This window comes from Narcine bancroftii, chromosome 13, assembly GCF_036971445.1.
Source record: "Narcine bancroftii isolate sNarBan1 chromosome 13, sNarBan1.hap1, whole genome shotgun sequence".
NCBI classification, from domain to species: Eukaryota; Metazoa; Chordata; class Chondrichthyes; order Torpediniformes; family Narcinidae; genus Narcine; species Narcine bancroftii.
In genome coordinates, this window is record NC_091481.1 from 35,740,585 (window position 1) to 35,842,944 (window position 102,360).

The 102,360-nt window shown below is 43.0% G+C and overlaps 1 protein-coding gene across 2 annotated transcripts; it reads left to right on the forward strand.

Annotated features, from left to right (window-relative positions):
- The first annotated feature begins 23,039 nt into the window (after positions 1-23,039).
- On the forward strand, positions 23,040-91,265 carry nudt4a (nudix (nucleoside diphosphate linked moiety X)-type motif 4a). Of its 2 annotated transcripts, XM_069909308.1 has the most exons (5): positions 23,040-23,376; positions 70,483-70,593; positions 80,575-80,619; positions 85,436-85,520; positions 89,298-91,265. In XM_069909308.1, the coding sequence occupies exons 1-5, from the start codon at positions 23,278-23,280 to the stop codon at positions 89,501-89,503; spliced, it is 546 nt and encodes a 181-aa protein (XP_069765409.1). In that variant the 5' UTR covers positions 23,040-23,277; the 3' UTR covers positions 89,504-91,265. The 2 variants fall into 2 exon arrangements, with proteins under 2 accessions (XP_069765409.1, XP_069765410.1); XM_069909309.1 differs by lacking the exon at positions 80,575-80,619.
- Positions 91,266-102,360: the final 11,095 nt, after the last annotated feature.

Below are 102,360 nucleotides of genomic sequence, written 5' to 3' on the forward strand. Positions count from 1 at the left end.
CAACTGCTACTGCCGGTGCTTTATTTCCTTCTACTGCATGAATTAAGTTAATAAATTTACAAATATTGTCTGTTGTGCGTCTTTTTTTGATAAATCCAGTTTGGTCTAAATTTACCATTTTCGGTACCTGTTCTGCTAATCTGTTCGCTAATAGTTTAGCTATTATCTTATAATCTGTGTTTAGCAAAGATATTGGTCTATATGACGCTGGTGAGAGTGGATCTTTCCCTTGTTTTAGTATCACTGTAATTATTGCTGTTTTACATGAATCTGGTAAGTTTTGTGTCTCATCAATCTGGTTGATTACATCCAGGAGGGGCGGTATTATTAGGTCTTTAAATGTTTTGTAGAATTCTATTGGGAGTCCATCCTCTCCTGGTGTCTTATTATTTGGTAAATTTTTTATTATCTCTTGTATTTCTACTGTTCCAAATGGTTCTGTTAATTTATTTTGTTCCTCTATTTGTAGTTTTGGTAGTTCAATTTTAGTCAAAAATTCATCTATTTTCCCTTCTTTCCCTTCGTTTTCGGTTCGGTATAATTGTTCATAGAATTCTCTGAAGTTTTCCTTAATTTCTTTTGGATTATATGTAATTTGTTTGTCTTTTTTCCTTGTTGCCAATACCGTTTTCTTAGTTTGCTCTGTCTTAAGCTGCCATGCTAGGATTTTGTGTGTTTTTTCCCCTAGTTCATAATATTTCTGTTTTGTCTTCATTATATTCTTCTCCACCTTATATGTTTGTAATGTTTCATATTTTATTTTTTTATCCGCCAATTCTCTTCTTTTGGTTGTATCTTCCTTTATTGCTAATTTTTTTTCTATGTTTATTATTTCCCTTTCCAACTGCTCTGTTTCCTGATTATAGTCCTTCTTCATCTTGGTTGCATAACTTATTATTTGCCCTCTAATGAATGCTTTCATTGCGTCCCATAGTATAAACTTATCTTCCACTGATTCCGTATTTACTTCAAAGTACATTTTTAATTGTTTTTCAATAAATTCTCTAAAATCCTGTCTTTTAAGTAGCATGGGGTTTAATCTCCATCTATACATTCTTGGAGGGATGTCTTCTAGCTCTATTGCCAATAACAGGGGTGAGTGGTCCGATAATAGTCTAGCTTTATATTCCGTTTTCCTAACTCTCCCTTGTATGTGGGCTGATAACAGGAATAGGTCTATCCTTGAGTATGTTTTATGTCTAGTCGAGTAGTATGAGTATTCCTTTTCTTTTGGGTTTTGTTTCCTCCATATGTCCACAAGTTTCATTTCTTGCATTGATTTAATTATAAATTTGGTTACTTTGTTCTTCCTGTTAATTTTTTTCCCCGTTTTATCCATATTTGGATCCAAATTCAGATTGAAATCCCCTCCTATTAGTATGTTCCCTTGCGTATTAGCTACCTTCAAAAAGATATCTTGCATAAACTTTTGATCTTCTTCGTTAGGTGAATATATATTAAGTAGATTCCAAAGCTCTGAATATATCTGACATTTTATCATAACATATCTCCCTGCTGGATCTATTATTTCCTCTTCTATTTTAAATGGCACATTTTTGCTAATTAATATAGCCACTCCTCTTGCTTTTGAATTATACGATGCTGCTGTTACATGTCCTACCCAATCTCTCTTTAATTTCTTGTGCTCCAATTCAGTTAAATGTGTTTCTTGGACAAATGCTATATCTATTTTTTCCTTTTTCAGTAAATTTAGTAGTTTCTTCCTTTTAATTTGGTTATGTATTCCATTAATATTTAGAGTCATATAGTTCAGCGTAGCCATTTTATATTTTGTTTATCTTCTCTTTCCGTTTTTCCATCATTACCTTTCCTCCTTTTCCATTTCTGTTTTCTTATTTTCAACTCTTTACCAGACAACATTCCTACAACATCCAACATTTTCCTTATTCTCCTATTTCTATCTTCTTTATCCCCAATCTCCCCTTCCCCTCCTGAGTTGCCCTTTATCCCTTGTCGGACAACCACATCTCCCCTCTCCATTTGGATTTGCGAATCCACTCGCAAGCGTCAACTGATTTTGCAGTGACCGCTCTTTTCCCCCCACCCAGCCCCCCCCAGAAAAGATTTCGTTTTTTATATGTCACAAAGGTCACTCTTTTAGTTCCCTCCTTATTCTCTCTATTCCATTACCTTCCCTTATTAATTCTTGTCTATACTTTCTATGTTTTCCTCTAATTACAGATACTTTCACATATGCCCGTTGTCTCTATTCACTCTTATACCTCTTTACCCGCATACATATCAATCGTGGTCATTTTTACCCTCCTTACCCGTCTTCATCCCTCAGTCTATTTTTGTCTTTACCCACATACATATCAATCGTGATAATTTTTGCTCTCATTACCCGTCTTCATCCCTCAGTCTATTTTTGTAATTGTTCTGCAAATTTTCGTGCTTCTTCTGGATCCGAGAATAGTCTGTTTTGTTGTCCTGGAATAAATATTTTCAATACCGCAGGATGCTTCAGTGTAAATTTATATCCTTTCTTCCATAAAATCGCTTTTGCTGCATTGAACTCTTTTCTCTTCTTTAGGAGTTCAAAGCTTATATCTGGATAAATGAAGATTTTTTGCCCTTTATACTCCAGTGGTTTGTTGCCCTCTCTTACTTTTTCCATTGTCTTCTCCAGCACCTTTTCTCTTGTAGTATATCTTAGGAATTTTACTACAATAGATCTTGGTTTTTGTTGTGGTTGTGGTTTAGGGGCCAATGCTCTATGTGCCCTTTCTATTTCCATTTCTTGCTGTAGTTCTGGACATCCTAGGGCCTTAGGGATCCATTCTTTTATAAACTCCCTCATATTCTTGCCTTCTACATCTTCCTTAAGGCCCACTATCTTTATGTTATTTCTTCTGTTATAATTTTCCATTATATCTATTTTTTGGGCTAGTAATTCTTGTGTCTCTTTAGTTTTTTTATTAGATTCCTCCAATTTCTTTTTTAAGTCTTCTACCTCCATTTCTGCTGCTATTGCCCGTTCTTCCATCTTGTCCATTTTTTTCCCCATTTCTGTTAAGGTCATATCCATTTTATTTATTTTCTTTTCTGTGTTGTTTATTCTTCTTCTTAAATCATTGAATTCCTGTGTTTGCCATTCTTTAAATGACTCCATGTATCCTCTAACAAGAGCAAGTACCTCCTTTACCTTGCCTATCTTTTCTTCTTCTATTTCCCTGTACTCTTCCTCTTCCTCTTCTTCTTCCTCTAGGTTGACCATCTGTTGTTTCTTTGCTGCCCTTTCCTCCTCTTCTTTCTTGTTTCCATTGTCTTCTGTGGTGTCTTCTTGCTGCAGGTGTTCTGCAGCTGTCGTTGCCGGCTGTGGAGATCGACTCCCCAGCTGGTCCCCCCTCCCGTCGGTGTGTTTTTTTGTATGCGCATCGCGCATGCGCGAGGAGTCGCGCATGCGCGGTTGCGCACTTTTACTCGGCTCTGTGAGCCATTGTTGTAGTTCTCTTTCTACCGACCTGAGGTAATGGGGTCTTCTCTCCACAGCGGGCCTCTTCGGACAGGTAAGGCCTTCACCTTTTTCCTCCGTTGTCTTCTCTTCCTCTCTTCTTTCCGTTGATTTTGATTTTTCTCCTTTTGTCTCCATCTTCTTTCCACCTTTATATTCACTTTTCTTTAACTTGTATTTCTGTGCCTTTGTATTTTCTCTCGTTTTTCCCGACTTTTCTGGAGAGGGCTGGAGTTCACCGTCCGGCCACTACTCCATCACGTGACTCCTCGGAAACGTACTTTCTTAACGTTATTGATGAGAACTCACGTTTTCCATTCACCATCGCCTGCCCGGACACCACCACCACCACAGCCAACAGAGCTCTGCACTCTATTTTCACCCTGTTTAGGTTTCCCAGTTATATTCATAGTGACTGGGGCTCATCATTATGAGCAAAGAGCTACACTGATACCTGCTCACAAGAGGTATCACCTCAAGCAGGACGACCAGCTACAACCCCCTAGGGGAATAGACAAGCTGAAAAGGAGAAAGCTGTAAAATTGGCCCTCCGGTCTAAAGGCCTTCCAGACTCACGCTGGCAGGAGGTTCTGCCCATCATGCTCCACTCCAGACGGTCACTTCTCTGCACTGTGGTCAATGTGACTCATCATATTGGATTCCCAAGGAAATCCACATGGGGATCACTCTTCCAGCATGGCTAACAACACTAGGACTGCTCCTGCTTAAAAAGCAGGAGAAGCAAAACGACCCACGGTCGAGAAAGAGCACCTACTGTACCCAAATCCAATGTATGCCTTTGTGGCATACCCATATGGCAGAGAGGACACCATCTCGATCAGAGATCTGGCACCTTCAGGAACTGAGGTCCCGATGCCCACAATAGGCCTGGAACCTCCAAACACCCCACGCAGGGTTCCAGATGACATGGTTCCAACAGAGCTACCATTGGATCTGGGACCCCAAAGTCCCCCCTCGAGTCCCACTACCCAAGAACCAAGGGAGGCACAGGAAGTCCTGGAAGAGCAAAGTCCACCAGTGCTTAGGCGTTCGACCAGAATAACCAGGCCCCCTGACAGACTCAACTTGTAAATAACTGTAAAAATGTTTTGTTGTTGAATATGGTCTCTGTTTTCACCCACAGATTCTTTTCTGAAGGAAGGGGTGAACCTACATATTGTCTGTATGTAGATTAAACGGCCGACCCCTCCTCTTGGCTCCGCCCCCATCGGTCCCAATATAAACCCTGTTTTCCCAACTTACCTCAGATTTACCTGAAGATTATTGTAGATAAGGGGCGTTAGTTGTAAGCTAATAAAAGCTTGTGCTCCTCCCAAGTCTCCGAGTACTATCGATCATGTTACAATCTGGCTCACAAGAAAAAGAATCTCATGGTTGTATGTGAAGTCATGTGTGTATTTTGACAATAAACTTTGAACAGTGGCTCTGTGGTTATCAGTGCGAATGTTTGACATTTGTTTCTTTTGACTTCAGATTATTAACCAAATCTAAAATCTACAGGAGCCATGGTGAGATGTGAATTTGGGTGTTGGATTGTTTATCCAAGCCTTTGTTTTGCAGTCTGGGTAACCTGTCATTCCACTTCTTGCTTACTTGGATACATTGCACCAATTTTTCTGAATACTGTAAGGTAAAACATCATGAGATGGGAATGTGTAGGGAGTTACCCTGTACAGGGCAGTAACAAGAAGGGGAGGTGTCCTTGTACTCCTGTTAGGTAAAACATCATGAGATGGGACCGGAGAAGGAGTCACCCAGTACTAAGGAGTAACAGAATGCATCCTTGTACTTACAAGATAAGAGAGACATTGATGGATTGAGAGGCAGGAAGCTAGCAGGGAAAGGATAGCAACAGTTTTAGTCATTGGACAAGTAATGATATGATGATGTTCTAAGCATGTATCCAAGGGTATAAAAAATCACCATTTTGCTGATAACGGCAGAATGCATTCTCCGACTAACTTTGTTAGTCGCAAGTGTTACAATCCGGTAATAAAGAACAAAGAACCCTGATTTCGACTCAGCCTGGTGTTTGTCTCACTCATTCATGAACAAAGCAGACCTAACAATACCCACTGCTTCACAAGATGCGCATTGGAAATTAGCCTTGGTAATCACTCCAAATGGTAGATTGTGAAGGTGTTAGAAAGTGATTTGCAGATTTCAAAATCAGGACCACCAGAGATGGTGCAGTGGTGGCATTCCTGAGGTCAGATGAACATTGGTTGACATCCTACTCTCAGGACTTGAGCACAGAGTACAAGCTGGCAGTGCCATGCATTAATGAGGGAATGCTGCATTTTTGGAGGTGATGTCTTTCTGTTAAGAAATAAGGCATTGTCCTTAAGGCATTGGTACCGACCCCTGTGATCACAGGAAATGCTACATTATCAACCCACCAGCCTCCACAGCTACCAGGTCATCCTCCGCCATTTCCACCACCTGCAAAGTGATCCCACCACTAGATACACTTTACCCTCTCCTCCCCACTCTGCCTTCTGCAGAGGCTCCATGGCTCCATCATCCACTCCTATCTTCCCATCAATTGCCCCCTTGGTATGACTACTGAAGTGCCACACTTCTGCCCACACCTCCTCCCTCACCACTATTCAGGGTCCGAAACAGTCCTTCCAAGTGAAGCCACACTTCACTTGTGCATCTACGGGCGTCGTCTACTGGATCCAGTGGTCCCGTTGCTGCCTTCTCTATACAGGCACGACTGGACACAAACTGGGAGATTGTTTTGTTGAACACCTCTCTGTGCCTGCAAGTGGTCAATTCCTTACCCCAGTCCTACGTTGACATGTCTGTCCATGCACTGTCAAACCGAAGCCACTTGCAATTTTGAGAAGCAGCACCTAATATTCCATCTGTACAATCTCCAACTGGATGGCAAACATCAACTTCTCTGGTTTCCATTATTCCCCATCTCTGTCTTCCCCCTCTTCCCCATCCGTCTGTCTCTCCACCCCCTAAACTCCATTCAGAGAGATATTCCCTCCATCACCTCGGATTTTTTTCTCTTGTGCCCTCCCACATACATCTTGCCTGTGGGCTTGAGCTCCTCCCCCTGCCCCTCCTCCACCATTTATTCAGGTGCCTGCCTGCTTTTTGCTCATACCTTGACAGAGGTCAGGCCCGAAACATCGGCTATGTATCTTTATCTTTCCTGTATAAATAATGTGGTGTGATTTACAGAGTCTCTCCAGCATTTTTGTGTAAACTAGAGACGTTAACATTGGAAGTGTGTTGAAAGGTTGGCACTCAAATCATGACCCTTTACGTTTTAAGAAATCTGTGTTGAACACTCTTCATTATCATTAAGTGTTCTGGTGGCAAATGAATCACCTAAGTGTACATTATTTATCCACTGCTTCATTCCACAGTGCAGGGACTGAAGAAAATCATTTTACTCATTATCAGTTCATTGGTAGATCATACCATACACCCACCTTCCACCCAGCTCCGGGAGACAGGGAGCACAGCCCCCACCCCACATCACTCTCCCTCCCCCTCCAGCTCCAGGAGGAGAATACAAGCCAGCTAGGGGATGAAGATGCACACAGCTGGATCTCACCCCACCCAATGACACCACCAGCTTTGCACAGAGGAAAATCACCTCACCCCAAAATCAGTGCTGCAGTTCACCAAAGCGGTGGGCATGAGGAATAAAGCTGATTGACTGGAAGGATTGTGAACTGTAGGCTCCTATGTATGACAAGGGAGGATAAAATAGCACCCTCAACGTGCGCAATTTCAAATGCATGATGTGATGTGTAAATGCCTTGTGAGACCTTGCCTAAGTCAAGGCAGAAGTGACCTTTCCTGCAGGAGTGTGGGCGGTCACATCTCAGAAACAGAGGTGGTCACCATGGTGGCCCCATGGATTGTCTATACATGCATCTGGTTTGGGTATCTTTGTAATCACCAAGGTTAAGGAGGTGGTTGGGGAAGCATCTCCTCATGATCCATCAAAAGTACCACAAAATGTATGCGTTGCCCATGCAGAGTGGGCGACTGGCCCCACTGCTGCTGGTGAGGTCTGAGTCAGTGTTTCTGCATCACTGATGTGGCTGGACAATTCAGCAGTGCCTACAGGAGACTGAACAGCTCCTCCAGATTCCTGATAGAGATGGTAAAGGGTACAAAGCTGAGCCATCTTCTTGCAAGGCTGCAGCAGGCTGTGCGTGGAACCTAAGAATTAAAGCACCATGTGACGCTATGTACTGACATTCTACCTGCCCCATCTCTTGGAAAGGATAGGCCCAGCTCCGTTGCCATGTATTGTCCCAGTTAGCTGGACTACACCACCTATCCTTTGTAGGAAAGCTTTTCCAGAACAACACCTTCAACTACAAGGCCATCAGACAGTGGTCAGCATGGAACGTCCAGCAGACACTGGATGGATGGATATGGTGGGGTGACTGTCCAGGTCATCTGATGGAATGTCTCATTGCCAGAGCTCACCAACAAACTCCAAGACTTGGCTGGCTGGCGGTGAGAGGAGCCGTCCCAGTCAGATCCTTCCGTTATGACCAGGACTGGATGTCTTGAGGGTCTTCAAGTAAATCATAGAGGAGAGAAATAACTTGATGTTCCTCCCTATGGAACCCAGGGGGTTCCAAAGCATTCTGTAGCCGATTGAATACTTGTGAACTGCTCCCATTGCAAACATATCGCAATATGAAAGATAATTTTCACACAGGAAACTCTCCAAATGACCAGCCAAAAAACCTAAAACTAAACTTTATTTGCAATAAATTATTTTATAAACCAAAAACAGTTAAAAGTCACTTCACACCCTTAGTTCTGTTTCGATACATTGCCATTACTATGCATTCATTTTCTATATGCCACCATTGCCACCAGTTATCCCTGAGATAACTGCAGTGGAGTGGAGGCAGTTCCCCAACACTTTGCTGAATGCAGATTATCTAAGAGTGTGTGAAGAAGGATGCAAGGGTCCTTGTCACAGTTCAGCCCCAGCAGCAGCATTATAGAGGACTCTCTGATTTATGGGTGGTTCTCATGGACGCACATAAAGTCAGATGTCTAGAATTGCTGGATGACCATTAACTCGGTGAAAGACGCCCTTTGGTCTACCCGGATCTTGTTGGTCTTTCAGCACATGGAGATGTTGGTGAGGAATGTTGCCAACTGGAGCATTCCAGGCTGCAGGAGTACATGCTGAGTCTTGGCGCAACCAACGTGAAAGCGCTGTGGGAAAGGACCACAGTCTAGATTCCTCCCATTACTGGGCATCAAGGGGCTGAGATCAAGAGTAAGCCCCACAAACAACGGAGGGAAGAGTAACAACAACATGCCACAGTGGTGGCAATGGTGCCATATAGAAAATGAATGCATAGTAATGGCAATGTATCGAAACAGAACTAAGGGTGTGAAGTGACTTTTAACTGTTTTTGGTTTATAAAATAATTTATTGCAAATAAAGTTTAGTTTTAGGTTTCTTGGCTGGTCATTTGGAGAGTTTCCTGTGTGAAAATTATCTTTCATATTGCAATATGTTTGCAATGGGAGCAGTTCATAAGTATTCAATCGGCTACAGAATGCTTTGGAACCCCTTGGGTTCCATAGGGAGGAACATCAAGTTATTTCTCTCCTCTATGATTTACTTGAAGACCCTCTTGGATGCAACTTGCTGTGGAACTTAGCAAGTTCAGCCTTTGGTATTTTAAGTTGAGAGATTCAACTTCTGCATGCAGCCACAGAGGTCTGTGAAATCACTTTAAATCTTAACTTTTAGCTTTGCACAATCAATTGGGCAATTTTGTGACCTTTTTGAAAGTGTTCAATCAGGATATGATTAGATGTTATCTGTACCAAGATAGTGGTTGAAGGTCTTGCACTGTTTACCTTCATTGATCTTTAAATGAGTAGACAATATCACCACCCATATTCCTGAGTTTGGTTACCTGAAAAGCGCTCAGGCCCAAACAGTCGATTGCCTCTTGCTTTCCCTGGATGTGGAGTGATGTGCAGTGTCCCTACAGCACTTTTGTGTACTTCACTGAAACATATTCCTGTACCTTGCCTGTACCTTGTCCCTAGCTGTTAATTTCAAACGAGTTGTCCAGCGATCCAATCAAAATATTGTGACTTGTGGAACATATCGCAACATTATTTTTGTTCCACAGGAGTATTCCTGTGCATAATAGTGTGATAGAGCATATAGATATATATAGATATGTTTTTAGGAGATAAATTGGGAAAGGTTTGTTAGAGTAAGTTACATACAAACACTTTAAAACAGATCTTATTTAAAATACTGGAGCTCTGCCCCAAGGTAGACATATCGGGTCCAGAGCTTTTGCAAGAGCTTTTGAAGAGTGCTCCAGTGACTACACTAATGGATTGTTGTTTGCAAAAGGCAACAGATGAAAGAGCATGATGCAGCCGCTGCTGTCTGGAAGTACAGCTTGCTGTTGTAAGAGGGTTATGTGGTTTTGCAAGCAGAGAGAGTCAAACAGGGTTTTTCTCAGAGAGAGAGACAGAGACAGAGATCACTTGTACAGTGTTACAGCCAGCAGACGGCAGCTGGAACTGGAACAGGACAAGTTGGCAAGCTTATGAAAAGTCCCCTGTTTGGAAGACAGCCTGGTCAAAGCCCTTGTGGTTCATGCAAGGGGAGAGGACTAGCTGTCTAATGTTTCACTTCGATTAAAAGAAACAAAAAGGAACTCTGTGGTGACCTGAAAGAAAGATGCTATCATCTGGAGAACCCTGAAGGGGCAAGTTTCGTCAGCAAGACACTGGAGTGGCTGATGGAAGTACATCAGTTGTGGATGTCCTGGAACAACAAATCTCTCTCTCTGAAAATCAACAAGAACCTTCCTGAGTGGTAACCATTTACATTTCAAGCACCAAAACTTTATCAATGTTAATTTCTGTGCACAGTATAAGAATTGCCTGAAACCAGTGAACCTAGAGGAATGAGAAGTGAGATTGGACTGTGAGCCAAAGAACTTTTCTGAATTGACACACACATTACATGCACGTGGACTTAGAATTAGAAGGGGGTTAAGTTAGGTTAGTTAAGTGAATAGAGATAAGTTAAAGTTTGATTCTATTTTCATGTTTAAAGATAATTAAAAGCAACTTTGTTTAAGTAACTATTTGTCGTGGTGAATATCTATTTCTGCTGGGTTTTGAAGTCCTCTGGGCTCGTAACATTTTAGACAAACAAAATAATGTAGATGCTGGAATCTCAAACGCTAGCCAATCTTTTACACCCACTCATGCTGGTCGACCTACTGAGTTCCTCCAGCAGATTCTTTTTTGCCTGTACATACTTACTGGTGATTTGAGGATAATTTGTATGAGTGCCATGCCCTTAAATGTGGATATATTTCTTTCCATTGCATCATAGCGGATGATATGGTCATTAGTGAAAGGAAGCGATCTTTAAAATACATGCCAAGATTAGGGAACCTGTTTTGGATTGCAGTGTTTGAAAGGAGGAGATCACGGTACAGTAGGATGCTATTTATCCCAAAGTGTCCATGTCAGCCTTTACCTTTTTACCTTGTTAACTTTTGTAATTTTGAATATCTAAATCAGTGGTTCTCATCCCACTTTAAGTGATCATATGCCATCAGTGCTCTGTGATTAGTAAGGGATTGCTTAAGGTGGGATGTGGGTGGGGAGGGAAGGTTGAGAATCACTGCTCTAGTCCCATTTGTTACTGAAATATTTTGCTGGAGAAAAGTTGTCATTGGCCCATTTCCTTTGGAGTTCTGAAACCGTGCACATAACGAGTCAATGAGGTACAAATAAAACAGTGGTTTTCAAACTTTTTCTTCCCACTCACATCCCACCTTAAGCAATCCTTTACCAATCATAGAGCACCGATGGCAGAGGGAATACTTAAAGTGGGATGTGAGTGGAAAGAAAAAGGTCCAGAACCACTGATCTAAATCCTTTCCTCTAAACCAGGGGTGTCAAACTCAAATTCATGGAGGGCCAAAATTAAAAACTTGGACTAAGTCGAGGGACGAACTAAATATTTATTGAAAATTTTCAACAACATCTGCATGTTTTCTCTTCTTTCAACATATGTAATGTTAAACTTTTTCTTATTAAAATAAATGTTTAATACCTCCCTGTGCCCGGACTGGGGCCGCCGCCTCCCACTCCCTGCCCGGACCGGGGCCTCCGCCTGCCTCACTCGACCGAGGCCGGGGCCGCCGTCTCCCCCTTGCTCCTGCCCGGATCGGGGCTCTTTTCAGTGCCAACCGCTCAGTCCAAGATTCCGCCCTGCTCCAGCTCCCTCATCAGCCCCTAAGGCTAGAGCTGGATGAGGTCCTCACCCTGGATGAGACATATAAGGCAATCGAACAACTGAAAAGTGGCAAAGCAGCAGGTATGGATGGAATCCCTCCAGAGGTCTGGAAGGCTGGCGGCAAAACTCTGCATGCCAAACTGCATGAGTTTTTCAAGCATTGTTGGGACCAAGGAAAACTGCCTCAGGATCTTCGTGATGCCACCATCATCACCCTGTACAAAAACAAAGGCGAGAAATCAGACTGCTCAAACTACAGGGGAATCACGTTGCTCTCCATTGCAGGCAAAATCTTCGCTAGGATTCTACTAAATAGAATAATACCTAGTGTCGCCGAGAATATTCTCCCAGAATCACAGTGCGGCTTTCGCGCAAACAGAGGAACTACTGACATGGTCTTTGCCCTCAGACAGCTCCAAGAAAGGTGCAGAGAACAAAACAAAGGACTCTACATCACCTTTGTTGACCTCACCAAAGCCTTCGACACCGTGAGCAGGAAAGGGCTTTGGCAAATACTAGAGCGCATCGGATGTCCCCCAAAGTTCCTCAACATGATTATCCAACTGCACAAAAACCAACAAGGTCGGGTCAGATACAGCAATGAGCTCTCTGAACCCTTCTCCATTAACAATGGCGTGAAGCAAGGCTGTGTTCTCGCACCAACCCACTTTTCAATCTTCTTCAGCATGATGCTGAACCAAGCCATGAAAGACCCCAACAATGAAGACGCTGTTTACATCCGGTACCGCACGGATGGCAGTCTCTTCAATCTGAGGCGCCTGCAAGCTCACACCAAGACACAAGAGAAACTTGTCCGTGAACTACTCTTTGCAGACGATGCCGCTTTAGTTGCCCATTCAGAGCCAGCTCTTCAGCGCTTGACGTCCTGCTTTGCGGAAACTGCCAAAATGTTTGGCCTGGAAGTCAGCCTGAAGAAAACTGAGGTCCTCCATCAGCCAGTTCCCCACCATGACTACCAGCCCCCCCACATCTCCATCGGGCACACAAAACTCAAAACGGTCAACCAGTTTACCTATCTCGGCTGCACCATTTCATCAGATGCAAGGATCGACAATGAGATAGACAACAGACTCGCCAAGGCAAATAGCGCCTTGGAAGACTACACAACCAACTGAAAAACCTCACAAAGACAAGCGTATACAGAGCCGTTGTCATACCCACACTCCTGTTCGGCTCCGAATCATCGCCGAATCATGGGTCCTCTACCGGCATCACCTACGGCTCCTAGAACGCTTCCACCAGCGTTGTCTCCGCTCCATCCTCAACATCCATTGGAGCGCTTTCATCCCTAACGTCGAAGTACTCGAGATGGCAGAGGTCGACAGAATCGAGTCCATGCTGCTGAAGATCCAGCTGCGCTGGGTGGGTCACGTCTCCAGAATGGAGGACCATCGCCTTCCCAAGATCGTGTTATATGGCGAGCTCTCCACTGGCCACCGTGACAGAGGTGCACCAAAGAAAAGGTACAAGGACTGCCTAAAGAAATCTCTTGGTGCCTGCCACATTGACCACCGCCAGTGGGCTGATATCGCCTCAAACCGTGCATCTTGGCGCCTCACAGTTCAGCGGGCAGCAACCTCCTTTGAAGAAGACCGCAGAGCCCACCTCACTGACAAAAGACAAAGGAGGAAAAACCCAACACCCAACCCCAACCAACCAATTTTCCCCTGCAGCCGCTGCAACCGTGTCTGCCTGTCCCGCATCGGACTTGTCAGCCACAAACGAGCCTGCAGCTGACGTGGACTTTTACCCCCTCCATAAATCTTCGTCCGCGAAGCCAAGCCAAAGAAGAAGAAATGTTTAATAATAGTTTTGGATAAACTCTTTCATTGTCATTGTCATTGGCCCATTTCCTTTAGCGTTCCGAAACCGTGCACATGACGAGTCAATGAGGGATGATTAAAGCAGTGGTCTTCAAACTTTTTCTTTCCACCCACAGACCACCTTAAGCAATCCCTTACTAATCACAGAGCACCAATGGCACAGGGACGCGAGTGGAAAGAAAAAGGTTGAGAACTGTTGTATTGTGGTAACTCCACATCTGATTAGGTTAATTGTTAGGCAAGTGGTCAGAGAAGGACCCCCCCCCACCCCAAGAAGGCTTAAATCACAGGAACAAAATAAGCTTCCATCTCACTGCTCCCAATCTTACACACAGTCCTGATGTGGAATGTGGGGTCGCAGCTCCACGTTCACCCGAGTTCAGGTGCTGTCTGTGTGGAGCTTGTACACTCTCCCCTTGTCTTGGACCAACAGGTTGGTCGCCTGTCGAAGGCACCCGAACCCCCGTTGAAACGCCGGCGTCCGGGGCGGTGGAGGAATTGGCTGAGAAGAGCGCGTTGCTCCCACCCCCCTCCCATGGTTGGAGAGGGATTAAACTGCGATCTCACGGCGCCGGGCTCGTCTCCAACAAAAGGAGCGGGAGGCAGGGTCCACCGCGCACGGAGCGAGGGGGAAGGCATCGCCAATGAGACATTCGGTCCGGCGTCATCGCTGAAGCGCAGACCCAGCGAGGATGGTCCCCAACAGCCGCGTCTGTGTGTCTGGGAGCCAGGCGGGCTGAGTGCGGCGCTCCGATCCCCGGGATTCGGGACTCTGAGATCCCTCCACACCTCCGGCGTCTTCATTTTCACCTTTAGTGTGCATGCGCTATACTGGCGCGGCGGCCAGCAGGCCAACTCTAATATATATTTAATATGATCTTGCGGGCCAAATATAATTATAGGCCCGCGGGCCAGAGTTTGACATGTGTGCTCTAAACCATCTCTGCTCTAGCAACATGGGCCTCAGTTTCTCTCATCTTTTCTCCATGCAGAAGACTTGATTCCTGCGATATCATTTTACTGAATCCCCCCTGAATTCTTCTTGATTGAATTGACATTCTTTTTTAAAGAAGAGCGTCCAACAATAGACGTAATGGTATAGATTTTCCTGGTGTGTTCTCTTGAACTGATAACACAAGTCAATAGAAGATCAACTGAAATTATGTTCATCTGTCTATTGTTGATGATCGGCAAGATAACAGCACAATCATTGATGTAAAGATTCCCACCACCCCCCCTCCATTTCTATATCTGGACGGATAACAGAGGCGAGTTCCATCATAAATGAAAATTTAAAAAACATCAGTCTGAAATAAAAACAGAATATGCTGGAAACACTGAGCAAGATCTTCTATTTAAAATGTTAAATGGTTCGCTGGCTGGGTGAATGCTTCCAGCATTTTCTGTTTTTATTTAAACGCCATAGTAATACTTTCAACAATAAATAAATTCCCACAGTTGTTCAAAATGTACCAGGGGTTGTAGGTCAATTGGGTGTGATTGGGCAGTAGGGGCTTGTGGGCCGAAAAGGCCTGTTATCGTGCTGTAAGCCTAAATTTTAAAAATGATCCTGACTATACTCCCTCCCACCCTGCCACTTGGAAGAATTCTCCTAATTCCTCTTTCTCTGTGGTATTTGTTCCAATGATGGTTTCCCCTCCACCACTATTAACTCAGCCCTCACCCACATCTCCTCCATTCCCCTCTCATCTGCGCTAGTTCCCTCCACTGCCTCTAGAAACAATAAGCACAGAATCCCCCTCATCCTCATCTACCACCCTACCAGCCTCCGCATCCAACTCATTAACCATTGGAATTTCTGGCACTACAGGACCCCACCACCAGACACATTTTTCCTTCTCCTCCCCTCTCAGCCTTCCATAGGGACCACTCCCTTGTGCACTTTTCCCTCCCCACCCAGCACCTTCCACTGTGGTCAGAGGAGGTGTAATACCTACATCCACACCTCCTCCCTCACCACAGTCCGAGGTCACAAACAGAGCTCCACCTGTACCTACAAAGAACTTATTTACTGCTTCCGGTGCACCCTCTGTGGCCTCCTCTACATCAATGAGACCAGTCACAGATTAGGAGATCACTTCGCCCAGCACCTCCTCTCCGTCCGCAACAAAAGCGACCTCCCCATGGCCAACTATTTAAATTCTGAGTCGCACTTTCAAGCTCACATGTCTGTCCATGGCCTTTCATACTACCCCACCCTGTCGACACCTCATTTTTTTGTCTGGGCACCCTCCAACCCAGGGCATGAACATTGAGTTCACTTAATTTCACTAATCAGCTTGCCTTTCCCCTCCCTCCCTCCCCCCATTAACTAGTTATTCCACTTCCTACTTCCTTTCTCTCTTCACCTAACCTAGACTCCTACCCCCTCCCCCACGGTGCCCCCCCACCTACAATCTCCCACCCTCACCACCACCCCCTCCCCCCCTTTTGTTTGGATATCTCTCATGTTCTCCCACTCTTGATGAAGGGCTCAAGCCCGAAACGTTGGTTCTGTACCTTCACCGTTGCTATATAAAGGCCCTGTTTGACCTGCTGAGTTTCTCAAGCATTTGTGTGTTTTTTCACAACCGCGGTGTCGACAGAATCCTGTGTTTTACCGCAGACTTCCCACACAGGCGCCTTCAAAATGTCCTCTCGCTTTCTGAATCGTGGCCTCTTCTCTTCATGGTGAACATAACCCTTGGTCACCTCTTATCCATTCCTGCACCACTTCTGTCACCACCTCCCCTCCTGCACAGAGGAAGTATAGAGTTCCTCTGCTCTTTAATGCCCATTCCATCAGTCTCCACATCCAACGGTTTATCTTCTACAGTTTTTGCCAGGATTGAACCACCAGTCATGAAAATGTTTATACTCTCTTTTTGGAATGTGTGGTGAGATTCATGTCATAATTCTTTTGAAACTTTGTGAGTTCCTTTCTCTCAGGCATTTCCCCAAAACATTATGGTCCCAATTGTTTTGGGGTGGGGGAAATTCTCCTTCAACCAAGGCCTGAATGATTATTTGTACTCTTAATGCAACAGCAATTTGAATGTTCCTGATGAAGTAGAATGAGAGGTTAGCACTGTAAAGAATCCTATAAAAAGAGGTTTCCGAGTGATTAACAGATACTCTGCCAGGATCACTAGTGAAGACCATTAATGTTCTTCTTAAGTCCAGGAAGCATGGTTAATTTGTGATCAGTCCCAAAAGTGATTAACAGATAATCTGCCAGGATCACTAGTGAAGACTATTAACTGTTCTTCTTAAGGCCAGGAAGCATGGTTAATTTGTGATCAGTCCAAAAAGTGATTAACAGATACTCTCCCAGGATCACTAGTGAAGACTATTAACTGTTCTTCTTAAGGCCAGGAAGCATGGTTAATTTGTGATCAGTCCCAAAAGTAATTAACAGATACTCTGCCAGGATCACTAGTGAAGACTATTAACTGTTCTTCTTAAGGCCAGGAAGCATGGTTAATTTGTGATCAGTCCAAAAAGTGATTAACAGATACTCTGCCAGGCTCACTAGTGAAGACTATTAACTGTTCTTCTTAAGGCCAGGAAACATGGTTAATTTGTGATCAGTCCCAAAAGTGATTAACAGATACTCTGCCAGGGTCACTAGTAAAGACTATTAACTGTTCTTCTTAAGGCTAGAAGCATTTTTAAAAGAATTTTTAAAAATTTAGACATACAGCACGGTAAAGGGCCATATTGGCCCATGGGTCGGTGCCGCCCAATTTACATACCATTAACCTAAACCCCTGGTACGTTTTGGACAATGGGAGGAAACCAGTGCACCCAGAGAAAACCCATGCAGACACAGAGAGAATGTACAAACTCCTTAAAGACAGCACTGGACTCGATCCCCAGCCCGGACCTGATTGCTGGCATTGTAAAGGCATTGCGCTAACTGCTACGCCAGCCGTGATCAGTCCTAAAAGTGATTAGCAGTTATCCTGCCAGGATCACTGGTGAAGACTATGAATTGTTCTTCTTAAGGCCAGGAAGCATGGTTAATTTGTGATCAGTCCCAAAAGTGATTAACAGATACTCTGTCAGGATCACCAGTGAAGGCTATTAATTGTCTTACTTGAGGACAGGAGACCTTTTTTTAATGGGTGTAAAATGGGTCTGCCAATTTTAAAAGATCAACATTTAAGTGATCAGCAGAGACCCTAAGGCCCCAGAGTCTCATGTGTGAATATCATTGATTGTTTTGCATAAAAAGTAATTGTGTTAAGTCAAGAACAATGTAAATTTCAGGGGTTGAAAAATAAACAGCTTGTCATGTACCCTGAAGATACAAATACTGCTGTACTTAGAAGGCAAGTCAGACTCCCTTGGAGCAGGACTAGCTGCTTGGCAGGTCCTCCCTTTTGCTTCTCTCTCTCTCTCTCTCTCTCTCTCTCTGACTTCAAATCTGACTGTAAGAGGTGTTTAGGCAATTCTTGCCGGTGGCAAATCCGTCTGCCTTGCAGCAAGCAACAAGAAATTTCATGTAATTTGATGACACTGTTTTAGAACTATGTTAATAAACTGAATCTTTTGTTACAACAGTGTCCTCAGACTTTGCAAAACAATAAAGGTGTTTGACCTAATTTACGGTGGTCCTGGAAATTTGTTTTGTGTCTGAACTAGGGACTTTTGCAAACACACATTCCTCTACCCTCCCTGACAGTATTTTGGAGGAAGTTTCCTATGTGACTCCCCTCTCTCCTTACTCTCCTTTTTCCCATTCAACCGCAGAAGATACACCACTCATTTCACCTCTTTTTTTCCTATTGTACTGTATTTACAGGAGAGCAGATCTTCACTTGGACCTCTTCCTTTACAGTGCCTCTGGAGAAACCAAAACCATGATGTGGAGCTCCTGTGCTCAGTCCACAGGAATGACAGCCTCAGGGGATTTTACTAGTTCCACTATCAAATTAATTAATAGTCTCAATCTATATAATTAGATGACAGGACAAGTAGGACTGAGAGAGTAAAGTTAGATCCATGCACTTGGGGAGAGGATCAATGGAATACACTTCCTATGACATAGTGTGCCACTTTAATTCTCCTTTCCATTCTGACCAATCAGTTTCTCACCACCTGTTAAAATGAAACCCAACTCAAGCTTGAGGAAAGGCACCTCATCTTCTGCCCAGGCACATTGTAGCCTTCTGCACTCAATAATGGCTTTTCCAACTTCAGGTAACCCACTTTCTCTGTCCTATAGCAGAACCGGCCATTACTCCTGAAAGTCATCCATCAGTGATATAGTCTCTCTCTGTTGCTACAGTTTGTTCTGCTGGGCAGGTCCCAGGGCTCAGCTATTTGTAACACGGTGCACTTACTTGTCTTTGTTATTACATTCTAAATGCCCCCATTAAATTATGAGACCGGATCCTGGTCTCACCCTATCACACCGATCCCCTTTGTCCTAGCCATTTCTTTCCCCCATCTTCTCTGCAATGTAAAACTCTTTTGTTTTTTTTATCTCTTTCCAAGTTCTGACAGATTCCTTGGCTTCTGCTCCACAGAAGCTACCTGATCTATTGATGATCCCCAGCATTTTCTGGTTTTATTTCAGGTTTCCGTCATCTGTGGTATTTTTGATTTACTATCACCTCCACAATCTCTTCACACTTTTCCTAATATTTAAAAATATATTGGCATTTTCTTCAAAATGTTATGGTCAAATTCCTAGAAGAACCAATCGAACAGTGCGTGTAACTTTTCCCACACAGAGTTCAATGTCCCAAGGGAGGAGGCTCAGCACCAACTTTGCCATAGCAACAAGTCTGGCAATAAATACCAATCATGCAAAGCATATTAGGATCCCAAGAATGAATCGAAACTATGAATATGCTGCATGCTTCAAATACATAGGCCTCAGATACAATGCATGCAATTGTACATTGAAGCGAAGGGGTTAGCGCAGTACCTTTACAACGCCAGCGATCGGGACCAGGGTTTGAATCCCGCGCTGTCTGTAAGGAGTTTGTACCTTCTCCCCCTGTCTACATGTGTTTTCCCCGGGGGCTCTGGTTTCCTCCCACCATTTGAAACGTACCGGGATTGTAAGTTAATTGGGTGGCACGGACTCATGGGCCAAAATGGCCTGTAAACGTGCTGGATGTCTAATTTAAAATAAAATGTTAAAGTATGTTGTCATTCAGCATTGTTGAATGAAATTAGGCAATAATCTCCACCCAACTAAGGCTCCATCTTTCCTATGGAGAAGTGATGTGTCAAAGGCTTTAATGGCATTGTGATATTGGAGATTGCCACAAACACAATAGGTCGAGGAGCCCTCAGACCCTCTCATCTGACCAACCCCCCCCCACTTGTCACTTCCACCCTCTGGCTTCTCCAACCCTTTACCTCCCGCCTTTGACTTCCACAACCCTCCATTCCACCACCCCCCCCCCCACCCTCTCCACTTGAACCTATCCCCTCCCCATCACTTCTCGGTTTTTGTTTTCTCTTCTGCTCTCCCACCCGTATCCACTTCCCCTGCCCCCATCATTTTATTCACAAGTGCCTGTCTGTTTTCAGCTCAGGCCCAAAACATTGGTCATGTATCTTCATCTTTAAAGAACGCTGCCTGACTTGCTGAGTTTCTCCAGCATTTTTGTGTAAATCCCAATAAGATGTTTACTTGTTTCGTTGTAGCAGTATACAAATAATTGAATTGTTTTCTTAGTTCATATTCTACATTTCTTATTTGTTTAAAATTCTCCCTTTTGTATACAGAACATATCTTTCTCTTGAGTACAGTTTACACTATCAATAAGTAGAAATTCTGCGATGTCATGTACGCACTCTGACAATAAATTTGAACTTGAACAGAAAGTGTGGCAGATTAATAATAATGATTTCCATTTGATAGAAAAGCCAACACCTAAAGGTTTAATGAACAATGTATTACTCACCAACACAAGACTTTACTGACCTCTGAGAATTTAAGATAGAGATATAGCATGGAGACAAGCCCTTGACTCACCATTTGGGCCAACCAACACCCACCCATTTACATTTATCTTCCATTCATCGCATTCTCATCAACTTCCCCAGATTCTACCACTCATCTTCACACCAGAGGTAAGTTACAGTGGCCTAACCCATACATCTTGTGGATGGATGGGGGGGAAATTGGAGAACCAGGAGGAAGCCGACGCAGTCACATGGAGAAATACAAACTCCACACCTAGGATTAGATTTGAACCGAGTCTCTGGAAACGTGAAGCAGCAACCCCACTTGTTCCACCACTGTGCCACAATGCAACAGGTATGGTTGGTATAGCAATTAGCGCAACGCTGTTACAGCGCCAGTGATCAGGATCAGGACTCGAATCCCACGCTGTCTGTAAGGAGTTTGTACGTTCTCCCCGTGGCGGCATGGGTTTTCCCGGGGGCTCTGGTTTTCTCCCACCACTCAAAACCTACCAGGAGTTGAAGGTTGATTGGGTGTAAATTGGGCAGCATGGCCTCGTGGGTCGAAATGGCCTGTTATCGTACTGAATGTCTACATTTAAAATTTTTTAAAGCATTTAAATTTAAAACTTTAAAAATGTAAAATTTAAATTTTAAAAAATTTGAAATGTGTGTTGAGGAAATAAAGACGGAAAAGAGAGCTTTTACATTTTAGAACATACTTCAGACACAATCAGTCCCTTGGGCAATTATGAAATTGATTTTGTTGAAAGAAACTTCCTTCTGCGTTCAGTGAACTTTTGGAGGAAGCCAGACAGCTAAAGTTAAAATATGAAATAAAATACCCTCAAAGACTTTGGGTGCTCAAACAAAGTATTCCAGAGATGCATACTGAAACATTCAGAGCGTGGAAAATAGCAGTCCTTTCCCTTGCCATAAAACTCGTACCACCATGTTCAGGAACAGTTGGTACCCTCGCGCTCCCGCCCTCCCCCCGCCCCATCCCCACCATCAGACTCCTCAATGACAAACTCAGTGACTGTGTACATTATTTATTTTCTGCATTTCACACAGTTTGTTTACATTTCTCTCTTTTGTAGTGTATCTTTTCTTGAATACAGATTTTTGCCCTATCACTAAGTAGAAATTCTGCCTTGAACTTCTTTCAAACTGTTTGGCCATTCCACAAATGTGCCGTAATGTGGAGGTTATTCCTAAACTTCCATTTGGATTGGAAATGGAACAAAATGGTCTGACCAGGAATGAACGGTATAATTTTCAACAGAATCCATTTGAACCAGCTGCATTTTTCAAGTGTGACATGGAGGCCCCGTCAATGTAAACAATAATATCATGACTTTGTTTTGCTTTCTTTTGCTTTAGGTGAAAACACACTTTATTTCCTTTATTGACTGTACAAGCAACAGCAGAGCAATACACAGATGTCAAATGACTGACTGCAACATAGAGAGAACAAAAATAAAAATCAATAAATGTGCACAAGTAAGAGTCTTTGATTGAGTTTGTGGTTGGGGAGGCTGGTGGAGGAGGGGGCAGCAGCTGCTCCAGAACCTGGTGGGTGCGAGTCTTGTGGCCCCGATACCTCTTTCCTGATGGCAGCAGTGAGACCAGAGTGTGTGCTGGATGGTGTGGGTCCTTGATATTTGCTGCTGCCCTCCGACAGCAGCCTTTCCTATACATGTACTCAACCGTGGGGAAGGTTTTGCCTGTGATGTCCACTATCTTTTGGAGAGATTAATGCTCAGGGGTATTGGTGATGTCAGCGCACCTCTGTAGAAATTTGCCATGGTTTCTGGAGTCATACCAAACTTCTGCCAACTCCTGAGGAAGTAGAGGCGCTGACATGCTTTCTTCACGATGCCATTAGTGTAGTGGGTCCAGGAAAGATCCTCCGAGATAGTGACTCCCAAGGACTTAAATTTGCTCACCCTCTCCACCTCTGATCCCCCAATGATCATTAGATTGTAAACCTCTGGCTTTCCTTTCCTGAAGTCAACAATCAGCTCCTTAGTTTTGGTGACATTGAGTGCAACATTGTTGTTGGTGCATCATTCAGCCAAGTCTTCTGTCTCCATCCTGCCTGCTGACTCATCCCCTTCCTTTATACAACCCACTACTGTGGTATTGACAGCAAATTTGTAGATGGTGATAATGTCGTATCCAGCTACACAGTCGTAGGTATAAAGTATTTATAAATACTGGTGTATAGATAGTTAAATAAATAAATATATATATATATAAAGATTTAGGGATTTTACTGGATATACTCCTGAATTAATAGGCTCAATCCATTGTGATTAGATGATGTCTCTTTTCATTTTCCAACTGCTGACAGGGCATGAAAGACCAAGAGGATGAAGTCAGACCCATACATTTGATGCCTGAGCACAGCCCAGCAGCCGAGCCACCATAGACTACATTTCCCATGCCGCACTGCGCCCCTGCCGCGGGACGTCCTGCGTACAAGATGGCGGAAGCGTGCAGTCCGAATGCGGCTCCTTTTAAATAAGAGAAGCCGGCAGATCGGAGCGACACAGTGGGCAGTAACGAGGTGGCTGAGCGGATGGGGAGAGCGTGGGCGACCTCTGTCTCCAAGTGATATTCATTTTGTGTGTGGGTGTCCCCGGTGAAGCGCGCTCCCCTTCCCGCCCGGTGAGCGTCGGTAGCGGCTGCCCGCTCGGAGCCAGATGATGAAGATTAAAGACAACCAGACGCGGACTTACGACGGCGAGGGGTACAAGAAGCGGGCGGCGTGTCTCTGCTTCAAGAGCGAGTGCGAGGACGAGGTGAGGGCCGACTGGGACTAGGAAGGGGGAGGGATCCTGCCGCCGGCGGGTCCGGACACTCCATGGGGTCGGCGCCCAACCGGTCCCCGGTGCCCGGTTCCGGCTTCTGCCGCCCTTCCCGGGCACGTGTCTGGAGGGGAGATGCATCCCCCCCCCCCCCCCCCCCAACCGGGTTTCTCTTTCTCCATTTTTGTTCTTGTCTCGGGGCGAATGGAGGTCTGGCGTGGTCGAGCCGCTCGCCTCCATGAGGCGATGGCCGGAGTTCCCCTCCCCTCTCCCCCCTCCATGGGCGCTCTCTCCCCCCGCCATGGGCGCTCTCTCCCCCCTCCATGGGCGCTCTCTCCCCCCTCCATGGGCGCTCTCTCCCCCCTCCATGGGCGCGCTCTCCCCCCCCTCCATGGGCGCGCTCTCCCCCCCCTCCATGGGCGCGCTCTCCCCCCCCTCCATGGGCGCGCTCTCCCCCCCCTCCATGGGCGCGCTCTCCCCCCCCTCCATGGGCGCGCTCTCCCCCCCCTCCATGGGCGCGCTCTCCCCCCCCTCCATGGGCGCGCTCTCCCCCCCCTCCATGGGCGCGCTCTCCCCCCCCTCCATGGGCGCGCTCTCCCCCCCCTCCATGGGCGCGCTCTCCCCCCTCCATGGGCGCTCTCTCCCCCCTCCATGGGCGCTCTCCCCCCCCCTCCATGGGCGCTCTCCCCCCCCTCCATGGGCGCGCTCTCCCCCCCCTCCATGGGCGCGCTCTCCCCCCCCTCCATGGGCGCGCTCTCCCCCCCCTCCATGGGCGCGCTCTCCCCCCCCTCCATGGGCGCGCTCTCCCCCCCCTCCATGGGCGCGCTCTCCCCCCCCTCCATGGGCGCGCTCTCCCCCCCCTCCATGGGCGCGCTCTCCCCCCCCTCCATGGGCGCGCTCTCCCCCCCCTCCATGGGCGCGCTCTCCCCCCCCTCCATGGGCGCGCTCTCCCCCCCCTCCATGGGCGCGCTCTCCCCCCCCTCCATGGGCGCGCTCTCCCCCCCCCTCCATGGGCGCGCTCTCCCCCCCCCTCCATGGGCGCGCTCTCCCCCCCCCTCCATGGGCGCGCTCTCCCCCCCCTCCATGGGCGCGCTCTCCCCCCCCCTCCATGGGCGCGCTCTCCCCCCCCTCCATGGGCGCGCTCTCCCCCCCCCTCCATGGGCGCGCTCTCCCCCCCCCTCCATGGGCGCGCTCTCCCCCCCCCTCCATGGGCGCGCTCTCCCCCCCCCTCCATGGGCGCGCTCTCCCCCCCCTCCATGGGCGCGCTCTCCCCCCCCTCCATGGGCGCGCTCTCCCCCCCCTCCATGGGCGCGCTCTCCCCCCCCTCCATGGGCGCGCTCTCCCCCCCCTCCATGGGCGCGCTCTCCCCCCCCTCCATGGGCGCGCTCTCCCCCCCCTCCATGGGCGCGCTCTCCCCCCCCTCCATGGGCGCGCTCTCCCCCCCCCTCCATGGGCGCGCTCTCCCCCCCCCTCCATGGGCGCGCTCTCCCCCCCCTCCATGGGCGCGCTCTCCCCCCCCTCCATGGGCGCGCTCTCCCCCCCCTCCATGGGCGCGCTCTCCCCCCCCTCCATGGGCGCGCTCTCCCCCCCCCTCCATGGGCGCGCTCTCCCCCCCCCTCCATGGGCGCGCTCTCCCCCCCCTCCATGGGCGCGCTCTCCCCCCCCTCCATGGGCGCGCTCTCCCCCCCCTCCATGGGCGCGCTCTCCCCCCCCTCCATGGGCGCGCTCTCCCCCCCCCTCCATGGGCGCGCTCTCCCCCCCCTCCATGGGCGCGCTCTCCCCCCCCTCCATGGGCGCGCTCTCCCCCCCCTCCATGGGCGCGCTCTCCCCCCCCTCCATGGGCGCGCTCTCCCCCCCCTCCATGGGCGCGCTCTCCCCCCCCTCCATGGGCGCGCTCTCCCCCCCCTCCATGGGCGCGCTCTCCCCCCCCTCCATGGGCGCGCTCTCCCCCCCCTCCATGGGCGCGCTCTCCCCCCCCTCCATGGGCGCGCTCTCCCCCCCCCTCCATGGGCGCGCTCTCCCCCCCCTCCATGGGCGCGCTCTCCCCCCCCTCCATGGGCGCGCTCTCCCCCCCCTCCATGGGCGCGCTCTCCCCCCCCTCCATGGGCGCGCTCTCCCCCCCCTCCATGGGCGCGCTCTCCCCCCCCTCCATGGGCGCGCTCTCCCCCCCCTCCATGGGCGCGCTCTCCCCCCCCTCCATGGGCGCGCTCTCCCCCCCCTCCATGGGCGCGCTCTCCCCCCCCTCCATGGGCGCGCTCTCCCCCCCCTCCATGGGCGCGCTCTCCCCCCCCCTCCAGTGTGTGGGCTCCAGCTCTTTCTTTTTTAAACCTATAACATCATGTGGTTAAATGAGTTAACACTTCCCTCCAGAGGTAGCTGTGAAGTTATTTCTAATGGATTCTGGTCTGGCAGGACAGTTCCAGGCAGAGTGAATCCCCTCTCATTCAGACTTGGTTAGTCGCTGTCCCTGTTTCTATAGTAGCCGTCAGAATGCCACTTGAGAAGAACGAGCGAGAGTAACCTTCATTGTATAGGTGTTAACTGAGACATGCATGGCTTGGTAGAAAGCAAATGAACCCCTGCATCACCTAGGGATCTCTCTCGATCAAATGAGTTCATGATAGAACAGGCGGTTTCTGGGTTTCACTGGGGTAAATTGTTGCTGGGTGCAGGACATCTTTGTTATTGAGAAATCTGAAGAATGCGTTCTGACCCTGTGTTTCCAGGCTGGGTACTCCTGTCCAGTTGTCTTGTGCTTTGATTGTAAGGGACAGAATTGTGATTTTTTTTTTAAACATTTCTTCCCAGAGACAGAAGATTAAATCTGATACCTGGCTAAAACTGGTGCAGGAATCTTGAGCAAAGAATTGTTGGAGGAGCTCAGCAAGTTTTCCATGGGTAGAAATGGATAATATTGCTTTTCCACGTGTTTCTCCTTATTTTTGGATGGTAGGCCTTCTCAAATGACTGGTAGGGAAACATGAAAGTCTGCAGAAGCTGTGATTGTAGTTAAAAACACCGAAATGCTGGAGGAACTTGGCTAGTCTTTCCGCGTCCATAGGAGACACAGATGTATTGCCAACGTTTTGGGCCTGCGCCCTTCTTCAAGGCAGAAGCAGAATGAGCGAAAAACTCAGAATGCCAGGTGGGGGAGGAATCCAGATCAGCAGAAGATTGGTTGTGATAAGGGGAGAGGTTCTTGTGTCTGGGCAAAAGGAGACGGGGAAAAGGGGGTGGGGGGGGAGAGAGCTGGGGGAAAGGAGGGGAGGAGGGTGTTGTTCCTCCAATTTGTAGGTGGTCTCAGTCTGGCAATGCATTAGACCATGGACAGACACAAGGGAATGGAATGTGGAATTGAAATGGCCACTGGGAGATCCATGCTATTGTGGCAGACAGAGCCAAGGCGCTCGACAAAGCGATCTCCCAGTCTGCATCCAGAGTCTCCAATGTAGAGGAGGCCACGAGGGGAGCCCTGGATATGCAATAGATGATCCCCTGCAGATTCACATGAAATGTTTCACTTCAAAGGACTGTTTGGGGTCCCAAATGGGAGTGAGGGAGGAGGTGTTGGCGCAAGTGGAGCATCTCCTCTGGTCGCAGGGGTAGATGCCAAAGGGACAATTAGTGGGGAGGGAGGAGTTTTTTTTGTACAGTACTAATTTTACAGCACCGATTCTATTTGATTTGGTCTACTGAGTGCACAATCCTGTTGCCCTTTGTACTATATCCATTTCTATCTCTTATCCTTGACTGGTAGCTGCGTGAATGTAAACATTTGGCATCAGACTGCATTTGAATGGTAATTGTAGATTTGAAGTTGGGGTCGAGAGATGATATTCTTGATACATATATTGTGCTTTGCTGTCATTGGTCCACTAATGGAGATTCTGGCTTCTGTTGTGACAGTTTGGTTAACTGTAATAAGCAGAGAAGATGTATGAAATATTTTCTTTTTAATATTATTAGTTTTATACAAAACATTTATGGAATGCACAATTAAAATGACAAATTACTTAGCTCAGGAAAATATAAAGGTACATAGGTGCATCCATAATACAAAAGTACATCTAATAATAATTTTATCATGGATAGCCGTGTCTCTAAACCCCATCCCCATACCAACATTGTATGACTAAAAAATGTATTTTGTTCCTTTAGTAAAATGGGAAAGTACTGAAATTCAGGACCTCTATTATACATAGAGGTGGTTGAAATAATTCAAGAATGGTCCCCACGACATTTGAAACTTTATGTTTGAGTAATGAATCTTTTCTAAATTTAAGTAGGACGTAATGTCCCTCAGCCACTGAGCATGGGTAGGCATCCCTCCATTGCATCTCCAGTGGTACTGAAAAGAGCAACCAAAGAATTAGGCTCTAGATCTACATTAGGGATAAAGTTTGAAACACATCCCTTCAGTATTTTCCAAGGCTAGGGCACATCCAGAACCTGTTAATTAGAGAAACTGCTCCTCTCTTGCATTTATCACAAGAATCTTGCATCTAGATAGATACAAGATGATTTAACCTTTGTCATATGGGCCCTATAAAAGATTTAAAAACATCCCAAACAAGCAAACTAGACGTTTCTCATGAAGCATTTGTATCATAGAAAAAAGTTATCTGTTCCTCCATAAATATCAGTCATTTGATAAAGTCGAATTGAAACACCAGTGTCTTATTTGATAGGCCAGGAAGAATCATAGATAATACAACTGGCCGTGATCTGATATTATACTCTGATAATTACCAGAGTGAATCAGTTGATTATCGGTAAGATAATAATCAAATTGCAAAAACTATGAGCTTGTGAAACGAAAGAATACTCTCTCTTATTATATAAAGAAAATACCAGATATCAAAAATGCCATAGTTTGATTTTTTTTTTAAAAAGAATGAATTAATGAGGCAGATTTTCTAATTTGTGGTAGGGTTAGGAGACAATCCAAAGCAGGGTCCAACCAACAATTAATGACCCCATCAAGCTCCAGAGTATAAACTTAAATCCAGTAGGGAAGGGGAAAAAAAAGTTCAAAAAAAACCCCACATCATCTACATTAGGGGCATAAACATTAGCAGAAACTACCATTTTATTATAGTTTCCCCTGGAGGGGAAAAATTATATAATGACCATTTGTTGAACAAAAGGAATATTTTGATTAATAAGAACCAGATCGCCCTGGCTTTAGCCTGAAAGTGTGAAAATGCTGCCCTTCTACCTTATCATAAGGCAAGAATGATAACAATGTTTTTTGTAAAAATACAATAGTGTGGCAACCCTTTGCAGCTCCCCATGGGGCCTCACAAAATGAAGGACAAACACGACGATCCAGCAGGCTGTACGAGGCCTGAAAGCGGATCACAAGCACACCAATCAGTGCTGAGAGGGTTTTGACCACACCCCTCAGATTGAGAATAAAAGTAGGGCTGTGAGCCCAATAAAGCTGAGTGTGTTAACCCCAACTGGGGTTTGTGTCGTTCTTTCTGGGAACAGCGTGTTCTTTCAAAGCTAACCTTTCCTGTGCTATAGGCTCCGTAGCTTGTAGCAGCTAGCTACAATAGAGGCAACAATAGTTGCTTAATATGTGAAAGCACTTTCTTAACTGAGTGGTTTAAACCTTTTATATTCCAACTATGGAAATTAATAACATTGTCCATATTTTATTAATAATGTAAATTATTAACACAAGTAATATCCCAACTCCAGGTATAAGCCTTGAGGCAAAAATTTGAAACTAGTAATAAACTGAAAGTGAACCATACAAGGTCAGAACTTGTAAAGATTTCTAAGCCAATAACAACCTTGAGAAAGCAAGCCCCCCCCCCCCCCCCATCCCAAAGCCAGACAGCTGCTAAAGACACCAACAGCATGCTCTTTTCACCCAGACAAATCTTCCTGCTGGTTATGTTATCCATTCTTCTTAATGTAAATATAATTCAGCACTTCCAAACAATACTAATTATGTTGAGACTACAAAAATAAAAAACATTTTAATATTTCTCAATTTTGAAAAGTATATAATAAAATAAAGATTTGAACCATTATTACTGAGAGATGAACAAATATATAATACTCAGTATTCTTCCAGTAAAAATTTAATAGCTCAATTAATTTAATACAAAAAAAAATGCATGCATAACTACAACCCAACTGGGTTTATTACCCCACAAAATGTTGCCAAAGTGAGGAAAGCCAACCATTCCTCACTCAAGTGTAAGAAATCTTAAAAGTAATGATAGTCCATCAGCTTCACTCATCATAGAGTAGAATTTTACACTGGGTGCGATGTAGGGAGACCATCAAGGTAGATCCGAGCCTCTTCAATTGATTGCAGACACTTCTTATGACCATTTAAAAAGTCTAACACAGAGCCATGCGGGGTACGACAAGGAAGGCTTGGAACTACGCTTTTACAGCTCCAACATTAACACAGCTTCAAAATTTCAGGACAGCAATCCTGATTTGCTGGCTGTGATATTCAAGTTTCCCTCTTTGACAAGCTTCACGAATCAGAAGCCAGCGTAGGTTTTTTTTTGAATATTTTTGAATTTTTTTCAAAAATATACATAATCAATATAATAAGAAATTAAACTTTTTCTTACAAACAACAAAAACAAAACAGTTCCTCCCCCCTTTCCATACATCCAGATTTGCACACCGTTAGAGCTTACATATCTTTTAAATGTATAGAATACAATTGGGGAAATCATGTTTGGATATGGATAATAGTAACATTTATAGTCTTTTTTTATTACTTTATTGGGCTCATATATGGGAGCCGGCTTGGATATTGATGAGGTCTATCAGTCTCTGACAGAGACAGGACCAGGTCTTTCACAAAGGCCACTCGGAAAAAAAATTCTATAAATTGCCCACTTTCAGTGGATTCAGCCAAACCCTGAATATTTTGTCGTCTGCTTCTGCTTTCCAGGTTAGCAACATTTGCAGTTAGCTTTGAATTGATGTCGTTTAATCTGGAACATGCATTTTCTACTTTGTGGAAACGCTCACGCAAGTTGTTCATGAACAACTGTGTTTTGATTCAGTAGCTCACAAATAGCCTCCATAGTTGGCACTTCTTTCTTCCCTCATTTACCCCTTCTACTGGCCATTTTAATCCAAGGATAGGTAAAAGAAAGGAAAGGGGTCTAATATGAAGCACTTTGGTGGTAAAAAATAAAGAACCAAGTAGATGGAAAAACTAAAGTATGCAGGAGCATCTGATTGCTGCTCTCACACTATACTGCAGCCAACTGGAAGTTCTCTGAAATATTTTGAAAGTGTATTTTGATCATTGTTTTTGAGTAAATTTTGGTCAGTGACCACAGTCATATATAGTGTTTATAGAGCTGTGTTTTTGTGCTTTGGCGTGCTCACTTGAATGGAGTCATTTCGAGGAGGAGACCAAGCCATAAACATGTACTGTGTTGTGAGGCCCAGAGTATACTCTGGTTGATAATTGTTCAATAGATTTGCACCACAGAGCTCGATGAAGAGCTGCTGGGAATGAATGTATTTCATTCATCACTGGTGTGTAATTTAGGCACGAGTGTTTCAGAAGTACAAAGTAGATAGTTATTTAGTTGAACTGCCTTCCTGTAACCACCCTCTTTAACTATTTGGGAAAGTTTCATGAAAGATTATAGTTTCACGAAGAAGGTTTTTTTTAATCAGATAAGATTTCGTAATTTGCTCCTTGAACTTTGATAAAAGTTTATTGAACTCTTTTTAGTTTATAGGCTTGCCTAAGGAAAGAAAAAGAATTGCCTTTTGGTTTGTATCCCACAAGTTTGAAAGTTGGACAAAAAGCTATCAAAAAATGATGTTCCTGTGAAAATGTTGTTAAGCAAAATACTCAGACCATTGAACTATTAATCAGCTCAAACTCACACAATGTCACCAAATCCACAGAGCTGATTGTGGATTTTAAAAAGAGGTGTACAGACTAGTGATCACCTCAAAGTGGTAAGCCCTGCAAAAGGTAGTGGACACAGCCCAAGACATCACAGGCAGAATTCTCCCCACCATTGAGAAAATCTATGTGGGATGCTGCCATCGGAGAGCAGCAGCAATCATCAAGGATTCACACCACTGAGGAAGTGCTCTGTTCTCACCCATGCCATCAGGGAAGAGGTATAGGTGCCACAAGACTCATATCTCCTGTTTCAAGAATAGTTGCTACCCCTCCACCATCAGATTCCTAAACAATAAACTCACTCATTTTGGGACTCTGCACATTATTTATTATTAAATATTTATGATTTTTCTGTATTATAGTCAATTTGTTTACATTTCTTTGTTGCCATTACTCTTGTCTGTGTTTTCTTGAGTATAGTATTTTAAATTCTACCAATTAAGTAGAAATTCTGCCTGGCCCACAGGAAAAAGAATCTCAGGGTTGTATGTGATGTCATGTATGTTCCCTGACAATAAATATGAACTTTGAATTTTAAAAAAGGTATTTCACATAAATGTAATTCTTGAATTCCTTTATACAATAATCAGTTGATCTTGGCTTTAAAAGTATTTGGACGTGCATTCAGCATTGTAACGGGCCGTTTTGGTCCGTCTGCCTGTGCCACCCAATTAACCTACAATCCTCGGTACATTTTGAATGGTGGGAGGAGAATGTGGGGAGAATGTACAAACTCCTTACAGACAATGTGGGATTTGAATCCCGGTTCCGATCACTGGTGCTGTAATGGCATTGTGCTAACCGTGCCGCCAGTACTCATTGACAGAGGGTCCACAGCCTTCAGTTGAATTCCAAAGTGTGTGGAAAATTTTCATCATGTTGAGAATATGACACATAGTTGCTTTCGGTTTTCCAGCCAGGAGATTCTGGTATCCTTTCAAATCATTTAAGAATTTTGCATGCTTCACTGAAATTGCTTCCTGCTTTTATAATTACACCATTGAATGTGGCTTAATTCTCTTTCATCTCCATTTTAAGAAATAGCCCTTCAAAACATAGAAGGTTGGTAGATTAATTGGGCAGCATGGGTTTGAATGGCCTGAATTTGCTTCTACTGTTTTTAAAAAAAAAAAAAAAAAAAATCTTGGTGATAGAAGTCATTAGTCTGGGAAGTTGAAGTAGTCTATGTGAGTTAACTCTATTGCATTATGAGGTAGCCGTCTTGTGCTCTTTGTGGAGGAAATGAACATCGTGGGTGATAGATGGGATGGTAAACCAGTGTTGCTTTGTCCTGGATGGGAGTGAGTTGTCATTGGAACTATGTCCAGAATCAGAAAGCAGGATAGAACCATAGAATGCTTTTCTTTTCTTTGACTTGGCTTCGCGGACGAAGATTTATGGAGGGGGTAAAATTCCACGTCAGCTGCAGGCTCGATTGTGGCTGACAAGTCCGATGCGGGACAGGCAGACACGGTTGCAGGGGAAAATTGGTTGGTTGGGGTTGGGTGTTGGGTTTTTCCTCCTTTGTCTTTTGTCAGTGAGGTGGGCTCTGCGGTCTTCTTCAAAGGAGGTTGCTGCCCGCCGAACTGTGAGGCGCCAAGATGCACGGTTTGAGGCGATATCAGCCCACTGGCGGTGGTCAATGTGGCAGGCGCCAAGAGATTTCTTTAGGCAGTCCTTGTACCTCTTCTTTCGTGCACCTCTGTCACGGTGGCCAGTGGAGAGCTCGCCATATAACACGATCTTGGGAAGGCGATGGTCCTCCATTCTGGAGACGTGACCCACCCAGCGCAGCTGGATCTTCAGCAGCGTAGACTCGATGCTGTCGGCCTCTGCCATCTTGAGTACTTCGATGTTAGGGATGAAGTCGCTCCAATGAATTTTGAGGATTGAGCGGAGACAACGCTGGTGGAAGCGTTCTAGGAGCCGTAGGTGATGCCGGTAGAGGACCCATGATTTGGAGCTGAACAGGAGTGTGGGTATGACACACTGTATACGCTAATCTTTGTGAGGTTTTTCAGTTGGTTGTTTTTCCAGACTCTTTTGTGTAGTCTTCCAAAGGCGCTATTTGCCTTGGCGAGTCTGTTGTCTATCTCGTTGTTGATCCTTGCATCTGATGAAATGGTGCAGCCGAGATAGGTAAACTGGTTGACCGTTTTGAGTTTTGTGTGTCCGATGGAGATGTGGGGGCGCTGGTAGTCATGGTGGGGAGCTGGCTGATGGAGGACCTCCGTTTTCTTCAGGCTGACTTCCAGCATAGAATGCTACAGCACTGAAAACAGGCCATTCAGCCCTTCTAGTCTGTGCTGACCATGATTCTGTTAGCCCCACTGGCCTGCTCCCATTCCATAACCCTTCAGACCTCTCCCATGCATCTGTCCAATTTATTCTTAAACATGATTGAGCCTGTATTCACCACATCAGATGGCAGCTGATTTCACACTCCAACCTCTCTGAAGAACTTTCCCTTAATGTTCTCCCTAAACCTTTCCCCTTTCAATTTCTTATTTATCTCCCCTAATCTAAGTGGAAAAAGTCTACTGGCATCTGTCTATACTTTAATCTTGTCATCAGTCTTGGCTATCCCTTGAGGTTGAGAATGATGGACTTCGATCCATTTTCCACAGAGCGAAGATGCCTGTGTGTGTATTTGTTTAAAATTTACTTAATGTTACACTCCAAGAAGTGCACGATACTTCATAAATGTGGTCAGCTAATTCCAACGACATGGAAACCACGATGATTGGAGATGATTGATTTGTTGCAGCCGTCATCTGCCTGCTCATCTGTCGAGTACAAAGTAACTTCATCTACCTGCTTTGCTGTTGAGGTCTGGGTTGGATTGTTCTTTGTCAGGGATCTCACCCTTGACCTTACCGCCATGGGTGGCCTTACCAGGAACATAGCTCCAAATGGCATCACTCTCGGGATCTCGGGACCACACAAGTTTCTCCACCATGATGAGGTGATAATCCATAGAGAAGTCATAATCTTGTAAACCTCTATCAAGAGTATCCAGCTTGACCTATCCTCAAAACCAAAGATATTGTTGTCTATATGATGCGAGTAACCTTCCTCTGGCTCCATTTCCTTTTCTGATCTTTGCAGATCCTAGGATGTTGATAGTGTGGAATTCAGTGATGGTAATGCAATTGTAAATCAAGAGTGGGTGATTAGACTCTTGATAAAAGTGAACCATTGCAAATGTCAACATTTTGGTGACTTAAACCTTTTGCATTACCGCTTCAATTTTGCTGGCAGGATTTAAAAAGGATGTGGGGAATCTTACCATATTCTTACCTCATTAACAACTGAGGCTTCTTTCTTCTTTGTTCATGATGCCCAAACGTGATTAGGTAGATGCCAAAATTTTTTGTTTTAATAGGCACAGGAAACCCACGTGAAAACCATAAAAGTTGACATGTCCACAGAAACACAGCTACTGGAGTAATAAAATACAGCATCTGGGAGTCAAGATTGTGCAGTGCTGATAATATTCCACGAAACAATATTTATGAAAAGAAGCCAAGCTGAGTATTCAGTTCTGTCATTTCAGCGGAAGTTGCATTGCTCACTGGGCGATGCCCACTCCTTGAGGAGATGGGCTCATTTAAGTAGAATGGCCAATGCAGGCCCTCCCCAGGTCCCATCTTTATGGGTGTCTGTACATCAGAAAAATGCACAAAAAACCATTCAGTTATGGGAGCTGCATTCATGACAGCAAAAGTGCATATGACTAATTTGAATCTAATTACTAAAAGTGGCGAGAGATGAAACGAACATTGGACTTTTGAATTTGTTGTATGGAATCTTGTATGTAAGGGGTGTCCACAAGTCTGCTTGTAAATGCTTATATCCCAGGGGTGGCTTGCGTATGACTTTGAATCCATTATTAAAAACAAGGTTTGAAAAATGAAAATTAAAAAAAAAAAATTAGGTGGCAAATTTGGCAGCCCTACAGAAAACTAAATAGTAAATTGAGAATGGGGAATGAAAAACTCTGATGTGGCAGGGGCTGGCATTCAGGAGTTTGCAAGTGGAATCATAATGGATAAATTAATGAAATTAAAAAGGTGTATAAATCATCTGCTTTGGGTCAGCAATACTCAAAATTCAGTAATAGGAAAATGGAATTTGCAAAGGAATTGATCAAAATGTCAAATTGAAAGGTAAATTGCTTTATTGAATGTATTCAAAATGGTTTTCTAAAACCAAAACTCTAAACTCCTCAACTGCTACCTTGTTTGCAGTATAACTACTGAGCTATAAATACTGTGTCCTTGTGATATGGGAGTATTATTTTTACTTGGTGCTTTTAAAATTCTCTGCACTTACAAGTTAAAGGATTACAACTGTACTTTTGGTTTTCAGAAGAGCAGCTACAGAGCAATAATCAATTCACTGTGAAAAATGAGTAAATATTAAGACCAAAAGTTGAAGTTGTTTGACGTATTGACTGAAATAATTGTTCCCTGGGTTGGGTTGTATTTGGTTTGAGGACTAAGTTGTAAGCTGCAGAAAAATGATAAATGGGTAAGTAAATACAGAAACTGAAGATGACTATTTTGGTCAATTTGTAGATGGCAGCAGTTCTCATGCCTTTTATACACAAGAAATAGAAGCAGGAGTAGGCCACCTGGCCTGTCGGCCCTGCTTGGCCTGTCGGCCCTGCTTGGCCTGTCGGCCCTGCTTGGCCTGTCGGCCCTGCTTGGCCTGTCGGCCCTGCTTGGCCTGTCGGCCCTGCTTGGCCTGTCGGCCCTGCTTGGCCTGTCGGCCCTGCTTGGCCTGTCGGCCCTGCTTGGCCTGTCGGCCCTGCTTGGCCTGTCGGCCCTGCTTGGCCTGTCGGCCCTGCTTGGCCTGTCGGCCCTGCTTGGCCTGTCGGCCCTGCTTGGCCTGTCGGCCCTGCTTGGCCTGTCGGCCCTGCTTGGCCTGTCGGCCCTGCTTGGCCTGTCGGCCCTGCTTGGCCTGTCGGCCCTGCTTGGCCTGTCGGCCCTGCTTGGCCTGTCGGCCCTGCTTGGCCTGTCGGCCCTGCTTGGCCTGTCGGCCCTGCTTGGCCTGTCGGCCCTGCTTGGCCTGTCGGCCCTGCTTGGCCTGTCGGCCCTGCTTGGCCATTCATGGCTGACCTGATGATGGGGCTCATTTCCATCTACTTTGCATTTCTCTATATCCCTTAATTCCTTCTTATGTTTTAAATTTTTTTATCCAGTCTTGTCCCACTGCTTCAGTGGGCAATGAATTCCATTGATTCACCATCCTTTGGCGGGGGGGTGGGGGGGGGGAAGCAGTTTCTCCTTACCTTGAGCTCAGTCTTGAGTCTATATCCCTTAGTTCTAGTCTCTCCCACCAATTGAAACCACTTTTATGATTTTATGTTTCTATAATGATCCCGCTCATCCTTATAAATTCCACCAAGTACAGACCTAGTTGACTTACTCTCCTCATAGTTTAACCACACCCCCCCCACCAATCTCTGGAATCAACCTGGTGAATCTCCTCTGTACCCAGTACGTCCTTCCCCAAGGAAGAAAACCAGAAATGTATGTAGTACTCCAGCTGCGGCCTCACCACAGTTGTAGCATAACCTCCCTGCTCCTAACTTCAATCCTTCTAGCAGTGAAGGCCAACATTCTATTTATCTTCTTGATATCCTGCTATACCTGCAAACCAGCTGTTTGTAATTCCTGCACAAGCACTCCCAAGTCCTTCTGCACAGCAACATGTTTCAATTGCTTGCCATTTTCCTTTTTCATTCCAAATTGTATTCTTTCTGCTAGACCCTTGTCCACTCACTTAACCTATCTATTTCTCTCTCAGGCTCTCTGTATCTTCTGTGCAATTTGCTTTTCCCTTCAATTTAGTGTCATCAGCAAACTTGGATACACTAAACACAGTCCCCTCTTCTACATCGTTAATGCATATCGTGAACAGTTGCAGGCCCAGCACTGACCCATTGAGGCACGCTGCTCACCACTGATTGCTAACCAGAAAAACATTCCTGTAATCTAACTCTGCTTTCTATTAATTAACTAATCCTCTATCCATGCTAAATACATCACCCCCAACTTCATGCATCCTTATCTTGTATACAAGTCTTTCATGTGGCACCTTTTAAGAACATGTTCTTAAAATTCAAGTAACCAAAGTCCATCTGCTCCCCTCTATCTACCGTGCTTGTTGCATTCTCAAAGAACTCCAGTAAGTTTTTCCAAACAGTACCTGCCTTGCTGAATCCATGCTGCATCTGCCTGATTGATCCATTTTGCCTTACTATTTATTCTTTAATGATAGTTTCTATGATGTTGCACTATAGTTCCCTGCCATTTGCCTACATATTGTTTTGAATAGTGGCGTGACATTTGCTCTCTTCCAATCTGCCAGGACCTGCCCAGAGTCAGAGAATTTTGGTAAATTATCACCAAACCCTCTACTATTACTTCTGCCATATCTTTCAGTACCCTGGGATGCATTCCATCAGGACCAGGGGACTTGTCAATCTTTAGACCTACAAGTTTGCTCAGAAAACCTCCTTAGTGATATCTATTGTGTCCAGGTCCTTTCCTCTCATTACATCCATAACGTCTACCTTTGGCATGGTAAACTTGTCCTCCACTGTGAAGACCAACACAAAATAGTAATTCAAAACCTCAGCTATTTCCTCATTGCCCAATATCAATTCCCCTTTGTTATTGTCCAAGGGACCAACCTTTAGCCACCCTTTTCCACTCTGTATAATTATAAACACTTTTGCTGTCCATTTTTATATTTTGTGCTGATCTCTTTTCATAATCTACTCACTTTGTGGTTCTTTGTTGCTTTTTAAAGTTTTCCTAATCTACTAGTTTCTCACTGCTCTTGGCGACTTTGTACGGATGAGCTTTTAGTTTGATGCCTTCCTTTATTTCCTTAGTTATCCAACACTAGCTGCCTCAACCCTCACTGCCTTTGTTTTTAAATGGAATGTATTTTTGTTGAGCACTGAAAAATCTCCCTGGTCTCCATGCAGTTTCCCTTGTTGAGGCATAATGCACTGATTTTAGACTGAACTATTGTACCCTCCATTGGTATGAGAAACTCAATAATACTGTGATCATTCTTTGCAATAACATCCCTAACTACAAGATCTGATCCTTTTTTCTGAGAGAATTAACAGGCCTGACCCGTGTTGATTCTTCAAAGTGTGATTTGATGCATCTATAATGATGTAGGTTTTCGTGCAGTTGGATAATCATGTTGAGGAACTTTGGGGGACATCCGATGCGCTCTAGTATTTGCCAAAGCCCTTTCCTGCTCACGGTGTCGAAGGCTTTGGTGAGGTCATCAACATGATTATCCAACTGCACGAAAACCAACAAGGTCGGGTCAGATACAGAAATGAGCTCTCTGAACCCTTCTCCATTAACAATGGCATGAAGCAAGGCTGTGTTCTCGCACCAACCCTCTTTTCAATCTTCTTCAGCATGATGCTGAACCAAGCCATGAAAGACCCCAACAATGAAGACGCTGTTTACATCCGGTACTGCACGGTTGGCAGACTCTTCAATCTGAGGCGCCTGCAAGCTCACACCAAGACACAAGAGAAACTTGTCCGTGAACTACTCTTTGCAGACGATGCCGCTTTAGTTGCCCATTCAGAGCCAGCTCTTCAGCGCTTGACGTCCTGCTTTGCGGAAACTGCCAAAATGTTTGGCCTGGAAGTCAGCCTGAAGAAAACTGAGGTCCTCCATCAGCCAGCTCCCCACCATGACTACCAGCCCCCCCACATCTCCATCGGGCACACAAAACTCAAAACGGTCAACCAGTTTACCTATCTCAGCTGCACCATTTCATCAGATGCAAGGATCGACAATGAGATAGACAACAGACTCGCCAAGGCAAATAGCGCCTTTGGAAGACTACACAAAAGAGTCTGGAAAAACAACCAACTGAAAAACCTCACAAAGATAAGCGTATACAGAGCCGTTGTCATACCCACACTCCTGTTCGGCTCCGAATCATGGGTCCTCTACCGGCACCACCTACGGCTCCTAGAACGCTTCCACCAGCGTTGTCTCCGCTCCATCCTCAACATCCATTGGAGCGCTTACACCCCTAACGTCGAAGTACTCGAGATGGCAGAGGTCGACAGCATCGAGTCCACGCTGCTGAAGATCCAGCTGCGCTGGATGGGTCACGTCTCCAGAATGGAGGACCATCGCCTTCCCAAGATCGTGTTATATGGCGAGCTCTCCACTGGCCACCGTGACAGAGGTGCACCAAAGAAAAGGTACAAGGACTGCCTAAAGAAATCTCTTGGTGCCTGCCACATTGACCACCGCCAGTGGGCTGATAACGCCTCAAACCGTGCATCTTGGCGCCTCACAGTTTGGCGGGCAGCAACCTCCTTTGAAGAAGACCGCAGAACCCACCTCACTGACAAAAGGCAAAGGAGGAAAAACCCAACACCCAACCCCAACCAACCAATTTTCCCTTGCAACCGCTGCAATCGTGTCTGCCTGTCCCGCATCGGACTTGTCAGCCACAAACGAGCCTGCAGCTGACGTGGACTTTTTACCCCCTCCATAAATCTTCGTCCGCGAAGCCAAGCCAAAGAAGAATGATGTAGGAAAATCATCTGATAAATTGGTGTTGGGCTCTTTGGATCGGCATAAAATGTGCCTTGTGAGTAAAGAAGCTGAATCCACAGAAATAATAAAAATTATATGCCAAGATATGGAAGGCATTGTAAAGTCTCCAAATCTTAATTGATTGGAAAATATGCCCATTTGTGCTAACAATTGAGGAGCAGTGGCTTAATGCACCTTAGATGTCAGTAATGGTTTAAACTGCTAGAAATTGGGGGAAAATGCTTGAATAATTGGTTGAGTCATCTTAATTTATGGAAACTTGTGAGGAGCTTGAGATTGTTTATTTTTTTTGCAATTCTTGGATGTACCGAAAGAGTTTTTTTTAAAGCTAGCATTGTCGAGTTTTGGATGGAGGGGCCATAGTCATTTTGCATATAGTGAGCTCCTTCCTATACACTACGTGATCCTGACCGGGGGTGGGGTCCTGCCTATTTTTATTGAAGGATAACTTTTGACCATGAGACTATAAGAGTATAATTCCCTGCTTTGAACGATGTGTAAAGCATTAAGTGGCATTTCCACAGTACTGTATTAATAACTGGACTGACAATCTAGGCTTTGATAGACTCCAGGGCATCTGTGGACTTGAATTTCAGTTAACGATTTAGCATTTGATCACAAAACAAATCTTTTTTCTTTTCTTTGGCTTGGCTTCGCGGACGAAGATTTATGGAGGGGGTAAAAAGTCCACGTCAGCTGCAGGCTCGTTTGTGGCTGACCAGTCCGATGCGGGACAGGCAGACACGATTGCAGCGGTTGCAAGGGAAAATTGGTTGGTTGGGGTTGGGTGTTGGGTTTTTCCTCCTTTGCCTTTTGTCAGTGAGGTGGGCTCTGCGGTCTTCTTCAAAGGAGGCTGCTGCCCGCCAAACTGTGAGGCGCCAAGATGCACGGTTTGAGGCGTTATCAGCCCACTGGCGGTGGTCAATGTGGCAGGCACCAAGAGATTTCTTTAGGCAGTCCTTGTACCTTTTCTTTGGTGCACCTCTGTCACGGTGGCCAGTGGAGAGCTCGCCATATAATACGATCTTGGGAAGGCGATGGTCCTCCATTCTGGAGACGTGACCCATCCAGCGCAGCTGGATCTTCAGCAGCGTGGACTCGATGCTGTCGACCTCTGCCATCTCGAGTACCTCGACGTTAGGGGTGTGAGCGCTCCAATGGATGTTGAGGATGGAGTGGAGACAACGCTGGTGGAAGCGTTCTAGGAGCCGTAGGTGGTGCCGGTAGAGGACCCATGATTCGGAGCCGAACAGGAGTGTGGGTATGACAACGGCTCTGTATACGCTTATCTTTGTGAGGTTTTTCAGTTGGTTGTTTTTCCAGACTCTTTTGTGTAGTCTTCCAAAGGCGCTATTTGCCTTGGCGAGTCTGTTGTCTATCTCATTGTCGATCCTTGCATCTGATGAAATGGTGCAGCCGAGATAGGTAAACTGGTTGATCGTTTTGAGTTTTGTGTGCCCGATGGAGATGTGGGGGGGCTGGTAGTCATGGTGGGGAGCTGGCTGATGGAGGACCTCAGTTTTCTTCAGGCTGACTTCCAGGCCAAACATTTTGGCAGTTTCCGCAAAGCAGGACGTCAAGCGCTGAAGAGCTGGCTCTGAATGGGCAACTAAAGCGGCATCATCTGCAAAGAGTAGTTCACGGACAAGTTTCTCTTGTGTCTTGGTGTGAGCTTGCAGGCGCCTCAGATTGAAGAGACTGCCATCCGTGCGGTACCGGATGTAAACAGCGTCTTCATTGTTGGGGTCTTTCATGGCTTGGTTCAGCATCATGCTGAAAAAGATTGAAAAGAGGGTTGGTGCGAGAACACAGCCTTGCTTCACGCCATTGTTAATGGAGAAGGGTTCAGAGAGCTCATTGCTGTATCTGACCCGACCTTGTCTTTGGTCTTTGCCCTCAGACAGCTCCAAGAAAAGTGTAGAGAACAAAACAAAGGACTCTACATCACCTTTGTTGACCTCACCAAAGCCTTCGACACCGTGAGCAGGAAAGGGCTTTGGCAAATACTAGAGCGCATCGGATGTCCCCCAAAGTTCCTCAACATGATTATCCAACTGCACAAAACAAATAGATAGTTGTAAAACTTCATCTGGTTCATCAATGCCCTTTGGGGAAGAAATCTATAGTGTTTATAGATGGATATTTTTTACTTCAAGCTTGTTTTATGTTTGTTCTGGTTTCTGGATTACTGTTAGTAATTTCATGCTTGGGTCTCTGCGTCAATGGGAGCATGAGCTGTAAATCTGCTAACGATGCAGACTTCTGTGTTCAAATTCAATGCAGAATGTATAATGGGTTGCTGTCAAGTTCTTGTTGAGCAACTCTGAACCAAAACATTTACAAAAAAATTAAACAGTAGTTTGGGATTTTGAAGTTTTCCAGCACTAATTTGACCCTTAATTCCAGAAGCATTGGGATGAGGTTAATTAGCCTGTTGAGACTGAAGATCATGCACAGGTTGGGGAAAATTATTTGGAGCTCGTTATACTTTGTTTCTGGTCATGCTGGTATATCCCAGGGGTGTGAAGGATTGAAATCTCTGCACTAGGAATAGGTCATTATTCTGAAGACTTGAGAGAGACTGCTATTGCTGGAATCTGGAGGAAAAAAACCAATTTTCTGGAAGAACTGATCAGGTTGAAAAGAATTGTAGGACTCCTTCATCAAGGTAATTATTCTCCTTTAACCTGAAAGATCCTGGGATATGATTCTGTACTATACAATGGACAAGGAAGGAACTTTGAGCAACTAGTTGGGACATTTTGGCCCAAGTTAAAAGTCAAAGTTCAGATTTACTGTCAACGTACATGTACGACAACCTATACAACATCGATATTCTTTTTCCTGCAAGCCAGGCAGAATTTCTACTTGTTGGTAGAGCAAAAAACAATTCAAGAAGAGTAACCAAAAGAGAAATGTAAACAAACTACAATACAGAAGAAAAATGAATTTAAAAAAATAGTTGCAAAGTAAGGTTCCTTAAATTATTCTCTGCGTTTGATGTTGAGGAGTCTGATGGTGGAGGGGTAGCAACTGTTCCTGAACTTGGTGGTACAAGTCATGAGGCACCTATCTCTTTCCTGATAGTACCGAGCATGTCTGGGTGGTGCAGATCCTTGATGATTGCTGCTGCCCGACGGCAGCGTTCCATCTAGATGCTCTCGTTGGTGGGGAGGGTAATATACTGGGCTTTTGCAGGGATTCCTACTCTGGTGTTGGTGCCCCCCGTGCCAGGCCATGATGTTGCTGGTCAGCACACTTTCCACTGCACATCTGTAAATGTTTTCCAGTTTCCAGTGCCATTGTCAAAGACTTCCAACTTGGGCCAAATTGTCCCAACCAGTTGCTCAAAGTTCCTTCCTCAATGATTTGGAATTTGTGTTTTTTAAAAAAAAAATAGCTTGCCTGTCCCTAACCTAGTTCTATATTTGCACTATCTTTCTCTCAAGTATGGAGACAATAGTTTCTTTTGGCTAATGAATTCTTGTTGTGGTTTTGAAGACCCTTTATTAAAATACCCTCAAGCTTGTTTACTCTTAAGTTTTATAGTGCATTCTTTGAGTTTTCTTGGCACCCCTCATCTTTTACCTGCATAAAAGAGCTGTTGGATTTGGAGTATAATCATATCCTGTGTTCTTTCTGTCATTTTGTAACTTTAGTGCAACTGTTGGAAAGTTGGGTTGTATAAAATCAAAGCACTTTTGTTTGAGAGTGGAGCTTCATGTATGTCGAGGTACAGAATGGGAGAGTTTGAATAGCTGCTGAATTATGTTGTACCAAAACCAACGTTGCACGGTAATCCTGTCAATGCTTGCTTGATCTTGATTGTTTTTCTACAAAAACAGCTTGCAAGAGGCATGCTTTTGCTTGTTTATTTCAAAAATTTGGTTAGCATGTGCCTTATTCCTGCAGAATATAGTCAATGGCAACTAAATTTATGGGTAATTTTTAAAATTTTAGCAAGGAGACAGGCCATTTTGGCCCACGAGCCTGTGCCGCCCAATTACATCCAATTGACCTACGACCCCCAGTACGTTTCAAAAGGGGGAGGAAACCGGAGCCCCTGGGGAAATCCCACACAGACATGGGGAGAACAAACGCCTTACAACAACGGTCCCAGTTGCTGGCCCTCTAACAGCGTTGCACTAATCGCTACGCCAACCACAATAAATTAGTAAGTTAGGCTTCTATTTTGTCTCCTGGTGGTAGCCTGAGCTGATGGATTATTGAGCTCTAGTAATATATTGACTTGTATTTGTGCATTTTGAAATCATGGGTCAGGTATTTTCCCAAATATTTCTCATTATGGCACTATTTCAATTATTATTTACACCAAATGGGTGTATATTTTTGAAAATAATTCTGGATCAACAGCAATTACAAGTTGAACTTTGTCAATCCCAACCCACCCTTGTTTTGCTAATCAACGACACTGGTAGAAGAGAGATGACAAATTTGCATTGTGATGGTCTTAACTTCTGAGATGGGAAGCTTCAAAAATCTAGCTGTAACTCTGTAAGGTCTGTTTGAAAACAAGCATCGAGGAACTGTTCAGCCCCAGGGAAATCCCAATGACATTGAGTAATTCTGGACATAATAAAATGCTTGTGCATTCAGAAACTTTTGGAGTTGGGTACTATCAGAGAGGGTTCTAATGCACCAGATAGTGGAATGGATGTTGGTACTGGCTATCATTAATTTCCTTGGAGATGGCTACCCTCCTGGAATGGTCCATAATGGATTGGGATACAGAGCAAGGGTATTGTTTCAACGATGAGTTGAAGCAAGTCTTAATCCCAGCTATGAATAGAAAATAGTAACCGTGTCAAATTTTAATGGTGTAAAATTCTAATCTTTTAAATTTGAATTTATTTCAGTTGTTTTTAACTAAATTGAATAGTGTATTGCATGCAAATGACAAGTTCAGAAATAATTTGGTCTGTTTACAAAAGCTTCTAGAAATTTGATTAGGGGTTATGGATGAGCCACTTCCAACAAGTCATTTTGTAGATTGTACTCCACTCTATATCAAAGGACAACTAGGTGATGTCACTAGGTGACATTTACCATATTTAAGATTTGGATTAATTCTCAACGCCTGCACTTTTGTACAGATGGGTTCTTGTCTTCTATATGCTTACATACTTACTTCTTGAATGCAGTTCATTTTTGCTCAACAGATGCATTCTGGTGCCTTTATTAAAGGTAGATATTTGACTTTTGTTCCACAATCTGATCTACTTGATCTGTGACATTAAGCAAAGCTGAATAGCCAAATTTTCTGTACAATTCTGTATTGTCAATAAAACAATTTGTGAACTAGAATCCTCTAAATCTAATCTCAGGAGCTGCTGAAGGAACCCAGTGGGTCAGACAGCATCACTGAAACAGTGGAGCTGGATGGAAGTGACCTAAAATTGGAAAAATCAGTGTTCATGCCATTGGGTTCAAGGCTATCAAGCAGGAAATTAATATTCAAGTTTGTGTTCAGCCTTGCCTCGACAATGGACGGGAAATGTCAATGGTTGACTACTGGAAGCTCAAATAGAGCAGTGGGAAGACTAAACACCAATACCAATGTAGAGAAGGCCACACAGTGCACTAAATGCAGTATATTGGGTTAGATGATTCACATGTAAAGCTCTGCCTCATTTGGAAGGCCTGTTGTGGCTCTGAATGAAGGTGAGGGGGAAGAGAAAGGGACAAGTTTTGCACTTTCTGTGATTACAGTGCGAACTGCCTTAGGGCGTGATTACTGCATTTTGTGTACTCTGGCCATTTCTACATTAGTGAAACCATATGCAGATGGGGTGATTGCTTCTGTTCATGGATCTAAGTTAGAACAACCATTTCAACTTCCTCAACCATTCTTACCCAGATATGTCTGTCCTCTGCCTCATCGGTTGTCAGGGTGAGGCCAAATGTAAACTTAAGGAACTACACGTATTCTTCCTGGTCAGCCGAACAGTGTGAACATTTGTGTGTTTTCTTTTCCAAATTTGGGTAACCCAAAGCCCCCATCCAATTCCATTGATTCAATCTTTTTTTTTTCTCTAGCTTTTGCTCCATTTTGGTGGTGTCTCCACCTCTCGTGCCTTCTGTTCTATCACCTCTTAGCTCGTCCCTCGACCTCTTTTTTTTCCCCTGAATACACGTGGACTGTTTATCTTGGTCGATAGAAGGTCCAGCCCAAAACATTGACCACTTCTACACATGGATGCTGTCTTGCCGGCTGAGTTCAAAAAGCTAGCTCATTGTTTGCTCATTATTTCCAGTATCTACTGTCTGTGTTCCTCTAATCTTGTGTCCAGGTAAGCTTGAATTTTTAGGAATGACAATTATGAACATTAGTAATTAATTTGGTTTAACTGTTTATTCATTGTACTGACATTCAGATAATGAGTTTACATCTCCAGTTTGGTGTTAATTGCACAGACAGCAAGTGTATACCTTACTCTTCGCTACTCTTTCACAAAAAACAAAATGTGGACAATTGATACTTTTGTATTTAGTATTTTGAAAAAGCGTAAATATCAAGTCTTTTTTGCAGAGTAGAAAAATGTTGGAATTGAAGTTCATCATCCAATTGTAAAAGTACAACACAATGAAACCCCATTCTCTGGTTTGTGGTGCAAATACACACACAAGCAAGCTCTGCAAAATGAAGGAAATGTGGGAGATAGCTCGATTGACAATGAAGGGAAACAGGGTTACTTTCAACACATTTCCGATATCTGGGTTGGCAGCAGGAACATCAAGCTCAAGGACTGTCGCACCTCAGGGCTTTGTGCTTAGCCCGCTCCTGTTAACACTGCAGACCCATGACTGCAATGCCAGATCCAGCTGTGACAGTATCCTCAAGTTTGCAGATGACATGACCGTAGTTGGCTTCAGCAAAAACGGTGAGTCATACTACAGAGATGAAAAATTTCATGAAATGGTGCAAGAAATACAAGCAGAATCTCAAGTAAAAACAAAAGCACAATGATGGAGAAACTCAGCAGGTCAAACAGTGCCCTTTATATCGCAAAGATTAAAAATGTATAACCACTGTCTCGAATCTTAATGTGGACAAGACAAGGGAGATGATTGTGGACTTCAGGAGGTCTAGATATGACCTCCCTCCTACATATCAATAACCCCGTAGTGGAGAGCATCAAATTTGATGGAGTCCACTTAAGAAGTGACTCATCCTGAACACAGTATCTCCTCACTTGACAGGAAGGTTGAGGCAGGCAAGACTGCCGGCCACCATTATGTCAGCTTTCTTCAGGAGCTCTATTGAGAGCGTCCGAGCTGGCTACATCACAGTGTGGTACAGTTGATATAAAGCATTGGATTGGAGGGCAATCCACAGGACCATAAAAGCGGCAGAGAGGATTACAGAAGACTCCCTCCTCTCCCCCACAAGTATTTACAGAGAATGTTGCTTAGAGAGCTTGCAAAATCTGCAAGGATCCCTACCTCCCCACACCCAGCATCTTCCAGCTACTTCTGTTAGGAAAGAAATGCAGAGGTAATTGAGACAGATTCACCAGACTGAGGAACAGCTTCTTCCCACAGGCAGTGAAACTGCTGAATAACTGCTAAAACAACTCCCTGTGACTATTATTTATTAATAATATTACTTTTTAAATATGTTTATAGGTTCTGTGTATATGTATAGGTTATATGTGCATTTGCACCATGGACCAGAGAACACTGTTTCGTTGGGTTGTACTGTTTGCAAGTAAGGATGATAAAGTATCTTGAGCTTGAGTAAACAGATTGGTTGTTCTGACAAACAGGAGCCTGATTCACTCAAGTTGTTGAATTCATTGAGATCTGAAGACCAGTGTGACTGCAAGATGAGATGCTGAAACTTGAACTTGCATTGAAGTTTTGGGCAATTCTGTCTGGATCACTCATGTTAACTGAGCAGAAATGTTCTGCAAACTACATTTGCAGTCAAAACCAAAACACAAGCACAGAGTATTCACCATTAACATAACGCTTCTTCATCAAAAAGGGTTATTTTGGGCTAAGATGGTGGAAAGGGAGAAAGTGAAAGGATAGAATTTTGTATCCTTGTTAATTTTTGGGTTTGCTGAAGCTACAAAACAGTTGCAAGCAGGGTTGAGAGATTTGGGTGGTAGTATATCCTATCGATACATCTGCTTGCTTTGTAGTAGCTTGCAGCACAAAGGGGCAATTGGTTTGTCATTTTATCTCTTCTGGTATCTCAATTTCAAACAAATACTTTCTACTTTTCATAAGATTTGTTTCCAGTTGGGGCCCAAAAATAAGTTTGTTATGGGATATATTTGTTTTATCTTCCTTCTGACACACCCAATGTGCCCTGCTTTATCATTTTATGGCATTTTGGAATTCTTAAAATAGCCACAATTTATGTAATGAAAAATGCACAGTTACGGCAAATAGGCTATATTCTTCATTCACTAGATCTGAATCTTTTAATTATTTTGATTTTTTTTTGTACTTATTGATAGTAAATTATTAAGAATCAGCAATAATTGATGCAGATTGCAGAGGGTAATGCCACCTCCAGGAGGTGGAAAGCAAGAACTTTTAATACCAATGCTACAGCCAGTTGGTGCTGGAAGCTTAACTGGCTATTCTTAGTATTAGGTTATTGGCTGCATTATTCATCCAGAGCTGTTGGAGGACCATCTCTAGGTGAAAGATTTCCATTGGTATGGCAGAAACCTGTTGGACCTCCAGTGCACTGAGGAAATGCTGCCAAAGTTCAGATTTATTGTCAGAGTATGTACATGACATCACATACAACCCTGAGATTTTCCTTCTTGCAGGCCAGGCAAAACAAAACTACTCCAGAAAAGATGCACATACAAAAGAGAGAAGCAAAGAAGGAAGTGCAAACAAATTGCAACACAGAAAATAAATATTCAGTAATAAATTATGTACAAAGCAAGAGTCCTTCAGTGAGACTCCGATTGAGTACGTTGAAGAGTCGGATTGTGGAGATGTAGCCGCTGTTCCTGAATTGGGTGGTCTGAATTTTGAGGCAGCAGTGAGAACAGAATGTGTGCTCGGTGGTGTGGATCCTTGATGTCGTTGTTCTCAGATGGCAGCGTTCCATGTAGATTTTCTCAATGGTAGAAAGAGTTTGCCTGTGATGTACTGAGCTGGGTCCCATACCTTTTGCAGGACTTTCAACTCTAGTTATTGGTGCCCCCACATCAGCCAGTCAGCACTCTTTCCACCACACATCTGCAGAACTTTGTCAAGGATACTGATGTCATACCCAACCTCTGCAAACTCGTGAGGAATTAAAGGCATTCATATGCTTTCTTCAAGATATTATTAAGTTGGGTCCAGGAAGGATCCTTCGAGATGATGGTTCCCAAGAATTTAAATGTGCCCATCAAAACCACCTCTGATTTCCTCCAATTATTTTTAGATTGTACACTTCTGGCTTTCACCTCCTGAAGTCAGCTCTTTGGTTTTGGTCACATTGAATGAGAGGTGGTTATTAGTACACCTTTCAGCCAAGTTTTCAATCTCCCTCTTCATCCCCATTTAATGTAACTCACTACAATGGTAATGTCAGCAAATTTGTAGATGATGGTGTTGTCATAACACCACACAGTGTTTGGTGTAAAGAGAATAGCGCAGGATGCTAAGAATGTGGGCCTGTGGTGCTCCGATACTGATGGAGATTGCAGAGATCTTCTTGCTTATCCTCTCTGATTGTAGTTTAGAAGTGAGAAAATCCAGGATCCAATTACACAGTGAGATGTCGAGCCCCAGGACTTGGAGTTTGCTGATCAGTTTTGAGGGGATGGTGGTGTGAATACTGAACTATGATTGATAAATGTATCCAATTATCACATTCCAGGTTGCAGGAGAATCTGCTGAGGGAGCCACTGAGGCTTGGTGGAATTAACTAGAGGGCTCTACGGGGAAGAATCGCAGTCTAGAGTCCTGTACCAGGCATTGAGGGGCTGAGACCGAGGGGGGAAGTCTCTCAAACTCCAAGGGGTGGGGTGGATGGAATGACAAGGTGCCACAATGTTGGCAATGATGCTAAATAGAGAACTAATGTAACAGTGTACATTGTGGAGTGAAACACAGAAGTGATTGAAGTCCAAACACAATGCTGGAGAAGCTTGGGTCACACAACATAATTTATAAAGCAAAGACAAAGAATCCTACCCAACTGTGATCTGCAATTTCTTCAGCATTGTGTTTTTACTTGTAGCCATCGACATTGATGGAAAGGCATGGATATAATACTTGAAGATGTGAAGATGCAACGGTTTTCCTTTGTAAATTTATTGTGAATAAGGCTTTTTTTTGAAAAATGTTACGGAGTTGATTTGTTTAGTTTTACAGCTCTAATTTTTAAATTGGATTTTAGGCATATTTCTTTCCACTTGCATTCAACATTTCAAAGCTGAGGAGGGAAGCAAAGGTGGAAGAGGCAGTTCTCTCTGGAACGTCATCTGCAATGTGATGTCTATTCTTTGAAGTGACTTGTCTTTCCAATTGTGAATTGAATTGAATATTTTATTTATAGAGCACATTTTAAACACAACAGAATGTTCTCTCAATTATACTTAACTCTTCAAAAATTTAAAAAATTGGATCCAATATTATGTGGTCAGGAAGTTGGTTCATTTTTCATTCTACTAAGCTTAGAAGTTGGAAATTTTTTGGAGAAAATATTAGAGTTTAAATTCCCACAGAACCAGATGTAATTTTTGTTGGGTAATATTAAAGTGGTTGGATCTAAATTAAGGGTAATCATGTATCAAATTCAATTTTTACAATGAGCTGTTTCTAGGAAGTACATAGCCATTACTTGGAAATCAGATACAGATTTAGGGATGGAGAGATGGCAGGCTGAGTTGCGTACTTGCATTCCACTTGAGAAAATAACACAATGTACATAATAATAAGTATCTTTTAAAAAAAAAAATATATATATGGAACCCATAATTACTATACATTGATTTGAAAATTTGAAGGACTCTCTGAAAGCCCATCCTGTTAGTAACCCCCAGATCCATTATTATTAGTATTGAGACTTTTTGACATTCTCCCAACTCTTTATTTTTTCCTTATTTTTCTTTCATGTATTTTGTGGGGGAAGGAATGGGGTTTGATTGTGGGTGGGTGGGGGTGGGTGGGTGTGTGTGTGTGTGTGTGTGTGTACACAGCGACAGGCTGCCTAAATGCACTGGCATGGCCAACTCAGCCCCATGCCCTACAAACCCAAACTATCTGGGCAGGCATTGCAGCTCCCTAGGCAACCATAACAAAAGCGAGGCCAAGAAGTTTATCTGTGGTCAGGGGAATCTATAGAAATTCAAACCTTATCATCATTTCTTGAAACTGTGACCGTTATAATGAGCAACATTAAAAAAAAGTTTATTAACACTCTTGGAGACACTTTACACAAAACACAATTTAGACTTTAGACCCAAAGCATTATATAAAATTCATTAACAAGCTGAACTACATTTATTATACACAAAACACTCAGTTGCAATTATATTAAAAAAAATGAAAAATCTATGCCACCAATACTTTGACGAGAAACCAATAGTAGCACCCTAGGGTTGAAAGACCGCAGCAGTCGTTAGTAGCTCGAGTAAGGAGTCTCTCTGTTTACGTTCTCTGTCCTGTGGCTTTTGTAAAGGTACCTCCAAACCCCACAGAAAAACACATTGCCATCAACCCCTACCACGCGACCACTCAGGAACACCCCACCTGTGTGGAGGAGTCCTGGCCCCATCAACAGTCCACAGTTCAGCTCCATAACCTTGGTGGGGCATCCCCTCGAGCACATCTCCCTACTTCACCCAGCGACAAACCCTGGGTTCCACCTCGTTCGCCACAGCTCCACATCCGACCCCAGGCTGGGCCGCATCTGCCACCACACCCATCGCTTAGGCCACACCATTGTCATCCAAGCCTCCACGCTGACATTCCAGGCGCCACCTCAGCTGTCAGGATCTCTGCAATGGACACACCTCAGACAGAGCTAGAGTCGCCGCCAGCAGTAGATCCCTGAAGCACTCCCTGGTGTTCGTCCACTGGTTCCAGTGCCTCATACATTGTGCACGGCTACATACTTCAGGTAATATGCACCCGAGCCTGGAGAACTGTATTGAGCTGCAGTCACGTTGCTGCTATCTCAATGTCAAAGACGTTGAAGTGTGTGCGCGCGCGCGCTGATTAGACATAGCTGAAATCCACATCTTCCATTTATAAAGTTCTCTCATTGATGATGAAGAGTTTTACATTTACAAAAGTTCAAAGTACAAATGCAATGAAATTCTTACTTGCAGCTTCCTTGATAAATAAAACATTAACAATAGCTTTCTATAATTAGCTTAACACACCACAAAGAGATAAAAGCATAATATTCATGGTGGGTGTCGCATAAAATATGCTGTGTCAGTGGTGCAGACAGATCTTGGTAGTCTTTGAATAGTGTTATCGTTTAGGATTGTAGAGGGAGGTTCAAGAGCCTTACAGAGGGTGGCACGGCTAGCGTAGCGATTAGTGCCAATGATCCGAGTTCTATTCTGGTGCTGTCAGTAAGGAGTTTGTATATTCTCAGGTTCTCCCTGTGTCTACGTGGGTTTCCTCTGAGCGCGCTGGCTTTCTCCCACCCTTCAATATGTACGGGGGTTGTGGGTTAATAGGGTGGCATGGGCTCGTGGGCCAGAAGGCCCTGTTACCATGCTTTATGTATAAATTTAAAAATCTGTTTGTTTTGGTGGGGCGGAGTAGGAACTGATTTTGAACAGAGATGCTGGACTTTAAGCTTGTATTCTTTTTATTTGATCCAGGATGTTGACTTGTCATTTAAGCTGAAGTGGTGGCACTATGAAGGTGGTGCTTCTCCCCCCTCAAATAAAATTGGAAAGGAATTTCCAAGCAATGCACAAATGCTGGAGAAACTCAGCAGGTCACACTGCATTTCAGAATAGGCAATCTTTTGTCTACAGAGAATTAATGGTAATGTACAGTTTGGAAATGTCCATGATGTGATTTTTTTTTTTTTTGTGGCTGTCATGTGATCAGAAATTAACAGACTGTTACTGTAGAGCAGGGATGTCAAACTCAAATTCACAGAGGGCCAAAATTAAAAACTTGGACTAAGTCGAGGGCCGAACTAAATATTTATTGAAAATTTTCAACAACATCTGCATGTTTTCTCTTCTTTCAACATATGTAATGTTAAACTTTTTCTTATTAAAATAAATGTTTAATAATAGTTTTGGATAAACTCTTTCCAGAAGCATTAACAAATGAGAAATAAATTATTCAATAAATAATATTTCTCTATAGAGGATTTGTCAAATGTTGCTAGTGTGCTGTCGAATAGTAAAATCTGAGAGCTATTGAGAATGTGGGAGAATAACATGATTCCTGAAACAATCCAATGGGTGACTGATTGTGGGCATGAACTCTAGCAGGGTTATTTGCCATGCCCTTTTTCCATTGGTACAGATATCCTTTGATTTACACACTTTTCAAGTTTTATGCCTAATGAACTTGTATCCAGGTGCAGGACCATTTTTAACCAGGAATATATTTATCATTGTGACATGAAACTATTGGAAGATCATTTTATCCTGAGATTAAAGTTCATAATCCTTACTCAGACCTGTGTGCGGGAGGGCGGGGTTTGCAGGCGATCGGGTTGGACAACGACAGTGCGGGGGCATCGGCTCTCGCTGCAGGGCGGCATCTCGGCGGATCAGTGGCCCCGTCACCGAGAGTCGCGGGTCGGCCTGCGGCAGGGAGGGAGAGTGGACAACGGTCCTGGCGAGGCCAGGCCCCCCCTGAGTTTCTGCCGAACCCCCCTTGACCTGCTGAGTTTCTCCCGGACCCCCCTTGACCTGCTGAGTTTCTCCCGGACCCCCCTTGACCTGCTGAGTTTCTCCCGGACCCCCCTTGACCTGCTGAGTTTCTCCCGGACCCCCCTTGATCTGCTGAGTTTCTCCCGGACCCCCCTTGACCTGCTGAGTTTCTCCCGGACCCCCCTTGACCTGCTGTGTTTCTCCCGGACCCCCCTTGACCTGCTGAGTTTCTCCCGGACCCCCCTTGACCTGCTGAGTTTCTCCCGCACCCCCTTGACCTGCTGAGTTTCTCCCGGACCCCCCTTGACCTGCTGAGTTTCTCCCGGACCCCCCTTGACCTGCTGAGTTTCTCCCGGACCCCCCTTGACCTGCTGAGTTTCTCCCGGACCCCCCTTGACCTGCTGAGTTTCTCCCGGACCCCCCTTGACCTGCTGAGTTTCTCCCGGACCCCCCTTGACCTGCTGAGTTTCTCCCGGACCCCCCTTGACCTGCTGAGTTTCTCCCGGACCCCCCTTGACCTGCTGAGTTTCTCCCGGCCCCCCCTTGACCTGCTGAGTTTCTCCCGGCCCCCCCTTGACCTGCTGAGTTTCTCCCGGCCCCCCCTTTGACCTGCTGAGTTTCTCCCGGATCCCCCTTTGACCTGCTGAGTTTCTCCCGGATCCCCCTTTGACCTGCTGAGTTTCTCCCGGATCCCCCTTTGACCTGCTGAGTTTCTCCCGGATCCCCCTTTGACCTGCTGAGTTTCTCCCGGATCCCCCTTTGACCTGCTGAGTTTCTCCCGGATCCCCCTTTGACCTGCTGAGTTTCTCCCGGATCCCCCCTTGACCTGCTGAGTTTCTCCCGGATCCCCCCTTGACCTGCTGAGTTTCTCCCGGATCCCCCCTTGACCTGCTGAGTTTCTCCCGGATCCCCCTTGACCTGCTGAGTTTCTCCCGGACCCCCCTTGACCTGCTGAGTTTCTCCCGGACCTCCCTTGACCTGCTGAGTTTCTCCCGGACCTCCCTTGACCTGCTGAGTTTCTCCCGGACCTCCCTTGACCTGCTGAGTTTCTCCCGGACCTCCCTTGACCTGCTGAGTTTCTCCCGGACCCGCTTTTCCTTCCGTGCCGGTGTCCCAGGACCTTTCCAGGGCAGTCTCCGCGCTCAGGACCGCGCTGGGATCCCGGACAGCGGTGGAGGAGCAGGTGAGCGCAGCTAATCCTGATCCAGCCCACGCCACTCCCAAGATTGGCAGGGGGTACCACCCTACGTGCCCGACCAGCCTCGCTCTCCACGTGTACTCTGGGCACCCGCCGCTGATCCGGTGGGAAGGCGCAGGGTGGCCTGCGGCTGGTGCCCCCATCGCCCGGCGGGGAGCCCCAATCTTCCCTCCAGCGTCCGACTCCATCTGCAGCTCCAAGAAACGCTGTGCCACTGGGGTTCCGGGCGCTGGGAAGCGGCCTTGGCTTCCCCTGACACCTGCCAAGCCGTGCTGCGGTGGTGGGGGTGGGTGGGGGGAACATGACAGCGTGTTTATAAAACCACCCACTACTACTTTTCAAGGACCAGGATTTTTCTCTCTCTCTCTCACCCTGGGACACAGCGGTTACTGTGCATGCGCTATACTGGCGCGGCGCCAGCGGGCCACCTCTAATACATTTTTGATATGATCTTGCGGGCCAAATATAATTATATCGCAGGCCAAATTTGGCCCGCGGGCCAGAGTTTGACATGTGTGCTCTAGAGGAAACTCAGCACTCTACACAGTCACACAAACTGAAATGAGATGGTTGATTTTTGACGTAGCAATGAAATGAAAAGCACTGCGTGCCTGATGCAATATGCACTAGGTGCAGGAGTGATCTCAGTTATATCCTTGTGGTGTGGACTTAATTATTGTCCTTTTTGAAATTGCCAGTAGGCCAGGCAGAGACTCAAATATAATGAGTGGCTTGATTTAAACTTAATTAGACTGAGGCTGAAGCCACTGAAAAGGCTTCAAATACTGTAGATACTTTAACCTTTTATGTGGAGAGAAATCGTTTTTTTAAAAAAAAAAGTACCTTTCCTGTATTTTGAAAGGGATTTTTTGATTTTTCTTGAGACAATTGCCTGCCTTACGTAATTTCAGCATCTTTTTGGTTTTGTACAGCATATGTAGTATTCTGCGTATGTGGCAGACAGAGGCTTGTTAGATACTGTAAATGCAATAGTTTTGAGTTGTGTGTTCCTATGTGGGATCTAAGCCACTGGGAAATGAATTCATGTGTGCTTTGAATTCAACTGGTTAAATTTTCATGTTTATTGTTTACATTGTCATTAAATCTTAATATTTTCATAACTACTGAAGATGATACCTTTTCAAAATAAAAGAAATATTAGCAAATTTATTATAAGCTGGGGCATCGTACTGGAGGTTTGAAAAAGCATGGAAATTAAAAGCAATAATATAAAATGAGGCATTATTAGCGTGCTCTTGCTTTTCTTTGCATTGCATGAAAAATTAAAACTAGAGTAACAATGAAGTGACCGTTTTCTAAATGATTGTGAAGGCACAAAGATGAATTGCACATTGTAGTGTTGATAATTTTTCCAGTTATGTGGGGGTGGGGGTGGGGGTGGGGGTGGGGGTGGGGGTGGGGGTGGGGGTGGGGGTGGGGGTGCCTGTTCAGACTGGCTTGTGTCAACTCCAAATGATGGTTAGTGGGCCATTCTCCACTACACATCACGGAGACTACATTGTTCCTTAGCATGTATATAAAGGACTATTCATAATAGTTTTGCTTCTTTTGAATAATTGGTGGCAAAATTTAATATACCAAATACAGATTTTTTAGATATTTACAAGTTACACATTTGTTCAATCTCAGATTCCCGATTTTCCACAAATTCCTGATTTACTTCTGGATTTTCAACGTTCTCACAAAGGTTTACTCTCTCTTATTTATAATAATTTGCTTGATTGAAGAACAGCCTCTTTTAGTTTAGCTCGAGCGATTGGGAACAGGATTTGAATCTTTCATTTGGGATTCCATTTGTAATTTGATTCGTACCACCACCCTTTGTGCACGACATTGTTTATTGCAATTTAAAGTGGTCCATAGAGTCCATTTATCTAAAGCTAAATTAGCTTGTTTTAATTCTGATATAAACCTTGTACGTGACAAATGTAAAATTGCGCATGCTTCTTTGGTTCATGTTTTAGTTTTGCCCTAGTCTACAAAAATTTTGGAAAATTTTTCATACTCTATCGGTGATTCTCAAGGTTACATTGCTCTGTCTGGATTATCTGATGATCTTTTATTGACGTCATCTCAAAACTGAATAGACATGGGGTCCTTTTAATGATTTTAAAGTTTTAAGATTGATCTAAACTTTGATGCTGCGTAGTCGGGGTCCAAGTTGTCACCACTTGATATTCACATGTTAGGTTTTTTTTAACCTTGCCTAATAGAAGAGGTTTTGACCATATGGGATTTTTTCTTTTTTTATTCTTCAATAAAGGATGAAATATCCTGAACTTGTAACACCTCATTAGATAGAAAAGTGCAGCATTGGCTACACTTCTAAGGAGGGTGAGGCGAACAGCCCCTATCTTAGCAACATTTTGCAGGAACACAACTGAGAACGTCTTGTCTGGCTGCATGGTATTGTGTGGTATGGTGGCTGCAAGGCATCAGACTGGAAGTCTATACAGAGTATCATTAATACAACCAAGAGGATCACTGGGGTCTCCCTTTCCTCTATTCAGGTAAACTCCTTCTTATAATGGGGCTCGGTTCCAGGACTTGCATTGCAAGTTGAAATTATTGTAAATTGGGGTAAACATTTATAGATTTAAAAAAAAATGCCATGACATTCTTATCGTGTATTCCTGGAATAAGCCAGAAAAAAAATAATTGAAAACAAGAGTTCAGACACAGGTAGGCCAGGACTTCGGGAGCTCAGATGCGCGGGCGGCCGGGGAGAGGACCCGTGGCCGGGAGCTCTGATGTGCAGGTGGGCAGGGAGAGGACACTGAAAACCTTTAATCATACTTTGTAGTTTGAGCCCCACGATCACGGCAACAGAGAACTCCACAGCACCGAGAAGGTGGCAAGCAACTCGCTGGGTAATTAGGGGCAGCGGTGTCAACTCGCAACCGGCGTTGTGATTTGGAACACCTGCTGATTGCCATTGCTCTCCCCCTCCCCGGTGACGGCAATCTGCACGTGCATTCCAAATCACCTTTCTTTAAAACCGGCATTGGGTCCATAGAATCGAATTTCTTTGAGGTGCACTGAAATTATGACATTTAAGGGGGGGGCTGGTGGCAGTGTGAAGCGATCTGCGTACGCTGATTGAATGAAAGCATTTCCTGAAGAGAGGGAAAAGCAACAGCGTTGATACAGGTTTTGTTGGGGTTGTACATGATAATAAACTTGAACTTGAGGCAATTGGACAGGCAAGTTATCCTTTCCTGCTCCAATTTTCCCCAAACAAGAAGCAAGTTTTTGTTTCTTCCCCCTTTTAGCTGGCAACTTGGAAGAAACCTGTTTAAGGATGCTGGCAATGCTGCAAAGGGGTCCAATAATTTTTTTTTTTTTTGAATCTCAGAAAAAGAGAGAAAAATCAGATTAGGCAATATTCAGATGTATGCATCCAATCAAATACATAAAAGGTGATCCTGAGTCTGAAGGCTCTCTTGCCCCCCAAACCCCAATACCCTGTTCCTGGTGTCTGATTGAGTATTCTCAGACCAAATCGTTAAAAGGACTAAAACATATTTTTAAAATTTCCCTCTGACCTTTAGCAAGATGGAGAATTCAGGGAAGTCATTAGATTGCTTGTGGATTTGCTTGATGTTTTTTTAAATTTTTCACACTATGAACCATATTAACCAAAATACACACAAACATTTCCCTCTTGAATATACACAGTGTCATTTTCTCCCCTTTTCCCCTCTCCCTTCCCTCCCTCCTTCCCACCCCCCTCCCTACCCACTAAACGTTCAACATATACAATACAATAAACCCATTAAACAATGTCATCACACAATGAAAATAAAGAAGAAAATTGTGTCATCTACTTTTACATACTGGGTCAGTTCATTTCGTTGTCTTCTCATTCTATCATTTTCTCATTTTAGGGGGTGAGGTTCGTGGTAGGCCCTCTCTGTTGTGTTCCATGTACGGTTCCCAAATTTGTTTGAATAATGTGACTTTTTTAAATTATATGTTATTTTTTCCAATGGAACACATTTATTCATTTCTATGTACCATTGCTGTACTCTCAGGCTCTCTGATTTCCAGGTTGACATTATACATTTTTTTTGCTACAGCTAAGGCTATCATAATAAATCTTTTTTGTGCTTCATCCAGTTTGAGGCCTAATTCTTTACTACTTGTATTACTTAGAAGAAAGATCCCTGGATTTTTTGGTATATTGCTTTTTGTGATTTTATTTAATATCTGATTTAGATCTTTCCAAAACTTTTCCACTTTCTCACATGCCCAAATTGTATGTACTGTTGTTCCCGTTTCCTTCTACAGCGAAAACATCTATCTGATACTGTTGGGTCCCATTTATTTAACTTTTGGGGCATGATAAATAGCCTGTGTAACCAATAATATTGTATCATGCGTAACCTCGTGTTTATTGTATTTCTCATAGTTCCGGAGCATAGCTTTCCCCATTTTTCATTTTTTATCTTTATGTTTAGATCTTGTTCCCACTTTTGTTTGGGTTTACAGCTTATTTCATCGTTCTCTTTCTCTTGCAGCTTGATGTACATGTTTGTTATAAATCTTTTAATTATCATTGTGTCTGTTATCACATATTCAAAGCTGCTTCTTGCTGGTAATCTCAGTCTGCTTCCCAATTTGTCCTTCAAGTAGGTTTTCATTTGGTGGTATGCAAACATTGTACCGTGAGTTATTCCATATTTGTACTTAATTTGTTCAAAAGATAATAAATTATTTCCCAAAAAACAATTTTCTATTCTTTTCATCCCTTTTCTCTCCCATTCTCTAAAGAAAAGGTTATCTATTGTGAAAGGGATTAGTTGATTTTGGATAAATAATTTGGTAGTTCGTAATTTGTTTTTTTTTCTTTTTACGTGAATCTTCTTCCATCTGTTGAGTAAATGGTGCAATACTGGTGAACTTCTATATTGCACCAGTTTTTCATCCCACTTTTAAAGTATATGTTCTGGTACCTTCTCCCCTATTTTATCTAGCTCTTAGTCCAATCTGGTTTTTCCCTTGTTTGATAAAAATCTGATAGGTATCTTGATTGTGCTGCTCTATAATAATTCTTAAAGTTTGGTAGCTGTAAGCCCCCTTGTTTGTACCATTCTGTTAATTTATCTAGCACTATACTCAGTTTCCCCCCCCTTTCCATAAGAATTTCCTTATTTTATTTAGCTCATTGAAGAATTTCTCTGTTAAGGGAATTGGTAACGATTGAAATAGGTATTGTATCCTTGGGAAGATAGTCATTTTAATACAATTTATGCTTCCTATCAGTGTTAGTGGTAAATCTTTCCAATGTTCTAAGTCATCTTGTAATTTCTGAAAATTTAATTTATATAGATGGCCTAGATTATTATCTAGTCTAATACCGAGGTATCGGATTGCTTGTGTTTGCCATTTAAATGGTGATTCTTTCTTAAACTTTGTTAAATCCGCAATATTCATTGGCATCTCTTCACTTTTATTTGCGTTGATCTTGTACCCCAATATTTCTCCATATTCCTTCAATTTCTCATGTAATTCTTTTATTGTTAATTCTGGCTCTGTTAAGTAAACTATGATGTCATCTGCAAATAGACTGATTTTATATTCCTTCTCTTTTATTTTTATCCCTTTTTATTTTTCTGTTCTTATCAGTTCTGCCAAGGGCTCTATAGCTAAAGCAAACAGTGAGGGAGATAGTGGACATCCCTGCCTAGTTGACCTATTTAATTTAAATTGGTTCGATATATATCTATTTACTGTCCACCTTCGCCAATGGTCCCTTATATAATGCTTTAATCCAATTAATATATTTCTCTGGTAGGTTGAACCTCTGTAGTACTTTGAATAAATAATTCCATTCTACCCTGTTGATGGCTTTCTCTGCGTCTAAAGCAACCGTCACTGTTGGCGTCTTATTTCCGTGTACTGCATGGATTGAGTTAATGAATTTGCAGATATTGTCCGTGTTCGTCTTTTCTTAATAAATCCAGTTTGAGGATTTGCTTGATGTTGAGATGCTCAGCAGGAGTTTGATTTAATAACTGACAGATGAGTGTCAGGCACAGGCCAAATGCGCTTCTTTTTCTTGGCCACTTCTACATTGGCATGTCCAAACGCAGACTAAGCGATTGTTTTTCCAGTACTGCTGAGGTCCTGACTGCAACAACCAATGAGCTTCTGGTTTCATTTCAATTCAACTTTCCATTCCCACACTGATCCTCTTTCATGGCCACAATGAGGCCATGTGCAAACTTGTATTCTGTTTGGGTCTACAGCCCAATGAATGGTATGAATGTTGAATATTCAGTTTCTGGTAACTCACTCACCTGTGTTCCTTTCTGACACCCACCACGTCTACTTAGATTCTCTCTCACCTCCTTTTAATCACTTTCATCTCTTTCTTTCCCCCACCCCATTACCAAAATTCTTTATATGCCCCTACCTGGTTCCATTTGCCTATAACCCATTTAACTATCTTGGATTTCTCCTCCCTCAGTTCATTTCCTCTATTGCCCTTCATCCCTCCTTTATCCACCTGCCAGCCTCTGACTGACTTCCCACTATCGAGTCTCCCACCAGGCTCAATCTACCAATCACTAACCACCCACTGTCTTGCCCCTCCCACACTTCATAGTCTCGACCATCTGGGAAACATTGGCACAAAACCCTACCTGGCGTGGCCTTATCCACACGGGCTGTCGAGCTTGCGAAGCGAGGTGCACTGCTGAAGTACCACATAAGCATGAGCTGCGCAAGTCCAGAGCCACCAGCGCAACAAACGCAGTGCCTACACATGTCTGCCCAACATGTGCCAGGACATTTCGTGCCCAAATTGGCTTGACCAGTCATTATCGGACATAGCATCCAATCTTAAAGTGACTAATGGTGTCGGGGTCTTCATCAACGACGACGGATGAGCTCAGTCACTAGGCAGAATCTCAGCCCAAAATATTGACTGTCTCTTCCCTCCACTTTTAGCAATTTGTTTTAACTCCACGTTCCAGCATCTGTAGTTTGTTTATTTGGGATCCAGGGTATGTGTGTTGAATCACAGTAGGTTTTAGTGTTGGTGTGCCATGAGTAGTGGTTTGTCACATGCAATAAATGGAAAAGTTTCCTGTTCACCACCCATGTGGTTCAAGGGCAGTAATTGATTGCATTACACCTATCTAGGTTCCCTAGATTAGGATAGAGTGGCAACAGACTGTTTTGATAAACATCCTGGCATTTGAAACTTTGAAGGATGGACATTTGGGCGTGGTTGAGAAATAACTGCCAATTCTTAAAGCAGAATGAGTCACCATGTTCTGAATAGGGAAAAAAAATTCTGTGGACAAAGGCAAAACTGCAAAGGTTTTTTATTGAACCACCAATTCTGTGGGCTGATCACACCTTTCTTTTATTTGGGTGGTTTAAAGATGCTTTATGGCAGATTGTATTCTGGTGATTCACTGGTTGAGTCTGCTTCACTTGCTGCAACTTTATGGTTGCTTCATAATGCTGTGAACAAGTTGTTTAGCAAAGGCTTTTTGTTATATGCATCACCCTGTTACATGAGTAATATATAAATTTATGCTTACCAATTCCTGTGTGAACTTTTAATTTTCATATGGGAGGCTGTTGCATGCAAACTGTGCTTCATATTTATGAATCCTCAATATACTGGTACTTGTGAAGGACTGGAGAATTTTGTCCCTGCTAATGTGTAAATGTTGGTCCTTGTGATTGATGAAGGGACTAATTTTGCTGGTCAGGACCTCAGATGCTGGAGATGAGAAATAAAAGTTTAGCTGGCAACATGACAGATTAGACAGTGTGGGTGTGTGTTGGGGGGGTGTGGGGGAGGAGGGAATGAGGGATGGGAATTCATAGATCAGGTGGTCATCAAATGCTAGCTGTGCAAATATTCCCAGCATTCTGATTTTATTTTTAGAGGAGTTATCTTTTTGTGTATTCAAACCTCGGAAAACTTTTTAAAATGAAAGATTTTCATGACTTGATTTTTGAATCATTTAAAATACTGTTTTAAAGCAAGAACTTTACATCTTCCTTCAGCCTGGCAATTTTCTTGAAAATGTGATTAAGTTTTGAGGAATCTTGGCAATGGGTAAAATGGGTAAAATGCCTGTTGGTGGTTCTATTTGTGACTGCTAACATTTGCTAGTACTACAGGCCAAAGAGTGAAAATTTCTGTATCACTTTTTCATTCCTCGCGCACATGTGGATTAAAGAGCTGCCTATATCCTAAAAACAGCAATACTATTTTAGTGCCCCTCTTCTGACGCATATGGTACTACTGAGGCACAGCTGGTGCAATTAATACTGCCATGCTATAGGTTGCTTTCTATTTCAGCTACTCCAGCTAAGCATTGCTGACTTGGTTCTTAATGCCTATTGATTATGGAAGTTTGGTGAATAAGCAATTTCTTTTTGTGTCATTTAAAAAAAAAAGTGATGTGACACTTCCCAGGTCAGTTTCAAGTTGACAAGTTGTAGGAAAGAGGGTGTCATAGGGGTTCTTTCTGTGATCTCTGCTAGCTACAATCTATTTTAATCAAGGATATGTTTTAAGTTTTCTGATCTTGTGAAGATGGTAAGACGGTAAATTAAGGGCACAATTTTCAAAGGGATAAAACCGGGTACAAGAGTCGAGTATAACATGAATGAGATGTACTTTGGTAGGATGAACAGTCAAACAGCATTTTTTAAGTAATGTGAGACCATTAATATTGGAGTTCGACCATTTGGGTACTTGTACAAGAAACACAGTTAGCATGGAAGCACTGCAAACAATCTCATTTTATTGGAAGTGAGGTGAAGTTCAAAACCTTCTAAGGCCTCTGAGACTGCACTCTGGAGGACTGTATATATTTTTGGTCCCCTTGTTTATAAAAAGGTGCATCCTGGATGAGAGGGTTGTCCTGCCCTCAATAGAATTTTGATCCAAGCTGGAGATAAAGACTGGAAGGTGATCTCATTGTTGAAATATACACTTCTGTGGTGATCGGGGTAGGGCAAGTTTTTTTTTAAAAAAAACTCTGGCATCTGCCCTAAACGACCCTCCACTCACCTTAAATGTCCACTGTTATTTGTTACTGTCTCCCTAGGGCACACCTGTCAAACTCAGGTCCGCGGACCAAATTTGGCCCGTGATATAATTATATTTGGCCAGCAAGATCATATCAAATATGTATTAGAGCTGGCCCGCTGGCTGCCGCGCCAGTATAGCGCATGCACAGCTAATATTACAAATCCCAGAATGCATTGCAAATGCGTTGGCGTCAGCCCGCTAATCGCCCCCACCTCCTCTGTTTACTTTCATTAGCACCTGCGACCTGTCGCCTAACTCACATGTAATAAACCCCTTATGGAAAATGGCCAAACGAAAGACAGAAAACAGGACCTTTCAAGACAGGTGGGAGGCAGACTATATGTTCATCATTTTAAAAGACAAACCTGTTTGTCATTGAAGCAAGTTGTTATTTTTTTGACTTGTTGGCTTGTGATAAAAAATACATTTAAAAGGAGCTTAAAGGCTATAGAGAAATATTATTTATTGAATATTTTATTTCTCATTTGTTAATGCTTCTTCTGGAAAGAGTTTAACCAAAACTATTATTAAACATTTATTTTAATAAGAAAAAGTTTAACATTACATATGTTGAAAGAAGAGAAAACATGCAGATGTTGTTGAAAATTTTCAATAAATATGTAGTTTGGCCCACGACTTAGTCCAAGTTTTTAATTTTGGCCCTCTGTGAATTTGAGTTTGACACCCCTGCCCTAGGGTAAAGGTACTGGCTGTCCACTTGATCCAAGCCCTTCATAATCTTGTATACTTCGAAGTACCTTCATCCTTAGTCACTCCAAAGTTAAAAACTCTAGCTCAGTCAGCCATGCCCATATGAGATGTGTTTTTTCAATCCAGGCAACACCTGGTAAATGTGCACTGCACACTCTCCACATCCACATCCTTCCTGCAATGAGGGTAGGAAAAATGATGGGAGTATGTGCTAAAAGAACAACGTGTTTAAAAATAGTGTGAGAACTGTTTCGTGCACATTATTTTCGAAGGAGGCAAAGATAATTATGATGGCTGTTTAATTGTAAAGAATAGGAACGTAGTCCTGACTTTAATGGAGTACAAATGCTGGAGAGTTGAGTTCTCTAGTCACTGCACTTTCGAAATGTGTTGAAGCCTTTCAGCTAGTGTAAAATAGATTTGCTGCTGTATGTTGTATTGTGAGGGTAGAGAGAGTGGGATTGTAAACATCCTTTAGAAGATTGAGATTTTATTGTTTTAAAAGTTTGCCATTGCAAATATTTTCAGTAGCAGAAGGGTCAATAACCAGAGAAGACAAGTGATTGACAAAAGAACTAGATGTGGATGAAAGAACACTTGTGAACAAGATGGTGTTATGATCCAAAATAAATTGCCATTAAAAGTGGGTAGAAAATTATTTAATGGAACTGGATGAAGGGAAATTTTCCATTAAATTGGGAAAAGCTCAAGAAAGTGGGAATTCTTTGGCTTGGCTTCGCGGACGAAGATTTATGGAGGGGGTAAAAAGTCCACGTCAGCTGCAGGCTCGTTTGTGGCTGACAAGTCCGATGCGGGACAGGCAGACACGATTGCAGCGGTTGCAGGGGAAAATTGGTGGGTTGGGGTTGGGTGTTGGGTTTTTCCTCCTCTGCCTTTTGTCAGTGAGGTAGGCTCTGCGGTCTTCTTCAAAGGAGGTTGCTGCCCGCCAAACTGTGAGGCGCCAAGATGCACGGTTTGAGGCGATATCAGCCCACTGGCGGTGGTCAATGTGGCAGGCACCAAGAGATTTCTTTAGGCAGTCCTTGTACCTTTTCTTTGGTGCACCTCTGTCACGGTGGCCAGTGGAGAGCTCGCCATATAAAGAATTACTCTTTCAGCAAGTCGCAATAAACTGAATGTATAATGTTAGTTACAAAAGCCAGTCGGTTCATAACATCCTATTTCTCTACTGATCACTTATCACCATCTGTTTTGACTCTTCTCAAATGTCCCAAGAATCTGATGCAACTGGTAAAGGTGCTACCTAGTCTCCTGAGTTCAGTCATATATAACCTAAAAATTATAGCATAGAAACAGGCCAACTTGGCCTTTCTAGTCCATGCTGAACATTTTCTCCCACTGACCTACCCTCAACCCATTACCCTCCATTCCTTTCCCATCCATATACATACCCAAATGCTAATATCGAGCCTGCTTTTGCCATTTCATCTGAAAGCTCATTCCACACACCCACCACTCTCATGTTTCCTCTTAATATTTGTCCATAACTCTCAGCTCATATCCCCTCATTTGTATCTCCCCCTTTCTACGAAAGCATCTCTACGTCAACTCTATACCCCTAATAATTTTAAATACCTCAATCAAATCCCCTCTCAACCTTTTACCCTCCAAAGAATAAAGAACTAACTTATTTTTATAACTTAGACCCTGTAACCCCGGCAACGTTCTCGTAAATCTTCTCTGCACTCTCTCCAATTTGTTGATATCTTGTACTTTGGCGACTAAAACTGTACACAATATTCCCAAGTTTGGCCTCACCAATGCCTTGTAAAATTTTAACGTAACATCCCAGCTCCTATATTCAATGATCTTGATTTATAAAGGACAACATAACCATAAGCTTTCTTCACCACGTGACTTCACCTTTAGGAAACTATGTACCATTATTCCTAGATCCCTATGTTCGACTGCATTCTTCATTGCCTGACCATTCACCATTTATGTCCTGTTTTGGTTAGCCCTACCAAAATGTAGCTCCTCAACTCCATCTGCCATCTTTCAGCCCTCTGCAAGCTTTGAAATCCTTCACTATCCACAGCTCCACCTATCTTGGTATCATCCACATACTTACTAATCCAATTTACCACCCCATCATCCAGATTATTAATGTATATGACAAATAATAACAGACCCAATACTGAACCCTGAGGTACACTGCTAGTCACTGGCTTCCAATCTGACAGTTATCTACCACTCTGGCATGTTCCATTTAACCATTGTTGAATCCATTTTACTAACGATTGAACTTTCCTAACTAACCTCTCTGAGGAACCTTATTAAAGGTCCTACTAAAGTCCATGTTCATTGACTTACCTAGTAACCTCCTCAAAAAATTTGATAAGGTTTGTTAAACATGATCTTCCCCTCACAAATCCATGTTGACTGTTCCTAATCAAACTCTGCCTATCCAAATATTTATATATATCACCTCAGTCCTGACCTCTAGCTGTCGGCACGCTGTCGTTACACATCTGTCTGCGCGCAGTTGGCACGCTGGCGTTACATCTGTCTGCGCGCAGTTGGCACGCTGGCGTTACACCTGTCTGCGCGCAGTTGGCACGCTGGCGTTACACCTGTCTGCGCGCAGTTGGCACGCTGGCGTTGCACATCTGTCTGCGCGCAGTTGGCACGCTGGCGTTGCACATCTGTCTGCGCGCAGTTGGCACGCTGGCGTTGCACATCTGTCTGCGCGCAGTTGGCACGCTGGCGTTGCACATCTGTCTGCGCGCAGTTGGCACGCTGGTGTTGCACATCTGTCTGCGCGCAGTTGGCACGCTGGCGTTGCACATCTGTCTGCGCGCAGTTGGCACGCTGGCGTTGCACATCTGTCTGCGCGCAGTTGGCACGCTGGCGTTGCACATCTGTCTGCGCGCAGTTGGCACGCTGGCGTTGCACATCTGTCTGCGCGCAGTTGGCACGCTGGCGTTGCACATCTGTCTGCGCGCAGTTGGCACGCTGGCGTTGCACATCTGTCTGCGCGCAGTTGGCACGCTGGCGTTGCACATCTGTCTGCGCGCAGTTGGCACGCTGGCGTTGCACATCTGTCTGCGCGCAGTTGGCACGCTGGCGTTGCACATCTGTCTGCGCGCAGTTGGCACGCTGGCGTTGCACATCTGTCTGCGCGCAGTTGGCACGCTGGCGTTGCACATCTGTCTGCGCGCAGTTGGCACGCTGGCGTTGCACATCTGTCTGCGCGCAGTTGGCACGCTGGCGTTGCACACCGGCCGTGGTTTTATCTGTGTGTTCTGATTTTCTCCCACATACCGTTAAATTACCTGTGTATGTGGACTGTGCTAGAATCTGGAGGAGTTGACAGCAATGTGGGAAGAATAGTATGATTAGTGTAGGTTGGTAACTTGATCAACATGGACTCTGGAGAGCTAAAGGGCCTGTTACTCTATAACTGCTTCTATTACAGATGCATTTCTAATTACAGTAAATTCTTCTCATTCAAGACTATTGAGCAATTGCTTAATTAAGCAATTGACTTTCAAGCATCATTAAAATAAATGTGAAAATATCATAATTTATACAAAATTAGTCCAATAATTCTAGACTAAAGAGAATTTTCCTCTCAAGATTTGGCAGGAAATTGATTTTTGCTGCATTTTTATTTCAATTTTTTAAATTTAGGCATGCAGCATGGTAACAGGCCATTTTGGCCCACGAGTCCATGCTGCCCAATTTGCAACCAATTAACTTGCAACCCGTTTCGAACAGTGGGAGGAAACGAGCCCCTGTGGAAAATCCACGCAGACATGAGGAGAATGTATAAACTCCTTACAGGCAGCATGGGATTAGAACCCCAGTCTCGATCCGCTGGCGTTGCAAAGGGGAGGTGCTCTGTCAACTGTGCCAACCTTTTTATTTATCTATTTATTTACTTTTTAAATTTTTTTACATAATGGTTAACCATAATATAGAATTGTGAAATAAAAATTGTCATTTACAAGGTTGTGATATAGTTTGGCAATTTATTTAAAAGTATGTACAGTAAAGATTTTGCATAATTGTCATGCAACTGTGGTGGAGTTCAAGGACCCTGTGGTAAGAAAGTAATGATTTTTTTTTGTATTTCTATGTTTGGGGGTGGGTTAAGGAGACCTGCACATTTGGGTTTCCCATGTGCTATGCACTACTCTCCTTGTTTTTGATGGTAGTGACCTGTGGTTTGAAAAGTGCTTGCGAAGTAGTCAAGTTAGATAATTGTAATGTGTTGTATGTGGTACACTAGCCACCACTATGGTGGTAAGTGGGCACCTTTTGTTCAAGATGATGTGAAGCTGCTTGATTGGTTGGAGCTGCACTCCTTTGACCCTTGGTGTCTATAAGTTTGTGAGATTTGCTGGTTACCTGCCTACCAACACAATGTCTTTCACTAAAGACTAAACTCCATGGACGCTAGTATCTGATGCAACAGTCTTGCCACATTATTCAGTCTGTTATGAAAGTTATACCTTTTTTTAAAACAAAATCAAATGTATCTCATCCATATAAATCTACCTGTATATTTTGGCATATAAACCAACTGGCAGATAGCTCAGCCCATCTTTTTTAGCCTAATTTTAAGGGTTTTATGGTATATCCAGTGTATAAGTCGACCCTCATTTTCTGGCTGTCCGAGCCTTCCAGCAACAACCCAAAGATTTTTTAAAACCCCCTAATCGCCAAGTAACAAATCTGTAAGCAGGAGAGGAAACCTCTGCCTACGGGCAGGAGCGCTGACCTCCTTCTCTGGACTGGGAGTGACGTTCTCGGAGCAGGAACCTCCTGCTGGGAGAATGAGGTTGCCGCTCCTGCAGGAGAATGAGGTCAGCACTCCTGCCACGTAATTGTAGAATTTCTGAGTGGGTTATGGCAGCACCCAGCAATGGGGAGGTTTTGCGGAATTGCGGAGGTGGCAGTGGAGAGGTGCTTCCAGGGTCAACTAATATACCAAATTGGCGATTTCAGGGTCGACATCCTGTGCAACATCTCTTGTCATTCAGTAATACTATAAAACAAATGTTTGTGTAGAACTGAGCTCTTTCCTATTCCGAATCCCCAATATAGCTAGTGCCAGGCTCACAGTGTCATCTTGCTGTAGAAGCTCATCGATTTGAATGTTCTCTCCAGACTTGGCATTCAGAATTTATTTTTCACCATTCTCCTCCACCTCCCTCGCCCCCTCCTCCATCCATCCAATGACTGACCCTTTCAGTTTTGTTGGAGCAAGGTGCATTGGAAATTGCTTTATTTTGGAGCCAAAGGAGTTTTAGTTTAAAACCACAAACAATTCACATTGTGGCAAACATATAAAAAAGAAAAGTATGAGGAAATCTCCCTTATATATCGGCCCTTCCCCCCTCTAATTTAAAGTTTCTTTTAATATACTGAAACCTGAAGGAGAAGGGGAATGTCGGAGCCTCATTAAATATTCACACCCACGTAGATGGAAATTGTGAATTCTTGAATATCTGGATCTAAATAATACAGGGTCTGCCTTGCAAATTTTAGGATTGGTTATGAATATTCTGTCTCAGCACTGTGTGTTGCTTGGAAAGTTGTAATGCTCCAATAGAACTGTGTTTATTCAAAGCATTGATATTGTTTCACTATCCGGGATTCTGAAACCATAGCCGCATTCGTGCACAATGTTAACAAGGGATGCTGCAGTTTGTTATTGAGCAGAAGTAACCATTGTGTCTTTACTCTTTCTCCAGGTGCTTTTAGTCAGTAGTAGTCGCCATCCAGACCAATGGATTGTCCCCGGGGGAGGAATGGAACCTGATGAGGAACCAAGTAGTGCGGCTGTGAGGGAGGTATACGAAGAGGTCGGTACCCTTTTCAATTTTTCTTTCTCAATTTGGTTTTCTAATAATTTTGTATAATTTTTGTACAGAAAGGTTGTTCTTGAAAACTGCTTAATCAGAATTTACTTGGAGGGTTTGTTTGCCTTTGGTGTACGCTAATAAAATGTGCATGAATGGTTTGCCCACTTTTATAAAGGGTATGTACATTGGCAACAGGTCACATTTGATGCGATGGTAATAGTTTCATTTTTTTAATATTGGGTTTATAAAGTGTTTGGTGTAATTAACTGCCCAGCAATGTTAGGTTTATTTAATGCCAATGGGATCAACTCCCCTATCTTTTTGGTCTTCTCTCTTGCTGATAACTATTAATGACTATAGGACAGTAACTGTCACCATGGCAACATTAAGGGTATAAGCTTTCCCTTCAATTGTTTGTGTGGTGACATCAAGAATAAGGTGCTGGGATTCTTGAATCAGTGTCTGGAATACATCCATTTGGGGTATCTGTCAGTTATTGATCATTACTCCCATTTAAAAGCATGTAATTTCACAATTTGAATCCTACTTTTCAATAAAGGTCATTGAGGTTTACATAACGGTTTATAATGTAATTGCTATAATTTTATTCAGAAAATTTAAGGCGGCATGTTTAGCACATGGCTATTACAGTGCCAGGGACCTGGGTTTGAATCTGGCACTTTCTGTCAAGAGTTTGTTTTCCATTTTTCACCCACCCTTCAAAAATATATTGGATTTGTAGTTTAATTGGGTCTATTTGGGCAGAAAGGGCTAGTGGTCCAGGAGGGTGTATTACTGAGCTATATCTCTAAATTTTTTTAAAAATCTCAAGCAGACTGTGTGTTAACCAACATAATCTTTTGTGCTATCTTCAGAATTTCTCCTGAAATTCTAATTTTCAAGAGTTGAAGATTAAAATCAGGTTAAAGTGAGCCAAATTATTTCTGATGGATAAAAATGGAGTTCTGCACCAGATGCCATTTCCTTCCCAGCTACTTTGGTCTGGATCAGAGGAAGTTGTTTCAGCAGAAGAGAATTCCTTGTATTTTTGTATACTTTATTTCTAAAGAACTTTGCTTCCAGGTACAGATTTGATTGAAAGGTCCATCCAGAAAATGGATTTTTAATTTGATTCATAAATTGAATTGGGAAGTACGTATTTTGTAATCTTGAATTTGATAGCGGTCTCTTTTAAGGAGGAATATTTGTCTGATCCAATTTGTTAAATGGGAGTTTGAGAATAAAAGGGCAAAATAATTCTTGATGACACTGTGATTATAGAAGGGAACAAATCGCTATTTTCAATTTTTATTCAAAAGCCTGAGTACTGGGAAGAAGGAAAGACAGGACAGAATGAATTGGATTTTAAGAGAAAATTGGATGGGATGTACAGAACAGAGGAACTTAGGAATATGTGGGGGTGGGGGGGGGCAGTGGGTGGAGGTACCCATTTCTCAGAAAGTGGCATCACAGAGGGTGGTGAAGAAGCCATTTGACACACTTGCCTTTGTCTGTCAAGACATAAAGTGCAGGAGCTGGAGTGCCAAATTAGAACTGTACAAGTCTTTAATGAGACTGCACATAAAGGATTGTGTACAAGCTACAGAAAAAAAAATCTAATTGAGCTGGAAAGGATACAGAAAATATTCACAGTAATGTTCCCGGGGATGGTGGACATTATAAGGAGAGGCTGGATCTTCCCCCCCCCCCCCCCCCCCCACTCCCGGTACATAGGAGGTTGAGTGGTCCTCTAAGAAATTTACAAAACATGAGGAGCATAGATCAGATCAGTAGTCAGTCTTTCCCAGGTTAGGGAAATATAAAGTTAGAGAGCAAAAACAAAGGTTTAACCTGGGTTACTTGATCTGTGAGGCCACAGCTTGCTCTTTATACTTAAAAAGGTCTTGGAAGCCACTTAATGGACTCCATTTAACACAGTCTTGCATCTGGTATTGCAATCAAAATGTGTCCAATCTATGCTCTGTGAATAGTTAGTCTGGTTTTGATAAAGATTGGTTCTTTGAACAAATGAACTCTTAACCCTATATTTGTCTGTCCTCTTCTATATAATCACATTCTTCCTATATTGTGACCAGAATTTCAAGCAAAACTTCAGATGTGGCCTTGCCAACATTTAAACAATTGTAAAGTAATATTGATACATTAATGATACCAAGAGGGGACAGAGTGTAGTGTATCTAAGTTTACTGATGACACTAAATTGGGTGGAAAAGCAAATTGTGCAGAGGGAACTGAGAGTCTGCAGAGGGATAGATTAATTGAGTGGGCAAGGGTCTGGCAGATGGAGTATAATGTTGGTAAATGTGAGGTTATCCACTTTGGAAAGAAAAATGGAAAATCAGGATTTTATTTTAAATGGCAACCGATTGTAGCATGCTGATTTGCAGAAGGACTTGGGAGTGCTTGCGGATGAATTATAAAAGGTTGGTTTGCAGGTGTAGCAGGCTGTCAAGAAGGTGAATGGAATGGTGGCCTCCATTGTCAAAGGGATTGAGTTTAAGAGCAGGGAGGTTGTGCTGTAACTGTACAAGGTATTAGTGAGGCCAGAATTGGAGTACTGCACGCATTTCTGGTCTCCTTGAAGGATGTATTGGCTTTGGACAAGGTGCAGAGGAGATTCACTAGGTTGATTTCAGAGATGAGGGAGATTGAGTTGTCTGGTACTGTACTTGCTGAAGTTTAGAAGAATATGAAGGGATCTTGTAGAAATGTATAAAATTATGAAAGGCATGGAAAGGATTGGGATAGTTTGTTGTTTCCATTGATGGGGGAGACGAGAACTAGGGAATATAGCCTCATGATCCAGGGTAGTAGATTTAGGGCAGAGATGAGGGGAACTAATTTTCCCAGAGGGTGGTGAATCTGTGGGATTTGCTGTCCAATAAAGCAGTGGAGGCTAACTTGTTATATTTAAGACAAGGTTGGATAGATTTTTACATGGTTGGGGAATTAAGGGATATGGGGAAAAGGTAGATCAGTGGAGATGAGCTCATCAGATTAGCTCATCAGATTAGCCATGATCTCATTGAATGATGGAGAGGCTTGACAGACAGTTTGGCCTACTCCTGCTCCTGTTTTTGTGTGTTCTTTTCCCTGCTCTTGTATTCTGAAGCACAGCTAGAGATGGCAAACATTCCCTACTGTTCCACCTGCCTATTCTGTCACGATCAGGGATTTGTGGATTGGTACCCCCAAATTCAGTTTGTTCATCTGCTCTCCATAACATACTACCATTTACTGTTCATGTCCTTCTCTTATTGACCTTCCAAAATGCACCTTTTCATACTTTTCAGGAATGACTCAATCACTGGGATCACTCAGTTGAATAGTTTGCTTGATTTGCATTATACCCTGAATTCTGAGAGGATTGTGATGGTATAGTGTGGTGCAACAGGGAAGAGTGTTCATTTAAATCCTTTGGCATACCCTGTTTTATATTAAAACTTTATACAACAGAAATACAGATCATTGTATATACTGCCAAATTTTTACACAGGACGGATTATGTTGTGTATTTTGATTTTTCATCTTTTTTGTTGACATAATACTTGAGCTATGCTGGGCTGTGGGGCAAGGTAAGGATGAGAACTCTTATTCTAGCCATATGGACCCCAAATTTGCAAAAATAAGGAATATTTATCCCTTAATTATACGTAATTCTTTCTTTTTTCTACTGGAATACCACTTTGAATCTCAGCATGCCATCTATCTAACGTTGATGAAGCATCAGATTTCCATGTTGCAGCAACACATTTCCTTGCTATTACTAAAACCAACTTAACAAATTTTAATTGAGAATCTGACAGCAACAATTTAGGAGTGGCACTTCCAAAATTTCATAACAAAAATAATTCAGAGTTTAAAGGAAAATTCAGCCCTGTTATCCGTTGCAAAAAATTTACTAATAGAAATCCAGAAAGATTTGACCTTTGAACAAGACCATGTAGAATGAGAAAAAGTTCCAATTTCTGTTCCAGATCTAATATGTTGATCTGATAAATTCGATCTCCATCCACTCAATTTTTGAGGAGTAATATATAATTGATGTAGAAAATTATAAGGAAGTAATCTCTACCTTGCATTAATAGTATTTGTCATAACTTCTTTACACAAATTTTGCCAATTTTGTTGATCTATAAATCGCATCTAAATCTCATTCCCATCTTTCTTTTGAGTTAAACCTATTTTGGAACAAATTATAGTTGATGGAATGACTAAAAAGTTTATTTCAAATTCAATTATATAGCATATTGTGTATATATGCTATATACACCTCAGTCCTCACCACCATTTAAGGCCACAAATATCCTTCCAAGTGAAGCAACGTTTGTGAATCTACTGCATCTGGTGCTCCCGTTGTGGCCTTCTGTACACGGAGAGACTGGGCGCAGGCTGGGAGATCGTTTTGTTGAGCACCTGTGCTCGGTCCATAGCAATGGAGGGATCTCCTAGCGGCCAACCCCTTCGATTCTGTGCCCCATTCCCGCACTGACAAGTCTGTCCATGGGTTTGTGCACTGCCAAACTGACACTCACCCGCAAATTGGAGGATCAACACCCAATATTCTGACTGGAGACACTCCAACTGGATGATATTAGCATCGGCTTTTGCAGTTTCTGCTTGCCCACTCCCTGATCACTCTCTCATCCCCATCCCTCTGCTCCCTTTCCTCCAGTTCCCCATCCCTTTCCCTCTCCATTGAGAGTTCCCCCCCCTCCACTCCCTTTGTTGTGTATAGAGGAAATGTGACTTTCCTGCCTGTCTGGAATGTGTGTATTGCAGGTGGTCACGTGTCCTCCCTGCCCGAAACTTACTTGGAAGTCACATCACCTGTTATTCAAGGTTGGACTCTGGCCACCCATTAGTGCACATCTTGCTGTTGGCTAATTTAAATAATCTAGGGTCATTATTGGTTACAAGCACAGATTAGCACTGTATATAACACGAACGCACAGCATATTCTTTCTAACTGCCTCATGGTCCAAGCCCCGGCACCACTGGAGGCCAGGTTGCTACTATGGACATTTCTGGAAGTGTCACAGGAAAGGTGTGCACTACACTGAAATTGAGCCTTGCACCCCTGTTGGTACAGGGAACCGGATGTGTAAGAGTCCCTGTTTGTAGTGTGCATACTCAAGTGTGAGAGCGTGTCGAGTATAGGCTCACTATTGTCGGAGTCCAACCTAGGACCAAGGTGAATGCTTATACTGTTGCTTAAGGAAAATAGTTATTGAGTACCATTTAACGTTCTTCTGTTTGTCTCCCATGTGTTAATTGAAGTTGCATGTGATTGTAACATTTGTGTCCAGACTCGTCTTTCTGTGAACCCACCAAACCTGATACTCTTCCCAAAATGATACCCTATCACTTCCCTGCTTTTTTTCTCTTGCCCTCCAACTTGTGTCCATCTACAGCCTCTTGTCTTTGCTCCTCCCCCACCATATTATCCCCCTGCCATTTTCTCATACCCTGATGAAGGGCTCAGGCCTGAAGCTACATAAGAAATACGTGGCTTGCTGAGTTTCTCTAGAATTTTTGTGTAAAATATTCGAGATGGGGGATAGATCTTTGGATACTACGGCAATGGAGTACAGAGTTGATGTAAGAAGCTGGCACTGAGGTCGAAGACTGGTTTATTGAACATTGGAGCAGGTGCATAGGGTTGAAACGACTGCTGTTTCGTATGAAGGGAGATTATTGATTTAAATTGCTGAAGGAAATTGGATTTGGAATACTGCTTTGAATTGTGAAAGGTATTACAGACCACAGACTGTTCATCCCTTCGTATCCGTGCTGAAATCTTTTCAACAATATCTGGGCCTACTTTAAGACTACAACTACCTTTCTTGATATTTAATGATTTGAGAGTATCCGTATTATAGTATCGCAATTCTAAATGATGCTGTGGAAATTAATACAGACCACTTGAAGGTACATTTAGAGTGGGATGAGATCGGTCAAAGCTTGAGATCTGAACAATGGAGATATTTGAACTCTTCCAAGAAGCAGAAGGATATCAGAATCAGAATTTATTGTCATGAAGTTTGTTGTTTTGCATCAGCATCACTGGTTCAAAATTGCTATAAATTATATTTTTTTAAAAAATAAATAAATAAATAGATCAATGGGTACAAAAGAAGAGAAAAGTGAGATAGTGTCTGTAGGTTCATTGACCATTCAGAAGTCTGATGGCAGAGAGGAAGATGCTGTTTTTCTACCAATGGGTGTTCTTCAAGCTCCTGGACCTCCTTCCGGATCGTAGCCTTGACAAAAGGGGATGGCCTAAGTAATGAGGATCCTTGAGCATAGAGGCTGCTTTCTTGAGAAACCAACTCTTGTAGATGTCCTCGATGGACTGGAGACAGATGCTCGTGATCGTGCTGGCCGAGTTCACAACTGTCCTATGCGTTGGCACCTCCGTCCCAGACAGTGATGCAACCAATCAGAATGCTCTCCACCGTGCACCTGTAGAAATTTCCAGGAGTCTTTCGAGGCATACCAAATCTCCTCACTAAGTAGAGCCACTGGCGAGCCGTCTTTGTGATTGCATCGAAATAGGGTCCCCAAGGTAGATGTTGACACCCAGGAATTTGCTGACTCCTGGATGAGGAGTGGTTTGCGTTCTTCTGATTTCCTCCTCCTGATGTTTACAGTCAGTTCCTTGGGTTTGCTAAAACTGAGTGTGAGGTTGTTGTTGTGACACCACTCAAGCAGCTTAGTCGGGAAATTAAAAGCCATAGCTACCTGGCTGACCAAAAGTGGAGTGAAGAGTATGTAACACATGCCCAATATTGTGACTATCCAACCCAAGCTGGATTGTGGAAAGCTTTGGAGCAGAAGTGAAAAGGGCAAAAATAGGCAAAGTGAGAACTTGAAACAATGCAAATAAAAAAAATGTAAAATGAAAATATAAGCTGGAAGTACTACAAAAAAGAGGTCTGGCCACTTAACGGGCGAAAAGAAATTTACTTAGTCTCCTGATGCTGGGGTCAAGTGCAATACCCAAACGTGCTGAAGAATCTTGCAGCATCCATAAGAAGAAAAGGATGACCATGATTTCAGGTCTGGGCCTTTGTCACAACAGAGGACCCCGGCTTGAAACGTTGGTTACCCTTTACTTCCTAAGGGTCCTATGTGACCTGAGTTTCTCAGTTTGCAAAAGAAAACCACTTCTGAGGATGGAGTGCTGCATAGTTGGTCTTTACCAAGAATGGTGATGCTGGGAAGTTTATAAAAGGAAGATGACAATCTGAATGGATTCAAGTTGATGGAGGAGATGGATGCATTTGAAATGTGTAAATGGTCCAGTCAATTCTGGGTTTCTGAGGATGGAAATCATAAAATCCCTGACCCTGTTCTTCCCAACATCTCTGGATTTGAGACTGGTACATGAGGACCAAGATTGTAAATTTTAAACAAGAAATTCAGGGCTAATCCTTGTAAACTGCAGACCAGTATGTTTAACTGGGCCAGTAAGGAAAGATTGTAAAAACAATGTCAGAAATTTGTGACGTTGGATTGATAAGGGAAAGAGAGCATGAAGTTAGAAAGGCAAATTCTGCCCAACAATTTTTCATTGTCAGGGTACGTACAGTATGTGACATCACGTACAACCTTGAGATTTTTTTTTTCCTGTGGATGAGGCAGAATTGCACCATGCTGGTAGTGCAAAAATGAAACTGTACTCAACGTACCCAAAGATAATATATGTATAATCATTTTGTGTGGGGTGTATTCTTGAGGTTTTGATGTCCCAATGAGGAATAAAATCTGTCCTGATCAACTTATCAGTGATATCTTCAATATCTCAGTCTAATAGGGTGTGGTACCCACCTGTTTCAGACAAGGCCAAGAAGAGTACAGAAACTTGCCTTAATGACTTACCAACCAGCGGCATCGACATCAACAGCGATGAAGTGTTTTGAAAGGCTGGTGCTGAAGCAGATCAGCTCCTGTCTGAGCGGTGTCACGGATACACTCCAGTTCGCCTATCGTAGGAACAGGTGGACACCATCTCACTGGCTCTACGCACCAGCAATAGGGACAAGGTTTGGAACACCTGGAGAGCAAAGATGCAAACATCAGGATGCTCTTTATCGATGACAGTTCAGCATTTAACACCATCATCCCCACAAAACGGATCAGCAAACTCCAAGAACTGGGAGTTGACACCCCACTGAGTAATTGGATCATGGATTTCCTCACCTGCAGACCACAATCAGTGAAGATTGGTAAGAACATCTTCACAATCTCCATCAGTACCGGAGCACCACAGGGCTGTGTTCTGAGCCCCCTGCTCTACTCACTTTACACCTACGTCTGTGGGGCTCGATACAACAATAACACCATCTACAAATTTGCCGTCGATACCACGGTAGTGGGTTGTATAAAGGAAGGGGATGAGTCAGCACACAGGATGAAGATTGAAAACATGGCTGAATGGTGCACCAACAACAACTTTGCACTCAATGTCACCAAAACTAAGGAGCTGATTGTTGACTTCAGGAAAGGAAAGCCAGAGATGCACAATCCAGTGATCATTGGGGATCAGAGGTGGAGAGGGTGAGCAAATTTAAGTTCTTGGGAGTTTCTATCTCGGAGGGCCTTTCCTGGACCCAACACACCAATGGCATCGTGAAGAAAGCACGTCAGTGCCTCTACTTCCTCAGGAGTTTGTGGAGGTTTGGTATGACACCAGAAACCCTTGCAAATTTTCTAGAGGTGTGGTGGAAAGTGTGTTAACTGGCAGTATCACGGTCTGGTATGGGACCACCAATACACCTGAGCGTAGAGCCCTGCCATGACTAATCAGCATCTGGAAGTCTCTGACGAAACCCTCCCCACTATTGAGAATATCTATGGGGAACGCTGCCATCGGAGAGCAGCAGCAATCTTTAAAGACCCTCACCACCCAGCAGATGCTCTATTCTCACTGCACCCATCAGGAAAGAGGTATCGGTGCCACAAGACTCACACAACCAGGTTCAGGAACAGCTACTAGCCCTTCATCATCAGACCCCTCATCGGCAAACCCAATCAGACTCATTTAAGGACTCTTGTGCACTTCACTGATTTTCTTTTTATTCTCTCTATTGCACAGTCAGTTTGTTTACATTTGTTATGTTTTCAGTTCTTTTGATTGTTTACATGTATGTGCTGTGTACAGTTTTTGCACTATCAATTAACGGTAATTCTGTGCACCCACAGGAGAGAGAATTTGTGATGTTTGTACTCTGGCCATAAATCTGACCCGGGGCATTTTATAACGATGCAGACTGCAGGTTAAGGTTAGAAAGCCACACTTCTTTGGCTCAGGCTGGGAGGGAATCCTGAAGGCATCTGCCTTTTGGGCAGCACAGTTTGTGTAGCGGGTAGTGCGACCCTGTCACAGCACCAGCAATAGGGACAAGGTTTGATTCCCGCGCTGTTCTCCCTGTGTCTGCGTGGGTTCTCCCTGAGGGGAGGGTGTCGTAGGTAAATTGGGTGTAATTAGGTGGCATGGGCCGAAAGGGCCTGTTACCGCACTATGTCTAAATTTAATTTTTAAAAACATTTTAAATTTAATTTTAAGTAATGGGGCATTTGAGGTAATGGAGTGGTGTTGATTTGAGTCTGTAACATTGAAGTATCCTTGATTTGTGCCATGACTAATCAGCATCTGGAAGCATGACCCTGATTTTATCCATAGTGCACACTTGCCTTAAAGAATTCCAGAATGTTGAACATCTTGAACCCATCCCATTTCCTCCTAGTGAATCAGTCATTAAGGCTAGTTTCATGGGCATACCAGAGAATCAGCTAATCAAATGCATGTCCAGATCTGCTGGTTGAATCCAATTTGTGGTGAATGTAATATTTGCGGATTTGTGTCCTCCATCTTGAGATGCAGAGTTTGTGAAATGTGTTTTTGGAGAGCCTGTGAGGTGGGTAATTCAATTCCCTTTTTTTTTAATTATGCAGGCTGGAGTGAAAGGAAAATTGGGAAGATTACTGGGAATATTTGAGGTGAGTTGTCAATTTACGGTGTTTAAATTGATCATTTGCAGAAAATCTTTACCTGAACATTAATCACTACAACGGCAACATTCCCATATTCCAAATCCCAAATTCCTAATGTGAAGATTTTCTCTAATATCATGACCATTGTTAGAATGCAATCTGGTTCTTTCAATAATCTCCTCTGGCCAAAGGTTTAATAGGTTTTTTTTTTGCGCGCAGTTTTATTAGGTTAGGGTTTGGGAGGGGTTGGTGTTGGGTTTGGGGTGAGGTTAGGGTTAGTTGGGGAGATTTCGGTTGGTTGGGGGTTTGGATTGGGTGGGGTTGGTGTTGAGGTAGGAATTGGGGTTAGTTGGGAGGGGGTTCAGGTTGGGGGTTGGTTGGGGCATTCAGATTAGGGTTAGTTGGGGGGGGGTTTCAGGTAGAGTTAGTCGGAGGCTTCGGGTTGGGGTTAGGTTTGATGTCTCAGATAGTGTTGTCTCCTTGTTGGCAGTCCTCAGCATCTGTTGACCCTTGTGCAGCACAAAGGCCGTTCAGTCACCTCTCATCCCGAACCACTCTTCCTTTTGTCATTGTGTGCCTCTCTGCCTTGTAGGAGACCCTCTATTCTGGTCAGGGTCAAGTGTAGTTTAGGGGTTGGGTGTGGGGTACCAGTTTGGGTTGATTGGGAAGGGTGAGGTTCTGGTTAGTTGGAGAGTTCAGGTTTTGGTTAGTTTGGAGATTAGGGTTTGGGTTGGGTAGGATTGGTGTTGAGGTCGGAGTTTGGGGCGAGGTTTGGGTTAGTTGGGGATCAGATTTGGGTTAGTGGGGGGGGGAGTTATGGTTTGAGTGGGTTTGGTTGTCAATATGTGGGCAGCGGGATAATCATCCCTTTTGTGTTCACTTGTTTCCCCTCTCTGGGTTCTGTGTCACTCTGAACTGCCACTTTGTGCTAGCCCATGTTTTCATTATACTGTGTCTGTTTCTCGCCTCTGCTGCCCTTGTATCTTCCCCGGTAGGTTTCTGTATCATTCATACAAAGGTTTTTACAATTTGTATGGTGTTGTTTTTGAAAAGGGTTGAGTCAGGGTATGGGTTAGGGTATCAATCATCCTCCTTGTGTTCACTTGTTTCCCCTCTCTGGGGTTCTGTGTCACTCTGAACTACCACATTTGGGTTAGGGTTAGGTTGGGTCTGTGTTAGGGTGTCCCTGTAATTTGTCATAAATGTGCAGGGAGTCCGTTGTGGGAATTGGCATTGTTATGGGCCTTCTATTTGGGTTGTCTTTGAATGGGGATGAGTCTGGGTGAGGGTATCTTTATGCTCTCTGGTTGTGTCCTGGCCTAGGGAAACTACATCAGACAGTGCCTGTTGGAGTTTGCTGTCGGGCCTTGATTTTGGGTTGTTGGGTGTTTTTGATAAGCTGAAGTCTGGGTAAGGTTGCCTCTGTGATTCCTGATTGTGTCCTAGCAAGGGGGGTCTGTCCTGATCAGTGCCTGGCAAAGTTAGCTGAATGGACTTAAGGCCATTCTTAATTTTGGGTTTTTGTGGGGGGGGGGGAAAGATTAGGGTTAAGTCTGGGTAAGGGTACCTTTATGCTCTCTGGTTGTGTCCTAGCCTAGGGACCCTGCCCTAAGCAGTGCCTGGCAGAGTTAGCTGGGGTAGGGGCTTGGGTCGAGGTTTGGGTTAGTTGGGGAGTTCAGATTTGTGTTAGATTGGGGGTGTTATGGTTTGAGTGGGTTTGGTGTTGGGGTAGGGGTTTGGGGTGAGGTTAGGGTTAGTAGGGGGTCAGGTTTGGGTTAGTTGTGGGGGGTTATGGTTTTTGTGGGTTTGGTGTTGGGGTTTTGGCTGAGGTTAGGGGGGTCAGATTTGGGTTAGATAGGATGGGGGGGTTATGGTTTGAGTGAGTTTGGTGTTAAGGTAGGGGTTTGGGGTGAGGTTCGAGTTAGTTGAGGAGTTCAGATTTGGTCTCTGCATTTCGTTTGAGTCGTTGAGATTTTTTCCCCCATTGTGGTCATTTTGAAATTGCTTCCAGCAGTACCATTAACCATTTGGCAATGGTGGCGCTGCCGGAGCCTCTGTAACTGCAGCGCTGTCACTGGAGCAGACCTACGGAGAGCGAGGAGTGGAGGTACAGCACTCCCGTAGGTTCCAACCATGCAATCCGACTGCTATCAGCTCCACGCAGGCTTTGCACGGCATGTTAAAGGAGCCAATGGTAGTTTTATTTACAATCCTGTGACCATGGGGGTTTGTCCCAAGATAGCGGTGCCTATGATCGGCAGTAGCCACAAGGGGTTGCAGACTCCAGGGGAGTGGAGGACTGGCACAGGGCACCTGAAAAAGGAGATCAACCCCATCTGAGAAGCAGAGGTAGAGGAGATGACTCACAGGATGGGAACCACAGCAGCGGACCAGCGGCTGAAAGACCCACGCATGTGGTGGGCTGCTGGCGACTTGAGATGAGGAACCCATGGAGGCTGATGGCTGCTGGAGACTGCTGTCGGGAGAGTTGCGCCAGCCTGCGTACTGCTGGAGACTGGCTCGAAACTGGCTGAAGGGGTACCAGGTATCAGAACTGGGATGCGAGTGGGTGCCGAAGGCACTGAGGGATTCCTCACTATGTCGGAGGTTCGGATCTGGAGCTCGGGTTGCCACTGGTTTGGACTGAACTCTTGTGTCGCTGCGGAACCACTGGAGATTGCTATGGACACTCGGTGACTAAGGGGACTCTCCTTTGCTTCTCTTTCTCTGGCTCTAAGAGGCACTTCAGGCAATTTCTGCCGATGGTGAAGCTGTCTTCCTTACAGCAGGCAAAACCAATTTCATGTAATATAACACTTTTATTACAATAAATTGAATCTTGAATTCACCCATTATCCATAAGCAATCAGAAACTGCAGCGTCTTTGCAATGTTCTCTCAAAACAGTGGCATTTTGCTTTTGCTTGGTCATATGTGTTTCATTTTATTTGGTCACCCTATCTGTTGCCTTACTGGCTTTTGAGGTTTTGTCCGTTGGTGCATTATTGATTTTATTCTCTGTGAAATAAATATTTCAATGGATTTTCATTCATTGCCATGATATTGTCATAAACTGTATCTCACTATTCTTCAAAAACAATCCTTTTGCAATCCCCTGCTATAATACTGTCACTTTGTAGTTCCTAGAATCGTACAGATACCTTTCGTGTATATTGGTTGCCAGCGGTCTCTGTCTGTCATTCTGACATGCTTAACAACCCTTGTCAACACTGTGGTCGTTTTCCCCAGTCCTTTAATGCCACAAATGTGGTACTAAGATTACAATTGCCAGAGATGGCAATCTGAAGTCCCAAAGGAATTGTGCCTCTAAGCTTTAAACCTTTTATTCACTTCCTGTCATCCCAAATGCATTTTGGTTTCATTCCTTTGGATTAAAACTACCAGTGAATCGGACATTCTATCCTTTAATAAAAATAGAAAATGCTGGAAACAGAAGCTGCCTTGCCCAACTGAGTGGTTCCATCTCATTCAATTTTTATCTTGCATTTGCTGCATCTCCAGCTTTTATTTTCAATTTTTTTGCCCTTTAAATGTATATTGAATGTCTCTAATTTTTTTTTTGCAATTCTATTTGTGCTTCTTTCAGCTGTCTGATTGTTGGCATTTGAGTTTGTTTTTTTTGCTGTCTTGTACTTTACGTGTGTGTCATCTGAACCTAGAGAAAGTTTGGGTTCTCATTTCATCCACTAATCTTTTGACTTGAAGTACTTTGCTAGTATTTAAATAAATTTCCTATTTTGGTTATCTGATATCACCTTGAGTAATGTAACTGCCTGATGCATCTTAATGTTTAAATGGATAAAATAATTGGTGCCTTAAGGTGACGAACTTTTCTAAACTCCACCCACACTTATGGACTAAATTCTAATAGCTGTTTTTTTTCTTCTTTAAAAATTTAATTTAATAATTTGTAAATTTAAAAATGAAAAAGATATTGTGGTGAACGCAACCCTTTTTTTAAAATCGAGGATTGTGTACATCCGTCTCAACTAAATTTCCTTCCTATTATTGCTTCATTGTTACTTCCTGTGTGGTTTTTTTTTTAATTTTGTCCTTGTCTTATAGTTTTCCATTCAAATTTGATAGGATTTCCTCTGACTGAAATTAAAAGTGTTTGTTGTGATACCCATTTGCTCAAAATATATTTTGCCTATTACATTTGGACAATCTTGCAAATAGTATTACTTCATATGATTGGGGTAAGTAAAACACTACAGCACAATACAGGTCCTTTGGCCCTTGACGTTGTGCTGGCCCATATATTCCTTTTTTAAAAAAACTAAACCCTCCCTATCCCTCTTCTTCCATCCGCGTGCCTGTCTAAGAGTCTCTTAAATTCCCCCAATGTTTCAGCCTCCCACCATCCCTGGCAAGGCATTCCAAGCCACCCACTAAAAAATGTTTACCCCTGACCTTGATCATCAGAAAAATCAATGCTGGGGCCCGTCAAATTTTAACTGACACGAATAGAATAGCTCCCTGTGCCTTTCTGCTTTTTTTCCCCTTATCCCCTATCATTTGAGATCTGTTCTTCCCATTGTTTAAGGTAGTGTGATTTGATCACAGAATCTATCTTTAAATATATGGTTGTCAATGAGTGACTGGGGAACAAAATGCGACACTGGCCCAAATTGTCATCTATACATCGCTTTCCATGGATGCTGTATGACCTGCTGAGTTTTTCCAGCACTTTTTGTGGGCAGCACTAGACCCCAGCATCTTGTTTACCTCTGAACAGTTTGCAAGGTGTTATTTGGTTGATTAATTTTGTATATTATTGGTCTTTTTTTTATCTCTTACAGAATAGAGACCGAAAGCACAGAACCTACGTGTATATTCTCATAGTGACCGAAATTCTAGAGGACTGGGAAGATTCAGTTAATATTGGTAAGCTTAATATTTTCAATGAACCCATTATCTGAACTCCCAAAGGAATTGTGCCTCCAAACTGTTGCACACCAACCCCACAGAAGACTGCTCCAAGATAACTTGGTGGATATCAAGTTGCTTCAATAGTACCGTGACTTAAAGCAGGTGGTGCTGCAACTTTGACATTCAGTAACAAAATAAAATAATTGCTAGTGAGCATGGATGAAATGGTCAGAGGAAAATTCACCAGGTTGATTCTGGGAACTGCATCAAAACATTGAGTGAGTTGAGGGTCTTGATGTGGTCTCCTCTAAATTGGGGAAACTGGATGCAGGCTCGGAGATGGTTCTGTTGAGCACCTTCATTCTGTCAATAGCAAGGGTCTCCCTGTGACCAACCACTTTAATTTCACACACCATTGCCACATCACGTTTGGCCATGCAAATTGGAGGAACAGCACCTTGTATTCCTTCCTAGCTGTGTCCAACCAGACGGCATTAACAGTGAACTTCTCCGTTTCTGTTAAACACCCCCTCTTTTTTTCTTTCCATACCCATCCATCTCCTTTCCTTCAGCCTTTTCCCTTCTGTCAGCGAGCTACCCTTAGCCATCTGCCCTCTGCCCCAATCACTTAGCATTTTTAACTTCTCTCACCAATATCCACCAAACACCTCTTGCCTGTTAGCCCCTCCTCAATCAGACGCCTGCCTGTGTTTTTTTTCTTACTGATGAAGGGCCCAGGCCCCGATTATTGTTTATAATTTGCATTCCTGTGGATGCTGTGAAACCTGCTTAGTTTCTCTGGCACTTTTGTATACTGCAGATTGTCCAAGTCCTCAGTACTGCAGGCTACTTAGACGTTGCCTGGTCCCTTTGGCACTTCATGCTGGGCATCGACTCTATTATGGGTGGTGATGTTCTTGGTATTCCTTCTCCTCAGCTGAGAATTGAAGATCTGATCAAGGTCTTCAAAGGAACAGTTTTATCTGGTGGATAGTGACTGGGGAGACTATCTAGTCTATGACTAGGCAGGAAGATGAAAAGAACTGTCCCAGGGTGCGTCCTGATCTCTCAAGATCACAAGACCAAAGAACAGAACCAGGCCACTAGGCCCATTGAGTCTGTTCTGTAAACCGACGCTAAGTTACTCTACACTAGTTCCCATTTCCGAACTTCTCCCCATATCCCTTCATGCCCTCACTAATGAGATACTTGTCTATTTCTTGTTTAAATACTCCCAGTGATCTGGCTTTCACTGCTGTATGCGGCAGCGGTTCCACAGATCCACGACCCTCTGGCTAAAGAAGTTCTTCCTAATCTCTGTTTTATATGGATAACCTCTCATTTTCTTGTCCTCGATTCACCCACCAAGGGAAACATCTTGCCCGCATCCACCTTTCAAAATATGAAATGCCGCCATGAGATCTCCTCTCATTCTTCTATATTCCAATAAATACAACCCAAGAGCTGCCAAATGCTTCTCGTACGTTAGCCCTTGCATTCCGGGAATCATCCTAGTAAATCTCCTCTGCACCCTCTCCAACAACATCACATCCTTTCTCAGATAAAGGGCTCATAGCTCTCCAAATGAGGTCTCACCAGTGACCCATAGACCTCATCAACACCTCTTTAAGACAAATGGGGCTTGGAGTATGGTTTCTCAGTGTGTGTTTGGGAGTGATCTATTGTCCAGCAACTGAAACTCCTCCAGAATATGAGAACTGTTCAGGTCCTGCTTTGGGAGCATCGAGAGCTGTCACTCTGTTGCTATACTGGGATCATCCTCTAAAGTCTGAGGTATGACCTGACAGAAAAGCAATTAAGCCAAGACACTGGCAGCTCTTGCAAGTGGACACACATGATTTTGTATGATTTGGGGCAGAGTTAAAAGTCAACCCTGTTGCTGTATTTGAGTTCCATCTTTAAAAAAAAGTTACTCATTGTCAGCTGATTGTGCAAAAACTGGCTGCTTAAATTCCCAACACTTCAAAAGAACTTTGATCTTGAAAGACCCATGGAAGGTTTTATACAAGTGCTGAGTTTGCCTAAATAGTTCCAATTTCAACCACACACAGGATTTGTGGATGTTTGATCATTTGTTCTTTTGGGTTTGTTGATGCATTAATAGAAAACAGTAAAGATAAAAGCTTGCTATAATTTTATCACAAGGTGCCTACAGCATTACTCCAAGCTCATCTGGAGGAGAGCATATTCTTCACTGTAGGCCCTTTCAAATTGCCTTGTAAAATGGGGTTAACCTAGCAATGTACTAGGGCTGAACTGGGCAAGCCCAGTCAAAATCTATCCAAGTCCAAAACCTACCTCAGAGGTGAAGGAAAACTTACCTATTTGAAAGGGGAAATTGCTCACCTGGTTACTGTGGAACTTGGAACAGAAAGAACACAGGGAACAGGGGATTCCCTATGACTGCGTGATGCATCACTCGCCACATTATTGAAGGGGCGGGATCCCCCTCAAATTGACGGATTGGTGATTTAACAGGTGGGTTGGGCTGCTGTTTGAAAGGAACAAGAGGCACATGTGACCCAGTCATCTCACATGGAGGGTATTGAAATTTGAAAGCACCTACTGATCAAGCAGATTCATAGCATAGGTAAAGGATAAACTGCCACCCACCCCACACCTCTCTTGACCCATTGAGTTCCTTGCGTGGCAAGTGGGTGAACAGACTGTTGAAATGGTCACTTAATTGTCCACTGAATTGGGTCAGATTGACAGGGTGTAGATTTGCAGTGGGGGGGAAAATCCCCATGCAGTTAATGTGCACAGGGACCCAAAGGAACAGAATTTAACTTGGTAATGGTTGGCTTGAAGTCCTGGTTATGTGGATTCTGCCAACCTAGCCTATTACTCTGTGTGAAAATGAGAAATGGTAAATCTGGATGATGGCTCTTCAGTTCAGGAACAGGGGAAGCAATTGAGGAGCTGTTGCAGCCATTTTATTATTAGAAGGATACTTTCCTACTGTGTAATGAATAGCTTTTCACTTCTGTGTATTCAATTTCATCTGTAATGGGTCTGACCAATTTATTTTCTCCCAAGCTTTTTGTGTACATTTTAAACTTTTATTAATCTGCCCACTTTGAACTGATGCCTGACAGCTAAACATGATTTTGTATAATTAAAATGCAACATCGAATCTCTTCTAAATAAAACTGGGTAAATTATTCTAGAATATTTATTTTATATAGTACTACTCCGATTATCCAAAATGGTCAGGACCAGGCCCATTTCGGATAAACATATTTTTGGAGAACTGGCCATTTAAAAAAAAACAGCCCAGTAGCAACAGCAAATAACTTTTCAGTATTTAAACAACACAAACAAGGCAAGGCTTTTTAGCATTAAAATAATATATAATTCTCACCAAAAAAAATGCTGGCCACCGCCGATCACCGACACTTCCCCACCAAAGCCCTACTCGTGCCGGGAGCCCAATGTCCCCAGTCAGTTCAGCTCCGAAAAAATTTCAGATAAATGGGGATTTCCGATTTTGGCTAATCCGATTTGTTTTTAATGTGAGGCATGTGCACCTGTCATCTGGAGAAATGCTGTTCCGTCTGGTTGTGTGTGTAGGTCAGAAGAAGCATCAACTTGGAAAAATATTGGTGGGAGGAATGAGTTTTACACCATTTGCTTCTATAACTGCCTCTGCAGTTCTAAGTTGTGATGAGGCGTGTTGTCATCCTTTGTTAATAAAAGTTCTGACAGGTCCGTGTGTTATCACCGGTAACATTTGCATTGATGCTGCTTTTCTTTCCCCCCCCCCCTCAGGAAGGAAAAGGGAATGGTTTAAGGTTGAAGATGCCATCAAGGTTTTGCAATGCCACAAACCAGTACATGCAGAGTACTTGGAGAAGCTGAAACTGTCCTGCTCAAGCACGAATGGAAACTCTGTTGTCTCCACGCTTTCAGGTGACACGGCTACTTTGTATGTGACCTCCTCCCAACCTTCAGGAATGCCCTCTGACCTCCGATGAAATGGACTTTGTGGCCTTGCTGCTCATGCAGTCACTTAAATGGCACTCTGCTTTTGAAAGCAGTGTGATCTAGTTTAGGTTGTACATGTATAAATACTTTTGCATGAATACTTGCAGTGTTGATATGAAACTTTTTTTATATGTAAAATAGTGTTGAAAACCAAAGCCATACATTAATTTGTGTTAGCATCATTTTGCTCGTTGTGCCTTTTGGGCTGCTAAATGTTTTAAGATTGCATTGCACAGGAGAATATCTTTAATCCTGTTTCAATTTTAATATGCATTACAAGCCACAGATGTGAAAATTACTTTCTTCTTTGGTGCTTTACAACAGTAAATGTGGTAGCTGATTAATGTTTTCCACGGTTCTGAGAAATATTCAGAATAAATAGAGATTTGCTGAACTCAAATTCAAAAGGTAGAGCTACAAATCACCCATTTTGAATTATTTTGGATAATTGATTGGAAGTCTTCTCCCTGTCCTTATCCTTGCTTAGTGCACTTAAACTTGACCTGATGCTGCAATAAACTTTCATTTCAAGGTTTCACTGAACTGCAGCTGAAAATATGAATATCCCTAGTGATCGTTTGCTATTTCAATCTCAAATCGGATTACCAATCAAAATAGCAGCAGCTAGTTTGCCTTTTGTATGAATTAGTTTCACCCTCTAATCCTATTCTCTTTTGCAGTGCGTGGATTTTAATTTTTTTTTCCCTGTCACTTATTTGTCTTTCTTCTCTTGTTCACCTTCAAACCAGTAGCCACGTATTGAAATCACCGTACCTAACCAAAGTTGCTGCTTGCAGTACATCTGTCTTTTATTATTTATAAAGACAAGTTGTCTTTGTAGATGTACTCTGCTCTCTGAATGGGGGGATGGGGTGAGATGGGGGGGTAGAGAAACCCACTGGACTATTGGGTGGAGGATGCTTCAGAGGTGGACTGAAATCTTAATTATTGCTCGTGCAAAATTGAAGTTCCTCCAAAAGATTATTATTCTGAATGTTTAATGTCAATCCCCTTTTCATGTGTCAGTTTGAATTTTGTATGCTTGCAGGTTTTTTAATTGATTGTGTACCTTGCTGATTGAAAAGGGTGGTGGTGTGCTTTGTACGAAGTAGCACTCCAGATTTGCTTGTTCGATGGTTTGGTAGGATTCCGGAGCAATTGATTTATTTTTCCAGCAGTTGTTAGTGTTTTTTTAATCACCCGCTCCCCTACCCCGTCAACAGTTTTAAATAGTTTTATGAATTATCATAAATCCAGACCCAATTGACCAAGGATCCCATGTGAAATGGATGTGAGCAGTTTGCAGTGGAGTGGAAGGCCACAGTCCAAAATAGCCACTGTGGAGCCTGACATAACCTGTTGATGTGTAGCGATTCCCAAACACAAAGCACTGTCTTGATTTGTATGAATGGAAATGTTCCATTTTTCTCTACTCTCCTTCCATCCTCGCTGTGGTGACAAACATTTTAATTGTAATACTGAGATTGAAGGAAGTGGCCCAAATACTCTTGGGAATGAATCTGCCTTATCCACTTGCAGCCTGCAGTTTTGGAGTTTGGAAATATTGCTTTATTTCATTGCAGTGCCTCACTATTGGTTGATTTCTACCTCTGTTAGAGAAACCCATCACCTTACGATCTTTTTGTATGGTCCCAAAGACACCATTTAAGAGAGTCTATTGTATTTGATTTTAAAAAAATCATTTTCTTAATGAGACTAATAGTCTTGAATAAAACCTAATTTTGAACAATGCACACTGTCTCACTTTTGTCATTTTGTTTCCTGAAAATGAGGGGATAGATCAAAATGTACAAAGCGTACAAAATGTCTGCTGAGGGGAGGTAAATGGACAGAATGAATTGTGAGCTCCACCACTGAGCGCTGTTTAATCAGACGCATTCGTGTACAGAAGATTTACTTCAAACCCAACAGGTGTTCCTAACTCTGACCTTGTAAACAACTACTCTCCTTTCTATAGAGCACAGAATATTATAAAACTCAGAATTGTGTACAACTTCACCAGATTGTCAGCTGACTCCACACCCACTGCATCAAGCAGTTGGTCCCCCAGCACTCATGACACTTATGCCAAATCATGCAGTTCCGGATTGCAGTCAGATGATATTCTGTCTCCACAATGTCTTGTTTATCCCAGTTTTAAACCTTATGCATGTTGGGTGTGTGGAGCAAGTTCCTGGAGGAGGTGGTTGAATGCCACTATTTATCTCCTTCTGGTCCTCAAAGCTCTTCACCATGGGTTTCTGTGACCAGTTGCAAATCCTTGCTGGCTTATCTTCATTAATCTATTTTCTTGCAGGAGTCTTGAACATTTCAGTGTTTCTGAAAGTTTTCCCAATGCTAAGGTTAGATTGCCAGACCTGTAGTTGCTGGACTTTCTTTTCTGAACGGCAATAAGGAGCTGCTCCACCATCCTCTCACACCACACCTCGTATCCAACGAGCATTGGCAGATTGTGGTGTACATCCCCTCTGCTCCTGGTGATTTAGCTTAAGTTCAACCAACATTTCAATACCTCCATGCTAGGAATCTATTTACTGTACCTCAACTATCCTCTTTCCAGTTACCACGAGAGCTGTGGATTTCTCTGCTGAAGGAGGTGGTAGATGCAAATAGAAGATTTTTGAATGGGGTTATTGAGGGTTATGGTGAACAAGCAGGTAGGTGAACCACAGAATGCTACAGCACTGAAAAAAGGCCATTTGGCCCTTCTAGTCTGGCGGCCACTGTTTTACTAGTCCCTCTGACCTGCTCTCACTTCATAACCCTCCTGTCCTTTCCCATCCATGTTTCCATCCAATTTATTCATAAAACTAAAGATTAAGCCCATATTCACCACATCAGCTCATTCCACACTCCCACCCCTCTGAGTGAAGAACTTTCCCCTGATGTTCTCCCTAAACTTTTCCCCTTTCAGCTTAAAACAATGACCATTGTATTTATCTCCTCCATTCTAAGTGGAAAAGGCCTACTCGCATCCACTCTCTATGCCTCTCATAATCTGAAAATGTCTATCAAATCTTCCCTGATTCTTCTTCGCTCCAAGGAATAAAGTCCTAACCCGTTTAATCTTTCCCTGTAACTTAACTCCTGAAGACCTGGCAACATCCAAGTAAATCTTTCAATCTTGTTGATGTCCTTCCTGTAGTTAGGCCAAATTTGTAATTTTGTGTGCAGTTCTGGTTGCCTAACCAATGTCTTGAACAACTTCAACATAACATCCCAACTCCTGTACTCAATACTTTGATTTATTGAGGCTAAAATGGCAAAAGGTTCCTTTACAACCCTGTCCATCTGTGGTGCCATCTTCCGGGAACAATGTATCTGTACTCCCAGATCTCTCCGCTCCTCCGCACTCCTCATCGCCCAACCATTTACTGTGTATGCCTGACCTTGGTTTGCCCTTGCAAATGTATCACTTCATACTTGTCTGCATTAAACTCCATCTGCCATTTTTTGGCCCCTTCTCTCAGTTGGTCCAGATCCCTCGACAAGCTTTGAAAATCTTCCTCGCTGTCCAAAACACCTATCTTTGTGTCATTCCTCGTTGATCCAATTTCCCACATCATCATCATCCAGATCATTGATTATAGACAATAAACAACAATGGTCCCAACACAGATCCCTAAGGCACACCACTCGTCCATTCTGAGAAGCAATCATCCACCACCATTCTGTTTTCTCCCACACAGCCAATTTCAAATCCAGTTTACAATCTCTCTGTGGAAAGTTTGTGTTTTAACCTTTTGAGCTAACCTCCCATGTGGGATCTTTTGCTGAGTCCATGGGCAGATTAACTGTAATCTTATTGAACAGCTTGATGGGCCAGATGGCTGAATCCTGTTCCTAAAAAGGTGGCATTGCTGGAACTGGTGTAATGGGAGTGCTGCCACGGATGCGGACCCAGGGAACAGAGACACAACACTGCTCTACATGGTCCTACCGCCCAGTCCTGATGGTGATGGCTCTATACAGGCTTTAAGTGGCCTGTGAAGCAAGCTGAGATCTGTGCCCAAGATGGCAAATCCTGTGCTGGGCAATGCACTACAGGAGGTTGCAGGCTCCAGAGGCGCAGCAGACTGGAGCAGGGCACCAGAAAAAGGGGAGTACACCTTCCCCCACTCCCCCCTCTGTTGAGCAGAAGCATAGAGGCATCTCTACAGGGAAGGTGACTACCAACAGGGGCTTGGCAGCTGAAGGACCCATATGGCTGGAGACTGGCTCTTCAAAACCAGGTATTGGAACTGGGAGCTGAAAGGGTGCTGAGGGAAAAAAGGGCTCCACAAAGAGCCCTGGTACTCAAGGCTTTCTGATTAAGAGATTTGGGTAGGGTTCTGCGGGAGCACTAAAGGTGATTCCACTATCGCTCAAGGTCTCTGAGAGAAAGAGAAGCAACAGAGTCCTTTCATTGTTGAGGGTGCCGGTCAGTGCCATGGTGACTCTGTTGGCCTTTTGACAAAACAAATGTCTATTATTATTAATGTCTTGTATAAGCTGCTGCTTATACAAGGTTTGAACCCATTTCTTATAGTTCACCCTTGATAATAAATTGGAAGTGTATAAACTCTTCATGCACGTGATGTTGACACCAGTGAACCAGAGTTGAGATACTCTCGCAAAGCTACTCAAGGCCTGCCCTCTGACGACCACTGTGCCCGAACTGCACTGTGGCTTCTCACCCTCACAGGCTACATTAGTATCAGCTGAAGGAAGCCATCAAATGACCACAGCAATCAATGTTAGTGGATTTGGAGAAACTAACTAGTCCCAGGAATCTTCTGTAATGGCAGGGTTATCTCAAGTAAACCTTAATGTGGGTAATATGTATAGTATCAATATATTGGGAGGCAATATCTTGTATGCATGTTATCTCGGGGATATCTGCAGACAATGGAGGCAGCCCACAAGAGCTTCTGTAGGTATGGCATCATCCCATAGTAACTCAGGGATGCTGTAATGATGAGACCACCAGAGGCAGGTGATGATCATGGCAGGGAGAGTGATGTCAGAAGCAACTCACCAGGTTCTCAACAATGGGTTCACCCAGAAGTGATGACTGAATGAATGCTTGTCTCTTTGTGGAGACAATGTCACTTATCTCCAAAGTGTATAAAGATGCTGGAGTGTGTACATGGGGGATGTGGGCAGCCGTTAGGGAGCCTCCCTGGTCTCCCCCCCCCCCCCACCCCTCAAAAATGAAAGATCAACAAATAAAGATTTTTATTTGATCAGAACTTCTCTTATTCTTCACCAACGAGCCCCTGAAACTTGCGTGCAACTTCCTCAGAGACCGGAGGAGCCCAGCACACATTGTGCAGCCAATGTCCTGTCCCAATCTTCCATGCACACAGGCTTTACCCAAATCCAGCCCTTGAGGTTCTCTTCCCTCAGATGCACCCTGACCTCCATTTTGCCTGCCTTTACCCGCATTTACCCGCATGATGGTGGTGCGACTAGTCGCAGCAGCTTCTCCTGATCCCGGTACTGCTGTAACTAACCAGTAGACGCGCTGTGCAGAGACCTGGATTCGGCAAGAGTTTTCGGTGAAACGCAGTGAGTCCAAAACTGCAACTTGGGTCGCCAAACGAGTGGATCACAGAGACGAAGCCGAAGTTTGCAGCTCGACAGTCGTGGAGTGCAAGATAGTATGGCGACGTGGTCTCTGACTTCCAGTGGTGTCTGCTTTGACAGTTGTGGAAATGGCACAATGTGGCAGAGACTGAGGTGCAGTGGAGCTGTATTAGCCCCGAGAAATCCCGAAGGATGTAGTCATTGTGGTGATGTCAACCTGAGGCACGAGGCCTCATGACGTTTACATCCTCGGTGGGGGGGCTTTGAGGTGGATTGTTGCTCTGCGACCTTGAGAAACTCTTGTTTCCCTTTTGAAGCTGACAGTCAGAAACATCCAAGTTGTGCCAATGCCAGTAAATCAGCATTAGTTACAGCAGTACCGGGATCAGGAGAGAATGATGCTGCGACTAGTCGCACCACCATCTTATGGGTAAAGGCAGGCAAAATGGAGGTCAGGCTGCATCTGAGGGAAGAGAACCTCAAGAGCTGGATTTGTAACATCTAAGCAGAATTGCAACCAGGCATATTTATGTTCAGTGATTATTCTTTGAAATCTGTTCATTTAAAATTGAGAAGTTTGTTACTGCAATCCGGAGGAATGGGTTAGGGTTTTGTTTTTTTTTTAATTTTTTATTTTTCACACCATAAATCACATTAACCATGGTACACACTTTTTCCTTTTCACACATATACAGTGCCATTTTCTCCCCCCCTCCCTCCTCCCATCCCACCCTCCCTACCTCCCCCCTCCCGTCCATTTAAGGTATACAATCTAGGATACATTAAACCAGTCAGACAATGTTGTCATTCAATAAAAATACACCAGAAATTCGACTGAGTCCTTTCTTTTCATTTCCTTTTCCTTCCGTTAACTTAGGTAATGATTGTCCCCGGTAGGTTTTCGCTATTGTATTTAATGTAAGGCTCCCATATTTGTTCGAATATTTCAATATTATTTCTTAAACTATATGTTATTTTTTCTAATGGAATACATTTATTCATTTCTATATACCATTGTTGTATTTTCAAATTATCTTCCAATTTCCAGGTTGACATAATACATTTTTTTGCTACGGCTAGAGCTATCTTAACAAATCTTTTTTGTGCATCCTCCAAATCAATTCCAAATTCTTTATTTTTAATGTTACTTAGAAGGAAGACCTCTGGATTCTTTGGTATATTGTTTTCTGTTATTTTATTTAATATCTGATTTAGATCTTCCCAAAATTTTTCTACTTTCTCACATGTCCAGATTGCATGAATTGTTGTTCCCATTTCTTTTTTACATCGAAAACATCTATCAGATACTGTTGGGTCCCATTTATTTAACTTTTGAGGTGTAATGTATAGCCTGTTTATCCAGTTATATTGTATCATACGTAACCTCGTATTTATTGTATTTCTCATCGTTCCGGAGCATAACTTCCCCCATGTTTCCTTTTTTATCTTTATATTTAAATCTTGTTCCCATTTTTGTTTAGTTTTACCATTTGTTTCCTCATTCTCCTTTTCTTGCAGTTTAATATACATATTTGTTATAAATCTTTTGATTAACATTGTATCTGTAATCACATATTCAAGGTTACTTCCCTCTGGCAAACTCAAACTGCTTCCTAATTTATCCTTCAAGTAGGATCTCAATTGGTAATATGCCAGTGCTGTATCTCCAGTTATATTGTACTTATCTTTAATTTGTTCAAAGGATAAGAATCTATTTCCTGAAAAACAATTTTCTATTCTTTTAATCCCTTTTTTTTCCCATTCTCTAAAGGAAAGGTTATCTATTGTAAAAGGGAGTAACTTGTTTTGCGTCAATATTAGTTTTGGTAATTGATAATTTGTTTTATTTCTTTCTACATGAATCTTCTTCCAAATATTGAGGAGATAATGTAATACTGGAGAACTTCTATGTTGTACCAATTTTTCATCCCATTTATATAATATGTGTTCAGGTATCTTTTCCCCTATTTTATCTAATTCTAATCTCGTCCAATCTGGCTTTTCCCTTGTTTGATAAAAATCTGATAGGTATCTTAATTGTGCGGCTCTATAATAATTTTTAAAGTTTGGCAGTTGTAAGCCTCCTTGTTTATACCATTCTGTTAATTTATCTAGTGCTATCCTCCCTCTCCATAAAAATTTCCTTATTATTTTCTTTAACTCCTTGAAGAATTTCTCTGTCAGTTGTATTGGCAATGCCTGAAATAAGTATAATATCCTTGGAAAAATGTTCATTTTAATACAGTTTATCCTTCCTATTAGTGTTAGTGGTAAATCTTTCCAATGCTCTAAATCGTCCTGTAATTTTTTCATTAGTGGATAATAATTGAGTTTATATAGTTGGCCGAGATTTTTGTTTATTTGTACACCTAGGTATCTTATTGCTTGCATTTGCCATCTAAATGGTGATTCCTTCTTAAATTTTGAGAAATCCGCATTATTCATAGGCATTGCTTCACTTTTATTTACGTTTATCTTGTAACCCGACACTTCTCCATATTCCTTCAATTTCTTATATAATTCTTTTATTGATAGTTCTGGTTCTGTTAAGTACACTATAACATCATCCGCAAATAAACTGATTTTATATTCCTTGTCTTTTATTTTTATTCCTTTTATATCATTATCTGTTTTTATCAATTCTGCTAGTGGTACTATAGCTAACGCAAACAATAAAGGTGATAGTGGGCATCCCTGTCGTGTTGACCTGCTTAAGTTAAATTGTTTTGATACATGCCCATTTACTGTCACTTTCGCTAATGGTCCCTTATATAATGCTTTAATCCAATTAATATACTTCTCCGGTAAACTGAATTTTTGCAATACTTTGAACAAATAATTCCATTCTACTCTGTCAAAGGCCTTCTCTGCGTCTAAAGCAACTGCTACTGTTGGTGCTTTATTCCCTTCTACTGCATGAATTAAGTTAATAAATTTACAAATATTGTCTGTTGTGCATCTTTTTTTGATAAATCCAGTTTGGTCTAGATTTACCATTTTCGGTACATACTCTGCTAATCTGTTTGCTAATAATTTAGCTATTATCTTATAATCTGTGTTAAGTAAAGATATTGGTCTATATGACGCTGGTGTGAGTGGATCTTTCCCTTGCTTTAGTATTACTGTAATTATTGCTGTTTTACATGAATCTGGTAAGCTTTGCGTTTTATCAATCTGGTTGATTACTTCCAGGAGGGGCGGAATTAATAAGTCTTTAAATGTTTTATAGAATTCTATTGGGAATCCATTTCCTGGTGTCTTATTATTTGGTAATTTTTTTATTATCTCTTGTATTTCTACTATTCCAAATGGCTCTGTTGATTTATTTTGTTCCTCTATTTGTAGTTTTGGTAGTTCAATTTTAGTTAGAAATTCATCTATTTTCCCTTTTTTCCCTTCGTTTTCAGTTCGGTATAATTGTTCATAGAATTCTCTAAAGTTTTCCTTAATTTCTTTTGGATTATATGTAATTTGTTTGTCTTTTTTCCTTGATGCCAATACCATTTTCTTAGCTTGTTCTGTCTTAAGCTGCCATGCTAGGATTTTGTGCGTTTTTTCACCTAGTTCATAATATTTCTGTTTTGTCTTCATTATATTTTTCTCCACCTTATATGTTTGTAGTGTTTCATATTTTATTTTTTTATCTGCCAATTATCTTCTTTTAGTTGTATCTTCCTTCATTACTAATTCTTTTTCTATATTTACTATTTCCCTTTCCAACTGCTCTGTTTCCTGATTATAGTCCTTCTTCATCTTGGTTACATAACTTATTATTTGCCCTCTAATGAATGCTTTCATTGCATCCCATAGTATAAACTTATCTTCCACTGATTCCGTATTTATTTCAAAATACATTTTAATTTGTTTTTCAATAAATTCTCTAAAATCCTGCCTTTTAAGTAACATGGGGTTTAATCTCCATCTATACATTCTTGGAGGGATGTCCTCTAACTTTACTGTCAATATTAAGGGTGAATGGTCCGATAGTATTCTAGCTTTATATGCTGTTTTTTTTTTACTCTATCTTGCATACGAGCTGATAACAAAAATAGGTCTATTCTTGAGTATGTTTTATGTCTAGCCGAGTAATATGAATATTCCTTTTCCTTTGGGTGTTGTTTCCTCCATATATCCAAAAGTTGCATTTCTTCCATCGATTTAATTATAAATTTGGTTACTTTGTTCTTTCTGTTAATTTTTTTCCCAGTTTTGTCCATATTTGAATCCAAATTCAGGTTGAAATCCTCTCCTATTAATATGTTCCTTTGCGTATCTGCTATCTTCAAAAAGATATCTTGCATAAACTTTTGATCTTCTTCGTTAGGTGAATATACATTGAGTAGATTCCAAAACTCCGAATATATCTGACATTTTATCATTACATATCTCCCTGCTGGATCTATTATTTCCTCTTCTATTTTAAATGGCACATTTTTACTAATTAATATAGCTACTCCTCTTGCTTTTGAATTATACGATGCTGCTGTTACGTGTCCTACCCAATCTCTCTTTAATTTCTTATGCTCCAATTCAGTTAAATGTGTTTCTTGCACAAATGCTATATCATTTTTTTCTATTTTCAGTAAATTTAACAGTTTCTTCCTTTTAATTTGGTTATGTATTCCATTAATATTTAAAGTCACATAGTTCAACGTAGCCATTTTATACTTTGTTTATCTTCCCTTTCCGTTTCTCCATCATTACCTTTCCTTCTTATCCATTTCTGTTTTCTTGCTTTGAATCCTTTATAAGACAACATTCCTAAAACATCAAACATTTTCCTTATTCTCCTATTTAAAACTTCTTTAGCCCCAATCCCCCCTTCTCCTCCTGAGTTGTCCTTTATCCCTTGTTGGACAACCACATTTCCCCTCTCCATTTGGATTTGCTAATTCACTCGCAAGCGTCAGCTGATTTTGCAGTGACCGTAACACCCCCCCACCCAGCCCCCCCCAGAAAAGATTTCACTTTTCATATGTGACAAAGGTCACTTTCTTAATTCCCTCCTTATTCCCTCTATTCCTTTTCCTTCCCTTATTAATTCTTGTCTATACTATCTATATTTTCCTCTAAATACAGATACATTCATGTATGCACATTATACATATACACACATATACCTCTTTACCCACATACATATAAATCGTGGTCATTTTTACTCTTATTACATGTCTTCATCTCTCTGTTTGTTTTGTAGTTGTTCTGCAAATTTCCTTGCTTCCTCTGGATCCGAGAATAGTTTTTTTTTCCATAAGATCGTTTTCGATGTTTTGAACTCCTTCCTCCTCTTCAGGAGTTCAAAACTTATGTCTTTTTAGTTTGCAGTCTTTTGTACTCTCGTTACACGTCTTCATCTCTCAGTTTATTTTGTATTGTTCTGCAAATTTTCGTGCTTCCTCTGGATCCGAGAATAGTCTGTTTTGTTGTCCTGGAATAAATATTTTCAATACCGCTGGATGCTTTAGTATAAATTTATACCCTTTCTTCCATAAAATTGCCTTTGCTGTATTGAACTCCTTTCTCTTCTTCAGGAGTTCAAAACTTATATCTGGATAAATGAAGATTTTTTTGCCCTTTGTACTCCAGTGGCTTATTGTCCTCTCTTACTTTTTCCATTGTTTTCTCCAGTACCTTTTCTCTTGTAGTATATCTTTGGAATTTTACTAAAACAGATCTTGGCTTTTGTTGTGATTGTGGTTTAAAGGCCAATGCTCTATGTGCCCTTTCTATTTCCATTTCTTGCTGTAGTTCTGGACATCCTAGGATCCTAGGGATCCAATCTTTTATAAACTCTCTCATATTCTTGCCTTCTTCATCTTCCTTAAGGCCCACTATCTTCATGTTATTTCTTCTGTTATAATTTTCCATTATATCTATTTTCTGAGCTAACAGTTCTTGTGTCTCTTTAACTTTTTAATTAGATTCCTCTAATTTCTTTTTTAAGTCCTCTACCTCCATTTCTACTGCTGCTTCTCGTTCTTGCACCTTGTCCATTCTTTTTCCCATTTCTGATAAGGTCATATGTATTTTATTCATTTTCTCTTCTGTGTTGTTTATTCTTCTTCTTAAATCATTAAATTCTTGCGCTTGCCATTCTTTAAATGACTCCATGTATCCTTTAATAAGAGAAAGTACAACCTTTATCTTGCCTTTCTCTTCTTCTTCTATTTCACTGTACTCTTCCTCTTCTTCTTCCTCTGGGTTGGCCATCTGTTGTTTCTTTGTTGCCCTTTTCTTCTCTTCTTTCTTGTTTTTGTTGTCTTCTATGTTCTCCTCTTGCTGCAGGTGTTCTGCAGCTGTCGTTGCCGGCTGTGGAGATCGACTCCCCAGCTGGTCACCCCTCCCGTCGGTGTGTTTTTTTTCATGCGCGGTTGCGCACTTTTACTCGGCTCAGCGAGCCATTTTTGTAGTCCATATTCTACCGACCTGAGGGAGCGGGTTTCTCTCTCCACCGCGGGCCTCTTCGAACAGGTAAGGCCTTTTCCTTCATCTTCCGTTGTCTTCTCTTCCTCTCTTCTTACCGTTGGTTTCGACTTTTCTTTTTTCGTCGCCATCTTCTTTCCACCTTTATATTCACTTTACTTTGATTTTTATTTTTGTGCCTTTGTGTTTTGCTTTGTTTTTTCTGACTTTTCTGGAGAGGGCTGGAGTTCACCGTCCGGCCACTACTCCATCACGTGACTACCCCCGGGTTCGGGTTTAAATAATCGATGTTCTAAGTGGGACAGTCTCTGTAAAAAGATGGCCGCGCCAGTGAATTTTGGCTGCCTGTCGTCGTTTAGATAGTAACTAATTTATTCTTGTTTGTTCAGCATTTTGGATCAATGTGCATTGTGTTAAATGAACTATATAAATAAACTCCTACTTTACCATCCTGTTTAATACAATGATTTCCTTCAGATTATCACAAAGGGAAACAAGAGGCTCTGGACCAACCAAGATTATCTTTTATTATAAAAGCAGGTGTAAGAAGGTAGAAGTCAGCCTGGAACTTTGTAAAAAAGGTAGACAAGTTTCTGTTTAGTTCATGTTATTCATATCAAAGTTCATGGAATGAATCTTCAAAATTGTAAATGAAAGCTGTTCTATTGAATCTACAAGTAGATAAGGTGGATGGGAAACAGCTTGGCACATGAGCAATCTTGTCCCCAGGATAAATGGTGAAATAAAAAGCAAGAGTGTAAATGAATTGCTTATTGACACTTGAACCAAGATACAGTGGATAAACTTTTGTTTTACATGCTATCCACACAAGTCA

Excerpts from the sequence above, each read along its gene's own strand:
- nudt4a (XM_069909308.1), top strand. The coding sequence starts at position 23,278 with ATGATGAAGATTAAAGACAACCAGACGCGGACTTACGACGGCGAGGGG. Across the intron at positions 70,594-80,574 it reads TGAGGGAGGTATACGAAGAG|GCTGGAGTGAAAGGAAAATT; the intron begins GTCGGTACCCTT and ends TTAATTATGCAG. Across the intron at positions 85,521-89,297 it reads GGAAGATTCAGTTAATATTG|GAAGGAAAAGGGAATGGTTT; the intron begins GTAAGCTTAATA and ends CCCCCCCCTCAG.